Source organism: Botrytis sinoallii, assembly GCF_014898435.1.
Source record: "Botrytis sinoallii strain Bc 23 chromosome Unknown BSIN_013, whole genome shotgun sequence".
Classification (NCBI taxonomy): domain Eukaryota; kingdom Fungi; phylum Ascomycota; class Leotiomycetes; order Helotiales; family Sclerotiniaceae; genus Botrytis; species Botrytis sinoallii.
The window spans coordinates 1,448,247-1,592,425 of record NW_024066040.1 but is presented as its reverse complement, the minus strand read 5'-3'; the positions used below and the strand labels follow the sequence as shown (position 1 = coordinate 1,592,425).

General features: G+C 35.5%; 17 protein-coding genes across 17 annotated transcripts; 10 read left to right on the top strand and 7 right to left on the bottom strand.

Moving 5' to 3' along the window:
* Window positions 1–45,945: 45,945 nt before the first annotated feature.
* Window positions 45,946–47,699, top strand: EAF02_007771 (uncharacterized protein; the record flags this gene model as incomplete). Its single annotated transcript, XM_038903819.1, has 6 exons — window positions 45,946–46,073; window positions 46,147–46,345; window positions 46,415–46,724; window positions 46,795–47,191; window positions 47,247–47,396; window positions 47,462–47,699. The coding sequence occupies 6 exons, from the start codon at window positions 45,946–45,948 to the stop codon at window positions 47,697–47,699; spliced, it is 1,422 nt and encodes a 473-aa protein (XP_038756633.1).
* Window positions 47,700–48,444: 745 nt separating this feature from the next.
* On the top strand, window positions 48,445–49,206 carry EAF02_007770 (uncharacterized protein; the record flags this gene model as incomplete). The annotated part of the gene is made up of 1 exon (XM_038903818.1): window positions 48,445–49,206. The coding sequence occupies one exon, from the start codon at window positions 48,445–48,447 to the stop codon at window positions 49,204–49,206; it is 762 nt and encodes a 253-aa protein (XP_038756632.1).
* Window positions 49,207–55,154: 5,948 nt separating this feature from the next.
* On the top strand, window positions 55,155–56,492 carry EAF02_007769 (uncharacterized protein; the record flags this gene model as incomplete). Its single annotated transcript, XM_038903817.1, has 2 exons — window positions 55,155–55,305; window positions 55,372–56,492. The coding sequence occupies 2 exons, from the start codon at window positions 55,155–55,157 to the stop codon at window positions 56,490–56,492; spliced, it is 1,272 nt and encodes a 423-aa protein (XP_038756631.1).
* A 908-nt stretch (window positions 56,493–57,400) lies between these two features.
* EAF02_007768 (uncharacterized protein) lies at window positions 57,401–58,989 on the bottom strand (the record flags this gene model as incomplete). The annotated part of the gene is made up of 2 exons (XM_038903816.1): window positions 57,401–58,419; window positions 58,473–58,989. The coding sequence occupies 2 exons, from the start codon at window positions 58,987–58,989 to the stop codon at window positions 57,401–57,403; spliced, it is 1,536 nt and encodes a 511-aa protein (XP_038756630.1).
* A 279-nt stretch (window positions 58,990–59,268) lies between these two features.
* EAF02_007767 (uncharacterized protein) lies at window positions 59,269–61,418 on the bottom strand (the record flags this gene model as incomplete). The annotated part of the gene is made up of 7 exons (XM_038903815.1): window positions 59,269–59,742; window positions 59,793–59,903; window positions 59,980–60,591; window positions 60,662–60,771; window positions 60,934–60,992; window positions 61,063–61,146; window positions 61,195–61,418. The coding sequence occupies 7 exons, from the start codon at window positions 61,416–61,418 to the stop codon at window positions 59,269–59,271; spliced, it is 1,674 nt and encodes a 557-aa protein (XP_038756629.1).
* A 969-nt stretch (window positions 61,419–62,387) lies between these two features.
* Window positions 62,388–63,946, bottom strand: EAF02_007766 (uncharacterized protein; the record flags this gene model as incomplete). The annotated part of the gene is made up of 6 exons (XM_038903814.1): window positions 62,388–62,566; window positions 62,631–62,715; window positions 62,773–63,374; window positions 63,428–63,512; window positions 63,564–63,734; window positions 63,788–63,946. 6 exons carry the CDS (start codon window positions 63,944–63,946, stop codon window positions 62,388–62,390), a joined length of 1,281 nt encoding a protein of 426 aa, XP_038756628.1.
* Window positions 63,947–64,940: 994 nt separating this feature from the next.
* On the bottom strand, window positions 64,941–66,734 carry EAF02_007765 (uncharacterized protein; the record flags this gene model as incomplete). The annotated part of the gene is made up of 4 exons (XM_038903813.1): window positions 64,941–64,958; window positions 65,008–65,181; window positions 65,230–66,622; window positions 66,676–66,734. The coding sequence occupies 4 exons, from the start codon at window positions 66,732–66,734 to the stop codon at window positions 64,941–64,943; spliced, it is 1,644 nt and encodes a 547-aa protein (XP_038756627.1).
* Window positions 66,735–67,373: 639 nt separating this feature from the next.
* On the top strand, window positions 67,374–68,341 carry EAF02_007764 (uncharacterized protein; the record flags this gene model as incomplete). The annotated part of the gene is made up of 2 exons (XM_038903812.1): window positions 67,374–67,634; window positions 67,712–68,341. 2 exons carry the CDS (start codon window positions 67,374–67,376, stop codon window positions 68,339–68,341), a joined length of 891 nt encoding a protein of 296 aa, XP_038756626.1.
* A 345-nt stretch (window positions 68,342–68,686) lies between these two features.
* EAF02_007763 (uncharacterized protein) lies at window positions 68,687–71,164 on the bottom strand. The gene is made up of 2 exons (XM_038903811.1): window positions 69,833–71,164; window positions 68,687–69,780 (listed from the first exon to the last, which is right to left on the bottom strand). The coding sequence occupies exons 1-2, from the start codon at window positions 70,994–70,996 to the stop codon at window positions 69,355–69,357; spliced, it is 1,590 nt and encodes a 529-aa protein (XP_038756625.1). The 5' UTR covers window positions 70,997–71,164; the 3' UTR covers window positions 68,687–69,354.
* Window positions 71,165–71,774: 610 nt separating this feature from the next.
* EAF02_007762 (uncharacterized protein) lies at window positions 71,775–75,036 on the top strand (the record flags this gene model as incomplete). Its single annotated transcript, XM_038903810.1, has 2 exons — window positions 71,775–73,328; window positions 73,378–75,036. The coding sequence occupies 2 exons, from the start codon at window positions 71,775–71,777 to the stop codon at window positions 75,034–75,036; spliced, it is 3,213 nt and encodes a 1,070-aa protein (XP_038756624.1).
* A 3,317-nt stretch (window positions 75,037–78,353) lies between these two features.
* On the top strand, window positions 78,354–78,857 carry EAF02_007761 (uncharacterized protein; the record flags this gene model as incomplete). The annotated part of the gene is made up of 1 exon (XM_038903809.1): window positions 78,354–78,857. One exon carries the CDS (start codon window positions 78,354–78,356, stop codon window positions 78,855–78,857), a length of 504 nt encoding a protein of 167 aa, XP_038756623.1.
* Window positions 78,858–83,099: 4,242 nt separating this feature from the next.
* EAF02_007760 (uncharacterized protein) lies at window positions 83,100–83,501 on the top strand (the record flags this gene model as incomplete). The annotated part of the gene is made up of 1 exon (XM_038903808.1): window positions 83,100–83,501. One exon carries the CDS (start codon window positions 83,100–83,102, stop codon window positions 83,499–83,501), a length of 402 nt encoding a protein of 133 aa, XP_038756622.1.
* A 16,568-nt stretch (window positions 83,502–100,069) lies between these two features.
* EAF02_007759 (uncharacterized protein) lies at window positions 100,070–100,911 on the top strand (the record flags this gene model as incomplete). The annotated part of the gene is made up of 3 exons (XM_038903807.1): window positions 100,070–100,274; window positions 100,336–100,434; window positions 100,496–100,911. 3 exons carry the CDS (start codon window positions 100,070–100,072, stop codon window positions 100,909–100,911), a joined length of 720 nt encoding a protein of 239 aa, XP_038756621.1.
* Window positions 100,912–120,673: 19,762 nt separating this feature from the next.
* Window positions 120,674–124,574, bottom strand: EAF02_007758 (uncharacterized protein). Its single transcript, XM_038903806.1, has 5 exons — window positions 124,291–124,574; window positions 124,128–124,237; window positions 123,688–124,076; window positions 123,351–123,631; window positions 120,674–123,306 (listed from the first exon to the last, which is right to left on the bottom strand). Exons 1-5 carry the CDS (start codon window positions 124,326–124,328, stop codon window positions 121,101–121,103), a joined length of 3,024 nt encoding a protein of 1,007 aa, XP_038756620.1. The 5' UTR covers window positions 124,329–124,574; the 3' UTR covers window positions 120,674–121,100.
* Window positions 124,575–125,064: 490 nt separating this feature from the next.
* On the top strand, window positions 125,065–126,440 carry EAF02_007757 (uncharacterized protein; the record flags this gene model as incomplete). The annotated part of the gene is made up of 4 exons (XM_038903805.1): window positions 125,065–125,191; window positions 125,248–125,498; window positions 125,554–125,626; window positions 125,680–126,440. 4 exons carry the CDS (start codon window positions 125,065–125,067, stop codon window positions 126,438–126,440), a joined length of 1,212 nt encoding a protein of 403 aa, XP_038756619.1.
* Window positions 126,441–128,684: 2,244 nt separating this feature from the next.
* Window positions 128,685–129,683, top strand: EAF02_007756 (uncharacterized protein; the record flags this gene model as incomplete). The annotated part of the gene is made up of 1 exon (XM_038903804.1): window positions 128,685–129,683. The coding sequence occupies one exon, from the start codon at window positions 128,685–128,687 to the stop codon at window positions 129,681–129,683; it is 999 nt and encodes a 332-aa protein (XP_038756618.1).
* An 887-nt stretch (window positions 129,684–130,570) lies between these two features.
* EAF02_007755 (uncharacterized protein) lies at window positions 130,571–131,744 on the bottom strand (the record flags this gene model as incomplete). Its single annotated transcript, XM_038903803.1, has 4 exons — window positions 130,571–130,860; window positions 130,911–131,178; window positions 131,233–131,631; window positions 131,688–131,744. The coding sequence occupies 4 exons, from the start codon at window positions 131,742–131,744 to the stop codon at window positions 130,571–130,573; spliced, it is 1,014 nt and encodes a 337-aa protein (XP_038756617.1).
* Window positions 131,745–144,179: the final 12,435 nt, after the last annotated feature.

Sequence of the window (144,179 nt, the reverse complement as noted above, 5' to 3'; positions counted from 1 at the left end):
ATTCGATCGCTTGTCGAAAGGAGATGAGATTGAAAGTTGAAATGTTGTAAATAATGGAACTGGTAAGCGAAATAAATTAAATATTATAAAAAAAAACTATTATTAAATAAACCAATAATCCAATGATCATTATATTTATCAGATTGTAGATATGGATGATCAGGAAACTATTGAAGAAATGGAAGAGGATAACGGGAAAATTTCTGAGACGAAAATTTTTTTTATTAAATCAGATGGGTTTTGTAGCTCCCCATAAACTATATCCAAAGTATTTTCAACTTTAAGGTTTTCTATAGATAACCCTCAACTGTATAAAGTTTAATCGATTTGTAAAGCACTATCGGTTGCTTATATCGTATCGTTGCTATCGATGTAGAGCTTACAAGGATCAAGACGAAGAAAAGAATCGAAAGATAGAAAATCGAGGGAATCGTATTATAACTGGGATTCTCGAGTTGTCGAAAGAAGATAAGAGTGAGTAACAATCGTCTGCCAGAGCTTCATCGCCCTCTTCAACCCTATAGATTGAATTACTATAGTGCCGCGCACCTGAGTATTTCGTACGGTCTCCACCATAATAGCACCACGCGCTTTACAACACCACACAGAATGCCGGAATCTTACAACAACATCGAAACTAGATTCATTCGCCGAGCGAAGCCACGCTCCCCCAATCGCTTAATCGTATTGAGCCAGATATCACCTGGATGTCTTTTAGATTTGATTATGTTTACAAAGGCGACAGCCTCCAGATTTGACAAAGTCGCTATTATTTGTTGTAACATTAATCAAGTAACTCCGGAAAACTAATCCTAGTGCTACGCGAATCTAGGCTTATAACCTATTAGAAGATCATATATGAGTTGGTGGAAAAGTCTTAATATTATTAAGTTCTATATAGAGATACGATATATATGTATGGACTCGACAGAGTCATATGCAGGCTAATCCCGATATAGCATAGTGTGATATGCGGTATAAGCACCTTTTCTAACATTTTGTTTTTTTGATTATATTTTATATAAAAAAGATTCTTATTATTATAATTAATAAGATATAAGATTTATAGATATTAATATTAATATAAACAGAAGAGAAAATAGAGAGAATATACTTACTATATATTATTATTATTATTATTATTAGTAGTAATTTTCAACCGGGCCGTATAGGCGAGCCTCCCAGGGGGCATTACGGTTGGGCTAACTGTGGGATGATCTTCTAGTTTATATGATCCCCCTTTTCTAGGAATAGGGTTTCAATACTTTCAGTAGTCTTTCAAGCGATGATTAGTGTACTTGTACTTTTGTTTTCGATTTTCTGAGTACCTTTGTGTGTGTTTTCCGATCTTTTATATAGTATTTGTTTGAAAGTTGCTTTATTCTGTAAGGGTAGTTTTTGTATATATTTTATTGTAGTATGGTATACTGTATGCTTCAATTTTCTTTCATATAACTTTTCTAGATCTATCCCCTCCTACTTTTTATTTATATTTGCTTAGATCAATCGATTCCTTTTCTTTTTTCTTTTTATTCTTTTGATAGTATTTTAGAGTATATGCTTTTATAGAAATCTATTATAATAATAAATTTAGTGAATTTTGGTTGGTATATGTATTAACTATTTCCATAATCGTTTTTGAGCTGCTTGAATGTAGAATAAAATATTTGAACTTGATATCTAGAGGCCAGATATTATAAGTTGCAAGGATTTTGTGGTAATATAAATAATATGCTTAAGGGATTTGAATGCTTTGTATAAGTAGTGGATTGTTGCTTTCTTATATTTAAATCGTTGATTGATAGTTTTTCGAGATTGCTATATGCTAAGCGGATTACTAATATATAATGGAAAGTTGCTTGTGAAAGTTCTAGTTCCTTAAGGCATTTGTTTGTGCTTTTTGGGTTTCATTTTTAATATTATTTGGAGAGTATTAGTATCTGTTTGATCCATTACGTCTATACTGCCAATTCCATAATAGTTTTTGCTATAGAACAGATACTATTTATTATAGATTGATTCGCATACCCTGAGACTGATTTTCTTATCCCTTTGTCAATAAATGCATCTGTATGCTTATTCCTTTCGATTCCTATATAGTTTAATGACTATTTGATCTGAATCAAGTATGTTTATATCAGTTTGTGATATTTAAGGAAAGCCCATTGTGATGTGATAAAGGCTATGCCTTTCATTCCTTATATCACTAATGTGCTATCGATGCACATACAGATTTCCATTTATTTTATACTAGTGATATTTCTAATTACTGCTTGAAGACCTCGGTATACCCCAATCGCTTCCGCATTGAATATATGAGAATTGTAATACAATCCACTATTTCCTTTATATACTACTGTTTATCCTTTATATACAATATATCTATATTCTACTTGCCTACCATCTTTATCGGTTTGTTCCGATTCATTAGAGAATATAGTGATTTGATCATGTGTATACTTGTTTTATCATTCCTGAAACTGCTCTGCTGTTACCTCTTTCGTAAGGCCTCTAATGGGATCCGTTCGACACCCTGGTGTGTAGTAAGGCCCTGCTAAAATCGTCTCCTTGATTCGGGGAAGGCACTGGCTGATCACCTGGACCTTTGTTCTGGCTGGCTGCAATTAGCCTTCCCTGCTGCCGGTTATCTTAAAGTAGACTGAGTGTTTCCACTTATTGCAATCAATATTAAAATAATTATCAGATCTGAATTCACTATTAATAATAAATTAATAGTATTATATTATCTAGTAATATAAAATAATTTAAACTTCTCAGAGGCGAATAGGATTCTATTCTCCTTGCCCTATTTAATGATCTACTGTACTCGTTATTGCAGAATCCTAGTATTTATAGAGAAATGCTTGGAAGAGTAATAGATCGCAATATTATTTGTATAGCCAAAACGGAATTTCGTATCTTAATTAAGGAGTTCAGCAAGATAGAGCATATAGAGTATAAGTGATAGTGGGAATCCCTGAGAGATACCGCATACTATTAGATATTTCTTAATTGTAATACCTTTGAATTTCATTCTGACTTTTCTATTTATAAGGAATAAGTCTATTAGTTTGAATAATGAAGTTAGCCATCCTTGTTTGATTATTCGGCTTAAGAATCGACACTTTAAGAAAGCATCAAAAACTCCTTATACATTTATAATAACAATCGAAATCATATTGCTAATTACTAATATAAGCTCCACATCATAAATAAAAGTAGCTACTAGATCTATCCCTAATCTTCTAGAAAGCACTTTGTAGTATTGTGAGCTGATTACTTTATATCTCAAAACTATTTAAGATATTTGACTAGCTATATATTATTCGAGACTCTTTTCGATATAGGAGATCAGAGCTATTTATCACGGGGCAGGCGGGCTGGATAGGGTTCTAATAACTTTGCTCTAATCTGGCAAGGTTATACTGATTCGGGTAATAGGTTCAGATTGAGGATTAAGACGTAGCTCAAAGAGCTACAATACAGGATCTTCTGAGTTGAAGATATACGGAATTTTCACAGCGAGCTAGCCCGATCGGGCCCTAGCTCGCTTGCGCTCCGGTGCGAGCGCTCCTTTCGATCCTCTCCGATAGGACCAGCATATCACGTGAGCTCACACCGTGACACTATTGATTGCTATAAACCATAATAATATTTTATCTTTTTGTTTACCTTGAGAATCATTATTATCTCCACTAGCTTTTATCCTTTTAAATAATAGTTTAGAACTAGGTATAATACAAAATATCTCCAGGATCAATAACTTAACACTCGGTTAGTATAATTTAAGGAAACGCATAGTAACTCGATCCACTCTTGGTACAATATACAAAGTTCTTATAACATGCTTTTTTACCTTTGTAGCCAAAATTGTTCTTTTCTAGAAAAGAATCCCCTTGTATATTTGATTGCATAGTGAATTGTTTGGAAGATTATTATCGCCTTGAATCGATTTAGAACTACTATAAATAGGGCATCCACTTTCGTTTTGTATCGCAAATCTCCCGTTTACCAATTATTAGAGAGAGGGATTTGTATTACTTTTGGAGATCAATTTATACCATCTCATAATTCGATAGAATTCTTTATTATCCTTAATCCCATCTAAATATATTACTTAATAGGATCTTTTGACTTATCGTATTATTTTTTATAAAAAGTGTATAATATAAGTCTTCCTTTCTAAGTCCGTTTTCTTTTATACTTTTATATATACTCAATAAGCTTCTCTACACTTATCCATCCACTATAACAAAGCTTTCCCTATCTTTCGATTAATTTTGCTAATTATTCAAATTGATTTATCTAGTGTTTTCACAAGTTTATTAATGTGGATCTCGATTTCGATTATAATCTGGATATCTATATTATTAAGGTGGACTAGCTGATTAGCTATTAGTTTATCCAATCTTAATAGATCCGCCTCCTTTATCCAGTAATAATATTAATCCTACTTTGTTATTCCATGGTTTGCTAAATTGATAACCTGAGTAATATAATCAGATTCACAGTGAAGTTCTTTTAGCATCTCTATATAAACAAATAGTATATTAGAGAAGGTTAGGTCTAGCACATGCCCTCTTATATAAGTAAGTATACCTGGAATACCTATAAATTCCATACCCTGCTCATTTACCTATATTACAAGCTACAACTCTTGATTGATTATGATTACCCCAGTTTCCATAGCTTATACTTTACATTAAAATCCTCTCCTAATTATACACTCATTTAAAATCAAGTATATAATATAATTAATAATATCCAAATGTATAGAGCTTTATAGATATTCAGAATTAAATATCCATTAACTTGGTATTCAGAACAGATCTTTATTTTCGAATCAACCCATTTACTTTACTTTCAAGTACACACCTTTTTCATATATATATTATAACCTAAGGGTCTTATTCATTCTTCTTCAAGTCTCTCTGAAGATTCCAGTTATCGATCGACTAATATCGATTATATATATTATGATTTTGTATAGTTGAATTCCAGTATAATCTTGGCTTCTGTAAATAGATCATATCCAGCTGAGCTTCAGCTGCTAATTGTAATAATATAATATAATTCGTGTATCCCCAGCCTACATTCGCCTAAGCGATAATGAGATCTTTGTTCCTTTGAGTATACTTATCGATTGTATTATTTATAGAGAGGATCTAGATATAGTGTTTATTATTATAGAGATCTCTATATGTTTATCTCTAGATCTATTGAAATGAAGGCTTTTTCTACTAAAGCTTTTATATTGAGATTCTGTTGGCTTTAGTTATGAGCTGGGTGTATACATAACATGATTGGTATAATCGGCAAACTTGTATTGAACCTGCATAAGTATTTGCTGAGATATTTATTCTTGTATACTGTAATCCTTACCCCTAGAGTAACCGGAGTTTCTGTAATTGTTATTTTAAAAGGTAAAGGTGGTTTAGGGATGTGATCCACTTTATTTACATCTGCTTTATATAACATTTCATAATCTTTTTTGCTAATAGCTCTAACTGCAATCAGTTTCTTATGATCAGAACAATTTGGTTGTTAATGTAAACTCTAGGAGCAGTTGGGTAATTGGAATAGCCAATGCGGAAAAGCTTATGACAATTAGTATATTAAGCTGTTTAATATATTGCTAATATATAAGTATACCTTTATACTTAGTATTTAATTTATTATATATTAAGTATCTTGAGGCTCTATTGTAAATAAAGGGATTACAGTATTCTAGGCAGTCAATATTATAAAGTTGAATTTCTTAGGGTTTGTCTAGGAGAATCGAGTAGGAGCTGTTATTGAATAGTCGGAATCGCGATATTGCAATATTGAAGCTAATAATCCAGGTGACTCTTTTAGTGATTGGATTGATCTTGCTATATGCTAATCTGTAGTTGATTGGCTACTTGCTAGTTTGAACTATAATCTTCTTCTTAATAAGCTTAGTAGGTATAGAAGCAGAAGCATCTTCAATATGATAGATTGATTGATTGATTGATTTAATTAACGTTCACCTTCAGTCTATGACTATATAGGACGGCTAGGCCAAATGGTTTAGCGGATAACTTTTAAAGTACAAAATTAGGAATTTTAATAATAAAATAAGTGAAAACTAATATTGGGGATTCGTTCCTACTTATTATACAAAGTGCATATAGTAAGATATAGAGTAGAAAGGGTTAAACCCTTTCTTCTCTATCTTTTCTCTCCTTCTCCTTCTTTTCTTTCTATTTTTAAAATGGCTCTCTCTCCTTTTCTTATTATCTCTTCTTCTTCCATAATTTCGTTTTGTATCTTGGCTCTTGATAGGTATCAAATTCGAATAGCGATTTTGATAGTATTGATAAATTTGATTATTAATTCGATATCTATTTTTGTATATAGCAGAAATTGTAGGTTGATTTTAGAGATTGATATTTCTTTAAAGATTTCCTTTTTTTCTTTTCTATATATTAAGCAACCAATAAGGAGATGTACAGTTATTTCGATATTATTGCAAATACACTTCTTATTTGAAAGTTTGAATCAATATAAATAAAACTTAATATAACCATGGCCGATTTTGAGTTAAAAAAAGGCACTAACAGTATTTCACTTAATACCTTCTGATAGCTTGATTTTGAAGCTGATTTTCCATAGAAAGAGTTTCGAATAGATTGTATCTAATTGATTTGATCTGGATTCGTATTGATTGAGAGTCTTTAGCTATTGATTGAAGTTATATTTCTTTATTATCATATCAAATAGCCCTATATTGGTTTTACTTGAAGTGGCCTATATTGAAATTGCTTCTTTCGCTAATTTATCAGTTATTTCATTTCCTTGTATCGAAATGTAACCTGGAATCCAATTTAAAGAGACTTCAGCTCATTTTGCTCTAATATCCTCTACTGTCTTGATTGCTCGTATTTGATAGGCTTGCCCAGGATGATCGGAGAGGGTTTTTAGATGATAGAGTTCAGCTTGGTTATTCGAATAGATCTTGAATTTCTGTCCTTTATATGCTACAGTACTAGCATATTCGATAGCTTTTGTAACTCCCAATAATTCTCTATTATATACTAATTGATTAATATTAATATTCGAACGTTTTCGATAAGAGATTGATCCATTTGATTGTATTACAACTATCCCTATTCCTATTCCAATTCCTTTTTTGATAGAAAATATATTAGTATATATATAAACTATATTTTGATCTTTGTATTTAAATATAATATTGTGAAGAATAGCTATATCTTCTTTCAAGACTTTATTAATATTAACTTTGTAAGGTATATCTCTTTTCCAGAAAAGGAAATTGAAATAGGTAATCTTTTTGAAAGTAGATGGATTGAAATCTTTATTCTATGAATTCTCTTATTTTATCTAATTGAAGTGGCTTGTATCGTTTCCTTCAAGAAATAGCTATTGCTTTTAGATCCGATTTGTATTAAAATAGTACTTCTTTTTCGATATTGATTGAATGATTTGATAATAGTTTTACTAATCGAAAGGTATATCGTTTTATATTTAAGTCTAAACAAATCTTTACTAGTTTTAGTTCTGCTTTGATTTCTATTGAAAAGATTAAGGCGATTTTGAAGATTTCAAGTATCTTTCGAAAAGCTAGATTTTGAAGTGATTAAAGTGTATCCTTGAATTTGATCTGGCCTTTCCACCAAACTTTCAACCCATAGTCAGCAATACTAGTTATATAAACTATATATAGCTATCTCATAGCCTTAGGACTAAGGCCTTTTTCTGTATTAGCTAAACAAGCCATTCGTTGAAAAACTCTTTTCGCTTATACTGCTCTGATATTGACATATTGATTGAATTTGAGATTCGGATTGAACTAGATACTAAGCCATTTAATTAGAGATTGGGATATTATTATTCCGAATTGAATAAAGTAATAGGATATTGAGCTGTTAATTTGGAAAAGGAAAAATATATTAGCTTTGTTTTAGCTAAATCGAATTGGATTGCATTCTTTGAGCTGAGTTTGTATAATTGTTTTATAGCTCTTTCTAACGAATTAACATTCTTTCTCCAAATAGATGAATTAGTGATAAGAGCGATATCGTCAATATATAAAAGGAATTTGATTGAATTGTTTTGGAAAAAGATCTCTAATATAAATCAAGAAGAGGATTGGCGAGATAGAGCTGCCTTGTGGTATTTCGGTTGAAATTGGCTTGAAAGATTCGATTTGATTATTAAAGATAGTTTTAGTTGTTTTTATTGAAGAAATAAAGCTATCCAGAAGATAAGATTGGTTGGTAGTCTCAACTTCTTGTAGATATCCAATAATCGATTTTTTGAAACATGATCGAATGCTCCTTTTATATCCATAAATAAAACCGAAAGTCTTACTATTAGCTCGCTTGTTGCTTTCAATCTCTGTATTCAAAAGGAGAGCTATATCGATTGCCGATTTCTTTTGTCGTCCTCCCATTTGGCTATAATGTAAGAGATGGGTAGTTTCCGCTAGATATCCTAATCGTTGAGCTCAATATGATAGAAATCGTATGGTACTTGTGGGATTGTATATATAAACCATTTTTTCTAATTTATACATACTTATTATATAAAGGGTTTTAAGCACTCTCTCAACATTTTCTGTTTTTATGATTTCTTCCCAACTAGCACCAGAGCTGTATCTTAATGTTTAGTTTATATTGTTCCTTTGAAGAAAAGGGATTTCTGCTAGTGTGATCCTAGCAATTATCTCTTTTATTTTGAGTCTTAATAGGAAGGGGTTAGTCTTTAAGAGCAAAGCTTCTCATTAGCTATTATAAGGATCGTTTTCTCGATTCAATCATTCTCTCTTTTGAGTCTATATATTCCCAAATGTTTAGTGTTCGTATTTTTATTAAAAGTAGAGCGTATTGTATTAGTGAAGCCTATAATAAGATTTGTTATCTCAGGTTTTATCTGAGTTTTTAGTATATCAATGTAGGTTTTTTGTATATTATTTTCTGGCTGTAATTGCTTGTTATAGGCTTTCTTCCTTAATCAAGAGTAGTTTTTGTTATTCCTAGTAGAACAGAAATGATTATACTCTTAAACTTCGCGGTGAGTTTGTATTGTTAGCTTTAGAATTTTATGTATAAGTTTATCTGCTAGTATTTGCGAATACCTTGATTACTTTCTGGTTCTCTCCCCCTTTATCTTATCGATTCTTTTGATTATTCCTTAATTATATTAAGGGTAGAGTCTGTAAGCGATCTTATAATTGGTGGGGGTTGTATGCTAGCCTTTGAGGTATTGGTAACTGTTTAAGAGGGAAGCGCCCCCTGGGTTGAGAAACCACTTAGCGTGCCAGGAGCGTGCATTCCATTGGTATAATGGGAGCCTTCTATAAGTATAGGATTTGATAGGATTAAGCCTGCCGGGGCAGGGGAAATAAATAGGAGTATATGTGCTCGTTTTGGATTTTATAAATATGGTGTTAGATCGAAAGGAGTCCTTTGTCTTATAGAATAGAGCTGAATATAAATAAGTGATTATTACTTTCCATAAAGATACTACTGGGGGTTTGTTTATAATCCGGGCTAGCCCTTTGATATAATGAGTCAATTTCCGGCCTTTGGCTACTTGCATTTCGATATACTATTTGAATGTGAACTTGTAATCAAACCACATACCTAATCATTATAAAGCCGATCCTGATACAATTGAAACGATAATGTGATTGCGGTTTATTTTGTATATCAGATTGATAAAATGCTTATACTGTATTATATGGATTATCTTTATCTTTTCAGATGCGAAGATTATTTTGTTTTTAGTTCCTTAATGGGGATCGAGAAAAGCCCATTACACTTCTTTCGATGTCCAATCAATAATCAGACGCGCGGCAACTGGCCGCTTGCACCAAACCGATTACAATCCGAATGGGACGCGATAGCATATATCAACCGCATCCTGCGATCACAACATAGCTTTACTGATCTTCTCACCAGATCCAGATTCTATATTAGGATATATTCAAACTATATGTAATCATATAAATATCAATCTGCTCCAGTATCTTGAGGACAAGCTTTCCACCCCAATCAACCTAAGACCCACACCAACCAGCCATAAGCGCTCTGAGCGCTCTCCCGATCGATAGTGGTCGACTCGATTATCCGCCGATATTCGGATGATATACGAAACAAGGTCTTTTAGAATAGAACTACAAACTTTTAGACAGAATAGCTACAGAATCGCTATAAGTGGTATTGAATAGAGGAATATCAAAGGCAACAAGTCTTTGATTAGCTAATATTACATTATTATAAGCAACTGGAATACTAGCGGCCTGTAGGCCCACTCCTTAGTACATCTAGAATACCCCTTGGGAGGTCAGATATTAGATATTAATCACTATAAATAAATAAATAAATAAATAAATAGTTCCTTAATGGAATATACTTTTTATATCTCTTATTAGTATTATAACGTTTTATTAAACACTTGCTAATAATTAGTATAGATAAATATTGTTTGTATACCCGAATTAGAGTTTAAAGTTTTACTGAAGTAGCTCTACAAGATAAAGTATATATAAGACTAATAAGAAGAGTAAGCTTTGTGGGTATTGTATTTCATTATATTATAGCTAGTTATTGCTTTATTAAATTTAACCTTGAATTGCCTTTAGATTAGAAAGAAGTCGATTATTTATTTATTTATTTATAGTGATTAACATCTAATATCTGACCTCCCAAGGGGTATTCTAGATATACTAAGGAGCGGGCCTACGGGCCGCTAGTGTTCCAGCCACTCATAGTAATATAATGTTAGTTAATCAGGGGTTTGTTGCCTCTGGTATTCCCCCACTCAGTACCGCTCATGACAATCCTGCAGCTGTTTTGTTTAAGGGTTTGTGGTTTTGTTTCAGAGGGCCTTATTTTATATACCATCCGGGTATCAGCAAATGATTAGGTTGATCGCTGTCGATTGGGAGAGCACTCGGAGTGCTTATGGCTGTTCGGTGCAGGTCTTAGATTGATTGGGATGGAGAGCTCATTTTTGGGGTATTGGAATAGGTTGGAATTTGTATAGTTTTGTATAGTTTGAGTATATTCTAATATAGAATCTGGATTTAGCGAAAAGGTCAATAAAGTTATATTGTGTTCACAGGACACGGTTGATATATACTATCGCATCCTATTCGGATCGAAGTCGATTTGGTACAAGTGGTCAGTTGCCGCACATCTGATTATTGATTAAACATTGAAAGAAATGCAGTGGGCTTTTCTCAATTCCGTATGTATAGGTGTTTGTGTTATTTTCATGATTGAATCTAATATGATAGGCTGCAAAGTCACCGTGTCCGGTCCGCATTGCTATGAGTTTGTGTAGTACCTTGCAAGGGAGCTTGAGGCTTTCCGGCTCCGAGGTATCATATACCGATTTCCATGCATTGTACGTTTCGGAGATCAGGCCCCTTTTTTCCTTCTACCATCTACTCTCGGAACACTGATATTTGGCATGTAGGACAGAGCGGGAGCTACTGACTATAGAGAGGCAGAATGGGCTAGGGTTAAGCGGCCCAGCTGTGCTCTGATTAGCGAGGCGATCGGCTGCCTCGTTGCCCTTAATCTCAATATACCTAGGGGACCACTTGATTACAATATTGTAATGTTGCATTGCTTGATGGCATTTATAGTATGCCTATTGAAAGGAGACAGCGGCGCTTCCTCGCATTCCTCAAATTACTGAGGTACTATCAATGTATAACTATATTTGTCCCTGGTAGGGGCAATTAATGATGCTCAGGAGACGTTCTAGTCCCCGTTACGCGCTGATTGCCTTAGCATCAAAAACATGTGATTGTTCGTGTACACAGCCATAGTCGCTATCGATCTGTTGCTTGCCACAATAGATTGCAAAGCCGTACCCTACGCAATAACCGTATTCGTTGTATTGTTCAGATCTGTTTGAAAACATAAAGTAATCTTTTTGAGGGATTAAATCCCATTATTCCTTAAATACTTTCACAGTATCCTCTTTATCTATACCATTCGTTAGATCGGTACAGCACTCGGGAGAGAAGTAAGGCTATAAGAGTCTGGGGTGCTCGGTAACAGGGATTGTTTGTCCCATTCTTTGCAGTTTTGTATTAGGACCTTTCAGAGTACTTGTACCTCATCCTCTCTTCCTGATGTACAGCTTCAATCGGTTTACAAGTAGGTATTATGTATCCACTATCTGAAGCCGAAACACAAACCTCAATCTAGCTTGCTCTAATACAATAATTCCAGCTAGAAGACTAGCTTCTACGAGGAGTGCGGTTGTCGGGGTTGTCTTATAGACAGGTAAAGCTCCCCATACCGTACTGTGAATCGTCTTGCTGACTAGATCAACATGTTTCTTGATCCCAATGCCAACCGGAATATAACCTGCATTTGGGTATTGTTTGTATAGCCCATCGAACCATACTTCGAAGCCGAAGAGGGCAACAGGGAGTACACAGATAATGATTGCTTTTTGCAAACAGACTGTAGATGGTCTATGGGCTGTATAAGCTATTGATCGGATATGGAATACAATATGTATAGCTTTCGCAATACACGTTTTGATATACTATAGAAATATTAAATACCGATTAAAAAAAACGTTAAACTAGTGTAAGATCAATTATACTCCGTTAATAAGTCCTAAAAGGATCAGCATAATAAACTAAATCCCGATTTATCCTTATAACCAGATTTGCAATTTCATACTTCCTCGATATATAAAGTAGGTCAAACTTTTCCGGAGCGAAAAAGACCTTATTCTGATCTCCCCATTGTAGGATACATCGAATGGTTTGGTGGAGTATATATGTATTTGTAAATAGATTCTTAAATATGTAATATATAGCTATATCATTAGTATATCCGAAACGCTGTGCTCTATCTTGATTGAGAAGCTCAGTAAGATAGAGGGTATACAGGATAGGGGAAAGTAACGATCTCTGGGGGATACTGCATACAACCGGGAAATCCTGTGTTGTGATCCCCTTAAGCCTTATACATATACGTCTCCCAGTTAGAAATGAATCAACAAGTCGCAAGAGCGCTATAGGCCAACCCTGCTTCTTTATATATTATAGAAGCCATCTTTTAAGGAGTACATTATAGGCGTTTTATATATCTATTGTTATTAGTGTGATCACTTTATCAATTGCTAAAACAAGCTCAGCATTATGAGTGAAAACAACTGTGAGATCAATACCAGCTCTTTTCAGCAACGCTCCACAATGCTGAAAGCTGATAACATTGTATCTCATAGCCATCTATACAATTTGACTGGCGATGTACCTTTCTAATCCTTTTCTAATATACGATATCAATGCAATCGGCCTCCACAATCTCGGGGATGTTCTATCCTTCTTACCAACCTTGGGCAGCATAACTACTTCAACGAGTTTCCATTTGTTAGGGTAATAGCTGAGCCTAAGGCAAGCCGCGAAAATCTTATGTATTACACTCTTCGTATTAGGCCAGCATACCTTAAGGAGGCGAACGGTTGTCCGATCGATTCCGGGTGATATGTTCCTGACTCCTATTACATATTTTTCCATTTCCTCCGTGGTAATCATTCTTTTCCATGGTAAGATCGTTTAGCAGCCCTGTTCTTGTAGAGGGTTGTGCTGTAGATCGTCTGATATTTTGAAGCGGTTGAGTATCATTGTAAAAAGTACTTCGGCTTTTTCCCTGGTATCAGTAATCTCCTGACCTTCGATTACCAAAGAAGGGGCCTTGAGGCCTGCTTTTGGGATCAGCTTGTACCAATTCATGACTTTATATAGTTCCTAATCGTTCTATATATCGTTTAAGTGCTTAGTCCAATAGACTCGTTTCGATACTCGCACAACCCTCTGTAGATCCTGTTGGGCAGTTGCTATTCCGTTAGCAATTCCAGTTCTCCTGGTTTGTGTATATATTCAATATGCCTCCTTACACTTATTGGTCTACCATAGGAATAATCGGTAGGGTTTGCGGCCTTTCTGCCTTATAGCTACTATAAAGGTGCTTAGTGCGCTTGTGAGTCTGGCAATCAGTCTATCGACATCGTAGGTAGATCGGAGGTTTGGGTTCTGGAGGTTCGCTAAGCGGTTGGCCATTATACCTGCTAGGCAGGGTAAATCTGAATTGTATATCCGGATATGCACTTGCTTGTATTCAGAGATTCCTTTATCCGAGATGGTAATAACTTGAGTAGCGTAATTGGAATTGCTGTGCAGGTTGTTATCAATCATTGTTGTAGCAATAATCAGATTGGAAAAGATCAGGTCCAGAATGTATCCCCTTGTATGTGTAGGGGCATTAGAAATCCTGATATACTCTATTCTCTATTCGACAGCTCATTATACAAGTATATCACCTTGGTTGACAATTGTTATTCCGGGTTCCTATAGATTATATTTAATATTAAAATCATTTTCGATAATTGTACTAATTTCTAAGGCAATCTCTAATCTGAGTATATATTCTATTATCAGTGAATCAAGCAGAATACGGTAGATATTGAGAATCGAGTATCCGTTAACATTAATCCAAAATAGATTCCTACTTTCGGTCTGCCTTATTTGTCTAACCTTCAAGTTACCTCCTTTTTGTATATAGGTGATCACTTGTGACCTATACTCAGGGCTATCAGCTGCTCCCTAGATATCGATTAGCTAGTATCGATTATATGCGGTATGATTTTGGGTTGCCGAGTTATTATACAGTTGGGGTTTTTGGATATAGATGATATCCATATCAGCCTCTTTAGTGATTTATAAGAGAATAATATGATTGGAGTATCCGCATCTCACATTCACCCATACAATTGTAAGCTCCCTTTCCCCTGTTGAGTTCGCACTGGTTGTACAACTTATATAGGAGTGGTAGCGATTTCGTTAGTATTTGACTCACTTCTCTTGCTTATTTCAAAATCGGGAGGTGAGAAGGCTTTTTCAATTATAATTGCTATATTATAGTTTACCCCTTTATTAACACAACGCAAAGGGTTACGGCCTGGGGTGTGAATCGGATTGTTGGAGGGGCCCTCCCCTGATTGGGTCTATTTGGGTGATCGGTCCACTAATTGTTATTTGTTTTTGTAGGCAATGATGCGGGCCCCCGGTACAGAGGGTCTGGGGATGATCACTTGAGGCTATTTGGCTGGTGTTGGAGCAGGTGCCTTTCCTTTATATATTTTCTGAGTCTCTTTTCAACTAGCGGTTCTGACTTCTTTTACTTATTAGTAAATGAGCCTAATCAGTTTTCCATTGACTAATTGTAGTACCACTAGACAATTGCTATGCGCAGATCGAAAGGGTCCTAGGCATTCTGTACATTGAGTATCGTTTTGGCATTGCTTATGGATCTTTCTGTTGGTATGTTTAACAGTCAGTTCGCTGTACTTAGAGTAGCAAGCCGGGCGATAACACATATACGGGTTATAGTATAGCTGGTACCTGTTGGAGTGCTGTTGTGGTTAAGGGCGTTGCGATTTGTCAAGGGGCTTCGAGTATTCACTGACATTAAATAGCCGGAATGGTTTTACTGTCTTCTTGAAACTAACAATTCAGTTAGCCCTCTTTGTGAAAAGGTTCACCCTGTATTTAAAGACTCTGTATTGTATTGGTTCCTTTTCTGTCTGTATCTTGATCTTTTCTTGGATGATTGTATCTGGAAATGTTGTAAGCGCGCTTAGTGTGTTGTAAGGGATCTGAGGTACAACATAATTGTACCAGGTCTCCGTGGCTTGAGCATTATCCGCATCAAGTGTGGTAATTAGCTGTATACGATTTTCGTCTTGCAAAAGGTTCTTGCATTCCTTTAGCATCTTGCATTCCAGGGTTCACTCTATCCTATTGTGATAAAGCGAAAGGATCAGTTCGAGCCTTAATCCAGAAACTGCTTTTATAATCTTTAGTCACAATTCGAAAAGATTATTAGTAATCATTTATTGCTTACTTCCCATCTTTATAAAGATTGTATAACTATTTCGCTTTTGTTGTTCATACTCCTATATTGTTTTTGTTGTTTTGGATATGCTTGCCTTAGCGTTTTTCGGTGTTTGAGGCGCCCCCCCAGTCTTAAGTGTATCAGTATAGGATTTAGCAGTTCCCTTTAGGATTGCTTTTGTGATTGATATAGGGGTTCTTTGTATAGATCTGGCTTATCTTATAGTCTTGATTATGCTATCGATGCACACAGATCTTAGTATATTGGCGTAGTTCAGTTCTGTTTTGCTTAGGGTTTTAATATATATATCGATTACACTCGCGATTTTTAGGATTACTTATTGCTTTCCATCCTCTTTATAGAATTGATTGGTTATTGCTTTGTAGATAGATCGTATATCGCCATCTCCATTTGCTTTAATTGTCGATATAATCGTTGTCGTTGTCATTAGAGCAATTGGGTCGCAACCCGACGCACTCGGCGGCGCGACAGGTCGCTCACGACCGCACATTGACGGTATCATGATATTGTAAGATTGAATCGAGTCCATATATATATATCATGAAATTGATGAAAGAAGTCGATTAGAGTAATCAGGTTTTATAAAAACCCTTATCCTCTTATTCGTTTTAGGAGTCTGTTTTTAAATAGAGTATTGAATACTCTTTATACATCTAGTATAATTATTATAATCTTGTGGCCTTTGTTGAGCATTATTTCTATATTATAAACAAATAACGCTATCAAATCCATAGCCAATTGTTTCGAAAGAGCTCTGTAATATTGTAAACTGTGACACTTTGCCTTAGAAGAATTGCGAGAGCAGGGTACAATTTATTCTTAGAATCTATAATTACAGAATCAAAAGCAAAGCGTTCATAGAGTGCTTCTATATACTAGTTATGTATATGTGATTGTGTATATGCACAAATGTGTATGTGAGCGATCGCAGCTGCGATTGAATGCGATCCGTGATATTATTCCCCCTTTCGAAAAAGCTTATCCTTAAGCTTTACAATTACTTAATCTATAAATATATCAGCAATCCCAATGAGGTGTTGTTATTTATATTGTAGTATGGCGTGGTAAACAGGTGTATATGCAAATTTTGCTTTTTTCGTAACGGAAAGGTATATAGGAAATGAAGGAAACTGTTCTGTAGTTTAATAATAGTATAAAGTCTTCGAAATATATAGATTGTCCGAATTTCCCTTTCTTTTCCAAATCTTTTCTGATCACTTATTTTCTTTGTATCTCTCGATTAATAATCAATATATCTTCCATACTATCAAAAAAATGCAATAGCAAAAGCAAGTTATTGTTAATACAGCTGAAGTAGTGGGAGAATGTGTGTATGGCGATGAGTTGATTATTTTTCTTTTGCGTTTGCTTTGTTGATATGCTTTTTTATAGCTTACAGCAAAAAAAGCATCTGTCTTTTTTATTGTACAAAACAAACGTTTTATTGAAGAAGAGGAGGAATCGAGCTACAACGAGAATGACAGTGATTCTGTTAGCAAGGAGGAGAATGATAAAGAAGATGGGTTAAACGACGAAGATACATATAAGTGAGGCTTTCTTTTGGTATCTTTAGCTTACAATCGGTTTGTTTAACAAGTGTGATTACAAATACCAAAGGCAATATATTTGAGGATGGGGTCGATCTTCGATATACTTATTGGATATATCCATTCTATTGTTTTCCGAGACAGAATTTGGAGGAAGAATATAATTCCTTGATTGATTAACGTGGTTTATCAGTGCGTGGCCCATATCAGTGGGTGGCCCACTTTCACCTCAATTCGACTCCCTCATTTCAACACGCGTTTTATCAATAACCCACAATGGATTCGAATAATAAAGAAGCCTGTATATTATTTGCTATCGCAGTTATTCAGAAAGATAAGAAGCTAAGTACTCGAAAGGCTGTAATATTATATAATATCCCATGATCAATACTATAACATAGAATTAATGGTATGCCTTTTTATACAGAAATTCAATCTAAATCTCAAAATCTCTCGGAATTAGAAAAGGAAATCATTATTCAGTATATAATTGATATAGATTTGAGAGGTTTTGTATCTAAACAAAAGGAAGTGGAAGATATAACGAATCATATTCTTGAATCTCGAGGTGCAAAAAGAGTTGGAAAGCTCTGGGCTCATCGATTTATCAAATGTTATATAGAGCTAAAGACGCATTTTAAATATGTTTATGATTTTTAAAGAGTTCTTTACGAAGATCCTATACTTATTGAAAACTGGTTCCGATTTATATCGAATATGCAAGCGAAATATAGTATTCTCGATTGCGATTTATAGAATTTCGATGAAACAGGCTTTATAATGGGAATGATAAGTACTGATATAGTTGTTACTGATGCTAAGAGATGCGGCAGAAGTAAAGCTATACAACCAGACAATCGAGAATGAGCTACAGCAATCATATACAGCAATAATAAGGGGGATACTATACCTCCATTTCTGATAGTTTAAGGATAGGTACATCTTTCCAATTGATATACAGAAACCAATCTTCCTGCAGATTGGGCTATTAAACCTACAAGCAATGGGTGGATAAATAATGAAACAGGATTAGAATGGTTAAAACACTTCGATAAACATACAAGAAATCGAACTAAGGGCAAATACAGAATGCTAGTGCTGAATAGGCATAAAAGCCATAAATCAATACCATTCTAGAATTATTGCAAAGAGAATAATATTAAATGTATATGTTTACCACCACATTCAAGTTATTTAACCCAGCCTCTTGATATTGAATGTTTTAGTACCTTAAAACAAAAGTATGGTACACAAATTAAGGGATTTATAAGGGTATATATTAATTATATCTCAAAGATCGAATTCTTTATAACTTTCAAAACTGCATATCAACAATCAATTACAAATCAGAATATGAAATCAGGGTTTCGAGGAGTAGGATTAGTCCCATTCAATCCTGAAGTAGTACTTTCTAAATTAGATATTCGAATCCATACACCTACTCCTCCTCCTCCCAATTCAGAATCTTGGACCTCTCAAACACCTCACAATCCTACAAAAACACTCTTTCAATCAACACTAATTAAATCTCAAATAACTCATCATCAATCGAGCTCTCCTACACCTTTATTTGAAACTGTACTAGCTTTAACTAAAAGTACAAAGAGATTAGCACATGAGAATACACTTTTAAGTACAAAGATTCGTACACTTCGAAAAGCAAATGAGACATTAAATAAACATCGACACACAAAAAAAACCCAATTACGTCAAGGAGAAGTACTTACTGGACAAAAAACTGCAAATATATTATCTCAACAAAAAGTTGATATCCAAATTCGACGCAACAAACATCAAAATAAAGGAAATTCCAATATAAAGGCATCCTCTAATCGATACTATAGCAAGTATAGAAAGACAGGTCATAATACAAGAACCTGTAAAAATGATATAATAAATCCTAGATTATTAGATTTATAATAGCTTTAATCAATTGATTCAAAGATTGTTAAGAAATATGAATTTGAAAGTGTAAATTGAGGTGAAAGTGGGCCATCCACTGATATGGGCCACGCACTGATAAACCACGTTATATTAACAATTATGAAAAGAAGTTTGTTAACAAGTTGATTGCAGTGGTATATCATTTTTGTGATTTCGAAAATAATGACAAGATAATTGAAAAAAATATTTTGAAGGTTTTATATTAAAATCAATCTGGTTGCAAATTCGATATACTCTGTTGCAAAAGCATTGGCTTTGTTGATGTTGACGAGTAGGGATTTTCAAATAAGAGGTTATCAAAAAAGACAGTATTATAATGGAAACAATGTGTTCGGGAAAACGACTGAATTTGTACTGACTGTATACATAATTGTATTTCCGGTAAAGGAGATAGTATCTACTATCAACTTCCTGAACAATTGTTTAATCAATTTCGCTATCTGCTTTATCTGATTGGCAAGTATAAGTATAAGCACTTATCTGACGGGGATATACGCAAAATGTTTCTCTAATACCAATTGGCTATTACTAAATACAGCAATATAACAAAGATAAATTATAACTTTGCCAGTTTTTAATAAAATTAATTTTTGAGATAGTTTGATATACAGAAAGAGCTAAAAAATTACATTTCGAAAGAAATGTTTCCTTTTACCCTTGCTCGAGAAGCCACGAAGTATCGCGTAGCAAAAACCACATTGTGGGGAAACGAATTGGAGCAGCAGCATTAGCTTATCCTAATTCAGATGGAAGCAAAGCTTTCAGCAGCTCGCAAGCAGTTGGATACGACTGAACACCAGTTTGATCTTGTTGTCGCGTATACTGCGATTAAAGGTCGTTTTGTCTTTCAGCTTATGATTATCCTGTATATACTTGTTATTATTATTAGCTAAAAACTCAACTAGTATTTCGGTTTAAATCATCCAGTCTTTACTGTTGTATCTCATTCAACCATAACCATTAATGCCTATAAAGGCTTTTTTTCTGATTTGGTTTAAGTTTGCTGGGTAGGGGAAAAGACTTTTTTTATTGACATTTCATTTTTATCCAATCGCTTTTAGTTTTTTATATAATTAGGATTTTCTTTGTTATAATTGTGACGATCCTGTCATATTAGTGGATCGGCTAGGTCCTCACGTGATCCACAATCCTGTATATTACCACTTCCTTCCGAAGAGCTCTTCTAGCTCTTCACCTTAGTATTCTAAATGATGCAATCGTCACATTATACTAAGGTCATATAAATTTTTTAAGCTCTTGATCGCTCCTGCGAAGCTTCCTATCGCTAGCCCGCTCGCCGAATGCCTACTGCCTTCCACGCCCGCTCCCCCGATACGACCATTCGTACGACCTCCGATCAAGACCTCTCCCTAGCTCCGCTCCCGCGGACCTCACCCACCGACGAGCTGATACCTCACTATCACATCATTTAGAGTCTCCTTGCTTTATCGACAATAGATCCGAAGATCCTGAACCTAGCACACAAACTGCAGGAACTGATCGATTCGAAGTATCAATACGCTTGTACGATCGATGCCACAACGAAGCAGCTTATTCAGTTGATCTGTTAGGTCAATCTGTGTTCCATTAACGCTTTCGCCGCTCTATCGGCACCACTGACAAAAGATGTATTTCAAGCAGATCTCCTCTCTTTTGCTCATTTTATCTTTCAACAATTCTCGAAACCTCCTCCTATTGATTTCGAAGCCTCTCTCGCAAAAGCGATGAAACCGCAAAACGCGTACTTCCGCAAAGCGATCGATGACGCTACGAATTATATTATAGGCAACATTGAAACTAGTATTGGAATTATAAATCAGATATTAATAGTAGTAGAGAATATAGATTATAATATAGTTGGATTGGAGAATTGTATTTAGAATACTATTAGTATGCTCGAGGGCGAGTTTTTCAGAAGGGGGGGGTAGTGTGATGATCCTGTCATATTAATGGATCGGCTAGGTTCTTACGTAATCCACAATCCTGTATATTACCACTTCCTTCCGAAGAGCTCTTCTAGCTCTTCACCTTAGTATTCTAAATGATGCAATCGTTACAATAATAATGAATTAAAGAAGTTCTTTTTGTTTTTTTATTTATACATTAATTATTATTTGTAAAATCATAATCATTCTTTTCACTCTTGTAAAAACAAATCCATTCCGATAAATATACAGAGGGTTCTAGCAGAGTAGGATTTTATAGGTGGAAATCATGGAAATAGTGTAAAATAGTTTTTAAATTAAAGGCAGAATATCAAATGAGATTATTATTAATATTTAGTCACAATATTTTATACTTAAATTATCAGTATACTTTCTTTATAATTAGAATACACTCCATTTTCTATTTAGTATTACTAGTGATATTTATTGGGAGCGGTGGTTTAAGGATTTATCCGGAAAATGGGTTATCTACTGTTTTACAAAGTTTGTTAAATAGAAATACAGGGTGGATTTTTATAATAGGCAATAAGTCCAATCGGAAGGAATCTTCAGCCCAATCAATAATCTTGAATCTACCTTGAATAGGATAATCCAGTTTTTTGGATAATTATTGTATTGGAAAGTTCTTTATATTGAGTTATATATAGTCTCCCATATTGAAGTCGATTAAGCAATGATGTAAATTGGTCAATCGAGATATCTTTTCTTATATATACAAGATATTTTCTTTTATTTGATTAAATACTAGTTTATTACATTTGGTATACTTTTTAGTATCAGTTATATTCAAATCATTGATAGGTGTGGTAGAATCGAATTTCCAATTCTAGGGATTGTAGGGTAGGTAATTATACAAAATCTTGTACGGGATTTGATTATCTAGTAATTTATAGGGAAGTGTAAATTGAGTGTAATCCATTATTGGTAGAAATTCAGATTAATCATTTTGATAATAGTTTATAAAGGATTATAAGTGTTATTGGAGATATTGATTATAAATCTCAATTTGATTATCAATTTGCAAATAATGAACAATAGATAATTTAACTTGCGTTTTTAAGATATTATTGAATTCTTATCAGAATTTGAATATGAATTGAGGATCATGATTAGAGATTATAATCTCCAGGGCACCATAATATCTATATACATAGTATAAGTATAAATAGGCTTGATTTCTCGAATCAATTAATTTATAATAGAATATTAAAATAATTTGTTTAATCAATTGGTTGATAATAACAAATACATTGTTATAACCGTATTTATCTTTATTGAAATTATAATAATTTATAATAACATGTTACCATGCTCGTGTAAGGATCGGAAGCAGATAAAGGAAACCGGGAGTGTAATCTTTTAGTACAGAGCTGTGTTTGCATTTGTAGTAATTCCGTATATATTGATTAATTGTATTATTCATATTCTTCCAATAATATTAATTAGTCAAGAGAGTGTAGGTCTTTTTGATATCAGGGTATACAATGGAAACTGAATTGTGAATTTCGCAAATCAAATAGATTCATAGATTTTCGGTATTCGGTATGTAAAGTCGATTATTGTAAAGCAAAAGTCCTTTTTCGAGTGTGAAATACTTATACGATTTGGTAGTCTGAACGCGCAGAGCTTTTAAACTTGGATAGGATCTATTTGTTTCAATAATGTGATTTACAATATCGAAAAGCAATATGATTGTATATATATCGATATTTACAACTACATTCAAATCTTGCCACAGAAATTTGTATATAATCTTTGTATCCACCTGATTATCTTTTATAAACTATTAAAAACGATTCTTCTTTTTAATATTATTCTATTGATTTAATTTGTTAATGTGGTATATAAGTACATTTACAAATGGATTGTTCTTTTTAATACAATATATAATGATGAAGTTATAATCAGTAAGTAGTTCTGCCTAACACACTTGTTAAGTGTTTAACTGTTTAGTAGATATAAAGTACTTGAGCGTTTTATAATCGATATATATTTTGATTTGGTGTAGGGATTTAGTAAGTTTGGCTTTTTAGTAGTCTAGGGATTTAATGATTACAAGCATTTTTTTATTATAAACTTCATAATTTAGTTTGGTAACAATTATCGTTTTCGAAAAGTAGATAATTGATAACCATTCGTCACTATACTTCTGAAATAGTATGCTAACAATTATATTATCGGATATATCGGTTTCCAGTATACAGGGTAGTGTATAATTGTAATATTATAGGAGAGGAGTGGAGATGAGTTTATTTTTGAATATATCAAATACAATTTGATAGATTTTGTTGAAATAGAATTTGATATTTGTTTTTATAAATTTGTAAAGAGATTTTGCTATTATATTATAATCCTTAATGAATTAGTAATAAAAGTTATAAAAACCTAAAAACAATTGGATACCTTTTATAATAATAAGATAAATCCAAATAGTAATTACTTCAATCTTTTTTAGATCGATTTGTATACTATTTGTAAAGATAATAAAATCTAAATACTTTGTATATTTAATATTGAATTCATACTTTTTGAGATTTACCTGAAAGCTAATGGATTCAAATTGTTCGAGAATACGCTTAACGTATTCCTGTCACGGGGTGACACTAAGCCCTTTCTGTCCTGTCCTGTCCTGTCCTGTCCTGCTATATATGTGAGAGTAAGGTAGAACTTCCAGTTCTACCTCCTAGTCTTTTGGGCGTTTAGCTCAGCGGTAAAGCTTCTGAATACTCCCAGAGGTGATCCCGTGACATTAGGTAGAACTACCCTTGGTTATAAGTGGAGCTGTGTGGGGGCCCACTTATAGCTTACAAGCCTTCATTGGTTTGGGGGCTAGCATATATAGATCCTGTCTGCCTGTCTGAATGCCTGAGGCATTAGAATCCAGAATCCTGAAACCTCCTAGTAGGTGATGGTATGGAGACCATACCTTAAGGAGGGGGGTGGTGTCACGGGGTGACACTAAGCCCTTTCTGTCCTGTCCTGTCCTGTCCTGCTATATATGTGAGAGTAAGGTAGAACTTCCAGTTCTACCTCCTAGTCTTTTGGGCGTTTAGCTCAGCGGTAAAGCTTCTGAATACTCCCAGAGGTGATCCCGTGACAATTCCTCGTGTTTATTTTTGTTTTCAGAATATATAAAAATATTATTGAAATAAGTAATACAAAAATTATTTAAATAATCAAATAGAATATTATTCATATATCGTTAATAAGTTATAGGGCTGTTTATCAATCCAAAAGATAAAACTTTACATTTGTAAAAACTATATCAAGTACAGAAAGTAATATATTCTTTGAAAACTAGATTTATATGGATACAATAGAATATTTATTGAATATCTAATTTGGTATATATCTTCGCACCAACGAGTTGTATAAATGTTTTATTAATGAAAGGTAAAGAGTACCTATCTTTGTATATTAAAAAATTGAATAATCGAAAATCTATATAGAACCTTAAACTTCCATTCAGCTTTTTCACAAAGAGAATCGACACTACAAATAATGCTTGACTAGGTTTTATAAATCCTTTGACAAGGTTCTCTATAAATATATTCTTTAACAATTTTAAGCTATTCAAATAATATTTTATATAGAGAACTATATTTAAAAGCTTTTTTACTTTTTTCTTCAAATATAATCTTGTGGTTGTACAATCAGGAGAAAGGTAGGATATCGGATTTGTACTTGAAGAACGCTTAGTAATATTGCTAATAAACTTCGGGGATCGGAAATTCCATCTCGATATCTGCAATAACGCGATTAAAAATAACAACAGTTTCTAGTTTAGAATTGTTTAAGACAACAACTGCAATTAAAATTCGATAGTTATTGTCTTGACTAGATTTGTAAATCGAGATGATATCGTCAATCTCTATACATATAACTATAAAGATCTCATAATCCTTACTTCTCTTACAGGTGAATTGAAATTGAATCGGCTTGAGTGCATAGATATCGAATATATCAGAAATACAAAGCAGAAGGGATTTGTAAATAGACTAAATAAAGATTTAACCGAAAATAGGTTTCTTCTTCAAATTGACTAAAACCTAAGCTTCGATCACATCTAAGATTACTATATTAGTCTCTTGGAGAGGAATAATAAGTATCTCAAATACAATCAATGCTATAATCGATTATCCATTATCAAGTCAGTAATACATTTCTTCCAATCGGGCATTCCGATCGTTAGCATCTTTTTATCTCAAATGACTGATTCTGGATTGTTAAAGACTGTTTTTAATTAAAAGTATATTTTTTGATAAGAAACAATAAGAAGATACTCGGAAGATCATTCGAGATATCGATTAAAACAATTGACTTTAATTCGAATCTCTACCAACCATTTATAATCTAGAATTATATTATATAAACCCAAATCGGTAATGAGAAATAGCAAATAAGATTATTATCGAATATCAATCATAAAATTAAAAAATATAAAATGAATAATAGCTTTACCTTATACATTATTATAGCTTTTGATTTTAATCAATGATTCGAGTAATATAAAGCAGGTTTGAATATAAAGAATAATAATGAAAGAAGTATTTTGTTGATAAAAGTGAAACCATTCGTTCCGGAATTTATAAAAGATTAAGTATTATATAAATATTCGTTTTTCGAAAGTATACATAATAGATTCATAGAATCACTTTCTATTAGTTTTGTCAATCAAGGAATCTCATATTCCGAATCACGCTTAGAAGGGAACTTCTACCTAAACGTATTAATTTAAACGTTAGTCTTCAACAATACAAACAGACTCAACAACTTTCGTTTACACTTCTTAATTTATATTCTCCTTAGCATTCTCTTTTACATTATAAAACTCTTTATCTTCTCTAATCTCTTGAATCTCAGCCATAACGTTTATATTACCTATATATGGCGTGAAACTATAATTCACTCTTAATACAGGAATAATAATACTATAATTGAAATTGTTTCCTGAAGATAGAATGTTGTTTGGCTTGAAGGTTCCTGTATAGCCAATAGAAATGCGAGGAGAATATTGGATGTAAAACTGAATAGATAGATTCGAATTATTCGATAAGTAGAGAGTGCTTTTAGGGGTAATTAACAAATCGGTATTACTAGATAGCTTTCTAAGAGATATCTCTTTAATCGTTCTATAATGATTATATTCTCAAAGTATAACTTCAAATTCATCGATTTTAATAAGCTTGATAGCCAAATCCTTAATAGTATAGTATTTGTTGATGTAAAAGCCAATAACTCGTTGGAGAAAATCGGATATTTTTCTTTTCAGATTGTAAAGGAGAATTATTGGATTGGTGATTTCCATTTGTATAGCTAATAATCTAAACCTACAATATTATACTAAGAAGTTTCCTTGTTAAGTATTATTAGGTATAATCCAGTATTCATACTCAATTTGTATATAATCAGCTTCAGTTGGATTCTTATAAATAGTTACAAGCTGATCAATTAATTACTATCCTATCAAACAGAGAACTTGAATATATAACGAGAATACATATTCTTATATCTTTCCTTCCATCTGATCTACTACATAAAATCGCTATTACACTTCCGAGATAAGCGAATTTTCGTAAAATTCGAGTTGCTTGATAACTAATAACTACCAAAGACTTATTTTCGACTCTACACCATTTTGAGTTTGGATGAAAGATTGATAGACTTTAGAATATACAAACACTTTACTACAATAATAAGTGAACGAGAGTAAAATGTTCGGTGAATTTGTGGATCGCTTGGCAGGGCGATTGGATTTGAGAGGGGTCTGCTATCAGTATTCGAAAGGGATCGTTGTGAAAACTAACTTCACAAGCAAGAGTTTTCTTATTCTTCCTTTTTCTGATAATAGAAGATACCCTCTCAATAGAATCGATTAGAACATTAGAAATCCGGACTCCGCGATTTGCAAGAGAATCTATATAATATTGTTGTTAATATTTTAGAGATTGAAATAAATAACAATATTAAAATTATACTATAGCAATTCGTTTTTGAGTCTTACAATTTCGTTCCACAAATCCTTAAAGTCTTTAAGGGTTGATACTGTTCTTCTTATAACAAAAAAGTATATATCAATATACTACCCTCAAGAATTAATGCCTCAATCAAGGAATTGTTTCCAGACTATTTACCCTTTCCATATTTATCAATATTTACATTAAAACTATAAGGATTGTAACCATTGCTCCATTGAGATTGATTATCATTAATTGAGAGTACTCAACCAACAAAAGAAGAAGAGTGATGAAATCTCTTTGAAATAAATAGATTGAATATAATAGTAATACTTGTAACTCTATATATTAAAAGTTTATTATCTTTCATCAAATAGATTTATTTGGAATCAGCCCTCTTCCTATAAGTGATATCGAATGTCCTTGATATACCCAAAAAGGTATTATAATTATAAGATATTATTTGATCGGCTATTAGATAATTATATAATTGTATAATAAGTTGTAGATAATATAACACTTTGCCTTAAAAGAACTACAAAAATAGGATACAATTTATTCTTAGAATCTATAACTATAGAATCAGGAGCAAAGTGCTTGTAGAGCACTCCTATATACTAGCTATGTATACATGATTATGCATATGCGCAAGCGCGTATATGAGCGATCGCAGCTGTGATTGGATGCGATCCGTGATATAAACTGAGTATTTCTTATATTAGGGCTATTCATACTAAATGTCTTACTATAATCCTTTCAAGACTCTTCCTAATACAAAAGAGGAAGCAATAGGTCGTTATGATTGTAGAGATATTCAATCTGTCTTCCCCACTTTTGGTAATATAATTACTTCTGCTTGCTTTTATGCTATAGGGAAGTAATTGAGCTATAGATACTTGTTAAAAATGATATATAAAACTGAGCCTATTTCCATCAGATAGTTTTTAGTAGTCTTATTGTAATTCGATCTATCCTTAAGGATATACTCAAGATCTTTATAGTATTATATTCCACTTTCTCTATAGAAATAGGCTTCTCTAAGGATAGTTTTTTCCCTTTTTGATCGTATCCGGAGTCCAGGAGATTGTCAATAGCTTTGAAGCGTTATAGAATCTCTGAGTGTAGCAGCTCAGCCTTTTCTTCATTTATTATGGCAGTGTATTCACTTATTATAATCAGTGGAGAGTGGTATATGGAATTCAGATTGTATTATTCGATTACTCTATACAAATCTCGATCTGATTTTATCTCATTAAGGAATTTCCTTTAGTATTCTCTTTTAGTTTATTATATATATAATAAGAATACTCTGTATTCTGTAGAGTAATCGCTATTGATTGTACAGCTCCGGAGATATACATTTCGAGTGATCGTGCAGTTGGGTGTTTATCAGGAGGCCGATTTTCCTGTTTTCCGATCCAGTTTTCCTATCGTTTTGATTATCTGTTGTAATACCTTCTATATATTTTCAATAGCTTGATCTAGAGCTATACTTGTAACTACTATTTGTACTTCCCATTTGATTCCTATTATATTAGCTGATATCATTTTTTGAAATAGAGGTAGGTCTTTCTTTCTAATACAATATGCATATTAGGATTTCGATGCTGAGCTTGCTCTTTGTATAATAATGAGGAGGGTATTGTGATTAGATCCATAATGCATATTAGCCCTTATTTCTGTATATATTCCTGGGATATTGGAAAAAACTAGATTGATTATATATTCTGTTTTGTATATTGTTTGACCCGGGATGTTTGTGAATTTGAGGTTTCTATCGCTAGATCATTTTGTAAGTTGATTGTTATTATACGCTGTATTCATATTTGATTTGAATAGTATATAATGAGCATTAAAATCTCCCCCAATAATCATATCCTCAATTAATATCAGGTCGAGAATTATCTCTAGGACTCCCAAGGTATTCAGTTTTTTATATAGGTTTAGTAGTTTAATTTTGTTTATAGAAAGCTATATATAATCTTTATGCTTTTTTCCTGTTAATTATAGTACTTGTAATCTAGTCTTAATTCTGATATATGTTATTATTTGTAAGTATTCCTGCTTTTCCTTGTATATCCCGCTTACCCTCCAGAAGGTTATTGGGGATAGGTATTAGTATCTGTTATATGTTTGAATATGTGTATTGAATATTCAGAGCTCTTATATATATATTACATCGATTTTTTTTCTCAAAACATTTGCTTGTAATACTGTTGTGTATAGTGTGAGGCTTTTTTTATATATTTATTTAGATAATAGATAGTGAATTCGATTTATTTATATAAATCTTTCATTATTATATTATATTCCTTAATTATAATCTGATTATTTAAAGCTTCAAGGTTGAGATTCTTATTGATCTTTATTGTCTTATTATAAGTGATATATTGATCTTGTATATTCTATTCTTTATCTATTGAGTTTCTAAAGATATTGTTCGCTTGTTTTTTTTTAGTATTGCTTTCTGAATTGCTGTTATCTTTGTATTAAAAGACTATATTTATTCTAGATTTCCTTTTCCTTTCTTGTATTATTATTAGTATTTGAATTGTTATTATTGATATTGAGGCAATAGTAGTGCTGATCTCCCCTGTTTATTGGATAATCTGGATTTGCTTTTGATCCGGGTGTACTGTTTTATTGTTTATCCGCTGGGGCTTGATAGGGCAGTTATTATGATTCACTGGGAAGAGCCTGTGGTATTCTGTGTATTGTGTTGGGTGATTATAATTCCTGATTGGCTTATGAATAGATAGCAGGTGTGTGTACTTTCTGTATATTGTTTTTCTTTTGTATTTCTAGTTTTATAGTATTATTGATACTCTAGATTGTATCTTCTTAAGGCTCGTTTTCTATTTGCTAGGAATATTTGAATCTTGTTGAATAGATTATAACAAGGTAATTGTTTCTAAAAGGATAATATCCAGATAATCCGATTCTACTCATTTACTTTAAGCTTGAATCTCGTTATCTATATTGAACATAATCCCATCTGATACTAGATTTCTTTCTTTATTTGTTTTTCCCCAATCTCTATAAATATTCCCAAAAGATTGATAATGATTATTGTGTTGGTTCAATAATGAGATCAGGAATACGGGAGACGTGGTTCCCACTATCAGTAGGCCCCTAAATGTCTATATTATATTCTATCTAAAGAAACTAGCTAATAAGAGGAAATAATAGACCTTATATAAACACTACTAAAAGAGCTAGTCTTCTTTGCATTCGCCTAAATACCTTTAATACAGTAACCATTATATTGAAATTATTCTTTTAAAATGAATTCCTTTGTCCATATATTTGGAACTCTTTTTTATAACTTCAAATACAATGGCTGAAAAAAAATTTATAAAATCATAAAAATCCTCTATCTATTAATTAAAATCTCTAACCTCTTATCAACAGAACCAATCCCTTCCTTTAATCTCGTTCCATCTACTTTATTGCCTTGATATTGATTTTATTTGTATTAATCAGATCAGCAAGAGCTTGATATAACTTTCCTTTCATTATTACATCGGTTGGATTAGTTAGACTATCAATTCAGATCACTTCAACGATTTCTTTTTGCTTGTAGGATTGATGTAGTATTATAATGTCGATCATTAATCTCTTTTTTTCTGAATTTCTTATATATAATAGGATTCTTAGGATCAGCAGTAAAACATTCAGGGTAGTAATTTTATATATAAGCTTGAATCTGAAATATAATTATTTGCGGGAAAGATATTAATATAGGCATCTAATCGTTCTTGGATAAATCCAAGAGAGATTCCTCTGGATTCGTTATACACATAATCGCTATTCCTGAAGGAAATGATATAACTTTACCGGAATTTGGTAAAGTTACCTCGGGATCAATATCATAATCCCTATCCCTACCACCTCTACCACTACCTCTACCACCATTACCACTGCTTCTACTATTATTACTATCTTGACCACCACCCTAATCGTTATTATCATCCGAATTATTACCATCACCAGGTAATCCTGCAGAAACATCAACCAATGGAATTCTAGAGCCTGATTCTAATGCTGGTAAAGGTGTACATAGGATTTATACATCCCCAGATTAGAATAGAACTAATTCTCTATATATATCAAAAGGAATAATCAAATTACTTATAACTTTACCGGGTTTTAGTAAAGTTAGATAATTAGCTGGATCATTATTCTGAGATTCGATAAAAGGTTCAGCTTGTGATCTCAGATCAAGTCTAACAGGAAGATGGGTTCATTTTGTGAATACGAATAATTATACCTCATTAATCTGATATTCCAGAAGCTATTCCACAATCCAATCGTAATACTCTTTACAGAGAAATGCTTCTATCAAAGTATTATCAAGATTTGCATTTATATTGATATAAACTTTATAACATTACAAAACCTTGCAAAAATTATATAATATCAACTTATCAATATTTCTAAATAAAGCTCGTTGAATAAGCTCGAAATCGAATATGATTATATTCTGAAGAAATATATTAGTAATCCCTATATTCAAATATACAGCTGTTCGAAAAAGAAAGTATTTGTTAATCTAATACTCTATTCCTATTTTGAATATATATCTTTTATAAAACTGCCTAGCTTTATTGAGATCTTTTGAAAAGGAATAATTCTGAGATTCTCCTTTGAACTTCAAATCCTTAGCAGTTTCCTGAGTTTTTCTTTTTTTAGTGGTTATATCTTCGTAGAGAGAAGTCTTGAACTCCTGTTGCAGAGGATCGGTGTTGTTAGTTGTCATATCGATAAATCCTTCTATACCGGTAGATTGATTGGATGGAATAGGTTTCTTGCTAGCATCAGATTTCTTGTTAGCTTGCTTAAAGCTAGTACTAGTGCTTGTCTGGGATATTATAATACTAACAATAAGAAATAAAAGAAATAAAAATAAAAAAATATTTCGAATAAATAAATTAAGTAATTTGTAATATCACTAATTAGTATTGATTCAATAATGAAATCAGGAATACAGGAGATATGATTTTCACTATCAGTAGGCCCCTAAATGTCTATATTATATTCTGTTTAAAGAGCTAGTTAATAAGGGGAAATAGTAGACTTTATATAGACACTACTGAAAGAGCTAGTCTCCTTTGCATTCGTCTAAATACCTTTGATACAGTAGCCATTGTATTAAAGTCATTCTTTTGAAGTGAATTCCCTTGTTCACACATATTGGAACCCTTAATGCTATATATGTATATTATAGCTTACTAATTGCAAAATCTATAGTTTTAGTAGCTGTTATAGCCTATTACTTGTTTATAAAAAGGACTATATAGACTTCTAGGGAAACTGTAACTGTCTATCCAGTTCGAATGAATGTTACTACTATAATAGCTTTAATCCCTAGAATAGTAATTTCTGGAACTACTTTTATCAATGTTTATCTAATCTTTTATAAAGATAACTCTATCTTGATTCGTTTATCGAATTAAAGGAAGAATCTTTTATCTGTATGTTTTAATCTTGATATTTTATTGATTACCTGCTTAGGCCTGTTTGCAGCCCCTGTTTTTATAATTGAGCCAGAAAAAGTAACAGTTACGGTTTTAGAATTCGAAGTATTTCTATATATATTCATGTTAAAAGGAATAGAAGTTACCGGTGCTAAGCACGTGTAGTGATTAGTAATACAGCTACCTAAACGGGCTAGATTAGACGAACCATAGACAGGCATATTGATCCCCTCATATAATACTATGGGGAGATCAATATGCTTACACGCGTAACTATATAGTCAATATAGAGGCCTCTTTCACCCAATCTTCTAATAGATTATGAGACCCGGTTAGCATGGCCTCTGGATAGAATTGATGTGATCAATATTACATCCAGCTTGCGGAGCTGAAGAGTGTGTGGTACTATCTTATATCCAGCTTGCGGAATTGAAGAATATGTAGTATTATTTTATGATCAATATACAATACTACGATCAATCACCATTATTAATTCGTGGAGTTGAAGAGTATGTGGTGCTATTTATATTTATATATTTATAATCATAAATCTGTGTGGCATTGTTTATACAGAAAAAGAAAAAAAAAAAAAAAAAAAAAAGGAAAAACTCTGCAAATTCTCTGTATAGATACCAAAATGAATAATATCAAGGAGCAAGTCAAGTGTATCCCAACTTTTATTCAAGAGATTCACGAGAGATGGTTCCGGCAAATGAAAATACAATTGAAAGGAAAGGATTGGTTTTATATAATTGAATTTATATTTCAGGATTATACAAGGATCAGAGAATTTGGGATGAAGATTGATGGCACTAAGATCTTCTTGATTATTAAAGGTATTACGATAATATATATCAAATTCAACATTGAGAAGAAAACTATATATTTAAAGAATAAAACTAATACACTTTTATATATATACAAATCGCTTAACAATGATAATGAAGTGCTAGCCAACGAATACGATACAGTATATATATTATGGAATTACTTGAAATCCAAATACTCGAGAATAAGTAATATTATAGTAAATTTGTATTTGACGATGATCCAGATATTTATTTTCAAACTCTCAAATCAATTGGAGATGATTATTATTGAAGTTTGGAATAAGCTTAAGGAATATCGATGCAAGCTTGGTATAGCTAATCTTGTATTCAAAGATTTATATAAAGATCAAGCTTTCTTTTTAGTTTTTATAAGAAGTCTATCAATTGATTACCAAATAATGATTGATGTTATGAGTGTTTAAAGTATATTAGTAGTTGAAGATAAGATCAAGTACTTTATAGCTAAAGAACTTAGTATTAAAGAGATAGAACAAGTTTATATCGCTAGTGGAAAGTATGTAATTCTGGATTGATAAAGAGAATGTAGAGAATTAAGCTTATTTGGAAAGTAAGAATAAAATGATAATGTAAAATCCTTTGTTTGTTATTTATATGAGCAAGAAGAACACTTTTTATGCGATTGCAAAGATCTCTTATTTATATAAGTTCTGATTTGTAAATATTATAGAGCTTAGTAATGGAGAGTAATATTTAAAAGGATAACCAAAGTGTTATTTTCTAAGAAGAGTAATTAAGCTTATCTTGTAGATGGCGAGAGCCTTTTAATTAATCTTGATTTATTAGAAAGCGAAGAAGAATCTGATAACAAAGAGTGTTGTGTATCTAAAGAGCTTGTTTATAAGATTACCCCTTTTTTATTGGTATGTAGATACTGATGCTTCCTTATATATGTCTAACCAACTTTCTCTCTTAGAAATATCAAGAAAATAAAGAGAAAGACGATAAAAGTCGATAAGGAAGTTATGTATTGTAATCGGATAGGTATTGCTGCAATAGAACTGGAAAATGGGGGTATGGTTTTACTCTCAAAAACATTGTATATATTGGGATTAGAAGTTAATCTCTTTTCTGGTAAGAAGATCTGTGAAGCTGGACTCAAGGGCAGATTCAATTCAGATTATATATACTTTCGAAAGAATGGAATAAATATCATTAAAGCAAAAATGGATAGAGAAATTTATATGATCTCGGATATCGCAAAAAGGATACAAAGATATCGCTCTACCGAGCACAGAGATCATTAGTGATATTGAGCCAAATAAGACTACTCTAAATACCTCCTTAGATAAAACCAAAAGGATCTAGAAACTTATCTATTATAGCACAAACGATTTAATTATCTTGGTCTAGAAAAAATACGGAATCTTTATAAAATTATTATATTGGGAAAGCCAATCAAAGTCCCATCCAAGATCCCTGTATACAAAGTTTGTGCGTTTACCAAAATGAAGAACCTAATCCCGAAACAACTTAGTCCTCACAAGACAAAAAGACTAGAGCTCATTCACTTTGATATCGCTAGCCCATTCCCAAGATTATTACAAGGAAACCGCTATTTCCTATTGATCATAGATAGCTGGATAAGAGTGAATTGGATTTTGATCTTAAAAACAAAAGATGAAGCTATATCAAGATTAAAGAAATGGAAACCGAATTGGAACTCAGTATTGGTGACAAGATAGTAGCTGTTCGGACTAATAATGCATTAGAGCTAATCCAAGTTGTTAAAGAATGGAACTCTGGGATCCGATCAGAATTAATAATTATAGTATTATTTCATCAAAACAGAGCTGCCGAGAAAAACATTGGTACTGCCGAAGCCGATATAAGAGTTATACTAAAGGAGTTCGGATTGCTATTGGAATTCTGGGACGAAACTGTTGAATATAATGTACACTACAGGAATAGAACAAATACTAAACCGATTATCGACAATAGCGTGATCAGCCCAATCAAAGCGTTCACAGGATCAACCCTGGACATCAGTCATTGTAGAATATAGGAAAACAAGTGCTATATATATATTAATCCAAAGACAATCCTAAAGGATTAATGATATAATAAGTTACAAGATACAGCTTGAAAAGGCATTTTGTGGGATACTTGGTTACGATCAATAGATATATTAGAATGTACTCATCAAAACTAGGCTATACTGTACAAGCAAGCCGAGTAATTATAGATGAATCCAAAAAGGAAGGAGATCTAGATTTGAGAATAAGAAACTCAGTATCAGATCCTCAAGATACAGAGAATGTTGTTTCTAATAGGAGATCTAGAGGTAGACCTTACAAAATGCAAAAGAAACCAGAATGCCTATTTGATTTATTACAAGATGCTGCTATCCCCGAGATTCAACCCACACACAACAAATTTCGAAGGAAACTTTTTCTTCAAAATACAACCCATTCACAATCGATTTAGATCATAGTTATTAAACCAAATTGATTACAATTGCCCCCCAGTGATTCTAACCAGTAATTGTTATGCTACTATCATCGGCACTCCGAACACAAAACATACATGAAAATTCGCGTAAAATTTTCTCATTCCGAATTATCAGAATAAAAACTAAATCCTCAATATAAACTCTCTTAACAATCCATTAACACTTAGGAATACAGTTATAATGGAGGCTCCTTCTGAAGCCTTCATTATACCAAACACTTATCCTATTGTTGTTCTAGGTACCCCAATATCTTCAAGCCCTCCCCTGCCTTCTGAAAACCCTCAATTCGAAATCTCTAGCCCTATTCTATCAACCAACCAGCCAGCCAATTCTGGAAGAAGATTTGAAGAATTCAATCTATTTAGTGACCTCTTTATTATTTAAGATATAATCAATATTATCTATATATTCAATCAGAATAAAAAACGGGGCTCTATAATACCTCTTAGTAATCAGAACAAACAATCTAGAATCCAAAACAATCCAAATACATTCAAGGAAGCTATTTTGAAAGCTAGAGACCTTATAGTACTAGTTTTTTCTCTCTTCCAATTACACAAAGAACAATCTAAGCTCTTAAATCTCCTAGAGATTTTTAAAAATATACTGAAAAGGGGAAGCTTACTATAGCTTCGAATATTATTATCTCTCAAATTACCTATTTGGAAATCGTTATATACAAAATCGAATTACAAGTGAAAGTATTAGCTAAACCTCTTTCACTTACTACTACTACTATCACTATATTGAAACCAATATACACTGATATTTCAAAAAAAGGAGAATGGAATTTAATTCCTAAAGAGAAAAACATTACATTTACTAATATAGAAAAGAAATCTAACCTCATCCAAAAACGAATTATCTTAATCAAGTCAGATTTTCCAAACCCTATCTCCTTTTCCTCTTTAATTATTCGAAACAAAATAAATGAAGCCTTTCAAAAGATCGAAATCAAAGGGCTAGTCATTGTAGTAGTAATTATATCTTTTAATAATAATATTATTATTATAACAAATAATCCCTTTATATTACAATTCTTATTAGAAAAAAAGCAATTTAAAGTAATATTATCAAATTCAAAAGAATCCAAAAGGATCAAGAATAGTACAAAGTTATTATTTACAAAATCTTAATTAAAGAATTCTCAGATACAAAAGGAATGGATCTTATATTTAACAAAATCAAAACCTTCAATCCAGACTTCAAGCCTATAGGAATCCCCTTTTAGCTTACATCTACCTCTAGAAAAGCCCATTAATAAAAGAGTACTATTGTTATTACTTTTACTACAAAATCAGAAGTAGAATTAGCTATTCAAAAGCGATTATATATTGCTGAAAGTAGTATAAGAGTAGAACAATTCTACAAATCAAAACCAACTATACAATATCAGAAATGTTAAGGATTTGGGCATCAAGATACCTATTATAGAAGGAACCCTTCCTATGGATTATATGGAGGCAAGCATATTACATTAGTATACTTGTGTATAATATATAATATCAAAGGAAAATTCTATTAATACTTAAAAGTAAAATGCTCGAATTGCTAAGGGAATTATGTAGCAAATTCGAAAATATACAAAACCTATCAGACTATTCAACAAAAATCGAATACTATTTATTAATAAATCACACTAATATTCGAATCCTTCAAATAAATCTCAATCGGAGTTCACAAGCTATAAAGAACATTCTACAGCTTGCAATAGAACTTAATATCGACCTTATTATAATTCAAGAACCTTGGATTATTAAAAACGAAATCGATTACTCAAATTCAAGATCTATTATACACTCCAATTTCACACAAACATTACCAAGACTCAATCCTAATTACCAGCCATGTACATTACTATACACATTAAAAACTCTTTAAGCTATAATCAATCTAACTTCCGATTCTCTAATAGATTCTGATATACAGATTTTCAATTATCAAAATGGAAATAAAACCTTTCAAATCATCAATATATACAATAAAGCTAATCAAGCTAAAGAGAAAGGTTTCATAATCAAAAGATGCTTGTATAATATATCTATTATACAAGAAACCATCCTTTAAGCGACTTCAATGCCCATTACCTATAGTAGGATCCTTTTTTGAAGAAAAGCGGAAACGCTAATCAATTAGCTGAATGGTTTGAAGATCAGAATCTCATTCTTTTAAACAAGCCTGGAATCAGTACTTTCTATCGAATTAATCTCTTTAATCCAAGTGTTCTTGATCTAACGCTAGTATCAGAGGGAATCTCTCCTCAAATTCACAATTGGCAAACGCTTTCAGATACAGGATCTGATCATACAGGAATACTATTTGAATTAAAAGGAAAAGAAGATCTAAGTACTTCTAATACTGGATTGATAGTTAGATATAATATTAAGCTAGCAAATTAGGAAAAGTTCGAATCAATACTCAAATCGGAATCCTTATATTCCTCTATTCTGTCGAATTTAGAATTAATCCTTCCAACCAAAGAGGATTCCTTAAATCTTTTGAAAAACAAAGACAATCACTATCTAACTCTAGATCAAGTAGCAAGCGAACTTATTAAGATCATTCAAAAAGCAATAGAAAGGTATATATCTAAAATTGTTTCAATCAAAAGGGCTAAATTATGGTGAACACCTGAATTGAAAGATTTCCGAAAAGAGCTAAAAGAAGCAAAGCAAAGAATTGAATCAGATCTAGAGAATCATAATTCTAAGGAAGGATATCGAATTATTAGAAATAAGTACTTTCAAGCTATTAAAACAATAAAGAAAAATCATTGGAATAAGTTTCTAGAAAAGGAGAACACAAAGATAATTTTCAAAGCAATGATTTATACTAAAGACTTTCAAGATTAAAGGATATCGGATATTGCAATAGAAAGCTCTTTCGAAGGAAAATACTCTGCTTTCAGATCAACTCTGTTCCCACCCCCTTTTATTACCCCAAAACCACAATAGGAAGAGTATAAACAATCCAAGTAATGGGAATAGCCTAATCTTATTCAAATCGAATTAAGCAATGTTTGTTCAATCAAAATCCAAGGAAAAACCCCTAGTCCAGATGGAATCACTCAAGAGATTATTATAAAGACTTACAAAGCAATCCCACAAACCTTTTTTACTTTCTTTAATAAACTTATTAATCTAGGATATCACCCGAAATGTTGGAAACAAGCCACAGGAGCTATTCTGAAGAAAGCTTCCAAACCAGATTATTCCCTTCCAAAAGCATATAGAGTAATTGTATTCTTAAATTGCCTAGGTAAAATAAGCAAAAGGATTCTAGTTCAATGATTAGGATATTTAGCGAAAACAACCCATTTCCTTCACAAGAGTCAAATGGGAGGATGCCAAAAGAAATCAGCAATCAATACTGCACTTTTACTGACTATAGAAATTGAAAGAAATAAGTAAGCCAGTAAAAAGACCTTAATATTATTTATGAATATAAAGGGAGCATTCGATCATGTTTCGAGAAATCGACTATTAGATATTTGTAAGAAGCTAAAACTACCCACAAATCTGATAGCCTGGATAGCCTCATTTCTTCAATAAAGACAATTGAAACTATCTTTTAATAATCAAATCGAATCTTTCAAACCAATTTCGACCGGAATACTACAAGGCAGCCTGATTTTTTCAATTCTTTTCCTTATATATATTAGGGAGCTCTTTTTATCCAATTCGATCAAGTTTCTTTCCTATATAGATGATATTGCTTTAATCACACATTCATCTATATGGAAAAAGAATATCAAAACTCTAGAGAGAGTTACAAAACAAATCTATGAACTCAGTTCTAGAAATGCAATCCAATTCGATTTGGCAAAAACAGAGCTAATGCACTTTTCATCATCCAAATTGACGAAAAAATATCCAATCACGCTACCCAATTCGGAAATAATTGTACCCCAATCTCTCATTAGATGGCTGGGAATATGGTTCGATCCGAACCTCAAATTCGATCAACATGTTAATATTCGAATCACACAAGCGAAAGGTGCCTTCTATCGAATGGCTCGATTAGCTAATATCGAAAAGGGCCTTAATCCTAAAGCCTTTAGACAATTATATATAGTATATATAATCAGTATAGCTGATTACGGATTAGTGATTTGGTGGAAAGGTCAAACTTATTTCAAGAATATAATGCAATTGCTTTAAAACCTAGTTCTTCGAAAGATATTAGGAGTTTTCAAAACAATCTTAATCCTTCCAATGGAAGTAGAAGCAGACCTAAAGCCTTCAAAATTCAATTAGATTTAAATGTTAGGTAATATGCATTTCATTTAGCTAAACTCTTGTTAAACCATCCAATCAATATCGAAAAAGAAATATCAGTTCAATATCAAACCGATTTGGAAGTAATCCTTATTTCTCAAAAAAAACGATATAAATCAATCCAACTTAATAGAATTAAAGAATCAATAAATTAGGATCTCAATCCTATTTCACTTGAAAAGATTATTCACTTCAACTTCCTCTTATGGAAAAAAGAAATTCCCTTCAGAGTTAATATTAGCAATTTATTAAAAGAAAATACTGCTATTCTTTATAATATTGTTTTCAATTACAGAGATAAGAATACTACCTACATTTATACTGATGTCTTTTCTACTAAAAAAGGAATAGGTATAGGTGTAGGTATAATTGTAATACAATTAAACAATCGAATTTCATATTAACAACAATTGAATATTAATAATAATCAACTAGTGTATAATAAAGAGCTTTATGGGGTTACTAGAGCTATTGAATATACTAGTACAATTACCTGTATTGGCAACAAATTCAAGATATATTCGGACAACCAAGCTGATCTATATCGCTTAAAAACACCATCAGACTATTTTGAACAGATCTATCAGATTCGAGCAATCAAAGTAGTAGAAATCATCAAAGCAAAAGAAGCTGAAGTATTTCTAAATTGAGTTTCAGGATATATTTTTAGTAAAAGGAAATAAACTAGTAGATAAATTAGTAAAGGAAGTAATTACAATATATTCTATTTCAAATAAAACAAGTTTTGGACTTTTAGGTATAATAATCAAAGAATATGATTCAGATTAATGACTTTTTATTCTCAATCAATACAAATTCAGATTAAATCAATCCTCTTTAATCTATTTAAAGCTATTTTTATAGAAGATAGGATCGAAAATCAAGCTATTAAGCGAAACCAAGCGAAATACTGCTAGTGCATATTTCAATTCAAATTAGATTATGGATATATCAAATCTTATTTATATCGATTCAAACTCTCTGATAACAAATGTATATATGGTAATATTGAGGCTTCACAACACTTCCTTATTAGTTGTTCTATATACAAAGCAAAGAGAAAAGAAATATTTAAGAATATATTACTATCTAAGATTATTATATAATTCCTATTCTATACAAAAATAAATATTGAATTAATCATTAAATTCATCAATATTATCAAAATCGCTATAAGAGCATGGCATCTAGCCAGGGCTTTTATATAAGATAAGATAAAGAAAGGAATAGTAGTAGAAAAGGAGAGAGGAGAAGAGAATAAAAAAGAAGTAATTAGAGAAATAAGAGAGGGCTTTGATTTCCTTACAATTTCTTAATTTTTATAATTTTCTTATTATATACAATGTGTATAATGAGCGGGCATTGTTCCCTACTATTTGTTTTTATTTCCCTAAATCGTATATATCCATTTTTATAGAATAAAAAGTTATTCACTAGAGTCTTTAGAGGCCTAGTCGTTCTATATAGTCTTAGACTGAAGATGGACATAAATGAAATCAATCAATCAATCAATCAATCTATCCCCGAGATTCCAAAGGTAATAATCCCTAGTGCACTTAAGATAGATAATATCCAGAAATTCAATAAAGATAGCAAAGGGAATATTATCGAGATCAATTTATCTGAGAATCCAATACTACCTTCAGGAACAATGAAGACAGAGATATCAGATACTATACCTACAACTCAACCCTCGACCGAAACCCCGATCACACCTATGGATATAAATACTCCTAAAAGATACTCTTTTCGAAAACACAAGCGAGATAACAATGGATCAGACGAGCATATCCAAAAACTGATCAGAGCAATGATAGCAATGCTCATAGCAGACCCAGATAGAAATACTATCGAACATGCTATGATCTCCATACCGCTTACACCAAGGATCGATACGAGTATTAAGACAAAACTATCCGAAAACCTGCAAGTAATCTTAGGAAACCCTACAGACGAGGACACAGCCTTCCCTGCAGAACAGATTCTAGGAATCCCCATTCCTATTATATATCATTAAGCAATCTCGGACCCCAAATATAGAGAAAAATGGAAGCAAGCTATTGAAGAAGAGATTAATTCATTAATTGCAAATAGCACCTGGGAAGAGTATATTCTACCGAAAGGAGGGAACCTTGTTTTAACAAAATGGGTATTCACAATAAAGACGAAGGATAATAAGATCGAGAGGTTCAAGGCACGATTAGTAGTAAGAGGTTTTAGTCAAATTCTTGGAAAAGACTATAACGAAACCTTTGCTTTTATAGTGCGACTCGATACGCTCTGTTTGTTCTTAGCGATTATTGTGAAAGAGAACTCGGAATGCTGGTATTTTGATATAAAGAATGCTTTTATAGAATCCCATCTCAAGGAAGAGATATACTTCGCACTATCTCAGGGACTTAAGGTATTAGATGGATGTGTTTTATGTGTATTAAGAAGCTTGTATGGCTTTAAACAAGCTGGACAAGATTGGAATCAATTTTTAAAGTCTCAATTGATCAATTGGGGCTTTACCTAAAGTCTTGCTGATCTGTGTCTCTATATATACACTGCTTGCCAACTCAATCTGCTAGTGTATGTTGATGACATAATTGCTTTTTCGACCTCAAAAGATCAACTCAATTGGTTTTCTACAATACTTTCATCGCGCTTCAATGCCAAGAACCTGGGGAGATTAGCAAGATTCTAGGCATTAGGGTTATAAGAGATCGAGCAAACAGATCTCTCACATTGGACCAAGAAGAATATCTGGAAGTTATGCTCACAAAATTCGGAATCTCACACGCTCAGCACTATGCTAAGAAGATACCTGCTATTGATTACTCATGCTTACGACCTGCTACAGAAGACGATGAACTGATTGATATTACTGAATACCAATAAGCTATAAGTAGTCTCATTCATCCAATGGTGTATACAAGACCAGATATCTCCTTTGTGTTAGGCCGATTATCATAGTATATGGCAAAGCCAGCGAAATGCTATGGAATAGGAATAAAGAACTTAATGCGATACCTGAGAGCTACGATCACTCAGAAACTCAAATACAGACCTGAGGGAGTATAATACCAAATCGCAAAGGAATACAATCTATCAGTAGATATTATAAAAGTCTTCATTAACACAGATTGGGCAAGTGATCAGTATAATCGAAAAAGTATTTCTGGGGGAGTTGCTATATTCTATAACAGATTAATATCGTGGGCTAATAAGAAGCAGAATTCAATAGCAATATTAAGTACTAAATCCGAATATATATTAATAGCAATATTCACCAAGCAAAGAAGATGGTTAGTTCAAGTGTTTAAAGATCTTGGAAAGGCTGAATATGTATCTGCACACAGAGATACTATTCAACTGTTAGGCAATAACCAAGAAGCAATTGCTTTAACCAAGAACCCGCATTTACATAAACAATCAAAGCATATCGATATATACTACCACTTCATTAGGGATCTTACTGAAAAAGAAAAGGTAATAACTAGTTACATCAATACATTGGATATGGTAGCAGATAGGATGACTAAATCCTTAGCGAGAGTAGCATTCGAAAGGTTCAAAAACATGCTGGGATTGAGATAGTAGAGGTGCGGAAGATCAGGGAGATCAAAGGTGGTAACTCCTATGGGGGAGTGTTAAAAGGAATAGAAGTTACCGGTGCTAAGCACGTGTAGTGATTAGTAATACAGCTACCTAAACGGGCTAGATTAGACGAACCATAGACAGGCATATTGATCCCCTCATATAATACTATGGGGAGATCAATATGCTTACACGCGTAACTATATAGTCAATATAGAGGCCTCTTCCACCCAATCTTCTAATAATTTATATAATTAGCTTCACGTTTTCTATTACTGACTTTGAGTTATAGATTCCTTTTATACTATTTATAATAACTATTAGTACTCTATATATCAATTCTCCTGCCAATCAGCTTAGATCCTGTTCCACAAATTGCATTGCGAATTGTACAAGGATTGTCTCGAAGCTAGTAAATACTAAAACCTTATCTACAATACACTTCCATTATATATCGATCTTCTTCTGAATAGCTATCTTCACAATTGTTTCAATAATATTCTAACCACTTTCAAACAAGTTTAAAAAAGGACCAGCACTTTTATTGCTAGTCCACATTTTCTTCGGAATAGTAATTAAAAAGCGATTATCGAGATTGATTAGGAAGCCTGCTACCCCTATAAATAACAACTGGCTCTCTGGCCCTCTCTGATTCTATTGCGACAGCATTCTCGAGCCAAGCAGCTCGGAGTGCTATAGCAATCGTGCTGGTATATTGTCACGGCGCCAACTACATGATCTGTAGTTGCCTTCGTGCCTCAGGCACAGCATACTAGCGCGCCCTACTTCCTATAAGTAGGGCTTCACTCTTCCATAGCTCTTCTACCCTTATGGTACAATATAAGTCTTTACCCGTACCTTGACATATATATTGTATAATATGATTTCGGGATATCCATAGATATGATTGTTATGAGCTTGTGTGACTTACTATATATTGTAATATTTTATAATACCATCTCTATAAAATTTATATTTTTCTATAGAAACTAAAATATTATATAATTATTAGTATTAAATTGTAATAATTTTAGGACTAAAATTTAAATTAGTATTTACATATAAAAATCTAATCTATTTTTATATATTTTTATTGAATAGTTATATAGATTTTAAATTAAAAAGTTCAGAATTTTTGACTTTTCATGCTTTTCCTATACAAATAAGCAAATTTTTTAAATCTTTTTGAATTTTCAACTTTAACTCTTTAAAGATATTATTATAATTTTTTTTAGAGAATTTAAATGATTCTCAATTTAGATTTAATATAATTGTCAATTTAATCATATATAGTGATCAATAAACCAGGGTACAGAAACCCGAATAATTGAATATTTCAGCCGGAAAAGCGTTGCATGTGTGGTAAGTAGGTTCCAGAACTCTTATATCACGTGTCTCCAAAGCACGTCAAGCCATCGCTTCATCACGTCAACCATGCGCGAGCCAAACAATCTACGATGTACGCGGCAGAACCCCACAATCGGGAAGTAGGCGGAAATGGAAATGCATCTGGATTGGATGGTGAGCTGGGCTGGGTGAGAGATATGTGAGGGAGGGGTGCACGAATCGAATCAGTGGTGTGGGTTTGGGTTTGGGGGTGTGTATGAATCTTTCTTGGGATGGATGGGATGGGATGGGATGAGGGGTTTTGGTGCGAGAGAAAACTTGAGAGAGGCGGGATGAGAGACGTGGGATGATCGTGGATCTGTATCGAGATTTTCATGTGTATATCATACAAGTGCATGCATGCATGTTTGTTGCATTTTAGAGGAGAGGAAAAATGGGGAGATGGTCGGGGGGCCTTTCTTTTTGGGGGGATAGTTGTATATAGATTTGAGTAGTGGACGGATATTGGGGATTTTTTGATTTGATTATTCTTCTGTTTGGTGGTTTGAGACGTGGTGGTCTATGTGAAATTGTATTTTTTGTTACTTTGGAGAAGATTTGGAAGAAAGCAAGCAAGAAGAATTGGACAACATGGGTGCTCAAGAGACATACGATGGGCCATTCAAAGCAACCGGTGATGAGGAAGTCGCAGCTATAAGTGTTGAAGATAATGTACAGCCCGATTGGACGGAGGAGGAAGAACGATTGGCCAAGAGAAAGTGAGTGATATGCTCCCCATACGAATAAAGCGCGCTGTGTTTTTGCACTTCTGAGGACTAACCATGGTTTCAGAATCGATTTTATTCTTCTACCGATTCTTGGACTTGCGTTTTTTGCTCTGCAGTTAGATAGAGGGAATATTGCAAATGCGTTGACGAGTACTATCTCGACGGATTTGGGTGTTACGACGAATCAGATTAATGCGGGATCGAGTATTTTATCCGCGGGAATCGTGGTGTTGGAAATCCCTAGTAATGTTTTATTGCAAAAGGTATATCGACTCTTCTCGGGGAGCTACTCACTCCAATTCTTCAGAAACATAGAACTAAGATATCATTAGATTGGACCACAGAAGTGGCTCGCAGGTCAAATCTTGGCTTGGGGATTCGTCGCTGCTTTTCAAAATTTCATCACGAATTACTCGGGATATATCGTTACTCGTCTCTTGCTGGGACTGTGTGAAGCGGGGTTTATTCCCGGGGCTCTCTATACGATGTCTCTCTGGTACAAGAAACCTGAATCGAGTTTGAGGATATCGATATTCTTTCTAGGGAATCTTTTGGCTTCGGCAACGACTTCTCTGATTGGGGCGGGCATTTTGTCAATGTCCGGGAGATATGGTATCGCGGGGTGGAGATGGTTATTTATCAGTAAGTTTTTGTCTGTTAAGTTTGATTCCCAGCCTGCGATGCGGTAGATTGACTTGCTGTTGCATAATAGTCGAAGGATTGATCACCATTGGAATCGGCTGTATTTTCATTCTCTTCCTCCCTCCTAGCATCTCAAATGGCTCTCCGCTTATCAGCGCTGGTAAATGGAGTTACTTTACTCCCCGCGAACAATACATTCTCGTGCGACGAATCCTCCTCGATGATCCTGCAAAAACCACTGGACAACTCCAGATCTCTGGAAAAGAAGTCCTGAGAACGATCAGGAAACCAAGGATATTGATTCACAACCTCATTACTTTAACATCTACAATTTCTGTCAGCGCGGTACAAGGTTATGGTCCTTCGATCATCAAAAGTCTAGGCTTCAAAACCGTACGAGCGAATGCTATGGCATCGGTTGGGAATTTTATCGCAGCGTTTGTGGTAGTGATTCTTGGATTCATTGCGTTAGTATCCCCTTTGCAACTATGCAGAATCTCAAACTAACCGTCTCAATTCCAGAGATAAAACAGGCCGTCGTGGCCCTGCAGTCGTTTTCGGCGCTACTTGGTGCGTGATCGCATACGCATGTCTACGCATTTCCATTGGAGAAAGTAAATGGCATCGCTATGCAGCAGTTGTGTTTTCCATGGCTACGAATTCAAATGTCCAGTTAGTTATTTCTGCATTCACTATCCGTTTCTCGAATTTACCTGAAAATAACTAACCCCTTCTAGCATCCTCAACGTCTCCTGGCTCTCCATCAACTGCAAATCCCCCCAAGAACGTAGTATAGCCATGGCGATGATCATCATGGCCGCCAATTCAGCGGCGATTGCAGGATCCCAAGTCTTCCGCACGGCGGATGCCCCGCTGTACACGCATGCCTTTACGGCGATGTATATACTTGCCGCGGCGACGTTTGTCATCGTGGTGGGGTTGATGTGTGGTATATTTTTGCGAATAGGAGGTTAGGGAAGAAACCGGAGGTGGTACAGGGAGGGTTGAATATGGAGGGGGAGAGTGGGGAGGAAGGAAGTTTGGAGGTGGTGAAGAGATGGTGGTGGACTTGGTGAGGTTGGGTGGATTGAATAGATGGAATGGAGGTGGGGGATTGGGATTATTATTCTTGAATTAATGTTTTGGTGGTGGTGAGGATGCTATTGGATTTAATGAATGAATGAATGAAGGACCCAAAGATACAGGTTACTGACTTGTTGTCTTGATATAAATCTCTCGGGAAATTCTGTTTCAAGACTCGTGATTCATAGTCCAAATAATCTCCTCTTCTACATAGATGAGGCAGATCAGAAGAAGAAGGGAAAGGGAAGAGTTTGATCCAAGAATAACAAGAGAGGAGGGAAGACGTAAGTTAGTGAAATGATATAGGGTGGAAGATTAATACTACACCAACAGCTAGTAACGTGTAAAATCCTAGAGTTGAAATATACATATTATATTTGATATACTGAAAAGTAACAGCGAAACGCTTTATTTTTGATGCTTCCACAGTGCCACTCGTATCTAGGTAATATCAAGTCTTCAAAGGATTATCTAATTTGTGCCCAGAAGCTTATGTTGTAGATACAGACAAGATCTCATATCAATTCTACCCCACCTCTGGATCAACATTTATCTACACAAGACAGTTCACAAACCATATAAAAAAACATACAGAAACAAATATTTCACATCTTCCTCACTCTCAACTTTACAAACAATGCCCTCCTCATTCCAAAACAAAACCATTCTCATCACCGGCGCCGGAAGCGGCATCGGTCGAGCCACCGCCATCAAATTAGCGTCTCTGGGCGCCTCTCTCTACCTATCCGACATAAATCCCGAGTCCATTTCCCAAACCCGCGAACTGTGTCCGCAACTCGAATCATGCTCCACACAGAAATTCCACATGCATTCTCTAGACGTCAGTGATTCCCAAGCATGCAATACATACATCCTCGATCTCGTGCGCGAACAGGTCACTATCAACCACGTGTTTAATTGCGCGGGGATTAATCCGACCGCGATACCGATTGAGGATGTCTCGGATGAATATTGGGATCGCCTGATGAATGTTAATCTGAAAGGGACGTTTAATATCACCCGAGCGGTTGCTCCGCACCTCACCGCGGGGTCTTCATTCGTTAATATATCGTCGGTCTGCGGGATGGTTCCCGTGTCGCAGTTTTCGGTCTACTGCGCGACGAAGTACGCGGTGGTGGGGTTCTCGAAATGTATGGCGTTGGAGTTGGGGGGTAGGGGCGTCAGAACGAATGTGGTGGCGCCAGGGTATATTGATACTCCGACCAATGTGTCGGTGCTAGGGGGACAAGAGGAGGTGAGGAAAATGGAGGGGGCGGTGGCGAGTGGGAGGTTTGGCTTGCCTGAGGAGGTGGCGGATGTGGTGGCTTTTTTGATGGGTGACGAGGCGAGGTATGTGAATGGGAGTGTGGTGGAGGTTAATGGGGGGATGGCTCATTGAGGGGGTGAATATGGGATCGAATTGTGAGAGGGGTGTTGGCTCCCGGTGAGCTTTGGGGTAGGTATGGTTGGGGAGTTTGTCAGATGATACTAAGCCAATGTCTCGGTTGAACACTTACTGAGGGGATTGGAAGAAAGGAACCAAAAGCTTCTGAGGATATAATGTGGGATGTTTAAGCAATCTAGATCTTTGGAAGGCTGTTCATGCGTAAGATTAGATAGGCTTCCAGACTGTGTATAGATTCCCGATGTAGTGTTGGATAAAAATCTAATGATTTGAGAGAGTACAGTATGGAATGTTACTATTTAGGAAATCGAAATGCAATCAATCAGCTCCTAGCATCAGATGAGACTACGTGATACCTATTATGCTCTCATATTTCAATAGATTTGGGTTTGAAAATATGTGAAATTTATGCTTAACAATATAAAATAGTTTAGTTATTTAGCAGGAGGATTGCTGGAAAGACCAGATGAGATTGTATTGGAGAACTAGATCTTGGAGAAGTTCGAATAAATAAAGGCTGATAGATTCGAACGAAAAGGCAGTTGCTAATAGAGTAGATTTGAACAATGGAAACATATAATCTGGTCTACGGGCGAGATATCGCTAGACGTGAAAGTTTTTATAGACCGAATGATATATTGGACTTGGAGCTATTCGGCTTAGATGAAAGGTTAATTTATATGCTCGACTTTCCCGTCTTACTCCACATCCCGTACCGTGTGGACCGTTTCTTTGAGATATGTATCCACCCATGCGCCATACCAACCAATTAACATTCCACTTTCGATCCACCTAGCAGAAATTTTCATTTCACGCACAGTGCAATAATATATTTTAAAACTGATCAGATTCAGCATCAAACAGAGCAAACATCAAAGTTCCTGACTTTGAGATATCAAGCTTCTGTGGTCCAATGGTTAGGATTCCACCCTTCCAAGGTGGAGGTTCGTGTTCGATTCACGGCAGTTGCACTTCGTTTTTGCTCTTTCTTTGCTTCTAAGTACTGATTTGTTTGGTTAATATAAAGTATTTTTGTTTTTGGTCTCGCTACTCATTAGGGGGGTTCAATTTTTGTTTGATACAAATTATCTACCTGATTATTTGGATGCTTTTCGTCCTCCTTTACTTAGTGCGTAGTATTTATACAAGTGGATAATCGTATTACCGTAGTGGAATGCATGATTTTTTAGAGCACGGGGTGCCCTACTTTACAACTTCTTCGATAAATTTAATGAGATATACAAGCTTTTTACTATTTTCATTTCTCCAAAGGTTCTCCGGTCTGCTGCTGGTCAGATATCCATATACGAGATAGTGGGATGGAAATCTAAATCGAGATCACTTCAAGAATGTTGCGATGACTAATCTCATTCTTGCAACCACCACCTCGCGCCATGAACACTATCAATTGTTCACGCCAGACGAAACGGTATCCTTGAGGACTTTTGATCCATTGCTATAATTTTCTTCCTCGGCATATTAGTCTGGGATGTAAATGTAACATGAAAATCCACATACTTTGAGAGCTTGCTAACATGTGCGAATAGCGAAATAATCAATTTCCTCGCACTTCCATCTGATCCCTTTATCAATGAATACGCAAACGAACAATGGTAATGGTCATAGCATTTGACATTGCTTTGCTATAGAAGCTGCGAAAACTTCTCAATCATGACATGAATTGATTTCTACAGAGATTGACAGGTACACTATTGATTGATGAGGAATATGGTAGAGATGCGGGAAAAGTTCTCCAACTCCATTTACGGTGTATGGATTTGGCAAGTTGCGATTTCGATATTCTGAAACTACTGGGAGACAGCTTTCTTGAATTTTCGGAATGAATGATTTTTCTTGGGTAGGGAAGTTATACTGCTCTGTTTTAATGTCTGAGGTTGGTTTGGATACTCAAGTGGGTTAGGTTAGTTGGTTTCTGTTGGTATCAACTTGGTTGATAAGTGTAAGTACTTTAGTCTATTATGGTTGTATTCGTTCTTGATCATTATTATCCATGGGAAGCTAGTATTTAATATAGTGAAGTGCTAGCGCCACGTAGCTAATACAGTGCCTTCTTTGATCACATGATCGATATCCCGACAGTTTCTTAAATTTTGAGATTAGCTTTCAAACCAACGATCTATATAAACCTGCTTCATATATCATAGAGCATAGAGCATGGAACCGCGACCGCCATTCATATCAATTTACCATATGTTTCCTACTGTTCAGTATTCACGAAAGCTCTCCATACTTCCCCCTCTTATCCATATATCTATAGCCAGCCCCAAGCTCAACTCCCTTACCATCAATGTTCGAAATAGTGTCAACCTCTGTCTCCACACCGACTTCTACTCGACCTTCTGTGATCCTCAATGTTTGTTTCTGTCGTCATATTTGTGGATCTGAATGTCGTAATCGGCCATGGTCATTTCTAGGCGCGCTGCAAAGGCGGTCGTGATAACCGCAGTAACTGTCCATTGACTATCTGTGTTTGTTCCCATAGTTCCAGCGGCTGTATCAATAATTTTTTATAGCACGAATTCTTCGACGATAGTTTCTCTGGTTTTTACGCAATCGGTTGGGTATATGGAAAGACACTACACCAGTGTTTTTAACGGAGAAATTAGTCAGAGAATCCTCGGAAATTAATAACGTCTCCATTACGAGACCCTGCCGTGTTTCTTTTGTAAGTAGCATTGCATTGTGTGGTTGTACATATAACAACGAAAGTAAACCCGTATTGAATTAATGGACGAAAATGCGAGAACCTGGAATGTTGTGAATCATCTCAACTGTGAAGATTGGATTGGTTAGGGATGATGGTGGCAGCTGTGCTCTTTTATATTCCTGGTCCTATACTCGGGTGCCGTATCGTATTCGGCATGATATAGACGTATTAGGAATCAGTTAGCTACCTGCACCAGCTGCTGTTGTTCTGTGTGAATCAAGGTATTCTTGGGAATCATTAGAACTTTTGTAGAATATAATGGCTGGGAGGTGGAAAGGTTCGACGCGCAATTTCCTTCTTGGAAAGTGAAAGGATTGGAGGTTCCTCTCCATCGAGAGTAAGTAATCTAACTCTAGTATCTTTCAGTAACTCGGGTGTAGATGTCAAAGACCGCCAATCCGAACGGAAATTTTTCTGCTAATCAACTTATCTCAATGGGCGAGACTATCTTAACGACTAGAAATTTCTCTGGAATTTTCGTGGCCTACAGTTGAAGACTTGCTGTGCTGTTGCTTATTTACCTTCATTACTATCAGTGAGATTTGGCTTTAGGTCAGCAGTGAAAATGCTCTCAGTAATTCGCTGAAACATGATTGTTTTATGGTTTTGGAAAGAGCGTTTGCTTTGCCAACATGCCTCCTTGTTCATGATTCTACCCCTTTTGAGTTCGTGGATCGGCCACAGAGTCTACACTGTCTCAGCAATACAAACAAAGTTCCTCAAATATCATCATACAAATTATCAGGCTGTCGCAGACTGCTTCCAGGAACTTCCCAAGTCGCTGCATTCATGCTCGCACAACGATCGCATTGTTCCAGCATTTCTGCAACGGAGATTAATCAAGAAATTCCCCTTTCGAAACAGCGTCAGGAAAGAGCGTTGAGAATCTTGAATTCTAAAGTTAAATCATGAGTTGAAATTGTCAAATAGTCCGAATTGCAATCGTACAATTATCCAAAAATCCTACAAATCTTGAGAGAAATTTTCGATCTATGATGAACTAACTCACTGCATTTGGGCTATTAGAAACAGTAGATTAGCAGGGTAGCTCGTGCTATTCTTAGTTGTTAAAGAGGAAGATGAATCATAGCTATTTTCATAAATTCAGATTGTGTTTCAATCCGAACTCGTATGCTCGAAGAACATCCATTAAGTAACAAAATCGTCAAATTTTACCAACTCAATCTGGAAAGAAATGAGTGCTGACCAAGAAGTAGATGATGCTTACGAGAGACAGAGAATGGATTTTAAAACATATCTTCAGCCTCAATACGAAGTTTGCTTGCGTCAGATTAGGAAGCCTCTCTTCCGAGCAAACTTGGGCTTTCGTGGGGAAATTTGAAATCCCAGTTTGCCACAATATTCCTGCAGCATCGAGCAAGACTTCCAATTTTAAGTAGAAAAATAATCCTTCACCAAATTGCCGGTATCAAACATCGAACATTGAGTACAATATGTAACGTGAACACGGTTAATTCGATGCCGGTAGATAACAACAGGAGTGTGATTGGCTCCACAAGAATTGGGACAAATATAGAAAGAATGTATCGTTACTCCTATGCATTCCTTCAGGACTTGTACGCCAGCCTTATACAATACGCTGAATATAGACTTTGGACAAAGTACTGAAGTGACATTGTGATCTTGTATTCCCTGATCATCTGGTTCTTATCGAAATGAAGGAGGGAAACACAAACACACGATGTTGAGAAGGTGGTCAGAAGCTTAAATTCAAGAATAGATGAGAGGGACTGTGAATTTAATAGGTTATGAACCTGATTAAGAAAGAAGGATTCTTCATCTCGTAGTCAGCAATTGGTGCTCGGAATTCCTGAATCAGCGGGACACACCGACCAGCCAGTGAAATCAATTATTTCTTCTGGGGACGAGAATTTCACGTGTTTTCGATAAGATAATCTTTAATGAGCATCCATATGGAAAAGTAGGTTATTAGCAAAATTTCAATCCTTCGCGGCTGAGTCGTTTACACGAAAGTCGAAAGGAGTTTAGCTTCAGGGGCATCCCGTTTCATTAGATAAGCAGAAAGCCCCCAAGCTGAATAATGACAGTGTGGGGTCAAACGAGTTGCAACTTGCTCCAGCATCTCATCGATCTCGATCAGATATACGCACCAAGAAGCGATTTTGTGTGAGATGAGATGCAGTGTTCCTCAAGATGCTGCAGATAGCACTTTTTTTTCTTGGATCCATTATAAGATGTTCTATGAGGTATCAGTTACGACCTTCGCCGCAGTGTCCAGGTCCTTAATTTCAAACTGATGACAGGAACCTGGTAACGTTGCAATGAGTTTCTGATTTTGTCGATACCGACTCCAAATGAGGACTTTGCTTGATTCCATCTTCTGTTTATGCTATTCAAAAGTTACGCAAACACGGTTGGTGTATTGCTCTAGACTAGCTAGTAGGCTATCGGCATTTGGGACTTTGGCCACGGCCATGTCGCAATGTTAACTCAAATACTATATGCTATAAGTGGTCTAAAGGGTTTAAGACTTTTATGAAATTCCAAATGGTAGGGTCTTCAAAGATCACGAATTTTGTTTGTTGGCACGTATGCTAATCGGCACGTTTGCCAACTGACAGGGGTGGATTAGATGTTGACCGGCAGGTTTAGGCGGAGGATGCCAATGAGCCGTACGAGCACGTTCGTGAGAGACGAATCAGCTCAATATATCCTTTGGCTCCGCGTGTTGCTAACGGTCATCAAATTTTGAGGTTTGATGATGTCACTACTCCAGGAAGGCTCTTGGATCTCGTTCGACAAATTATGACCAGACCATATTATTTCTCTCGAAGGAATTCAAGGTTTGTGTGTACTGATTGGGATGGCTTGGCATAGGATTCGCACTTCATCTCAGAAATGATCCCACTGCAACCCGAAGTAGCTCCAAGAAGGCGCAATTCATTATGATTCTATTCATGGTAAACGAATGCTTCGCAACGGGAGGCCTTTGAAGTTCACCGAATGAGGAATCTGTTCAGCGGTCTCGAGATGAGGTTATATAAGTATGCTCTTCCGGGTTGGAAAGTAAAGCATCATCAACAACAACTACTCACATTCATTTCCCACTCACATTCATTTGTTTCCTTTTCGGGTTTTCATCCCATTACTTTCCTTCATTCCTTCATTAGAAATTTACAATCTACACTTCACAATTAGAATTTAGTTATTTTTTTCTCTACTTCATTTCATCATGTACTCAACAAAAAGTCTCATCGGGTTCGCGAGCATGCTCGCATCCCTTCCATCTGCCTTTGCTGGCTTTAGTTCCACCTCTTCTAACAGTGTTGCCATCTACTGGGGTCAAGGTCCCAACCAAGGGACACTCGCATCATACTGCTCAAGTAAGACTTTACAATCATTCGTCTGCTTGAAAAAACATAAGACAAAACGCTGACAAACAATTACAGATGCTGGCTTTGATATCATCCCCATTGCTTTCTTGATCTCTCTCAACAAGTTGACTGTCAATGTTGGAAACGCAGATCCCGCTCAAGTCGCAAAGGACATCGTCACTTGCCAGGGTATGGGTAAGACAATTCTCCTCTCCATTGGAGGAGCAACTTACACCGAGAATGAACTCGCAAATGCTGATGCCGCAACTACTGCGGCCAAGAATGTCTGGGCTGCATTTGGTCCCAAGACCTCATCCTCCACAACTCGACCATTTGGTGACGCTGTCGTTGATGGTTTCGATTTTGATATCGAAACCCAAGGTCTTACCAACTTGGATGTCTTCGCTCAAGAACTCCGCACTCTTTCAGATGCTGAGACCAGCAAGAAATACTACTTGACTGCCGCCCCACAATGTCCTTACCCGGATCAAGCTGATAAGTCCTTCCTTCAAGGCGCAGTCTCTTTCGATGCTGTCTTCGTCCAATTCTATAACAACAACTGTGGTCTTAACAAGTTTGTCAAGGGAAGCACCACTCAATCCGAATTTAACATGGCCACATGGGATACCTGGGCTTCAACTACCTCCAAGAACAAGAATGTCAAGGTTTTCGTCGGTATCCCAGGTAGCACCAGCGCCGCCACAACAGGTTATATTGATCAAGCCACTCTTACTGATGTCATCACTTACTCCAAGACTTTCAAGAGCTTCGGTGGTATCATGTCTTGGGATATGGTCACTATCATTGGAAACAATGGTTACCTTGCCAACATCAACAAAGCACTTGGAGGCGCCCCTGCTTCAGGATCTAATGGCTCCGCCAATACCTCTGCTGCAGCAACTACTGCCAAGGCTTCCGGCACTCCTGCCCCAACTACCCTTACCACTAAAGTCAAGTCTACCGTTGTCTCTTCCAAGGCTGTTGCTACCACTACCGCTAAGGCCGCTGCTACTACCACCGCCAAGGCTGCTGATGAACAAACCACCGTTGCACCTGCCGGTGCAAGCGCCACTCCTGCTTCCGGAGCTGTTCCACAATGGAGCCAGTGCGGAGGTGAAGGATACACCGGATCCACTGTGTGTGCAAGTGGCTTCAAGTGTGTTAAGACTGACGACTGGTGGTCTGCTTGCGAGTAAATTCTCTTTTCACATTTGGAGTAGAATTCACTCGAAGAGTATAACGATCAGAAATGTATTGACACATGTATATGGATATAAATTCCCATTTTCCTTAAATCTTTGATGGGATGACCTGGCAATGATGGTACGGTAAAAAGGTATGGATATATCTGGACGTGTTTGGCATTTTGACGCGCGGGATGTGGTACTTGCATTGTTTGTTTAGCATTTGGAACTTTTTGTTGAGTTTGTGTGGAATTATTTTTGGATTTTTTTTCGCACGAGGAAAGACGATGAGTGGTTGGTTGTTTAGATTTGTATTATTATTCTACCTACCTATATTATAGCATGATCGCATTTCAGACGATCAGGTGACTGCAATATATATGATGAATGTCACTTTTGTTTCGAGTATTGCTTTGAATGTATTTGACTGTTGTAATTGATATTGTGATTTTCAAAAGTTTTCGTTAGCACTACCTACAACTTAGCAGTAACTACTAAACCTCCTGCGATGTCTTAAGAAAGTGAATTGCGGCACGAGGAGCTGGAGGCTTTGCAGGGTGATAAGTTCTACTACAGTCTATTGCTGTGGAGATGAGATCGATATGATTTCTAACTTGCTTGGCATGACTGGTAAGCACCTCACCAAGAAAGTGGTTAGTGGTCCAGACCAGCAGGCTCAATTCGAGCTTCCAGCACCTAAAAACAATTCATTATCTATAGTGTATACAACAATTTAAGCGATTTGGATATTTTGATTGGACTCAAGAATAAAATTTTCTTATTTGCAGGACTGAGGTCTGGGCTATTGCAAATCCCAGCACGAATGAGAATGAACCTTGTCTAAAAGGATTGGCATGTGTTGTGATATATATATACACGCCTGTAGTCTATCTGAAGCTCTCGAGCAAGTGAAACAATATTCAGGACTGATCATCTCTCAATTCACCATCGGCAGGAAGGCCAAGCTTAAACCCTCCCACGCAACCTCTCTGAAACAACCCCTCATTATCATATGCTCGACTAACATCCCTCAAAAAGCTTACATTCTCCTCTCCATATCCCTCAAATGGTCTCTGCCACTCTGCGCAGTAATTAAGATATTTCCATTTATGACCCGTTCCATTCTTTTTTGCAATTTGTTCAATCTCTTCGATTGCACGACGTGTGGTTTTCTTCACCACTTCGTCATCTCGGGCGTTGGGCCAGTTTACTGTAAAACTCACGATCACGAGAGGTTCATTGATATTATGTAGTCCCAATGGATTCGCATCACCCTTGCGCACCCAATCCGGTAATAATGGTTGCATGACCAGCGTCCAGACTAAACCTTTCACACTTCGCAGTGAAGAAATAGCGTTCTGATATACAGCATGCGTAGCGGCGAGTGTAGCGATATCATTCTTGATAGTTGTCGTAGCGAGCACTTGGCGTTTTCCAGGTGGATTAAGAGCATTCATTTCATCGGTTGCACTTGTTAATGTGCGCAGTTTACACGTGTTCCAAAAACGCCACATCGACGAAAAGCGTGATCTTTTCCAATATTCTGGCCATTTTGTCTCGGAGGGCCTCGTGTATACCAAATTAACGGAGATAGCTTGTACGCCCAATGGCTGTATATATGTAAAACATGCCAAAGGACCAGCAACATGGTGATCCCAATCAACTCTGTTCACGACCTCATTGAAGGCGGATATAACTTTGCTGGTTTGAGAACTAGGCATATGAAGAAAACCGCTCCAGATTTTGGTGCTGGGAAAACTGCGAGCCTTGAAGCGAGTAACGATGCCGAAATTGTTAGAACCTCCTTTCAGGGCACGCCAGAGATCAGGATTCTGGGTTGCAGAGGCTGTGGTGAGAGTTCCTGATGCGAGGACGATATCATAGCTGATTATGTTGGAACATACTAGACCAAATTGAGGACAGAAAAATGAGAGACCGCCTATTTTCAGATATTAAAGAACCGCTCCATGTATCAAATAATCATAAACTCACCTCCTAAAGTCAGCCCGCCGACTCCCACAGCAGAATTTCTACCACCAACGACAGCAAGACCCCTCTCATCCAAAACTTTTGAAACATCCATCCACCTACATCCGGCTTCAATAGTCACACTCGATTCATCATTATCCTCAGAAAGTACAACCTCGTTGAAACAACTAAGGTCAATAAGAACACCTCCTTCGATACTCGCAGCCCCAGCAACACAAGAATGGCCGCCACTACGGATAGCGAACAACCCATCAAATCTATGTTCTTTACCGACCTTTTCCTTTCTCCGTTCATCATATTCACGCCTGAGAATTGTGACAGCTGTGCAAATTTCCTCATCATTGCGGGGACGAACAATACATGATGGGTTTATTTCGCATTCTTGCTTTGCCCAGTAGCCATCCACTGCTTTGTTGAAACTAGTAATACTTTGTGGTAGAATAACACTTTCAGGCAGAGCCGCTGCGAGAGTCTTGCTGATTCTCGTGATTTCTGGGATAATCAGGCTGTCCGTTCGCATTGAGAATAGAAGGCGACGCATGAGGAAAATGGATACAAGTATCAATAAAGCAGTCAAAGACGCGGTAAGTATTTGAGAAACCATGGTTCTGAATCTGATAGAAATGAATGGTCAACTCCATTATCTGATATGTCGGAGGCAAACATTTGTCAGAGGAAAGACGTGAATAGATGCATGTGGCGCAGCACGGCAATTGCCAGCCAATAAATATCCACCAGCATTTACGTATAAAGTTCCACCACCAGTAAAGCAAGTGTATGCAAAGGTACATAAACACATTCAAACAGGGGCATCTCCGGATTTTCTGCCCCAGCGAAGCCTCGCAAACACATTCTTGAATTTGGAGCGTTTGTAGTTTCTCTCGATTGAGCCGTACTGGGAACAGCAATCGGAATCGGAACACGCAAATGAGCTATTCTCAGCTTCCCTACTGGCCTTTTTTGTACAAGAGCCACGTTTGAAGATTTTCCTGATCAAATAGATAGGTATGCACCATTCTGTAGGAACCTTGCTTTCGCTCGTTGGTTTGAACACTTCGAATCTCTTTCCGGTTTCTTGCCACCATTCGCTATTGTCTTTTTGTATGTGGTCCACCAATTTCTGTCGTTGAGGGTTATAATTGGCGTCAATCTTTTGCGATATGAAGTCCATGTTAAGGACAATTGCATAAGTTATTGCACCCACGATGCACGCCGTGATGATGAATGGCACTTTCGTAGAGCTTTGCTGAATGTTTGGAATGGCCCAGAGCGCCTAAGATATGTGAGAATAACGGAGAAGATCAATTTTAATGATGCACTTACCGCACAGAAAGCGAGAGGCAAATAAAATATGCTGACATACGTCAAAAGTTTGACGTTTTCTCCTAGCCTCGTGGACGCCCTGCTCTCCACCAGTGCGCTGGCATTGAATAGCTATTTCAGAAATTATAGCATTAGAGACTATTCTGATCTATAATTCATGAGTTTTGTGAAACAACTATCAACTTACCCCATCTCGCAAAGCCTTTGTTGTTTCCAACTTTCTACTGAAATCGCTGCGTAGTTCTTTGAGGGTGTTGACTTGTGTTTGCGCTTGTTGGATTGTTTTTTTGAGCTGCTCGAGCATATGATCACCTCTAAATGTTTGCCGCTCTCTTGGTGGATACAGACATGCCGCTTCTAATAGGTGTTTTGTATCTTCGTCATCCAGTAATGGCTGCAGGTGTTCCTTATAATATAACTCCCATTGCTTGATATTATCAGATAAGACATTATCGATTTCGGTCAAACAACCAATGGCCCAGAAATACTTTCTAGAGCGAGTGAATCTCTCGTCGTCAAAAAGCAAGTTGGAATATTGCTCAATGTCTAGGAAATTTTCTTCCAAAAGTTCGCGGAAGGGAACGTTTAGCCCCTTCCATCTCTCTATAACAAAAGAAAGCGCCAGTTCAACGCATTCCAGCTCAGCATGAATTGCCGTATCATGTGTGAGGATGTACTTTGATTTTCTTTTAATAAAGAATTCGTCTGCCCCTAGTATAAGAATCGTGTAGAATGGATCGAAAGGCCCATGAGCAAAATCAAGGGTGTTTATATAATCATTAGAGGTGAAAATTGAGACCTGAAAATTCAATTAGCAACGAATAATGACCTGAGACGAAAGAACATGGAAAACAATATGGAATGAATACAGTAAGGGTAGAAAGTCTCAGATGACGATGAGCAGATTTTGGGTTATCACCAAAGAACGGTCCGGTCTTCCATCGCGATATGGCTTTGAGTGGAACATCACAACCATCGACTAGTTCGAAGAAAGTGAGAGTGTAGTGAGAGGAATTGTGAACTGACTAGGCGAAAACCTTGGAAATTGACTCTCAAGGTGGCTATTGAACAGTTCTTGTGCAACTTTATTCGATAGAAAATTGTCAGCAGATGCCTGTGCTGTTTCTATCGCGGGAATGACCATTTTTGTGCTTGTTGCTATAGTTCCAATGACCCGTATTCGCCATTCCATTGAGTAATCTGCATGTTACGATTTGTTAGTCCCACTGAATACCACTGTAAAAGTAACAATTTCAAAGGTATTGCTGACATCAAACGTCGCCAAGGAGCAGGTGTTTTGAAGGATCCTAATTGCGGCAGTATCAGAGGATCGAATGTTAGTATTTGTTCGGACCTGGATACGTTAGCATTAATCAGTTAATTGAGCCTAAGACTCACTTACATATATGGGAAAAGCAAAGATTCCTTGTCTAGCATCAAACGTTTTCTTAAATTACAAAGAAAAAAATCTAGATAACCCGAGTGAGATTCTACAGAACGAGAAGATTCAATAGAGCGAGTATCTTTGTTGGCCTCCGATAAACATTTTAAGACATCAAAGCTATAGGTTCTCTCCGCCCATGGATCATAATTTTCAATCAAAAATTGGACACTCGACCGTGTCATATTACACTGTGATAGTTTTGTAGCTTCCTGGAGTGATGGAAACTGATTCATTCCGTCCAGTCCCAGCGGCTCGAAATTACGTTTCTTTCTTTCAAAGTGTTCATGTATTCCCTGAATGGTGAAAGGGAGCCCTATGCGGTCATCGGATGGAATGTGTAAAGCTACACCAAGAGAGTCTGTCAGAATTTCCGTGCAGAATTTCAAGGCACCAGAATCGTCGAGTGGAGTAGCTGAGTATGGATGACACCAAGATATCAAGCTCTCTGAAACTTTATCTAGACACTCGTAGGAATTAATGTCATTTTCAATAGATTAAATTCTATTGTGTTGGGAAGTTTTGCCCTCTATCGGCGAAGTTGGTCTCGACGGTGGTAGTTCGATAAAAAGCGCTATTTTGGGCCCACGGTAGATGTTTTCATACCATCGCCAAATGTCACTTCGAACAGGATCAAATCGAGTAGCACTAGGTTGATTGGGTGTGGAGGCGTTAAACACGTAATTGGATATCAAGATCCCGGGAAAGCTTTTCGTTGATCCCGCGAAGCAATTTGAGTAATTCATTATGTTCAGCGGAATCTGAGCTGAGTGAACTGATTCCTGAGGCTGTCTCCCAATCGGACATTCTTAGTCGCAAAAAAGGTTGAACTGCTTAAAGGTATTGAAATATTGAAATTGACGAATTTGTTGCTGCAGTTCAGAAAGAGCAGCAATTATATAATTCTTATAATAGTTGTTTATGGCCGCGTAATTGCCAGGCCGACCAATCAACAAAAATAATCACATATTTGCCAGCAGTACGCGAATAGCCGCCGACTTTTTCAAGGATCTGACACCCTACACGATGCATCTGTTTGCTTCCAATCAAATAAATATTTAACAGACTCCTGAAACTTCTACCCGGGAACTGTCTCGCAATACTCCAGATGCGGAAAACGACCCCAATGTAACCATATCAAAAATGTATTGCTTCTAAATTGTCAAAATAGTGAATGATTGGCTTGTAGCGTCACCAGCACAAGTAGTCGAGTCTAGCTTTCCATCAGCGTTTGCTACAAGGCAGGTTGCATTATTCCCATTTTCAGGGGCAAGTAAAATGTCTGTTTGGCCTTCTATGAAAGGGAATAGTTGCGAGTTTGTCACCAAACCATCTTTGAAAAGTATCAGCGGGCGTTTCTTCTTCTAGTGATATAAAACAATTTCGAAAATACATACCGCCATCGGCTCTTCCCCCGCAAGAGAACATAATAACTGTATCGCCAGCAGCTCTTCTCGGGTCAAAGTTAAGACATCCTTGAGTCTGTCCAGAATTATTAGCATCTTGCGACAACTGTCTATGGAGAAGATAACTACTCACCAAGCTGCTAACTACAAGCACCGAGCCGGCTACGTTATTATGCTTTCCACTTGTAACAATATCCCAAGCTTGGTTTTGACTTCCATCACATGTTTGTAGAGTGATTGGAATCAAATTCTGTCTAAAGTCGCCCGCAGTTGGATCAACGAATAGACACTGACCAGATGCATCTTTCAAAGCGACGGACGAAAAAGCCTTTACGGCAGTATTATCCATTTCGTTGGCTTCAGCTGCGGCGGAAGGATTGAGTACACCTCCAGCACGGGAGACGGAAAGAGGGGTCGTTGAATCGCTTGTCGGTACAGCGGAGGCAGCTGCAGTGATGACCACTGATGATGAAGAAGCAGGAGTTGGCAACGATGAAAAACCTGCTGCATCTGAGGCCACTGGCGCAACAGAGCTAGCGACTGCTGGATCGGCGGAGGCACTTGAGGCACCGAAAGTAAATGTTTGGCTAGAATCGGATTCATCACAGGGAGCCTGATCGAGAACGTTCGCAGTAGTAACAGATAAACAGGTGCCTGGGGCATTTTCGGGAGTAAGAGTAAGTGGGCCGGAAGTCTCATTGAATGGGAAGAGCTGGGAGTTTGTGACAAGCCCATCTAATTTAGGTCAGTAAGAACCTGGCGACTAAAAAGCAACAAACAATAAATACCTCCGTCGGCCCGACCACCGCAAGAAAACATGATGACAGTATTGCCCGCCGCACGGCGAGGATCAAAGTTTAAACAAGCTTGGGTCTAAACTCATTAGTCCTTAAAAGAGACGGAAAAGGGGTTGATTTTGCCCACCAAAGTATTGACAACTAGCATACTACCTGCTACATTGTTGTGTTTTCCACTAGTGAGAACGTCCCAAAGCTGCCCCGTACTGCCATCACAGGCAGCTATTTGAATTGGTGTCAAGTTCGCTCTGAAGTCACCGGAAAGTTCATCCACGAAGAGACACTGCCCTGACGAAGTCTACATCTTGATTAGCACCTCAGAAACTGAGCTCAAGCAGAAGAAGACCATACTGTGATTGGAACCGATGTGAAAGCTCTCGTTGCAGTATCGTCCCGTTGTTGTGCTTCCTCAAAGGCAGTCTGATCAAGAGAAGCGACAACTCTCTTACGAAAGGCGGGGGAAGCAAAACCCCGTGTTGCTAAAAGTAACAATAAAATGAAGAGATACATGATTGCGGGTTGATATGTAATGGGGTAAAAATGATTGATGGCAAGGAGTAAAATTACTTGTACAATTGTTGAAAAGAATGGAAGACTGCCCAGCAGTTTAAGGAAGGTAAATTCAAAGTAGAGAACGAAAGAAGAAATAGTAATGAGAGTAGGAAAATAGAAATAATCGCAATTGAAGTTTGTGATGTGCAATGAAGCAGAAAACTCACGATGGTATATATCAACTTTACATACTTGAGTAACATTGTACCAGCGGTCCTCGAAACACTTCTTGTCAAAGGTCACAGCATATGAATTGAAAAGCAAAGGTACTTGGTAAGTAGGACATTACCAAGAAGTCCTCTTAGGGCTTTCCTTAACGCAGAATAAACAGATTATCAACTTCACCTGAGCAAACATGCAAGTAATGAAACCACACGCGTCGCAAATCTGTTCCTGTGTAGCCGTTTTATTTGGCGGTTAGGAGGTCAAGTCTCGGGAGAATCCGTTTGATCTGCACTGATTGATCTCATCGCTCGTCAAATGATCAGGGTTCATCTGATCTTTGTTTTGAGTTTAATTTCAGATGGTTTATGATTTTTGAAAGGAGGATTTGTTTTTGTTAGTTCCCGAAAAAGATTTTGACACACGTCCTCAATTTTAGATGACCGTCGAAACGAGCTTGGCGGCCCTGGCATCAGCTCCTGCATGTCAAATCAGACGACTGGGGTGTCTAATCGCAAGGGCGATTCATTCGTTCGCCAATTCTTCCAACATATCTCTAAGCCAGAGATCAAATGGGGATGAAAATCTACTTTATGTTATAGCGCTCGAAGCTTTGATTAACATTGAAATGAATTAGTACTGCATAATAGGTTTAGACGGCACAGAATTTAAAAGCTTGGAAGAGTAAATCATGGACAAATTAGAAGATTCGTTGGACATCGTAAATTGTCTTTCATAATTCATGACGACTTGGTATTTTACATTCCCACGCGCTTTTAATGCATTATATCTAATCTTCATCCCAGTTCTATCACAATCAGTAAGGATCATCGTCAATGGAAAGATTGTGAACTTACAGGATTTGGTCCTGGAGGCTTTGGTCCACCAGCTTGTCTAGCAACAATAATTTGATCAACAGAGAGCACAGTTCTTGCGGCCTCGGTAGCAAGCTTGATAGCCCAACTCTTTGAAATCATAAGATCTAAAATACCCTCTTGCTTTGCATCAAGAGTTCCGGTATCATCCTCATTCTATGACAAAATTAGTATAAGTCTGAAAATGGTACCAATAGGGCTTACTTCAATATCAACACCAGTATTCCAGTTATCGTGCTTGTGGTGAGCAGTATAAAGTCTGCTTAATGTCTCTGTGGCATCAAGACCAGCACTTTCTGCAATGGTTCTTGGAATAACTTCGAAAGCCTCACCAAACTTGCGAATGGAGTATTGAGCCAAACCAGGAGTCTTGTCACCGAATGCTTGTATCCTCTCAACCAATTGAATCTCTGTAGCTCCGGCACCCGGTACGAGTCTTGGATCTCTTGTGATGGCCTTAACGACGTTGACACCATCATCAACAGCACGCTCGACATCATCAAGATGATTCATTGTTGCTCCTCGAAGGACCAAAGTGGCAGTTTTTGTGGTTTCGTTCTCTTGTCTGAAAACTGTAACTCTATCTCCACCAATCTCGAGGGTCTCCACAATATCAACACTTCCCATCTCATCAGGCATTGGTGCTCCAAGTCGGGCTAGCGGAGTAGCACCGACGACTCTACATAATCTTCTGAGTTCGAATTTGCTGAGAATGCGGATGACCAAAATACCAAAGCGGTTAAGGTAATGCATGGCAAGTTCACCTACAGTAGAACCAGCAACAACGACTCGTAGACCGGAATCATAAAGCTCCTTGATGGCAGTTTCCAACTGGTTCTCTTCTCCCTTTGTGAAATCTAACATCTCCTTGGCGTTATGTAATAAAACGGTACCCTTGGTTTCTGTTTGACTGATGTCGATTGGGCATGAGAATACACCGACCTTTGCCCTGGTGGCCTTCTTGACTGATCCATCTGGTTCACGGCCGAAAACCATACCCTTGACGACCCGACTTTGTTCTAAGCTTCCTCCCATAATCTTAACGACTCGGATGTTATCGACGTTGAAGTTGATTGGGTTCTTTGGGAGAACGGCCAAAACAGCTTCGGCGACCATGTTTGCCAAGAAATCCTCGTTGCCGTTTGTGTTGCTTGCAATAACAGTTCGAATAGCTTTGCTGAGTTCGGCCTGCGATCGCATATCCTCTACTTTGTCCACCACTAAGTTCTCTAACTCTTCCAAAGCAAACTTCTGTGCTCGCTCGTAACCTATAACTATATCACTAGTTTTTAATCCCATTCTTAAAAGATCTTCAGCTTTCTTTAAGAGTTCCCCTGCAAGAACAATGACTAAGTTTGTAGCATCTCCCATCTCGGCTTCTTGTTGCTGACTGGCCATGACGATAAGCTTTGCTGCGGGGTGGACAACATCGAGTTCTCGAAGGATAGTTGCGGCATCTGATGTGAGGATCATCTTTTGCAGATGGTTAATGACAATCTTGTTTCGTCCATAAGGTCCTAAAGAAGTTTGAACTGTTGAAGCAATAGTCCGGCATGCATCGATGTTACGAATAACTGCTCCATCTTCAGAATCATAGCTTTGGAGGGGGTTAGCTTTGTATTTTGTATGAATTTAGGGAGAAACTCCTACTTTTGATAACCTTGTTTAAAAAGGTTAGAGTTTGGGGCATTTGGGATATTGAGAGACATCTTGAAATGTGTTCAGTAGAAAGATCTCTTGCGTTGATATTATCCTTCCCTTCCTGCTCAGGGAAAAAAGTCGCGTCTATCTGCCTTTTTTGGTGGAGGAAGCGTGGATGTTGGCCTTAATTTGTGAGGCATCAATAATTTTCGATGCATGCCCAGGAGCTGTCATGCCATAGTTTACCCGACTTGAATAGCTTCATAGACCAAAGAATGAAATGCGATGTGAAGCTTAAATTCGAGACAACCAACGCGAATACTACAAAACCGTACATATATTCTCATCATACGAAACTCATCAAAACAATCATCGAATTTGCGCAAAATCCAAGTCGAAAATTCAATACACTCAATTCATCAGCTTCAACAGTACGTATATTGTATCAATCCATTCATAATACTTTATAGCTATTAAAAGGGCCCCAAGTCCAGGTAGTGGAACGAATCTAGTGCTAATACCAACGTTCAAGATTGCGCTCCACAACCAACATATCTCCTTCAACCACGTTTTATCAGATCAACCGGCGTTACCCTATCGATTCGCGAACTTCAGGTGTCGCATTACTGTGAAGCTCAGGATAGTGGTTGATCCCCTTCGAAGCTTAACGTCGACTTCATCTGTTGGACAACCACCATTAAATCAAAATGGCGTCCAACGGAATATCCAAAAACCCACCAACACTACCCCCATCGGTCGAAGAATCATACAAACGTAAATGTATCCAACTCAAGACTCGAATGAATGAAGTCGAAGAAGCCAATGATGCCGCGCGCCTCAGGTTGTCACGAATGCGTCGAGCAATTAACAAGATGCGTCTGGAGCGAGCCTTCCTGTTGGAACAAATGTCGAAACGAACGAGTACAAATGTGGAAGATTCAGAGGGTTCCCCAAGCCCACCTCCAACAGTAGGTTCATCTATATCTCTTCTTCCGTGTCCCTTTCTATATGATTGCAAAAAGACATCTGACATGGAAATTCGTAGCCTCAAGAAAAGCCATTGCGCACAAAGCGTGGTCATCGCAAGCCCTCTTTCCTGAATACCCTCGGTGATCCAACCGTTCCACTGCCCAACAGTTTGAATGCTAATCTCGCTATCTCACCTTCCTCCTCCTCCTTCTCTCATACACATCTCGATATGCCGAGTAACCCTAGCCAAGGAACATTTAATAGCTTCAATACCTCCGTTGCCCATCCACAACCAATATCTCCTCGCCGCGCACTCTCCAATTCTACTCCTATGGGCGGGCGAACGCCGCACTCAGCCTCCCATTCTCCATCTATCCCCCCTTCTGGACCACCCAAAACGCCTGCATCAGGCTTCGAACTATACTGTCAGGAATTACGTGGGCCCATGATGGTACAGCATAGACGTGGTATCAAGGAAGGAAACCTTGACATCGATCGTCTTTTGGCAAGTGGATGGAGAGAAGCAGATGCTGCAACCACAGAACGATACGAAAACCTATTCAAAGCGATGCAAAATGCAAAGAAACTCGAAAACAGCACCCCCCTAGATGACGACGTAGAAATGGGAGATAGTGGTCGTGAAGAAACACCTAATGGCAACGGAGCCAATGGAGCTGGCGGCTTCACATCTGTGAACAGAGGCTAGACACAATCTACGGAGTTTACTTGGCAGTCGAGGAATGGAAAGGATCTGGATCAATACGAAATGCGAATGGGATAATGGAAGGACGAAAATATTCGAAACTTGGCGTTAGGAGGCGTGAAGATGAATCAAGCTGCTTGCTTGCAATATTAGAATTACTTTTTGATTTTCCTGAGATGGAATCCTTCGTGCAGATATCCATCTGCGTGTGCATTTGGTAGTCCACTTCTTTGGTGTAATATTAACTTCATACGATCTTACTATTTCTTGATCGTGCGAAAATGCCCCCTTTGACATATCCGAGAATAGACTGGAAAGTATTCAGCCCATCAAACTTGTGTAGGTAAGCTTTGAAAGAGGTATTTCCTGCTTGAAAAATGCAGTAGACTGCCAATCAACATCTCTCATTTCACATTAAACATCACATCACGCCACAACAAACAATCCAAATGTATTCACTCAATTCTTTCCATTCTTACACCTCATCCTATCTACATATACAAGTCCCCTTCAAAGCTATCCTTCCTCGCGAAAAACAAGTTGCCCGTCTATCCAAATATCAGAACGCCCGTTTCCCTCCACGCCATGCATGCACGCACACAGTCCTGCAAGTACTATGTGATGTAATTATTATGTACAAGCCTGTAAGTTCCACCCCAAAGAAACGAATAGAAAAGAAAGAAAAAAATAACGCTCACGGTTCCGTATGATCAGATCTTGTGTACAAAGTCATTCCAATGGTAAAAGAAATTGGAATGATGGGCGGTGATTATGTTAATGTTCCAGTATGATGGTTTGTGTGGTAATTGAGTATGCCATGACAATTTTCTCTGCTCCCTTTCTAGCTTGAACTGTTGGTTGAATGATAACTTCATTGAAATCCAACAATGAAGGATTCTGGGCATTCGAATGCTCCGAAACATAGAAGTGATTTTGAACATTTGGATAATCCCAAACATCAAATCAAATCTCTTCATAGCCAAGTATTTGAGAGGGCGAGTACGTAGTTCTATAAATCATTCGCCGACTGACAAATCGACGACAATGTTGAGAACTGCAACTAGAATTTCCACAGCAATCAGAACGATAACAACCCATTCTAGCTTCTCTCCATGTCTGTGACTGAGTTGATCCTTGAGAACTGCCAACAAGTCCGCAATGACATCCAATCTCTCATTCAACAGCTTCACTCTCTGATCCATTTCTAGGTAACTTCTCACAGCTTGGTATATTGGTTCCAATTGCGGTTCTGACCAAAATAACTCAGGGGTATCCAGAATTGAACCATTAAGATGAATATTTATGCGGAGGATGAAGAGCTCGCCGATCTGCATGTTGATTCTTTTTCGTGGGAGGTCAATAGCTCCTGTCAGCGCGATTTGGGTAGGAATGTCTTTGTTTTCGTCGATGGTGCTGTCTACTAAAGATTCAAAAAGTGAGGTCTGAAATAGATAGTTAGTACCTTAACGAAGATCGGATTCAAAGACGAAATACCTTAACACTTTGCGCCAAGCCGTGGGAAATCGCTAGTTTGGTCATATAATTTCTCTTGTCCTTCAAGGTGATAAAATCGTTGTAAATCCGAGCTTGATACTCTACAGTGTAATAGAAGTTGAAAGACTCCATTTCCACATCGTTGGCTGCGAATTTGCCGCTCTCGAACCTCGCTATGTCCTTGAGGAACCGCTGCTCATCCTCTTTAGACATACCCCATATCACCACAACACCATAGCCAAATAGGAACACTTCGGGTGTGTGAATTCGAGTGTCAAAGTCGGGGTTGCTTTCTGATATAAGAGCTTCGGTCTCGTTCTCCATTTGTCGCTCCATGATTTCTGGGAGAATATGGTTAGCGGGAGAGTGGTCGCCATTGCTGATAGCAACATCAACGCCATTGGTATGCAGGTCTATGAGGTCGTCTCGACGTTGCTTATTGTTGTCTTCCACCTCAATAACACTATCCGAGTGTCTTCGCTCCGTCAACTTTACCGGCGCACTGTGTACCTCCATGTCCCGATCCGATGGGGTTTTCCCATGGTCTTTACCGTATCTAAATGGTGTGTATATACATTCATCAAACAATTTTGGGTTTGCTCCCTTCGTCTTCTTGCCCCGACCATTCAGGAAGCGCATCACATTTTCCAATTGGTATTTGTTAGCAGTACAGTATGCAGTCACTCGAGGCAATCGAGCGCGATCAGCCTTCCCCAGCCTTGCAGCATCTCTACGCGCTGTCGGATCTTTGATTCGTGTAAATTGAGAATAAACATCTCGTCCGCTCTCTTCGTCCGGTCCATCTGCGCCAACCTCCAAATCTGGAAGATACTTAAGCTTTTGTGTGATCTTACTAGCTCTTTGAGGGCCTATCTTTGATGCCGGGTGCATTGGCACTTGAGGGGATCCATGACTGTTTCGACGTCGAAGTTTGCTATTGAGAGAAGGTGGTGATGGGGCTATTGTTCTAGGCGATTGTGTATATTCATTGGGATCAGTTGTCCTAAGTGATTGTGAAGGTTCGTTCAAGCCAATTGTCCTGACAGTTGGATTGTCATTGAAGGTAACATTCCTTGGGACTTTCTTGGAGGTATTCGTAGGACTGAGAGCTTGTTGGTCGAGAAGAGGTGTGTGCTCTGAGGGGCTGGCGCCGGTGAAAGCCATGGGAGCGTCAGTCGTGTGTATTAATTCTATCGCTATCGAGAGAGAGTTGAAAAGAAGGACTTCAAAGGAGAAAGTTATATGTGCATAGAATTGATTGATGTATTAATGTATCTAGTAGTAATTCATGAAGTTAGAAATTTACATCTCTGAAATGACGTTTATTTTCTATAAGAGGAAGCAACATTTGGGCAAGCTTTCATCAACAAATCGTGAGATCCGTGCGGGGGCGTTAAGCCTCATTCGGAACAGCTAGCACATCCATAATTCAGAACCAACATACCGGATTTTGATATCAACAGTACGGTTTACGGTTTATTACTACCGGCAAATTTTGATTCGACAGGTAGTATCTGCCGTCGACAGTCACTTTGTGTTCGAAGACGACGAGCTCATTCTGTCATTATGAGATTCCAACATCAGAGCGACGGTTTCAACGAGCCTGTACCACTATGGGCCTCTCTCGAATACTCCCTCTTCAAGAGGTAAGATCTTAAAAGTGGCATAGATCAGAGAGGTAGTTGCACATGCCCAAGGCATATATCGGGATTCGGGTGAGAAGCATGGCAGCAATCATCACGGGTTTTATGGGTTCATTATAAGAGTGGTAAGGTCATGATTACTTTATCCCATTGGTTGCTCTTATCCCTATGGCTGAGGCTGTGTTTCAACTTGCATATCTCAGCCCCAGACAGTATCACCAACTCATTTGAGTCCTCGAGATATTTCACAGATTCCTGTCACTTCAAATTTCAACTATATTCATTCTAAAATAATCACTATGTCTGGAGTTGAATTTATCGCTGTCCTTGGAATTGCTTCCAATGTAATAGCAGTTGTGGATGCTTGCACTAAGATACAAAATCGTATTCAATCATATCGCCAAAACGCTGCTTTTCGCGACTTATCTCTCCAGTTGCCTTTACTTATCTCAGCCATCGAGTCTTTGAGATCTCCTCAATATCGTGATCTTCTAGATCCTTCAACCGAAAAGGCATTGGTTCGTGTCCTGGAGGGATGCCTTCGTCAATTGCAAAATCTAGAGGGCTTGATCAAAGACTTGACACCTAGTGACACAGCATCTAAACTCCAGAAGACTTGGAAAGGGATCAGAAGTTTTGGCAAAGATACTAAAGTGCGGGAGATAGTCGGTATTCTGGCAGAATATAAGTCGACTATTGCATTGCACCTTTCTACCGTGCATGTTCACATCATCTCAAAATCTGGAGCATCATTGTCTAACAAAAGATCATACTTTGATGTTCCCCAATCAAGAGTTGCACAATTTGTTGGCCGAAAAGACGTTTTGGATCGAATTCAAACAGCATTAAAAGCTAGCCACAATGACCCTTCAATTGTCGTTCTTACTGGTGTGGGAGGTCAAGGGAAAACTCAGATTGCTCTAGAATATAGTCACCAGCACATGAAATTCTATAAAGGTGTGTTTTGGATTGATGCGTCATCGCAGAAGTCTGCGTCTCGTGGATTCGAGAGAATTTTGAAGGAAATCGACAGTTCTGCAGCTCAATTTGGTGGTGAGGAAAGCAAATCAGCTGTCAAACATATCTTGGGTGATTGGAAGGAACCATGGCTATTGGTCTTTGATAATTACGACGATCCAAACGCTTTCGGTGATTTGCCATCCTTTTTTCCAAACGCCACTTCTAAAGAAAACGCCATCATCGTGACAAGCCGTCACATATCAAGCGGTAGACTTGGCAGTCATCTGAAGCTGGATGGACTGACCGAGGAAGAAAGTGTACAGTTATTGACATCCAGATGCACTTCAGTCTCAAATTCTGAGGATGATCTAAATCAGGGAAGAGATATAGTAAAGAGATTAGGATACCTCCCGCTTGCTATTGATCAAGCAGCAAGTTACATCTCAATTCGCCATCTTCCGCTTCACATATTTTCAGACCACTTTCAGAGGCGAAGGGAATTCATACTGAAAGATACTCCGCAGTCTTTGTGGGAATATCAAAAACGTAGCTTGGTCGATTCACAAGAAACTTCTGAGCATCTATCAGTTCTTACCACTTGGGAGCTGTCTTTCGACCAGATCTCTGGCAATGATGAGGAGAGGAATCGAATTGGCGAATTCTTGGCCCAAGCTGCATACTTCAGCCCAATGAGTATCAGTGAATCACTGTTCAAAAATCCCGATATCTATAACGTCAAGTCTCCAGGATGGAAGTCTCTTTTCTGCACTCAGGATTCTTGGGACTCTTTCAAGTTTCAAGATGTTATTGTCGGCCTTGTAAATCTTTCAATTATTCAAAACATGGAGATCACGAGCGATGAGGTTCGATTCTCTTTCCATCCATTAGTAAAGGTATTTTTGTTTTCGAAAGCATGTTTAAGAAAGAGCTGATAAATCTCAGGATTGGTTGCAACTTAGAGAATCTGTAGAGAGACGCCAGGCGTGCGTGAGTTTTGCGATCGCATTAACAGCATCTGTTATTCAGGAAACGGACACGGAACTGCTTTCCCTGAAAAAAAGACAAGAGCTGCTATCACATATCGATGCCTGTATCGAGAACAAATCATCTTTTTTGACTGATCAGCAGAGCATTATAGAATACGGAGGCGTTATCGAAGGATTTCAAACCACTTTTGCTACATTTTATGGGCAACATGATAGAAACAATGATGCAGAACGTCTGTTCATGCATTCTCTTGAAATGCAAATTTCACTGTTGGGAACAAATAACGTTGCGACTCTTAGTACTATGAATAACCTCGCGGCTATGTATCTCGATTCGAGAAGGTTGGAAGAAGCTCGGCCTCTACTTCATCAAGCGTTAGAAATCAAGCATACCATGCTTGGACCGCAACATCCACGGACGCTCAACACAGCCAACAACCTTGCGAATCTTCTTGTTTTACAATTGCACTTTGATGCTGCGACAGAAATTTACGAAAGAACCTTGATAGGGTATCAAGACCTTAACGGTCCCGTCCACAAGACTGTGATAGAGTCACTAAACAATTTGGGTGAGGTTGCTATGAAAAGAGGGAACTTCTTGGAAGCGGAAAAATTGTTCCAAGAAGGACTCAAAAGACTAGAAAATTTGGGCGGTGGAGGAGAGGATGGGTTAGCGCTATATCTCAAGGCAAATATAGCTTTAGTCTACAAACTTCAGCATCAATACCAAGAAGCGGAACACTGCTATCATACCATAATTAAGAAGCGAAAAGCCCTTCTTGGGCCCAAGCATTCCTCCACATTGCAATCTATGTGCGAGTTGGGGGATGTCTACTTCGCATCGGGTCAACTGAAGCTTGCCGGCGAATGGTATATTCACGGTTGTGCTAGCAAAGAGCGCGTTATTGCAGGGACAACTTCTTACCACAACCCCGAAGAAGAAGTAGAGAACTTACGTTTAGGGTTTGAGCTATTAACAACTCTGAACGATCAAGGGATACCAGATAAGTCGCTTGATACTGAAGTCGCTTGTGTTGATCGTCGAGGACCTAGCATTTTAGATGACTCTATAGAGAGGTCAGAACCGAACATGCTAAGCGATCCTGGGATACATGTGCCGCAAGAAAAAACTTCGTATCACCCCGGGCTAAGAATTCTAAGACCGGATAGGACTCAATTCCTCGCTCCATTGGATAGTGGCGGGATCCATGTCATGCAACAGGCACCATCGAATAACGCTTTCTCTGCCCTCGCTCCATTGGATCGTGGCGGGATCCATGTCATGCAACAGGCACCACGGAATAACGCTTTCTCTGTATCCAATAAGCCTTCGATTCATACACAAGAACTCATATGGAATGAGATGAAAACGCCTTCAAACTGCAGTTCGCTCTCAAAGCCTGATGATGTCGTAAATAAAGAATCTTTCAATTCTGTTACAGCTCCAGAATCGACTGACCATCTGGGTTCAAAGATGGATCGTACAGGAAGGGCATTGAGAAACAAGCAGCTTGCTACAGAACGCCTAAGCTCGGTTTTCTCGATCTTGGGAGCGCACCCGTCTCCAATAAGAAAAAAAACCCCGGATAGAGATCTAAGACGAAGGCAAAATTGAGGCTGTGCCTGGCCTGAAGAAGCGTGTCTTTCAAATTTATTTCAATTCAATGCAGAGCATAACAGTTCTAACGAGTCTGCTATCGATTACTAGCGCGCAGACTGATTGTCAAAGAAACATCAGTCTCAATTGAAGACGCTAGAGATAGAAATGAAGGATCTATCGAGTCTTGAGATCTGTCGGGACCCCTCACAATTCACCAGAAACACCATCGACAGGCGGAGCTCGAGTCCGATATCTTTGCCGTCTCCATATTTCGAACTCAGCGGCTTTCTTTTCAAAAAGGATTAGCCGCAACGGAACAAACTCAAACGGCCTTTTATAGCAGTGGGGATCTGTTCCTGTCCGGCTGTTTGAACATCTTCTGAAAGAGTATCATATTCATAAAAATTTAGACGAAGTAATTCTGAAGCTACATACTGGACACATGCTGCTAGTGGAGGCCTAATTATAAGTGTATCCAAGAATCCGCCTTAGCAGAATAGGCAAAAAAGTTATCAGCGTTCAGAACGATTTTCATCTATGTGACTAGTTTAGCCAAGGGACCTTGATTGCCAGACCGTAAAAGATCATGCGCGTATGTGTGGCAAGAGCGACAACTTGTCTTATCAACGAGCTGTTATATTTCTAATTTTTAGTATGGGCCAGAAAAATTACACCCCTTACACGATGGGGCTTGCCACTTGTTTTGTTGCAGTTTCTATTGTAGGGGACTGTAGATATTGAGATGAAGACATGTCTGTGCCGCTGTTGGAGGAAAATATTCAATCATAATAGATGCGAATGAAGTCCCTTTTTTTTACCTCACGAATGCTTCAACAAGCAAAGTTTATTCGAGATCGAAGCTTCTTTGTATCGAGACACAAGATCATGCTTGTATTAATAAGATTAATAAAAGATAGACAAAGGAGCGTTCTTGAATTTTCTCGTTCTCTATTATTCCCTCCTATTCGAGATGAACTTTATTGAACCATACCAACCCTTCCAGATTGATTTAAATTCCTTACAGAACTCATTACTCCCATGCGCTCGTTGTTACGATCAAGATGCTCCGATTTAAGCATGCTTCTCAAATACTCATTTTTCCTTCTCAATCCTCCGAAATTAGTTTTCGTTCGTTGAGCCAAAATCCAACGGTCGTATAGCTCTGGAAATTCTGTCTCATTCATTACATACTTTCAATGCTCGTCACTCCATGGTAACGTGTTACAGGGCCATTTAATACGAGAAGCTGCGACGTGGTTTTTGGCTAGATCAGGATGCTTATCAAATTGCACTTCCCAGTACATAACATCTTCCATTCTAACAAGCGGGCGATTCATCATGCAATGGGAGGTGGAATTTCTGTGCAGCGAGTCTTGGGTAAAGATACAAAGAGAATTGCTGGTGCCAAGGTGCATTTCGTGGAAGTTTTGAAGTATAGTTGGACGTTATCCATGATGTCATTTTGGGAAGCGGGAATTTCGAGATCTTCGCCTAGTACTCAAAACTCGAAAGGGCTAGAGGGTAGACGCAAAGGGCCCGCCACTATTCCGGTATAGAAAGAGAGCACTAGCACTTGGAATGAAACCGCATTCACTCCGGGGAGATAGATAGTTTGACTGTTAGCGACGATGGCGTTTTCAAAAACGTAGTCCCAGAATAACGGACAGTGGATATCAAAGAGATATTTGTGGATGTAATTTTGTGGTCGACCCACAGCTATCGATCTAATCATTCCATGACCAAAGAGAAGAATTCTACGTAGACTTAAGAGGTAGATTCTGTAAGCGAGAGGGGAGTGAATTGTAAATTTACCTCGCAGTCAAGGCAGCATGAGCTTCTTCTGTTACGGTGTCCTTGTTAGACCCTTGACATTCAGATACCGTATTTTGTACCAACTGGCAATAGTTCCAAAAGCTTGCGCTGCCTTTTCCAAGAATCATCATCTCGTTGATCTTGTCGATTTGTGTATTCATGAATATGAGTCTTGGATGATCGAGGTGAGGATTACACAAAGAGAACGAGATCACGGGCAAACGGAAAGGACTCGATGATTTCCGGAATGCTACGCCATCTTCCGTCCCCTCTATGCCTAAATCAAAATGCCGCACGGATGGAGTTTGATTGCCATGATAAAGGAGCGGCTGCAATGCAGCCAGCTGTCATCGCGGCATTATTGTGATAGAACATGCGGAAGTCATCGAGCGAATATCAAACAGAGGAAGTGCCGTAGCGAAGTATGGGTTGATCCGTCGATCACTTTATCTGCAAAGGGGAGTAAGGCATTGATAGTGCCACACTAGCACATATAGTTGTCAGTTGGATAGGAATTGTGTGATGAATACAATACAGCGCCCGAGAAAAGTTCGTGATGGTTTCGAGTCGGAATGCAGCAGTACGGTGTTTATACATGACGAAACTCGTGAATATATATGTCGGGAGGCTTTGATAGTTGTGCTGCCATTTCTGTTTGAGAATAATAGAAGCGGTTGGTTATGTTTATAGCTCAAGCTGAGAGCGTGTGGTTCTGAAACCTTTAGACAAGCTCAGCTGAAATTCTTTTACCCACAAACACGTTGCCAGGTCCTGCTGGCTTGATTTGAATCGTGTCTTAACTTTATATAAATTTCAGATCGCCATACCGGCATCATTTTCCATCGTGTTGATGGGAATATTTCTTTAGTAATCATCTCGCATGTTTTGTAATCAATCCTTTATGCTTGTAATCGCCCCCACAAGAGAAAATCAAGACGATCTCACACTGACCTTGGGAATTGGATTGGTGAATAATCTAGATAGCCTCATGTAGTTCAATATGAAGTGTCTAGTTCGTATTTTGATCGATTACTATTATTGAACCAAAAATGGCCATAGGTTACTGCTATACGAGACTCTACTAAGATATGGAGTTGGATGATGTCAGATGATCTTTATAATAGTTGGAATGTTGATAGTCTTAGCTATAGTTTTCTAGTTATTGGGGTCATCTGAGCTGTCGTACTTTCTTGGAGGATTCAGTCGGGATCGATCATATGATCATAGAAGGTACTGTATTGGCTAGCGAGGCGCTGGCGCCTTTCTATATAAGTTACTAACTTCCCATAGTTAACATTGATGAAGAACGATTACAACCATAACAAACTAAAGTATTTTACACTTATCAACCAAGTTGATACCAACAGATTCATATCACTTTCTTGGTCTTTCATCTCTCTTGCTATCACTCAAACTAGGTTTCTGCACCTACCACACCACCCACAACATTTTGAACAAGCAAGCGAAGCTCGCGTATTAGACAGAAAGAAATCTTGGTTTTGTTAAATCACCCATCTATCATGTCCGAGTCCAAAAACAAGGTTCGCGTTGGTGTTGGAGTTTTCATCCTGCACCCCTCTTCTACCCCTTCAAACCCTCTATTCCTGATGGGCAAACGGCTTGTTCCCCATGGCCACGACCAATGGGCGAATCCAGGTGGACACCTCGAGTTCGGTGAAACATTCGAAGAATGTGCTGTCCGGGAAGTGCTTGAGGAAACAGGACTCGTACTTCAAAAGGAGAAGATGAAATTTCTCACCGCGACGAATAGTCTTATGGAAGCGGGACCCAGGAGAGATGGGAAGGAAGGGCTGGAGGGGAAGCACTACGTGGCTATTTGGATGGTGGGGACTTGGGATGGAAAGGGAGCGGGCCCGAGAAATCTGGAGGGGGAGAAGAATGGTGAGTGGGAGTGGGTGGGGCTGGAGGAGACTAGGAGATGGGCGGGAGTAGAAGGCATGCTTTTCCAGCCGGTGCTAGATTTGTTGAGGGAGAGAGGCGAGGTCCTCGAGAGTCTTGTATAGGTGGCTCGATTTCCAGACTGGGTGGTGCATTTGGATTTGGAGTTTGGGTCTTTTATCGGAGTTGCTGGGAATTGAGGTGATAGAGCGATTTGGTATGGGAGATGTGCAGAACGTAGACCATGCTGTATAGATTTGGAAAGACGAGTGCATAATTTTTGGATTACTATTACATTATGAATAGAAAATGTACCCTCATTTAAACTTGCGATCATGATTATCATCGAGAGAAGGTCAAGTGTTCTTCAAAGCATCACGTCACAAATTATGGACTGAGGCGCGAAAGACTGACTCTTTCGATGGAAAACAGCAATAGAAACCATGTAAGATAGAAACTCGCACGCGCCTAGATTTTGAAGCCTTGCAATATTATGTGGTGAGCCAGGCCCAGCTACTCCGGGTAAAACGCAAACAAGAGTCTCAAGCCCGATTGATACAGTAATAGCCAAAAATATGCAGTTGTTGCAAGCATCCACCAGGTTACCAACAAACCACTTTAGGCTTTTTTTTTGAAGGCGGACTATGCAACCATATCTCCCACTACTCAACTGCTTATCAATAAAACCTAGCTGTTATTCCTGAGCTAGTGGACATAAGAACTAGTCTCCAATATCCAGGAACCTTGAAAGCGTTTCGATTATAACGCTCACTACATTTGTCGGTATTTAAGAGTATGGCCAATGACAAGGGCTGTAATGCGGAGGAGAACCTCGTATTCGGAGTCGTGTTTCGATAGTAGAACTTAAAGCGACAAAGGTATCATTATCCTGGTTGTTCCAACTTTTCGTTACCAAATGGACGAAAATATATTGGTATTCGGGGCCCAAATCAATTGTAGGAAGTCGAATGAGGGGTCCAAATTCTGTCGGGTCACCATAGAGCATGTGATTCGTGGAGAGAGTATGAGAGCGGGTAAAAAATACCACCCTGGAAATACTAAGGTTACGCGGTAAATTTGTAGGGAACATCGAAAAAACAAGCAAAATATGAGGGCCTTAATTACTTTTGTAAAGCAATGTGCATGGCATACTCACAAGATTGGCCAGTCGATAATAGATTGAGCAGATACGCAAGCTCTCTAGAAGTCTAAAGATGCCACGCTATCTTGCACAATTGAAAACATGACTATCAGTACAAATCTAGAGGCAAGTTGAAGTGCAACTAACTGTACAATCTATTGGAGCAGAATTGTATGTATTTGATACAACGCATACGATACCTGCATGAAGCACGCGGGGATATTCCTTCTTTAGAGAAAGACTGCATATCCAGCCGCGACCTGCAGCTCTTGTAAATGAAGCCGATGTCGCACTTTCAGCACTTTCGTCTGCAGTTATAGAAATATCTAGTAAATCACAAGTCGTCCTTACATCATCGTGATTAGAGGGCCAATCAATCAACTGTTCAGCACACCTTCACTTGTACTTGCTCGCTGCTGTGGTTGCTATGAAAGTTCCCGTCTATCTCTGATTGGCTGTAAGCTACTTCATTCCAGCAGAATGAACTTCTGAGAACCTCCGGCGCTTGATAGTCGCTCGCAACTCGCTAATAAGGGCTAATCAAGATGCCAATATGCACAATGAAGTAGCAATGACACCTTCTGTATTTGAATCGCCTCGCCGCACTTATGTAAGCCACCGGTTGGACACCCGAGATTTGCTTTTTTTTTTTACATAGAGTAAACCCCAGATAAAAGTCCATCTTCTTGAATCATGTCATACCAAAGAGAAACTTCGTCGGTTTGTTATTACAATCTACAGCAGGGCAACGCTCTAGAAACCGAAGATAAGGACCAATGTTGGAAGGAAATGACATGAGTTCTATATTGATGCCGGAACTTAGAGCTCACAAAAGTTAGTCGACAGTTTGATAATATCCTTGATGCCGACAGTAATCGCTTACCAACAGGTTGGGACGAGTTAGTCGTACCTATTGCAGTTATCTGCCCGTTATGAGCTTTCAAGGACAAGCTCCGGCTAGAAAACATATTGAATTGGCGTGTTGGTGGCGTTTATTGAAGTTGGAAATTACGGCGTGATTTCATTGAAATTGGGTTCTTCTTCAGTCCAATAACTGCATAGATCCAGGAAGCATTGCGGCACAGCTCTGGGCAATTTTAACTTCACTCACCTCGGAAGTTTCCAAGAACGAGATTCTGGGAATCCATAAGGTTAACCTATTTGGAGGCTTTGCAACTAACGATGGGTGCCAAAGGGCGTGAAATCATATAACTCGGGCGAGCAAGCGCTGAGGAAAGTGATTGATCACCCGTAATCCAGTGATCATGCTGCAAGCACTGATATAGCCACGAAAGTCTCACTGCTATCAATGAATTTTGAGCAGAAAAATAGGTTGTGGCTTTATTTGATCTCCGGGTATCGATAACTCATACCTATCCAGCCTGTGCCACGGTCATGAAAACATTTGCAAATCCGTGCCTTCAATACTATAGCTTCGTATATGATTGAGCGGCATCAAACGCTTGAACTCCCAATATTCCATATCTCCGGAACGAAGGAAAACAATTTCGTGAATATCCTTGTGTCTGATGATGCTGGCCTCCTCTTTCATGGATTGTCAAGTGCTTTCAGGATCTAGAACTGAAGTTTGGTGTCTGTTCCTTGCAATTGCATCTCAGTCAGATGTCATTCCAATTTGACATTGATGTCAAAGCTTCAGGATTCTGTCGTTGTCAGCAAATTCGCGGTAGTTGACCGGATTTGGACTACCTAAGTATTCATAGTCATGTTAATTTCAATCGTCTGGGGAAGGATTTATGTCGGTCGTTTCATGATAACTTTTATCATTATGCACCTTCCATATTCAGTACTTATTCGAAATTTGTTTGATGTCCTGTTTGTCTTGGTTATTTGATCCAATACCACCCAAGGCTCACGTAAATATAATAAAATCCCTTCTGCTTGGAAATCTGACCACGTCATCACGATAATTTGAATTTGGTGTCACGTTATTCGGGCGGAGTGGCTAAATTTAGATAGCGTAAACTTTCGGAGGATTGATGGCCCCACAGGTTCTATGCATGTCATGAGATTTAGTGAAATTAGTTCCATCCCCGGACGCACTAAATCTATCGTGCGAATGTCAAGAAGACGCAACATACTTCGTCCGGTGTTGTAAGATCTTACAATGGATTTCAAACCGACAACTTTAGTTCTAAAGTGTGATGAATTCTACCTAAACGATCGAAATAGGAAATACATAGTTGATTTTGTTAATTATCTCGCTAGATCTTGTGCTTAGGTTCTCGATCTTGGGGATTTAGCCTTTAAGAATTTCAAGACTGTCGGTTCATGGACTCCCCCTACGTACGTCCCCCCAGCATTTTTTCACACTGATATCACTACCTGTTATGCCAATTAAAAGTATGTACGATTCTCGCAAAAGAAGATATAAGTTACGCAAATACGCAGGAATAGATGAGATAGAGATTCAAACTTACTCGTTGATGTCTAAAACTAGAGGTTATATCGCTTTTTAGTGACTACGAATTGAGTAGTCTTGTGTTATCGATATTAAAGGGGTGGATAGCCAGAAACAATTTAGAGACCTACCTAAAAGAGCTAGATTCTTAGATATGGACATCAAACACGCTCAACAAATTCAGATCGTCAGTTAGTTGAGACCTAGACTTTAACTATCAAAGTATCGCTCTAGTTCAATGAAGATCCAACATTCTTTATGCCAACATAGAAAGATTTAATGCTTCGAGGTTCAAGACAATCGATGTAGTGAAAACTTATGATAAATTGGCATCATGAAACTTGACGTGAAAAAAACTTTCTTAGGAATTCGGAAATCTTCTTAGGGCTTGGTACTACCATTGTATCCAAAACAGTGAATATTGTCTTGAAAACTTACGTTACGCTCAGTACGAAAGAATACTGACCATTAAACATAAATCCTAGATGATTTTGTTTCATACTCTTACACTCCTTGCGGTGCTACGTTGAGTAAAGGAAGAATGTCAATCCTTCGCTGAAGAAAGCCTCAATCCCAAAGCAACGTCAAGAAACGAGTTTGAACACTAGAATAGAAGAAACGACAAAAGGAAAAACATATATAAACCCATTAGATATCTTCGGAGACAAACTATTCTCATCATCGTATCACCATCAACCTTTAAGTACATACTTCCCAGAACAAACTCACAGCACACGGCTCCTCGTTGTCTTCACACTTTCATTAAACACATTTTTTTAAAACAAAACATCTTCCTCGGTCAAAATGAAGTTCACAATCACTGCTATCGCCGCCATCATGGCATTCGCTCCCCTCATCTCCGCTGCTCCAGCTCCAGTATCGGCAAACGAGCCCGAGCTCGTCCGACGCTCAAACACAGGTGACTTGACCTACTATGATGTAGGTCTTGGTGCCTGTGGAGTCACCAATTCTGACTCCGAATTGGTCGTTGCTATGTCAGCAGGACTTATGGGAACCCAGTCCAACGGTAACCCCAACTGCGGAAAAAAGATCAAGATCAACTATGGCGGAAAGTCAGTCACTGTTAAGGTTGTTGATAAGTGCATGGGCTGCGCTACATACGACTTAGATTTGAGCCCTGCCGCTTTCAAGGCTCTTGCTCCAGAGTCTGCTGGACGCATCAAGGGAACCTGGTCTTTCGTTTAGATTGACAGACATTCGGAAATCGGCAGAGCTGGTCAAGAGATTGATTTGCTGTAGAATTTATCCCTCCTGCTGCATGGCCAGTGGTGGATTGGTGGTGTCCATACGTGGAGGGTGAAAGTTGTGGTAACCTTAGATCGTTTTATTTTCGTTGGATTTTTGAGAGCTTTTGCGTTCTGGGGTTCGAATATTGGGAGAACAAATTGTCATCTGATGTTGTATCTATAAAATTACGGGGGAAAAAACAATATTTTGTAGAAGTAAATTGAATTTGCCCTGCGGTATGACATCAAGGGTCTGATTCCATTCATTTCGCGATGGTGACTTTGAAATTTTTTATTGTGGCGTGACTGTCTATGCTCTAGCGATGCATAAGAAATCCAAACAGGTAACTTCAATGGCACAGCGATGTCTATCCCCTAAACTGCCAACTAGCGGCGCCGTCGCTTAGCAGGGATCTTGTCGACCAATCAGATTATCAGGATTTTAAGTTTGCTTATAATATTTAGACTATATTCTATAATAGTTATTAAAATACCTATTATTATTATATAAATGAATATTATATTCTTAATATTCCTATATATTCTTATATTTATTACCTTTTAATCTAAAATTATTTGATGTTTTCCTTAATATAGCTCTTTTTATATCAAAAAGAGTTCCCTATATATACTACAACCCTTTTTATTTCTCAATCTTATAAATAATGATTTATAGAAAGGTTAGAATCTTCAATTGAAATCTATAAAAACTCAAAAGCATCTTTAAAATAGTATCTAAACCCGAATTCGGTAATTAATCTATTACCAAAAGCTTTCCAAAAAAATATTATATTTTAAAGATTTGGTTATAAAATACTTTATACAATTTCTTTATAAATCAAATAGCAATTAATTAAAGTAATAATTAAAAATTATTATTCTAAAGCTTAATAGTTTTTACATTATTATTATTGATACTCTAGTATTGAGGTATATAATTAATCCCTTATATCGATAGTATTCATATTATAATTATAATTATTAAAAAAGGTTGAAATAGATAGTTCTTTCTTTATCTCATTTCCGAATACTATTCTAATTGTTTTAGCTTTCGAATAAATAGATTTCAATCTTTTCTGTATTCTATTAACAAGAGTTTTCTTATTATATATTATAGATTGAGCCAAAACTAGTAACGTGGTTTATCAGCATATGGGCCATATCATCATATGGGCCACCTCAAAATACATACAAAATTCGTCTGTGTGTAACCGTGCACCTTCTTTATTTATAAATATAATCTCTCAAAAATTTAATATAACGTGGTTTATCACCGAGTGGGCCATATCACCGAGTGGGCCACTTTCATTTTAATTTGCATTCTTTATATTTAACACATATTTTATTAATCATTTATTATGAAATCTATAAATAAAAAGTATATTTACTTTTAGCTATCGAAGTTCTTTAAAAAGATAAAAAATTAAGTATTCGAAAGGTTGTTAAATTATATAATATATCTTGTACAATGATCAGCTATAGAATAAACGGTTTAACTTCATGTATAGAGATTCAAGTGAATTGTTATAAAATTACAGAATTGAAAAAGAATATAATTATTGAATATATATTTGATATAAATTCAAAAGGATTTCCATCCAATATCAAGAATATAAAAAATATAGCAAATTATATTCTTGAATCAAAGGGTTCGAAATGTATTAGAAAGCTTTAGGCATATCGATTTGTATAATATCGAATCGAATTAAAGATATGTTTTAGTTGTATTTATAATTTCCAAAAAGCTTTTTACAAAATCCTAAATTTATTGAAGATTGGTTTCAAGTAATTATAAATATACAAGCGAAATACAGTATTTTGGATAGCGATTTCTATAATTTCAATAAAACAGGCTTTATAATAGAGATTATATCTATAATAATAGTTATTATTAATACCAAAAGATATAGCAAAAGTAAATCAATATAATCAGATAATCGAGAATGGGCTATAGCAATAATATATGGAAATGGAGAGAGTAAAACTATTCCCCCATTTCTAGTGGTTCAGGGATAAGTTCACCTTTCCAATTGGTATACTGAAATCGATTTTTCTGCGGATTGGGCTATTAAACCTATATCTAATGGATGAACAAATAATAAAATAGGTTTAAAATAATTGAAACACTTTGATAAGTATATTAAGAATTGAAAAAAAAAACAGATATCGAATATTGATATTAGATGGGTATGAAAACCATAGAGCAAAAGCTTTTCAGGTATATTGTAAAGAGAATAATATTATATACTTGAATCTACCACTGCATTCAAGTCATTTAACTCAATTATTTGATATAGACTGTTTTAGGAATCTGAAATGTTTATATGGTGGTCAAATTGATAAGTTTATCAAAGTATATATTAATTATATTTCGAAGGTTGAATTCTTTATAGCTTTTAAAGCTACATACGAAGAATCAATCACCTCTCAGAATATAAAATCAGGATTCAGAGGAACAGATTTAATACCCTTTGATTTTGATACTGTACTTTCGAAATTGGATATTCGAATTTGTACACCTACTTTCCTCTCTTTTGATTTAGATCAATGAATCTCTCAAACCCTTTATAATTCAATTAAAGCTTTTTCTTAATTAATTTTAGTGAAATCTCGAATAACTTGATATCAATCAAGCTCTTCTATACCTATATTCGAGATTATATTAACTTTAGCTAAAGGTATAAAGAGATTAGCTTATAAGAATATACTTTTGAATATAGAGATTTGTACACTTTAAAAGACAAATAAGGCATTAAATAAGTATCAATATACGAAAAAAATCCAATTGTGTTAAGGAGGAGTATTTATTGGATAAGAGGCTTTTGATATATTATCTTAGCAAAAAGTTGATATTCAGATTCAACACAACAAGTGTTAAAAAGAAAGGAATTCTAATAGAGAAACACTTTCTATTCGGTATTGTAGTAAATGCGGAAAGACAGGTTATAATATAAAAACCTATCAAAATAATATAATAGATCCTAGATTATTAGATTCTTAATAGTTTTAATCAATTGATTCAATTGTTATTGAATAATATAGGTTTGAAGATGTGAATTGAGGTGAAAGTGGCCCACTCGGTGATATGGCCCACTCGGTGATAAACCACGTTATGATATTTGATTATAAAAGTATTAAAGATTTCTAATTAGTTTTCGAAAATTCAAATTAATATAAGAGTTATTATTAAAATAGTTTTTTTGTAACGAAATCGTGACAATTCTGACTTTTTCCAAAATCTAATAAGAATATTCATTAAAAAAATTTATTTATAGAAAGCTAATTTCTTATTATTATTTAATGATCTTTTTTTCCCTCAAAATAATGATTAGTTATTTTATAAAGAATATGAAAAAAGCCCTAATTTTGGTGTATTTTCAAATGGCCCACATGATGATATGGCCTACATGCTGATAAACCACGTTATATTATTCTTCTATACTATTGTCACGGGTTCAATACGTAGTTAGGTGGATGCCTTAGGCAACTACCCTCCATATAGTCGGCACCTCCCCGCCTTCTCCTGCACAACCTTGTAGAATATCATATATCTTATCTAGCACCCAGACCGCACCGTGATAACTATATAACATACTTTATTTGAAAGAAATACTATAAAAAAGACTATTCCCTATAATATAGTATTGTTTTTATTATCTTCTTTCTTTTTAGAATCAGCTCTTTATAAATACTAGAATTTGATCAATATATATTTATCACAGTATACTCTGAATGCCATATTTACTTCAAGAAATTAATCGAAATAAATAAATTATCAAAATAAAAATAATATAAAACTTTAAATAACCTCTACACTAAATATAAAACTATTACTTATATCTTATTTATATATTTTTCCCTCTTTTATAATCCTAAAAAAGGGAATACAACTATTCTTATAGAATTATTGACTTTATCAATTTTATATCAATTCCATATTATAAAGAAATCTCAATCTACTTTATTTATATTTTAAATCCTATAAAAATAGATTTATTTTAATAATAATAATAAAGCTTAATCAACTATTATATTGTATTATATATTCATTAACTGAAATTCAATTCTAAAATCTTTATATTGAGAGATTGACTTATTGAATATAATCTGATAATAAATCTATCTAAAAGAAATATATTAATATATAAAATCTAAATTGAATAATGAGCTTTTACTTTTTCAAATACATCTTTCGTTTTAGGAAATTCAATACAATATTATATATAAAATTCTAAATATTGAACTTTTTAATATAAAATAACGTAACGTATGGGGAACTCGGACATATGGGGAACTCGGACAGGTACCTTTACACCAAATTTTGTATGTAAAGGTACTTAGAGCGAATTTTTATATCTCTAGAAATACTAGAGATATAGTTTTGATATTTTGAGGTATGATATATTCAATATAAATATTTAATATGACAAAATATTATAGAGATGTAATTTTTTTTAATAAAGATATTAAAGTTTCTTTCAAATTGTCGTTTTTATCTAACAAAAATTACTATGGGAATTTTTAAAATCGTATTAATTCAAGAGCAATATTATTAAAAAGTGTTTTGTAACTTTAACACTATATTTTTATTAGATATTAAGCCTAATTATCAAAAAAATTAAATTATCTTTAATATCCATAGAGATATAAAAGTCGCTCTAAGTACCTTTACATACAAAATTTGGTGTAAAGGTGTCACGGCGCCAACTATATAATTTGTAGTTGCTTTCGTGCCTTAGATATAGTATACTAGTGTGTTCTATTTTCTATAAATAGGGCTTTATTTTTTTATAGCTCTTTTATTTTTATGGTATAATATAAGTCTTTACTTATATTTTGATAGTTTGTATTATCTTTAAATAAGTTATTATAGCTTTATTTCTTATTTTATTTCCAAAGTTTTATAATGTTTTGTTCCGATTATATTGATTATATTTATTATTGATTTATTGTATATCTTATTATCAATGTTTTGAATTTCAAAAAGTGTTGAAAATGAGTAAACAAGTATTTATATCAAAAACGTCTATATTTGACTTACCTTTGTAATTCCTTTTCTTAAATTATATTTTTAATTTATGAAATTAATATTTTTTTTTTATAGATTTACTTAATAATTCAAATATTGTATATTTTATTATATTTAAATTGTATTTGAATTGATTAAATCGATTATAGATTTATTATAAATTTAAGCTGTTGTTGTTTAGGTTTAAGTTATTGATATTTAATTAAAGATTATTGAATTGAAAGATATAATTGAGATATTGAAGATTGTTGTTTGTAATAATTTATAAGCTTTATTTTGTTGTAAGTATTTTGTTGTTTCTAAAAAGTTTAGTAGTGATGAGTAAGATATTATAAAGTATTAAGATTAGTATATAACTTTTTGTAGTATAATCAATTATTGTTTGATTACGGATTACGAAAACGAATCAGAGTTTCAGAAAATCATATTTCTTGTTAATCTATTTTCTGGTTTTGTTTATATAAATAATCAGATATATTTTGATATAATTATTAATAATCTATATGATTCTGATCTTTGGCTTTCTGAATGGTATATTGTTGTAGATATCTGATATAAACTAAACAAGCAATACTAGATTCTAGACCTTTCACGAAAAGTTTTTATAGATTACAACAAATATAAAATAAAAAAGGCTTCATTTGATAACTTTATTATCGAGTTTAAATAGCTTATAATCAAATATAAGAAGATTATTGAATAATAAATTATTGATTTTAAATTCAAAGTATTATAAGAATTTATTGATACTTTTATTTATTGTTCTAATAAACTATTTGTTACTAATATCAATGTATAGATAGTATGATAGTAAGGTATTTATAATGATTTAGAGGAAAAGATTTATTTCGATAATCAATATAAGAATTAAGGTATCAACTTTAATAATCAGATTAAATTCAATATAAAGAAGCTTGTTATTGTTATTGTAATATTTATATCTGATTATTCTGAAGATTCTATATAATTAGATATCGTTTGCTAAGGCTAGTGATCCTTAGTATATTATATTAGAGAACAATATCTTGAGTTTGGTCTTGTTTTTATTACAAGAAGTTGGGTTATATCAAACTCAATTGTGAGGAAAAGCGACACAACGATGCAAAATATAATATTAGTCTAGAAACCATATTATACCCCGATTGCTTTCTTGTTATAAATCAATATGCTCCGAATGTTCACTGTTTTCCTACCACCAATTACGATTACAATCTCAGACCCTACCACAACGCTTACCGCCCTACTTACCAGAACACATTCCCGATTGCCACAGCACCAATTCGATATACCACCCCAGCCCCTATTATTAGCTCGGATCTGAGCGGGTTTGTGAAAGGCTCTATATATTCTGATGATAGCGGAAATTCAATTCCCTAATTAGACATATTAAAAGATTAATCTCGGTTTATAGTTGCAAATCGAGGTTCTTTATGAAAAACTTGTTTTTATAGATTAAGAGATTAATTATATTTAGGGATCCTTTATATCTTAGAATAATAAATAGCAAATCTTTTAAAATCTTAACAGAAATTTTCCTTGTATCTAATATAATTATTCCGTTTATTGACTTAATAGATAATGAAGCTGTGGATATAGGTTTATAGATAGAGTTTTTATATCTAAATTTGGTATTCCTATACACTTCTTTTTTACTATTTGCAATCTGTTATTGGTAAACAGAGGATTTTTGATATTTTATTTCAATATGCATTATTAGATTTATGGATTAACGATTATAAAGAAATCGGCTTATCTATGTTATTAATCTTTCCAAAGCAGATTCTATAATTCTTGGCTTTCTATAATTCCAGTGTTATAATTCTATTATTAATTAGATAATAATGATTTTCAAGTTTATATTTATATACTACTCTAGATATTACTATCCAATTAATTTTACTGCAATTGTTATTCCAATTGTAATGATATATTATTCTAGTAGATATAACACTCAATTTGATTTTATATATATCTATTAGAAAGTCTATTTTGAAATCTAATTTGAAGAAATCTATTTCAATTTTATATCAAGCCTTTGCTGAGAAAGTTATCGATAAAAGTCTTCAAATCCTTTCCTTTCATTTCTAAAACAATTAATACTTTTGGAATACATTCCTTCAATCCTAATTATAGAAAAGATTACTGGTAGAAACCTTGATAATATAGATCTTACTAATCTAAGGCTAACTGATTCAAATCATTATTATATTTATTAAATCAATAGGAAAATAGAAACTTATATCAAAATAATATCAAACCAATTGATCTTGAAAACTAGTTTTAGTATAGATTATTGCGGGCTTCAGAATATATAAAAGATTATTATGGAATTCAAATATTTTATTTCTATTGAATTCCTTATTATTATTAAATCTTTTGGAGAAACCATTTGATGCCTTACAAAATATCCAACAGAGTATAAACAATATAAAGTTCCTTATAGTTAATAGCTTTATTCAATTCTATAAGAGCAAAAAGTTTATATTATAAAGGTTAATATGGGATAAATTAGATAAAGCTTGCGAAGTATATTGGATTATAATAGATAACTCTATTCAACTACATTATAGTATTGCAAAGAACGATATCAAGAAGTTTATAGAAAAGACTGACCGACCTGTACTATCTGCAGCCGAGATCTAAAGCCAATTTCTGTTTTAGCTTTGTGATCTGTTTACTAGTTTTCTTATTCTTCCTTACTAATAAGCTTTTACTACAACGTTTCTGGGATTATAAGATTGAGATTATATCAAGTAAAGAACTTCTGTACAACAAAGACTACTTAATATCTTCAGCCAAGTTCCAAGTTGTTTATAAGTAGTTCAATAATAATCTAAATAAAGGATTTATCTGTAAATTCTGTTTCCGATTAATTGCTTTATTTTTTTTAACTACAAAGTTTGAGGGGAGTGTTCGAATTTGCTAGGACTATTAAGAATTAAACAATATTATTATTAAAAACCGTTATTTACTATTACTAATCAAAGAAATCCTTGATGTTTTATGTTATACTAAAGTTTATATCAAATTGGATATTATTGTTATATTCAATAAATTACGGATTACAGAAGATTACAAATGAAAACTGCTTTTATAATCCGCTTCGGCTTATTCGAGTTTCTGATAATACCCTTCGACTTTTGTAATACTCTTGCTTTGTTTTAGAACTATATTAATCATATTCTTTTTGATCTTTTGGATAAGAATTGTATAATGTATTTAGATAATATCTTGATTTATTTCGAGAATACTATAAATTATCAAAAACAGATTTGCAAAGTTGTTTGGAGATTTATTGATATTAGATTATAAATCGATATTAATAAATACGAATTCGAAATAAGGAGAACGAAGTATTTCGATCTGATTATTATTCTTGGTGGTATCGAAATGGATTCTAATAAAATTAAGATTATTTTCAAATAAAAGTTGTTAATTAAGTTAAAAGATCTTTAATGTTTTTTAGGATTTATTAATTTTTATTGATACTTTATTTACAACTTTTCTAAAATTATGGAATCTTTAAATCTTTTGTTAAAAAAGGAGAATATATAGAATTGGATTATTGATTAAAAAATGCTTTTGAAAACTTGAAAAATGTTTTTGCTTTTGTCTCAATCCTTACAATGTTTGATTACCACCACTATATAGTTGTTGAGATAGATGTTTTTGATTAGGCTGTAGATAGAGTATTCTCTTAGTATAACAATGAGGGCTGATTATATCTAGTTGTATACTTTTTCTTAAAATATAATATTGCTGAATACAATTACGAGATTTATAATAAAAATTATTAATTATTATCAAGTCTTTAGAAAAATGGAAATCTGAATTATATGGAATTCAAGAGTTGTTCGAGATTATTATTGATTATAAGAATCTAAAGTATTTTATATTGATAAAAATGTTGAATCAAAGATAAACTAAATAAACTGAATTCCTAATTAGTTTCAACTTTTGTATTATATATAGACCGGGTTTTAAAGCAATTCGCTTTGATGCATTAAGTAAAAAACAGAAGATCACTCTGTACACACCAATCCTAATGATAATCGAATCAAGAATTATTTATAAATAATCTTTTCTGAAAAGAGTATTCGATATTGCTATATTCAAGAACCTCATTTGACAAACAAATAACGATATTGACCTCATCGTAATATTTATGGGTATGATTATTCTTGATACTGAGAAGACGATCGACGATCTTATTGATAAAGTATACAAATCATTGAATTGGTTATTACTATGTATAAAACATTTTAGAATCTAATTGTTCGTTATTGGCTGTTATTGATTTAAAAAGAATTTCCGAATTGCTTTTTAAGATTGTAGATTAATTAATAATAAAATTTTCTATTACAACCGTTTCTTTATTCCTTTCTTTACTAAGCTTTATATCCAGATTATATATCGAAATATTACTTTATTGGTTTAATAGGATATTCCAGTTGAGTTAAAACTATTGATTTCGTTTCCTGTATATATTGATAGTTTAATATATAAGAGAAATCGAAACTTATATACAAGCCTATCAACTCTACTTCCGACTCAAAGCCTTCTGTTTTATTGCATCCGGATTCTTAGAACCTTTGTTAATACTATTCCGCCTTTGGTCTAATATCTTTATTGATTATATTATATTACTATTAATTAACAAATGTTATAGCAAAAAATATCAATATATTATTATAGTTATTTATTATTTAATGAAAATATATTATTTTATTCTGATTATAGGATTGTCTGTAGAGAAGCTTACTAATCAGTTTATCGAAAAAGTTTATTATCTATATAGTATATTTGATAATATAGTATTCAATAGAGATTTACAATTTATATCAGAATTCTGGAAGTATTTATTCGAATATTTATCAATTACTTTGAAACAATCCTTCTTATTCCACTTCAAGTTCAACGAATAAATAAAAAGGATTAATATTATAATAGAATAATCTCTTCAGGCTTTATAAACTTTTATTAAGATGATTAATATGATTGCTTCTATTTATAGAGTTTGTGTTTAATAATATCATTTCAGAAACTATTAGTGTATCCTATTCTTTATTAACTATAGTGTTCACTTACACCTCGGTATTGAGCTCTCTTTATTTATTTCCCTAAACCTATTATATCAATACAAATATGAATTTCTAAAAACCAACAAAATTGCAAACCGATTTGATATTATTCTAACAAAATTGAAGTCCTAATGCTTAATCTATTTAGAGATATAAAGATTATATTAACAAGATTTACATTAATATCTCTTTATATAAGAAAATAACAAAATATGAATTAGTATTAAGAATATAAAAACCAATTACTCATAAAGAAGGTGATAACAAATAAAATGGCTCCTATAAGATTCTAAAGTTTATAAACAAGTTTGTTTATTTAGTTTTCTATTAGTTTTAAGATCTTTTTAGTATTCCACAATTCATTACTCCAATCACTCTACTGTTTATCTAAACTAGCCGGTCAAAAAGCAATCAACGAAACCGAATCCTATCAAAATCAAGATTATATTTTAAAAAGAAATAATAAAACAAATAAGGAAACCAAGCAATAAGAATTCAATAACTATTTGATTGTTATAATGAAAACAGATTTCATTATCAAATCAAATAGAAATATTATTCAGCATTGTTAGTACCTATCGAAAACCTTTATAGCTAGGAAAATACAATTATCGCTTTCTATTTAATAATCCAGATAACCAAAACCATCTGTTTTAGATAAACTTCAAAAAATCTATTATTTCTGATTTCCCATTAATACTTATACCAAGCCATACCCCCGAATCGAGATTAAAACAAACCTAAAAAGCTTCAGCAATTGATATTAGTTCTAAAAAAGTTTATTTTAATCTAATAAGAGAAATTAGAATATTTTAATATTATTTTGTTTTCTAAAAGATTAATTGATATTATAATTATAAACCGATTGCCTTGAGCAGAGAGTATTATTATAATACTAACTATATGATCTGTAGTTGTCTTTATGCTTCAGGTATAGTATATTAATATGCCCTATTTCCTATAAGTAGGGCTTTACTCTTCCATAGCTCTTCTACTCTTATGATATACTATAAGTCTTTACCTGTACCTTGATAAAAGGTACCTGTCCGAGTTCCCCATACGTTACGTTATATAAAATTATTTTTCTTTTTTTATCTTTATATTCCTAATATATATCAACCTTAAATTCGATATAAATCAATATATATATAACGTAGTTTATCATCGAGTGGACCATATCATCGAGTGGGCCACTACAAATACATACAAAATTCGTCTGTGCGTAACCGTGCACTTTCTTTATTTAATAATATTATTGTTTTTATATAAAAAATAATATAATAATATATCTTTTTATATATATATATATAGTTCTATATTCATATAGTATACTAAGAGCGAATCACAAGATCACATGATCAAATCACATGATCGTCGCTTAAGAGAGCTCTTAGCCTAGAACGGCCTGAAAATCAATTCTTTATTAGCTCTTTATTAGTTCTTTCAATCCATTCGTAGTAAGATCGACATAGTACTAGCGAAATCGAATAAGGAATAAGAAAGAAAAGCTTTATTTGATGGAATGGCCGGATTAGGAAGAGATCTACGAGAAATAAACGAAAGTGGAAAGCTAGATTAGTAGGAAAAAGCATAAAATAAGGCCTTTTCCCCTCGAATATAGAAAAAAAAAATAAGAATATCATATACTGTTTCATGAAAATCACGTGTTTCATAGCTATTTAGTTGTTAATACGAGCCAGCTTCCCATAATATTAGTCTATTCCCTCTTATATACTATATACTCATATACTAGCTCATGACCTACGATAAATATAAATTTTCAAAATGTGAAATTATAAAATTTGATTATATAAGTATTATAAAATTCTAATTATTATCAAAAATTTGAATCATACAGTAGTTATTATAGGAATAGTTTTTTTTGTAACGAAAATCGTGACAATTTCCACTTTTTATAAAATACAATAGAAATTTTATATAAAAATTCGATTTTTTAATAAGAAATTTCTTTTTATTAATAGATATTTTTTCTTTTTAAAAAATATTGATTAATTATTAAAAATATAATATTAGGAAAAGACTAATTTGGTTTGTGTATTTTGAAGTGGTCCACTCAATTGATTGATTGATTTGATTGATTTAATTAATGTCCTTTTCTCAGTCCAAAACTATTTAGGATGGTTAGGCTTTAAGAATCTAATAATTGGCTAGTGGATATCTATAGTAGATATATTCAATTTGGGGGAATAAAAACGAATACTGAGGTATTATGCCCGATCTCTATTCGGAGTGCAAATAGAGATTAAATAGTCTTTATTCTTTAAAACACTTTTTTCCTTACTTTTCCTTTATCTTTAATCCAATTAAAGTATCCCAATATTCAATTTCTCTTTTTAAAATCCTAAATTCAATTTGCTATCCCTCTCTTTCTATAAAAGGCAAGAGTTATCCCTTTCGAATTGTTTCCAATATAGCAAAGGGTCCTTTTGCTAGTAAAGTAGTAAAAGAAGGCATTACTCTTTTTTGTTTTTATCTCTTTTAAACTAGCTTCTTATATATCTTTATAAACTTGATATCCTCTAGCTCTTATTAAATGTATATAATCGAAACTATTGAAAATAATAGAGCAGGGCCAAATCCTAAGCCCTATTGCCCATACACAAATCAATTCGGAAAATTCGAAAATTCGAAAATTAAAAGAAAAACGTTGTATTATATCGATACCCAAAGCATAATATTAATTTGAAGGCGATAGTATTCTCTGTATTGTATTGTCATAATATTCAAATAGCTGAAAGCCAAAGGGTATAAAAAAGGATTATAGTACAAGTAAAAGCGATAACAAGTTCTATATCGAAAAGACTTTTCTAAAAAAGAAATCTATTGCGTATCATATTTCTGTATTTGAAATAGTAATCGATGGTAGATATTGAATCTAATCAGAGCTTCCGTAATCTTCGTATCTGCATCTAAAACTAATATTCAACTTTTCGTAGGTATTGCTATCGTAAAATCGTAATATAATCCTTCACTATATCTCTAAACCTCTCTCCTTCCAATTCTTTCAATTCCATCTACAACTCAATCTTAGCTCTACAGACTCTCAAGAGAGAGCTGGAGGTTCGTAGGATGCACTGCGTACAGGTGTTGAGTCTTCGCATCCCTGGTCCACTCGATGATATGGTCCACTCGATGATAAATCACGTTATATATATTATATATCTAAATACAATAAATCTTATTTATTATAATAAAATATTATAAAAATACTTGCGAATTCGAAAGTTCTTTATCTTTTAAAGTTTGTATATATAAATTTATTTATTCTATAATCGATTTTATTAATTTAATAAAAAAATAAGATAAAAAAGGATGAGTAACAGTAACTAATCGGCTTGAATATTGGTTAGTAGGAATAGCTTTCGATCGAAATCGATGTATTTCATGGATTCGAAACAAGTCCCTACTATCAAAGTAGGGGGGATATCTGAGCACAATATCCCTACATCAATAGAATCAAATTTTACATCATTTGAGATCATATTGATGGAATTGTTATATATAGCGTATATATTGATTTCCTTATTTTCAATATTATTTACAAAGTTATTGATGTTCTTGCTCGGTGCACGGACCACATACGGCGCCGCCTATTCGTAGGAGAAAAAACAGGCCGAAATTGACCAATGTGTAATACCTCTTTCTACGCGTTGTTTTGGTGAGGGTGCATGTACCATTGCGCATTGGTCAATACCGGCCTGTTTTTTTTCTCCTACGAATAGGCCGCTAGCCGGCAGTCTAGGGGATAACCTAGGAACTTATCACCAACATTGAACCGAAATGACAAGAAGGTGCGATAACTTTATTGATGCAGGAACAGAAAATCCGTGTTCCAAAATTGAGATATCCAGGCTGACGTTTTGTAATCTCGGTTATTAAGCTAATGAAGGGGCTTGATTGGTGAACCAGTATTTCGGGCCCGGAAAGCCTGAATACACTTCCGGGGTTGGACAAAATGCAAGTAAATACAATTTCGGGGCTGGCTGGAAGACTATAGCAAATCCTCGCTATAGGCATAAAATCGGGTTTTTTTCCCCCCTCGACCTCTTCAATTGGATAATTTTGACATAATACCCAAACGATTACATCTCATTGAATGTCCGAGTACATCCGAACCAAATCCTGACCTTACCATCCTGATTTATGCAAAATAAGAATAATTTGAAGAAATAAATCTTTGGAAATTAAAATATCTTCAAGATGAGCCTTATAGCCGATCCTCGATGCGGGGTTTTGCTTTATGGGGTGCAACCTATGCACCTGGAACATAATCTCACAAGGCCTGGTGGGCCCTTAATTTTGAGACATGTTTTTCTAGCGAGACATAACACAATGATCCCGAAAATTCATTGGCATAAAGAACCAAGGATATAAGATCGCGATAAGTTTGGGGACACTCGGGGCAACTCTAACCTTGATCGGCAAAACTCAACCTAACTTGGAAATTCCGGTACGTTCTTGGAATTCTGAGCAGATAACCTTCAAGCATTTTTACAGATCTACCGAATGACTTTCCGTTTGTGGGCATCAATGCAGTACCACATATCACTATCGCTGCAGCTCTCATGTCGAAATAATCATGGTTGGGGCTCACACCGAGTTCTGTTACTTCTAGCCTTTTGCAACTTCAAAGTTGGCGTTGTCATTCGGTTTGTTTTCAGATGAAATGATAGGTAGACTTCCGAGACCCTGGAATGCGCCTTCCACCAAGTCTTATGAACTTCTCGAGACGATCTAACCTCTGAACCTTTCATTGATTTCGGTGTGGTCCCCAGTCACCATCACATTCCGATCTTTGACTAGGATCACGATTAGTTCGCACGATCGGAACCCGAGAAGAACCACAACACTTGACTAAAGGCCGCTCGTGCTTACGCACCCATCACTCAGGCTTGAGGTTTCTAGTGGCCGTCATTAGTTGCATAGTCCAACAGGGCGCTCTCTAAATAAACTGATTCGCGAGACGCTCCACCACAAATCTAAATCCTAATTGTGGAGTCGACTGGGTTTCCTCTCAATGCAACGCTATCATATCGATGATCTTTAACATCTGAAAGTTAAACCTTGCAGAGGCCCTTCAATTGACACCCTTATCAAGCATCTATTCTAAATAGATCACTCGATTTGGCGACTGGCGTTCTGTTGAAATACAATTTCAAGCATTTCCTTCTTTCATAGTGCTCTGGCGACGCTTTTGCTATCGGTTTTCGCTCGAAGATGCGGGCTTAACACTATCGTTCGACAAAGCCATATCTGAAAGACTTCTTCCACCGTTGAAGTTTGTGTGCCATTTTCTGCGCGTGGTAGTAAACAAAAATCGCGTGTTACTTTCGACAGACTTTTTTCTCCGAAAGATATACTGGTAGAACCTCGTTTCTTGGGAGTGAAGCAATTAATTCCAAGGGACCAGGACTTGCACTGCACAAGCGAGCTAGATGAGTCATACAGATTTCTACAGTGGGCAAACCAAAAAAGTAAAACTTATTACTCTTTCCCATTTCACGCTGCATGTATTCGAGGCGCGAACCGGCCCGTATCCTGGGGTTGCACTGACAGCAATGAGTGTCCATCAACATCTTTAATTACATTCCACCCAGCCTTAACATTAAAACTTCCATGATACTTAATAACGACTATAGTCAAAGCGTCTTACTTTGAGTAGTATTATGTCTAGAAGCGGTGAGTGTCAATTCATGCAGACAGATTTGCCTGGTTTGCCTCGTTCCAACATTGGCCTGCGACGAAACCTGCTTCTACGGACCAGAGTTGTCTTTTCACTCAACTATAGATAACAATAAATATTGTCAGATCAGTACAAGACTGTAGGCAGGGGTTCATTCCGCAGAATTCACAGATATTTAGCAGGGCTTACGCCTAGGATTCGAGGCTCTTTACCGCATCTGAATGTCACATCGCGTAAATCGATCTAATTCTGCCGAGAATATGGATTTTATGGGAACTATTGGCTTGCTCGGTTTATCTCCGAGAACAATTAGTTCAAAGATTCTTACCAACTGCATTGCCAAGAAATTGTTATTCGGGACGTTGCAGCAGCTCAAAGGCTTTGACAATGCTTGATCCGGTCAGTCTGGTAACACAAGTTATGGGTTTGTTAGTTTCGTGACGTGGCAGCCTGAAGTTCTATTAATTCTCAAGTCTGTTTATTTCTTTACTGGTTTGAGCCTTGCATTGCAGTCCATCCAACTATGGACGCCCGGAGTTATTAGACGAAACGACTTGGATTAGTAAATTGCTATATCCGGCCAGAGACATCGGTACCTAGCCGATGTCTAACTACTTACTTCATGAACAGTTCGCCTTAACTTACATATTTCCGGCAATGCTCCATTCCCCATACTTTCTTCATCCAAGGCCTTGGATTTTCTACAATAAAATATGGCTCAAAACCGTCCACAGTTTCACTGCGGATACTTTGGTTGCAACAAGACCTTTACGCGTCGCACAGGTGCTCGCCGTCACGAAACGACCGTTCATGGGGATAAAAAGTACTGTTGCAGTGAACCAGACTGCAATTATCGCGGTGGAAAAAGGCGACACGATTTCAAAAAACACATGCAAAACAAGCATCCTGGATATGATGGTATGTAGCCATGAAATGAAGATGAAAAGAATGGACATCTTAGCTTATAACTCTCGCAAAGATCACTTGTTCGTTCCAGAAGACTTCAGCAACCTGCAAGGCAGTCATTCTCTAGTTGCAGATCGCTCTCGAAGCCCAGAGGTCGGGAATTCTTCCCAAAGTGGGTTGCCTCCCACTAAAATTGAATCTTTACAATGACAATCCTAATCAATTGTGTCAAGTTTCTGGAAATTTCTCCTCAATGCCACCGTCAAGTACCATATCGAACTCAAGGTACATTCCTGTCGACGCCCACGAAGTCCTCTCAACCCCTTCGATGGCTTCATTGGTTTCAGCTGGCGTACCGCAGTCTCATGGCAATACGATTAGCCCGACTATCATTTCTCTACGACCTCCCGATGCAAGTGAATTTCAGGTTGTCAACCTGCCACATTCTGATTTCGAGCCATTACCAACGACAACTACGACGATTGGAAGTATTTGGAGTCATGTTGATCCATCAACAATGTGTGATCTACACTCGAACCTCCATGATATGACGGGCACAGGTGTCGAGAACGAGTATGCGACTTTTGAAGGTGAATATGATCTGAGCCGATATGGACAGCCAGGAAGCGACCCTTATCACAGATGGTGATATTCAAATGTCCACTGCTATCACAAGTGCTTCAGGTATCTACGGGAAAGGAGGCTTGAATAAATGCGTGGCTGTGTTTGGAGACGGTCGCTATTGAAGACGGATGTTCTCTCGCAGCTATTTCATTAGTGTCACTCTAAATGACATCAATACTATCGCCTCATTCTTCTCGGTATGCAAGTTGTAAAGCTTACATTCATTGGATCTCGGAATTAAATAGAAAGAGCTGTGGGGTTTTCCCATTGTGCGAGAGAAGCTATAACACTTAAGATTATAATCCAAATCCTCTTCATCTGAACTGAACGAGCGAGACTACATTATTCTTTGACATTAGCCTCTAGTCTCAATACCCCGCAGCAGCTGCTTTGACCGCTGCACATTTAGTAGAATCGGCTTTGCATCATGCATAGCACATAAATTATACATCAGCACAGGTCATAACGTCGTGGAACATTGTACTGCCTACAATGCCCTGATCAGTCTCTTCAAAAAAGTTACCAACATGAAGGCGTGAGAGAAATTATTTCGTTAGTTGTGGTCCAATCGATAAAGCATGCACACATCATAGCGCCATTCCATCCGACGTGATAAGAGCTAAAGAAAATTCAAGTTAGTATGCAAACACTTTCCAACGCGTTATCACAGGATTGCATAGAACGATAAAAAGCACTGGGAATATCTTCAGACAAACATAATTATTAGCATTGAAGCCAGGCCCTTTCTTCACCGACTGTTATGCAGGGGTAATGAAGCTTACCCAACGAATGATACGCATTGATTCAAACATCCTAGCGAATCCTGTATATATAATCAATAGCATGAAATTTTTGGAATATTGAAATCACCGCTATTACTCCTTAAGTCTATACTTGGGTTGTAAATATCATCTCATGATTAAGTCATGACCGTCGAATGGACATCTGTGGCCGGAATAGAACACCACTGCTATACCATCGTATGAATATTATACAATCAGGGATATACACAGTCCAGTCTTAAGAAATTAAGTTGGATCGGTCATATAATTCGAGATGTTTCAAATGCACTCAATGGTATATCATGTATTAATGCTGGTATGACAGGCGGACAAGCAAAATAGCGCTTGACGGACAGTACAAATTTATCCGAACGTTATTCCACAACCCTAGTCTACACACAACCCTTGCTGAATTTCAACAGTAACCGATATCAGGAAATTCCATCTTCGGTCTGTTCCAGACTCTCGGCCAATTCCATGACCGAATTCGGAACGAGCCCCGTATTCATTCGGCACCCAAAACATAAGCATGAATTCCATGAGTAGGTATCAAAGCCTATCTTAAGCTCATGCATCTCTAATATATTACTGTGGGTGTATCGTACCAATAACAAACCGGAGCGCCCAGGGGCTCTAGCCATTCCAAACTTCGATGCCGTCAGATTGTCATACTGTCAAACCTGCAGGATCGGATAGACGGGTCCTAACCAGTTGCTTTCATGGGGAAGGTAGTGTCACAGCCAAGTAGCGGAGCAATTTGCCCTATCTTCCGAGGTGCACAAGCTTCGAGATGCTCCAGCCCCTCCCCCTTTCAGCATCTCGCTTAGTAGCCCCGAAAATGAGCCGTAACCCGTGCCAAGGTGGGAAAACGCCTCGTGTGTACCATTGAATTGGACCCGATAATGGCAAGGAGTATTACTATAATCCTGATTGTTTCCTCGGTATAATGCAATGCGGACTTTTAATGCAGGGTGGATTCCCGTAATAATTCAACAGCAGTAGTTGGTCATCTTCAATAGAGTTCATGCAGATCCCCAGATATCTTTCATGCCCGGAAGTCCGACCACTAATTCCATGGGATAAACTAAGACATAGTGATGATCTGAAGCCGAAATCATCTTATGTGCCAGTACCGAGACATTGTGTCAAACTACCTACCTAGCAAGTTGGTGACAAAGTGCATCGACAGCACCATGATCGTGATAGTATCATCCGATAATTTGATTCTAGACCTCTTTATTCCCCAGCTATGACTCCCTTGATGGAGATAAGCGGAAATTTGACACGGTATGAACACGTGGTTAGCTTGCTGGTAGGGGGAAGTGAGCTCATAACTCAAAGACCCCCACGAATTGACCCCCACAACAAAATCATGAGACTGGGGAACTTCTATACCAGGACAATATGCCGTTATAAGCTAACATCGTTCAATTCAAGGAGTGAAGGAGTATTCCATGAGGTGCTGGAATTTGACTCCTGGGGCTAAACTGGGGCAATCGACTCTTCAGATTGGCTCATCTAAGACATCGCATTTGACCAGAAGCCTGTAGCACCATCTTCAGAACTTGTTGCATCTCAATCATCAAAATCACAGTAACTGCAGCATGTCAACATCTATTTCTTACGACATACATATAGCATGGGGCCAAGGAAAGGTGCGTGCGATGCCTCGTATATGCCAATGCCCACAAGGAAAGACCTTTAGGGACGAAGTTAGACTATAAACAGAACATTAGAGCTTCTTCATGGGAATTCTACCAAGCAATTTTGAATGCTAGATCACTAAGATTACCAGCATAAGTCATCGATTACTCTGAGCTCTCTGTTGACTAATTTCAAAATTCCTCATAAACTTACAATTACTTAATCTTCACATTAGTATGAAATCAATAACTTCAGTTGAAAACTCCATACTATAACAGTCAATACATTAAGCAGAGCTCCCCTGCGTCTTCAAAGAAGATCTAGGCCTAGCAAAACAACACAATTCATCAATTGACTTCCCACTTTTCTTTACAATCAGCCGTCTAGACCACTCCTCCCAGTGACAACAACATATTTCGGCAGTTATTAACCAACACCAAGATACAATACTTCGATATTACTTCAGAGTATTCTCCGAAATGAGTATAACTTCATGAAAGACTCGGCAGATAAAACATCCTATAATAATCAATCCACCTCGGTAAGTATCCGACGCTACCATCAATGCAATGGGACTCTACCCCATAAATATATGGGGCCCCAAAGGAGTCTTGCACAACAGATCGGCGATTCAGTATAATTGTGTCATTCCCAGTAAGCATGAACAGGGTATTGAACTCTAATTCTAAGAGATACTCACCCGCATGACTTTCCATCCCATCACGCACCCTGCCATCTTAACATCACATCCGACCACCTCGCACTGCATTGATAACTCGCACCAGACTGGTGTTGCGGAAATTACCAATCCAAGATTACAAATTTCGAGCAGAGACCCGCGTATACTTATTGTTACCAATGATATTAACGATATGACAACTTGAGCTGATCATAGCCTTTCAACCAAACAGGAAGTCAATTGTCTAATTTGTTAAGAGATATGGTTCTTGTGGTGCTAGTGCAGAGGGAGTAAGCCTTAATTAGTATTAGTAGAGCTCTGATATATTTATACATCAAAGTTTTTAACATTGTGGTAAGCTAGTACCATTATCTCTGAATGCCTTCATATTCTAGCCAATGTTTCCCGCTGTACCCTGTCAAGAGTCATACTTGAAACATAATCTAGAGTTTTAAATTTGGAGCCGAAGCCTGAAAATACTTGTTGTTACTAACGAGATCGTTCATATAGCAAACTTGAGCTAGTGATTGCTCCCATGCTCTTGGAGTATACAATAGACTCCAACCACTTTGATCTAGCTTCTCTGACAGAAGGCTCGGATTCTAAATTCTATGACAAGATGGAAGACTCTATGATTGTAACTTACGTTAGAATTCAAAATGAAAGAATAGACTCCGTAGAGAATATACATATTCTATAATAGTAGAGAAAAAAATTCAACTTACAATAACTAGAATCTAGTTATATGAGTACGCAACCTATTACAGAATTTACTATAAATTACTATTGTACCCCAAAAATCATACTTGCTCTACTCTCATGCTCTTTGAATTCCATATATTCGAATCTATCTATATGGAATCTATGATAGAATCTAACATACAGCAGTCAGAATCCAGAGAAGACAAAAACGACAAATTACTCTCATGCCACAAAATTAGAAGACAATATACTCGTATATTATAGAATCTATTGTAGAATCTACCTTAAACTGGAAGATTTTAATCACTTTAAGCTAGATTTTATAATGAGCGGGGGAATAGATCCTAAGATGAGAGATCAGATTCTACAAACCCACCCCAACTTTCCTTCTAATCCTCTAAATCTCTCCCAGGAGTAAAGCAAACGATATTCCCGCTACTAAAGACTCACTCATATACCTTTGATACAGATCCCATTATAGAATTCCAGAGACATAAGAATAGAAAATATATATATCTCATAGTATCCAAGTAACTAAAAGACATTTAGAGAATAGAAAAGAAGTTTGCTATGGTATTCGATTATAGATATAATATAATCAATAGATTTTTTTATTGTCTCCAAGTTAAATTCATCATTACAAACCCAGCAATACTCCTCCTATTCACCTCTCTAGCCCAATCAAATAACAATAATGCAATCAATATTCACCCCTAGAGCGATTTTCGTTACTAACGTATACCCTTTAAACCCTATAAACTAACATGTAGAAATCGGCATACAACTTGAAAAGAAGCTCAATTCATATCCATACACCCAACATCACACACCCAACATCTAAGTCGGTTACCCTACTTTCGGGCCACCAGGGTTTTGAGCCACCCTTTTACATCAACAATCACTTTTTAGGCCTATTAATATCTCTATCAATATATAATATAATTTGATAAAAATTCATATACATATAATTTAAATTGATTTAAGTTTATTCAGAAATTTTTAGATTTTTAGGATTTTTCTGTATTGAGATCTAAAGCTTCAAAATATTGATTTTTTAATTTGTATAGAAATTATATACAAATTAGAAATTTTATAAAATTTTTAATAACTTTTTAATAATAACTATTAAAAGAAAACTGTATATCTTTTTAAAAGTTTTAAATTCGAATCTATATAGAAATTTAAAAAAAAATTCAAAAAGATTAATAGATATAGAGATATAATATATAGTGAGTTTAGAGTAATATAATAATCCCTATCATTTGAGGGTATCCCTTTAAGTATTTATTATAAGAAATTTTCTATTTTTTCTAAATCTATTAGATTAAATATAACGTAATGTATGAGGAACTCGGACATATGGGGAACTCGAACACTTTTTCAATTATTCTATACGCGATCTTGTTCTATGAGCTACACAATCCTTCAATTCCAATTCCGAATCACTTGAACTATTTTCTAGCTCTTTTTCTTTAATCTCTTCTTCTAATTCTTCAATTGAATATTTATATAACCATCCTCGTAGCTTTTTCTCCTTCGGTTTTTCCTTTATTTTATATATTATTTTCAATATTTCCTTAGTATTAAAGACAAATTGACCTTATAATTTGACTCTTTTGCTTTTAGTTCTCTTCTTTCGAGTTTTAACTATCTCCTAACATTAGAAAACTATTTCCAAAATAAAGCTATCTCAGCATTTTGAGATTCTATAAATCTAATTATTCTCTTAGTATATCAATAAGTTAGCAATACAGAAAAACTACTACTTGCTAAAGCTATATTAAAAATCTGATTTACTTGCTTTAATTCTATTCCATCTAGAGAAGAATTTCTGAGTATAAATAAGTCTAGATCTTGATTGGAGGTTTGTTATGGCGTCAACTATATAATCTGTAGTTGTTTTTGTGCTTTAGGCATAGAATATTAGTGTGTTTTATTTTCTATAAGTAGGGCTTTACTTTTTTATAACTCTTTTATTTTTATAGTATAATATAAGTCTTTATTTGTATTATGATAGTTTGTATTATTATCAAATAAGCTATTATAGTTTTATTTTCTATTTTATTTTTAAAGTTTTATTGATGCCTTGTCCCAATTATATTGATCGTATTTACTGTTGATCTATTGTATATTCTGTTGCTAATATTTTAAGTCTCAAAAAGTGTCAAAGATAGGTGAACAAGCATCTGCATCAGAAGCGTTTGTATCTGGTTTATCTTTATAGTTTCTTTTTTTGAATTACGTTTTCAATTCTGTCGAAACCGATATCTCTTTTTTTATAGATTATTTAATAACTCAAATGCTGTATATTTTGTTATTACTCAAACTGTATTTGAATTAATCAATCGATTATGGGTTTATTACAAGCCCAAACTGTTATTGTTCAGATTTAAATTATTAATGCTTAATCAAAAATTGTTGAATTGAAAAACATAATTAAGATATTGAAGATTATTATTTATAATAATTTATAAGCTTTATTTTGTTATAAGTATTTTGTTGTTTTTGAAAAGTTTAGTGATGATGAGTAAGATATTGTAAAGTATTAAGATTAATATATAACTTTTTGTAGTGTAGTTAATTATTATTTGATTATAAATTATAAAAATGAATCAAAGTTTCAGAAAATCATATTTCTTGTTAGCCTATTTTCTGTTCTATTTATATGAATAATCAGATATACTTTGATATAATTATAGATAATATATATAATTCCGATCTTTGGCTTTCTGGATAATATATTATAATAGGTATTTGGTGTAAATTAAATAAGTAATATTAGACTTTAAATTTTTCACATAAAGCTTTTATGGATTATAATAAATATAAAATGAAAAAGACTTTATTTAATAACTTTATTACCAAATTTAAGTAATTTGTTATCAAATATAAGAAGATTACTGAACAACAAGTCACTGATCTTAAACTCAAAGTTTTATAAAAAACTAATTGATACTTTAGTTAATTACTTCAATAAACTTTCTATTATCGATATTGATGTATAGATAATCTGATAGTAAGGTATTTATAATAACTTAGAGAAGAAAATTCATCTTGATAATTAATATAAAACCAAGGTATTAATTTTAGTAATTAGAAAAACCTAATGAAAAGAAGCTTATTATTGTTGTTATAATACCTATATCTAATCTTTTTAAAGATTTTATATAACTAAATATTACTTATTAAAGCTAGCAATCTTTATTATATTATAATAAAGAACAATATCTAAATCTTAATCTTTATTTTTATTGTAAAAAGCCTAATCATATTAAATTCAATTACGAAGAAAGCGATATAACGATATAAAATATAATATTAATTTAGGAATTATACAATACCCTAATCATTCCCTTGCTATAAACCAATACACTCCAAATATCCACTGTTTTCCTATTACCAATTATTATTACAACCCTAGATCTTATCGCAACGCTTATAGTTCTATTTATCAGAATACATTCCTGCCTGCTAATCGTTTCCCGACTACCGCGGCATTATTTCGATATGCCTTTCTAATCCCTACTAATAATAGAGATCTAAACGGATTTGTTAAAGGCTCTATACATTCAGATAATAATAGAAATTCAATTCCCTAGTTAAATATATTAAAAGACTAACCTCGATTTATAATTACAAATCAAAGTTCTTTATAAAAAGTTTGTCTTTATGAATTAAGAAATTGATTATATCTAGAGATCCTTTGTATTTTAAAATAATAAATAATAAATTTCTTAAAATCTCAATAGAAATTTTTCTTATACCTAATATAATCATCCCACTTATTGGCTTAATAGATAATAGAGCTGTAGGATATAGATTTATAGATAAAACTCTTATATCCAAATTTGATATCCCTATACATCCCCTCTCTACTACCCACAACCTGTTATTTGCAGATGGAAGAATTTCTGATATCCTATTTCAATATACACTGTTAGATTTATAGATTAACAATTATAAAGAAATTGGCTTATTCTATATTACTAATCTTTCTAATACAGATCCTATAATTCTTGGTTTTCTATAGCTTTAGTATTATAACCCTATCATTAATTGAATAATAATAACTCTTAAATTTATATTCATATATTGCTTTAAATATTACTATTCAGTTAATTTTGCTGTAACTATCATTCCCGATTGTAACGATGTACCAATCCCAACAGACATAGTACTCAATCCAATACTATGTATATCTATTAGAAAGTCTATTTTAAAATTTACTTTAAAGAAATCTATTTTAATCCTATATTATACCTTTACTAAAGAAATCATCAACAAAAGTCTCTAGATTCCTTCCTTTTCACTCCAAACTAATCGATACTTTTGAATACGATTTTTCGATTCCAATTATAGAGAAAAATATTAATAGAAATCTTTACAACATAAATTCTACTAATCCAATATTACTTAATTCAAATTGTTATTACATTCACCAAATCAACAGAAAAACAAAAATCTATACCAAAATAATACCAAATCAATCAATCCTGAAATCAGCCCTAGTGCAAATCATTACAAACTCTAGGATATATAAAAGACTATTACAAAACTAAAATGTTTTATTCCTATTGAACCCCCTATTACTATAAAAGCTCTTTAAGAAATCGATTGATACTTTACAAAATATCTAATAGAAAATGAATAATATAAAGTTCCTTATTTTATTTATTTTATTTATTTATATTAATTAACGTCTGTTTTGGACCTCCCTAAGGGTATTTAGACATGCTAAGATAAGGAACTATTTGAGCGGCATGATTATCGCGATTGAATTTAGTAATTTAATTTCAATGCTAGGGGCTATTCGCTCCTCTGCAGATGCGATCCGCTTTTGTTTTTAGAAGGGAATATCTGATCCGGGTTGTTGTTAAGGTAGAGCTTGATTTCTGGGTGGATAGGCTTGTTATAGGCTTCAATCTTTATGGTAAAGGAAAAGAAGTAAGAGTGGGTTGCTATTTGTTTAGCCGAGCAACAGGGCTTTTGTGTTATATATTGGGTTTGTGGTTTTTAGGGTATAATATATTCGAATGATTAATTGAGTAATGAGTTTATAAGGGATGGGCAGCAAGCTTTATTAAAAAGATTATTGTTTTCTAAGGGTCCTTTAATAGTTAGAACAGATCTGAGTATAGAATTCTGAGTCGGTGATCAGCTGAGTGAGCTTGTTAGGTATATATAAGAGTTTCTTGATATATATAATTGCCTACTTATTAGATTGTATTTCTATAGGGGCAAGGGGTTAGTCTGAATGCTTTAGATTGTTTATAATATATTTAAAGAAATAATATGGTTCCTTAGTGTTATTGTATAAATAATCCAGCTTATTGTTTTTAATAACCAAATCGATGATAATAAGTGGTGTAATTGTTGTAGTCTGTTTTCATAGCTATTAATCGATATAAGACTGCTCTTGGTAGAATTAGTTTCTTTGGTTTCTTTATATTGTATCTAGGAGACCACTCTTTGTAACCAGTGGAGAGAGAAGAGTTCATCTTTTTCCACTAGATAGATTCTGTGTATAGGCACTTCTGATAAACGATTGTTCGGATCCCACTGATTGTTGGTAGCTTATCGATTGCCTGGTCTATAAACCCAATTGCGTCTGCGTTTGCTAAGCGATCTGTTTTTTATTGCCTTTGATCTCTATATATCTAGGTGATTATTTTATCCTAACATCGAGTTGTTTTATTGCTTTGTAATATTTGTAGAAGGCCTATTGTATTGTAGGCGGTGTATTTCCGTATATATCTTAAATAATCGATATACTATCAATATATATCCAGATCCGGCTATTCAAGGGATTTTCAAGCATAGTAATTAGATATTCTAATCTGTGTTATACTCTTATCGTTTTTATATCGAATATATATGAGTTGCTTTGGATCTGCTTAAATCCGGAGGCTATTTGAATGCTATTGTGATATATTGTATATCTATAGCTAATACAATATTTGTAATCAATGATTTATTCTAATCTGTTAGAAAAGATTGTATAGTCTTCAAGTGGGAGTTATTGTCATCACTCTTTAAAAGCTTGAGCTACTTCTTCTTTGGTTAATCCTTCTATTGGATCTGTTTTACAATTACTCAAGAAGTGTGAACGGAATAGCTTTGAGTATTACATCTTTAGAATAAGATGGCTGAGCTGCTGGATTCTTGTAAGAGGCTTTCTTATTATACCTGCTTCTCGTTTGCATTTTCGTATTACTAATTTCAAACGATTTATTAGCAAATATTGATTGTCGATCGTTTTTAAACAGAGTGTAAATTGTAGCTTGGCATATTCTAGTGCGACTATCCCCAATAGCAGGTCTGTTTCTTTGATAAGAGCTGCGATTGGTATAGTCTTATATATTAAGATCGTTTTTCTTACAACAATATTGATTACTCTATTGATATAATAGAGATAACCTTTTATGCCTATATTTATACTTGGATTGCTTTGGCCTAAACTAGGCTTATATTTATTAGCGTATCATACTTCTGTGCCGAATAGTGCTACTAGGAGAATACAGGTGATCACTACTTTTCTTAGAGAGAAAGCTGGCGGCCTATATATAGTGCGGGCAATCGATCTGATATGCAAGGCTACTTTCATAGCTTTCGCTATATGTGTTTTGACGTGTTATAAGAACGAGAGCTGGCGATCGAAGAAGATGCCTAGCCATCTCAGAGTAGGCTGAGCGCTTCCACTTGTTGCAATTGGTACTGGAGTGATTATCAGATCTGGATTCACTATTAATGGTGAATTAGTGGTATCATATTGTTTGGTAATATGAAGTAGTTCGAACTTCTCAAAAGCGAATAGGATTCTATTCTCCTATCTCATCTAATGATCTGCTATACTTATTGTTACAGGATCCTAGCATTTGTAGAGAGATGCTTGGAAGAGTGGTAGATCGCAATATCATCTGTATAGCCAAAACGGAATTTCGTATCTCGATTGAAAAGCTTAGCAAGATAGAGTATATAGAGTATAGATGATAGTGGGGACTCTTGAGAGATATTATATACTATTAGATACTCCTCAATTGTAATACCTTCAAGTCTCACTCTGACTTTTCTGTTTGTAAGGAATAAATCTATCAGCTTAAACAGCAAAGTTGGCCACCCTTATTTAATTATTCGGCTCAAGAGTCAATACTTTAAGAGAGTATCAAAAGCTCTCTGTATATTCATAATAACAATCGAAACTATATTTCCAATTACTAATGCAAGCTTTGTATTGTAAATGAAGGCAGCTGCTAGATCTATCTCTAATCTTCTAAGAAGTGCTTTATAGTGTTATGGGCTGATTACTTTATATCTCAAAGCTATTCAAGATATTTGGCTGGCTATATATCATTCGAGACCCTTTCCGATACAAAAGATTAGGATTATTGATTGCTACAATTGTGATAACGTTTTATTTTTCTTGCTTACCTTAGGAATCATTACTATCTCCATTAGCTTTCATCCTTTTAGATAATAGTTTAGAGCTAGGCATAATATAAATATCTCCTGGATCAGTAATTTGATATTCGGCTAGTATATCTTAAGAAGGCATACAGTGACTCGATCTATTCCTAATGTAGTATACAAAGCTCCTATAATATACTTTTCTATTTTTTCAATCGAGATTGTTTTTTTTTTAGGGAAGGGTCCCCTTGTATATTTGATTGCATAATGGATTATTTAGAAGATCATCGTTTGCCTTGAATCAATCTAGAATTGCTATAAATAGAGTGTTCGCTTTCTCTCTTGTATCATAGATCTCCCGCTTACCGATTATTAAAAAGGGGGATTTCGTATTACTTTCGAAAATTAATTTATACTATCCTATAATTCGATAGAGTTCTTTATTATCCTTAATTCTATCTAAATGTATAGTCTAATAGAATCTTTTGACTTGTTGCATTACTTTTTGTAAAAAGTGTATAGCATAAATCTTTCTTTTCAAGTTTATTTCTCTTTATATTTCTATATATGCTTGATAAGCTTCTCTGTATTTATCTATCCACTATGATAAGGCTTTCTCTACCTTTTGATCAATTTTATCAATTATTCGAATCGACTTATCTAACACTTTTGTAAACTTATTAATATAAATCTCGATCTCGGTTATAGTCTGGATATCTATATTACTAAGATAGACTAATTGATTGATCATTAATTTATTCAATCTCGGCAGATCCGTTTCCTTTATTTAGTAGTGATATTGATCCTATTTTATTGTTTTGCGATTCGTTAGGTTAATAATCTGAATAATATAATCAGATCCATAATGGAGTTTTTCCAATACCTTTGTATAAGCAAATAATACATTAGAAAAGGTTAGGTTTAGTATATACCCTTTTATGTGAATAGATATACCTGGAGTATTTATAAATTCCATACTCTGTTTGTTTATTCATATTGCAAGCTGCATTTCTTGATTAACTATGATTACCCCCAATTCCCATAGCTTGTACTTTATATTAAAGTTCCCTTCTATAATTGTATACTTATTTGAAATCAAGTATATAATATAATTAATAATATTTAAAGTATACAAAATTCTATAGATATTTAAAATCAAGTATCCATTAACTCATATTCAGAATAGATCTCTATTTTCGAATTAATCTATTTGCTTTACTTTCAAGTATATACCTTTTTGTATATATATTATAACCTAAGAGTTTTATTTATTCTTTTTCAAGTTTTTTTAAAGGTTCCAGTTATTGATTGGCTGATATCGATTGTATACATTGTGATTTTGTATGGTTGAATTTCAGTATAGTCTTGATTCCTATAAACAGATCATATCTAGCTGAGCTTTAGCTACTAGCTGTAATAATGTAATATAATTCGCATATCCCCAGCCTACATTTGCCCAAGCAATAATAAGATCTTTATTCCTCTGAATATATTCAACAATTATATTATTCATAAAAAGAATCTAGATACAGTATCTATTGTTATAAAGATCTCTATATCATTCATCTTTAGATCTATTAGAATAAAGGCTTTTTCTGTTAAAACTTCTATATTAAGATTCCGTTAGCTTTAGCTACAAGCTGGGTGTATGCATAGTATAATTAATGTAATCAGCAGATTTGTATTAAGTTTGCGCAAATATTTGCTAAAGCATTCATTCTTATATACTATAATCCTTGCCCTCGGAATGATTGGGGTTTCTATAATTGTTATTCTAGGAGACAAAGATAATTCAAGGGTATAATCCGCTTTATCTGTATCTACTCTATACAGTATCTCATAATCTTTTCTATCAATAGTTCTAACTGTGGCCAATTCCTTTGCAATCAAAACGATCTGTTATTTAGTATAAACCCTAAGAGTAGCTAGGTAGTTGAAATGGCTAGTATAGAAGGGCTTATGATAATTAATATATTGAGCTGCTTTAGTGCATTGCTGATATACAAATACACTCTTATACTTAGTGTTTAGTTTATTGTATATCAAGTATCTTGAGGCTCTATTGTAGGTAAAGGGGTTACAGTACCCTAAGCAACTAGTACTGTAAAGTTGAATTTCCCGGGGTTTGTTTAGAAGAACCGAATAAAAACTGTTATTGAATAGTCGAAACCGCGGTATTACAGTATTAAAGCCAATAATCCAGGTGGCTCTTTTAGTGATTAAGTTGACCCCGTTATATACCAATCTATAATTGATTGACTGCTTGCTGGTTTGAGCTATGATCTCCTCCTTGATAAGCTTAGTGGATATAGGAGCAGAAGCACTTTTGATATAATAGAAATCGTATAATACTTGTGGGATTATATATATAAACCATTTTTCTAATCTATACATACTTATTGCATAAAGGGTTTTAAGTACCTGCTCAACATTTTCTATTTTCATAATCTCTTTTCAACTAACACCAAAACTGCATTTTAATATCCAGCCTATATTATTCCTCTGAAAAAAAGAGATCTCTACTAATATAATCCCAGCAACTGCCTCTTTTATTCTGAGTCTTAACAGGAATAAACTAATCTCTGAAAGCAGAGCTTCCCCGCCAGTTATTATAAGGATCGTTTTCTCAATCCGATCATTCTCCCTTTTGAGTCTGTATACTCCCGAGTGATTAGTATTTGTACTTCTACTAAAAGCAAAGCATATTGTATTAATAAAGTCTGTAGTAGGGCTTACTGCCTTAGGCCTTATCTGAGTTTTCAATATATTAATATAGGTTTTCTATATATTGCTTTCTAGCTGTAGTTGCTTTATTACAGACTTTCTCTCTTGATTAAGGGTAATCTCCATTACTCCTAGCAAAGCAGAGATAATCGTACTCTTAAATTTTGCGGCGAGTTTGTATTGTTGACCTTAGAACCCTTATACAAGTTTATCTATTAACACCGCAAATGCCTCGATCACCTTTTGTCTCTTCCCCTCTATTTTATCGATTCTTTCGAATTGTTCCTTGATTACACTAAGGACAGAGCCTGTGAGCAATCTTATAATTGGTAGGGGCTATATACCAGCCCCTAAGGTATTGGTAACTGCTTGAAGGAGGAGCGCCCCCTAGGTTGAGGAACCGCTTGGCGCGCCAGGGGCGCGCATCGCTATTGGCGTGATGGGAGCCTCCTGTGGTTACAAGGTTTGATAGGATTAAGCCTGCCGGGGCAGGGGAAATAAATAAGGAGTATATATGAATCGTCCCTTGGAAAGTTGTTGTTGTGACTTGCTGTATAAAGTTCCTTACAATTAATAACTTTATTCAATTCTATAAAGATCAAAAAGCTTATATTACAAAAGTAATCTAGAATAAATTAGATAGAGTTTACAAGTTATACTATATAATAATAAACAATCCTATTCAACTACATTACAATATCATAAAAAACAATATCAAAAAGTTTATAGAAAAGACTAATTAACTTGTACCATTTATAATAAAGATTCAAAACAAATTACTACCCTAGCTTTATAATCTGTTTGCTAGATTCTTATCCTCCCTCACCAATAAACTCCCATTACAACATTTTTAGAATCACAAGATTGAGATTATATCAATAAAAAACTCTTATATAACAAAGGTTACCCAATATTTCCAGCCAAACTCCAAATCATTTACAAATAGCTTAATGATAATCTAAATAAAGAATTCATTTACAAATCCCATTCCCAATCAGTTATTCTACTTCTTCTAATTACAAAGCCCAAAGGAAATATTCGAATTTGTTAGGATTACCATAAACTAAACAATATTATTAAGAATTGTTATTTATTATCACTAATCAAAGAAACCCTTGATGTTTTATACTATACTAAAGTTTATATCAAATTGGATATCATCACCACATTCAATAAATTATGGATTGTGGAAGGTCATAAATAAAAAATTGTTTTTACAATTCGTTTTAGCTTATTCGAATCCCTAATAATACCTTTCAGCCTTTACAATACTCTTGTCTCATTTCAGAACTATATTAATCATATTCTTTTTGATCTCCTAAATAAGAATTGTATAATATACCTAAACAATATCTTAATTTACTCTGAAAATGTTATAAATCATTAAAAACAAGTTTGCAAAATCATTTAGAAACTCATTAACACTAGATTACAAATTAATATTAACAAATACAAATTCGAAACAAAAAAAACGAAATACCTCGACCTAATCATTACTCCTAATAATATCAAAATAAATCCCGACAAGATTAAGATTATCCTCGAATAGAAATCATTAACTAAACTAAAAGATTTCTAACATTTTCTAGAGTTTACCAATTTTTATTAATACTTCATTTACAACTTTTCTAAAATTACAAAACCTTTAAATTGCCTATTGAAAAAAGAAAATATATAAAATTAAACTACTGATTAAAAGAATACCTTTAAAAACCTAAAGCATACCTTTGCTTTTGTTTCAGTTCTTACAATATTTGATTATTACCACTACACAATCATTGAAACAGACGCTTCAAACTGGACTGCAAACAGAATGCTCTCTCAATATAATAATAAGAACCAACTACACCCAATTACATACTTCTCCTCGAAACATAGCATAACCGAATACAACTATGAGATTTACGATAAGGAATTATTAGTTATCATTAAGTTTTTAGAAGAATGGAAACCCGAACTATATAAAACCCAGAAGCCATTCGAAATTATTACTAATCATAAAAATCTAAAGTATTTTATATCGACAAAGATACTGAATCAAAAACAAACTAGATAAACTGAATTCCTATCTGACTTCAACTTTTGTATTATATACCGTCCTAGCTATAAAGCAGTTCGCCCTGATATACTAAGCCAAAAAGCAGAAGACCGCCCTGCTCACACCAATCTCAACAACAATTGAATCAAAAATTACTTACAGATAGTTTTCTCAAAAAAAGTATTTGATAATACTATATTCAAAGATCTTATTCAATAAGTTAACAATAACATCAATCTTATTGTAGCCCCCATGGGTATAATCATTTCTAACACCAAAAAGCCAATCAACAATCTCATCAATATAGCATACAAATTATCTAAATTGATTACTATTATACACAAAACTTTTTAGAATTCAGCCACCCACCATTAACCACTATCTATCCAAAAAGACCTCCATATCGCCCTCCAAGATTATAGATTGATTAATAATAAAATCTTCTATTGCAACCACCTTTTCATCCCCCCCTCCACTAAACTCCATACCCAAATCATATACTGAACACACTCCACCGGATCTGTTGGGTACCCTGACCAAGTTAAGACTATTAACCTTGTCTCCCGTATATACTGATGATCCAATATATCGAGAGAAATTGAAACTTATATACAAGCCTGTCAACTCTGTTTTCAAACCAAAGCCTCCCGCTTTACCACACCCGGATTTCTAGAACCTCTGCCTATATTATTTCACCCCTAATCCAATATTTCCATTAACTATATTACATTACTACCAATTAGTAAATATTATAATAAGAAGTATCAACATATTATTATAATCATTTACCGCCTAACAAAAATATATCATTTTATTCCGATTGTAGAACTCTCTACAAAGGAGTTTGTTGATTGATTTATTAAGAAAATCTATTATTTACACAGTTCACCCAATAATATTATATTCAATAGAAGTTTGCAATTTATATCAGAATTTTGGAAACACTTATTCAAACATTTATTGATTATTTTGAAATGATCCTTCTTATTTTACCCTGAATTCGATAAACAAACAGAAAGAATAAATATTATAATAAAATAATACCTTCGAGTTTTTATAAACTTTTATTAAAATAATTAGTATAATTAATTTCTGCTCACAGAGTTTGCACTCAATAATACAATTTTGGAGACTACTAATATATCCCCATTCTTTACTAACTACAATTTTCATTCACATTTTAATATTAAGCCCTCCTCACCTATTCCCCCGAATTTGTTATATCAATGTAGATGTGAGTTCCTGAAGGCCAATAAGATTACAGATCGATTTGATATTATTCTAATAAAATTGAAAGCCCTAACCACTCAATCCATTCAGAAATATGAAGATTACACTAATAAGACTTATATTAATATTTTTTTGTATAAAAAGAATAACAAAATGTAGATTAATACTAAGAATATAAAAATTAATTAATTAATAAAAAAAGGTAATAACAAATAGGATAGTTTCTATAAGATTATTAAAGTTTATAAACAAGCTTGTTTATTCTAGCTTCCCATTAGTTTCAAGATTTTTCTAATATTCTACAATTCATTATTCCAATCACTCTATCACTCACCCAGATTAGCTGATCAAGAAACAATTAACAATACTGAATCCCATCGGAATTAAGAATACATCCTAGAAAGAGATAATAAAACAAATAAAGAAACCGAATAATAGAAATTCGATAAACTATTCGATTGTTATAATAAGGACGGATTTCATTATTAGATTAAATGAAAATATTACCTAGCATTCTAATAATCTGTCAAAGACTTTTGTAATTAGGAAGATATAATTATTGCTTTTTATTTAGTAAATCCAGATAAACCAAAACCATTTACTTGAATAGGTTTCAAAAGATCTATTACTCCTAATCTTCTGTTAGTACTTACACCAAGCACACCCCCGAATCGAGGTTGAAGTAGATCTAAAAAGCTTTGTTAATTGATTATTATTTTTAAAAAAGTTTATTTTAATCCAATAATAGAAATTAGAATATTTTAATGTTATTTTATATTCTAGAAGATTAATTGATATTACAATCGTAAACCGATTGTCTTAAACAAAGAATACTGTCACAACACCAACTACATAATCTGTAATTGTCTTCATACCTCAAGCACAAAATACTAGCACACCCTACTTCCTATAAATAAGGCTTCACTCTTCCATAGCTTTTCTACCCTTATAATACAATATAAGTCTTTACCCATACCATAACAAGGTTTTTTATTTGTAAAATAAAAGATTGCTAAAAGGAGTTAAATAATAATAAATCAAATACTTTTCATAAAATAAAAGGTATTAAACCAGCTCCTCTTCAGTTAACTTTAATATTAGAAAAATTCAATGCTTTTTTTCTAATATTTTGAAAGAATTTTATCCATTCAGCTTTTTGGATTCGCTTTATACTAGCTCGAGAATATCGATCAACCTCTGAAGTATAATATCGTTTTATTGGTCTATATATTGCAATATCAAATAGTTAAAGTAAATAAGAGTAATAAAAAGATAATATAAGTAAATCGATATCATTATCTATATAGAAAGCAATAAAGCTATCTATAATATGACTTAAATGGCTATTCATAATCAAAAGTCGAGATCAGTCACCTAACACTTTTTTGGATTCTGATTCGAAAACCCTTTTTAATTATTTTAATCTATAGCTATTTGAAGTCCATCCATTTATACTAATAGAGAATTATTAGTTTTGAGATATATCCTTTGGAATCCATACAGAATTTGTATTTTGAATTTTGAAAATGATGATAGGTAATAAAGCATTTCCAGTTATATTGATATATTCAAATACAGTTATCCATTCTTGCTTGCCAATTACAACTTTTCAATTCGATTTCTGAATAGAATCGACTATAATGTGTATACTTTAAGTACTTCCAATTTTAAATCCGGTTTCATTTATATTATATATATCATCTAATTCATATTTTCGTTCAATAAAATATATACGAAACATATTAAACCAAACCTGAATATTCTCCGGAATTGTTTCTTTAACTCGATTAGATTCTAATTGATATGAATAGTATGTTTTAAGTTCTGGATATCGTTTTTGGAATCTATAAATTCATTCGTAACCTATAAATGGAATTTCTATCGAGATAAGATTTCGAGATGATACGACCCGAATATGTCGAAGATGAATTTCATTGACCATTTCCTTTATCAACATAAATATAACAAGAAATCCAGTGATGGTAAATCATGAAATCTATCGTACAAGAGTATTTTCTTCTGTGTTTAAAAGAATTTGAACTATTCGTAGGTTTGGGAATATGTTTTTTTTCTAGCTAGCCTATCAGTTAGGATAGATTTAGGGATTTCAAAATGCTTTATAGCTTTCTAATTAATTTAAATTCTTTCAATTAAAATGAAATTATAACCTTTTGAAGCTTCTCTTCAATTTGAGCAGATGTAAAAGGTAATTGGATATACATAATAAAAGTTATTGCAATTTCAAGTTGGTAATAGGCTAAAAGTATCCGAGTTCCCCATATGTCCGAGTTCCTCATATGTTACATTACTATAAATTTATAATAAAATTTTATAATTTATTTTTCACAATTTTTATTAAAAAGTTATTAAAGATTTTATAAAATTTTCAAATTTGTATATAATTCCTATACAAATTAAAAAATCAATATTTTAAAACTCTAGATTTCAATACAAAAAAATCCTAAAAATCCAAAAATTTCAGAATAAGTTTTAAAACAATTTGAATTATATATATATAAATTTTCAATAAATTCTATTTATAAATAAAAAAATTAGAAGTTCCATTTTTGGTATAAAAAGTGGTCGAAAAGTGGCCCAAAACAGGGGTGGCCCGAAAATAGGGTAACCGACTTATTCATCAAAGATTCATTAATATCATTATATTTCCACTACTTAATTCCCGATTATCTCAATCAGCTTAATGAATGCACCCCCTCCCTACCAGGTACATAGTATCATCCATTTCACCAACTCTAAAGTGGAGTGCGGGGTATAACTCAAGCTAACCATTCCATCATACAACCCATACTTGCGACTGCAAAATGCCAACCAACTAGCCCGATTTAAATTGCCGTTTGTATCATTCATTGATGAAGTCACGATTTCCATGTCATTTCCAGCTGAGAAATCATTATGCGCCAATTATATGCATGCTGAGTACGTGCAGATTCTCAGACTCCTGTTCAAATGTGGCACGAGAGATTGAGGTATTAAGCCACGAAGAGCATCAATTAGGCCCATCTCGAACTCTCCCTTTCTGCCTCTAATCTAGCAATTCTGGCCTCGTCAGTGTCATCTCCGCCATCCCTATTTGCTACACCGCCTCGCTTGCCCCTCTTCCTTCCCTTCTTCCCACTACTGTCATCAATATCATCACGGCTCCTCTTTCTACCAGTGCCAAAAGCACTTGTGAGACCTGCAATACGTTGTGCTTCTTTCAGTAGTCTTTCTCTATTACGTGCTTCTCGCTCCAAGGTATGTGGGTCGACATCTTCTCGTTTCTTCTCGGGGCGTTCTTTTTCTTGATCACGGGAGGATGTAGTATTTCGCTCTGAATCTCTACGAGAGCTGCGAGATTCAGTGTGATGACTTGAACGATCCTTCTCGCGTTTACGATCACGGTCCCGCTGACCACCTTTCGGTCCGGTAGGGATATTTAGGGGCATATCGATGTCTTTAGAGGATCTGTTGCGAGAGCTTGCGCCTTTGATTTCAATGCCATTAAGTCCATTGGAGATGAGTGACAATTTTCTAGGCGCATGACCTGGTTCAGTAGGAGTTTGAAGGGGAGTGTCCCCTTTTACCCTCTCCTCAGCGTCACGAGATGCATGTCGGCTTTGTCTATGACGATGTTCCCTTTCACGGTCACGTTCGCTACGTTCGCGTTCTCGACTTCTGGAACGTTCATCACGGTGAGAACGATGGCTAGAACGATGCTTATGAGACGAAGACCTGTGTTTGTCATCATCTCTTTCTCTATCACGATATTTATCGCGATCACGACGGCTGCTTCGATGACTTGATCTCTTTGACTCCTGTGGTGAGGCTGATCTAGATCTATCTTCGTCATCTCTTCTCCTTTCATCTTCATTCTTTTTCTCAGGCTTAGCATCTTTTGCATTACGCGAGGGATCTGCTTCATTCTCGAGTTGACGACGTCTACGCTCCTCTCGCCTCTTTTCTCGTCGCCGCTCACTTTCTTCCTCGTCTTCAGAGCGAGATCGAGAAGCGGATCTATGTCTGCGCCTATGACGTCGTTCTCTACTTCTGTCTCTCTTGTGATCTTTAGATTTGGACCTTGATCTTGATCTTGCTTTCTCCTTCTGTTGTGAGGGAGACCTAGTTCGTCCTCTATCTTGTGTGGCAGATTCTGGTGCTACACTAACGCCGCTAATACTACCTCGCGCACTAGCGCCAGCTTTACCCGCGATGGAATAACTGTGAGTTCTAATATGGGGAAGGGCTGGTTTTGGACCCTCGCGCATAGCTTTCGGTCCAGTGGGTGCGTTGATAGGTACGTCAACAGGCTTCACAAATGGAGGTTGCATGGCAGAGAAACTCCCACCACGACTACCACGTGATTGTGAAAATCCACCTCTCGGGTGGCCAAAATAGCGCATATTTGTATCTACAGGGGACATAGCATTGAAACCATCTCCAATCATGGGCATCGGTGCAAAAGCGGCAGATTCATTTGCCTCCAGTGATTGTATGGGTTGTGGGGTAAAGTTATCATTCCCAAATCCTGAAGAGACATCTTGTGCGGCATCTTCTGGGTCTACTTGGTGTTCTTTGTCGTCCTTAATCGCAGAAAGTTCGGCATTCTGAGTGTTAATGCTGCCCGCACCGCCTTCTGCTTCGTTCTTAGGGATTTCTTGGCGTAATTCTCTGCCAAACTCATCGACTTTAGGCGCGCTTCCAGATTCATCATCTTCCTTCGGATTTGCAGAAATTGGATCATTTTCATTATATGATTCAGAAGATTGCTGACCTTGGCCAAATAGCTGCTGTGAGTTATGGGAGTGATCATTAAAACAATGTCCATAACCACCCCGATTCTGTTGCCAGCCACCTCTGCCTCTACCTCGTCCACGGCCTTGGAATTGTGAATAACTGTTTTGATGGTCATTGTACTGATTTGCGCGTCCATAATTACCTTGGTTAAATCCTGCAGCATTTTGTGGAAAACCAGAATTATTTGCTCCATAATCACCAGGGCCCATGCCAGCAGCATTTGGATGATTGAAATTATCTGGTCCGACATTCCATGATTGTTGGGGATTCCACCCATTATTGAAACCAGAATTTACACCACCATCGAAGTTTCCCATACCCATACCGATGTTCATGCCATTCATGCCCATGCCTGCCCCACCAAAGCCACCATTCATCATCATGTTTTGCATCGTCATTGGATCCATACTCATCCTGGCATTCCTGCAATAGTAGTTAGTGTTCCATTCGCTATAAAGTTTGTTCACAACATACCCATCATGGGAAAATTCCCGAAACTTCCTGGAGCCATCCCATTCTGCATTGCCATCATCATTTGCATGGGATTGAAATCGCCAGAAAAGCCCATGCCGGGAAAGCCACCAGAGGAAGATTGATCAAACCCGAAACCACTTCCAAAAGCCGCATTTTGAGCTGCGCCGTCTTGGCCCTCTTTCTCTGCAGTGTCATTCTCCTCGCCCTTGTCACCGTCAACTGGTGCATCTACCTGCTTGGCATCCTCATCAGACTCTTGTCCAGGCGCAATCTCCTAATCAGTGTTAGTTTCTATAAGTTCCATTTATAGCTGTGATCCTGTAATCATACCTCAATCGAGGGCTGTGGAACATCGTGCGCTTCAGATTGTGCTTCCTCCGATGCGCCGGCTTCTGCCGATGCGATAATACTCTCCGCAGGTTTAGCAGACTCGGTATCTGTCTGTACTTCGTTTGAAGATGCAGTGTCGTCCTGTACGTTTGGAGTGCTATCAACAGGTCCGGCTAAACTGTTCGACTCTGTTGGAGTTGGTAGAGCGTCTGCAGGTGTAGCTGGCGGCGTTTCTTTACTTTGCTTAGCTGCGGCATCAACGCGCTTCTTCTCCTCTGTTCTCAAAAAGACCTTGATCGTGGTTCGTAATGATTTGTGAGGTTTGCAATCCTCCGAAGCCACCGGTGTGTGTTCGCAGACCGGACAGGAAGAAGGAAGAGTAGAATGACCTTTGACAAGTTAACAACTGGCACTGTTCGATGCGCAAATGGTGAGCTTACAAGTCTCGCAGATAGCCTGGTCACAACAAGGCATACGAAAAGCATTGACTGCTAATTTGCTACATATGGCGCATCGCAACTTGATTGGGATCTCATCTTGAGATAGAGAGCTGGAGCAGTGTGAGCCATTGTCAAATTTTACTGTAACTTTTGGAAAACATACCTGATGAGTTCAGCTTGAGCTGCAGTAGGCGCAGACATATTGATCGTCCTAACCCGAAATTCCAAGATCGAAAGATATGTACGCACTGATTAATGCTGGTTTATTATAAACCTGATATTGAGGTAGGAAAGAAAGGGTAAAGGAATGGACGGCTCTCTATTTTCATGAATGCAAAAAAGTCATTCAAAGAGGCTCATGGTATTAATGAAGATGTTGAGTTTGACAATGGTCGCGTTTGCATTTGCGACGAGGCAGATGTCAAGTTTTTAGCTTGCTACCCATACATAAATTGATTGCAAGGTGGTCGGCAATTAAACTTTTTAGTTCCGAGCAGTGATATGCCACTCACGTGATAATACCATATCTGTACTGTAGAGAGGGAGGATGATCTGATTAACGTATGGATTGTATTGTACAAACATTGGCTGCTGCAATTGCCTACTAGGTAGATGTTAGATGTTTTCTCACCTTTTTTGAGCAGCAGTACAGCGGCCTATGAGCAAACTGCTGATTCTCTATTCAACGATGATATGATGATTCACCTGGGCACCCGGAATTGATGGAAGTAGTTGTTGTGGCTAATGATGCTGACTAACATGAAGTGGCTTGAGAAATGAACGATCTTTCCAAGGTTGCCTCTAGCTGCCCTTAGCTGTCGTATAGTACCTTGAACTTATCAGAAACTTTCCCTTCTACGCTTCTCCCTCATTGTTACTTCCTTTTTCCTATTTACATCCTCTCAATAATGTCACATTGATCAACTTACTTTTCATCATGTTTCTAGGTCAAGTTTCGTGGCTGGATATTGTCGTCTATCTATTCTTCCTCACACCTCAATTGATCATCCATGTCGGCTTCATTCAGACTGCTAGTTGTGGTCTGCAAGCATTGCCATTTTTGTGTATAATACATCCAAGTCCAAGACACATTATAGACACTATACTGACAGCCACGCAGTAATCAATCTTCCTCAATCATTCGTTAAGGAACGTTTCTTTACACCTCATGAGCAACGATCACCTTTTGTCCAACAGGCCTCATGGTTTGAAGATATAGTCATCCGTTGTGTCCGTTATGCTTTTGCTTACATCCCAGCAAATATTGGCCGAGTCTTCTTCTCAAAGGGTGTTGCACTGCCATTCTTTAAGTTTCGCATATTTCGTCATGGGTATGCTGAATCTCCAATTCATTGGAATGAGGTCGACCAGGTAATTTTCACATGCTCTCCATCGTCGATAACCTCAAAGTAATTCAAGTTTATAGGACAATGTGAAAGGGATTTGGATCATTGCGGACAAAACGAAGGAACCAGATATTGTAATCTATTATGCTCATGGTAGGTGTACTTGTTTTATGAATTAACCTCGAAATCGCTAAAGAGTTTTTTAGGTGGCGGATTTGCAATGGGATCAAGCTATTTCTATCTCGAATTTCTTCTTGCGTGGTTGAATCTTCTCAAAGACTCTAGAAAGTTTCGAAATCCTGCCATCTTCGCATTGGATTATAGCTTGGTACCCGATGAATCATATCCAACTCAGCTTCACGAAACCTTTGCTGGCTACAAGTATGTTCTGTCAATGACCGACGACCCCTCAAAAATTTGTGTCAGTGGCGATTCAGCTGGAGCAACATTGATTCTCAGCTTGCTTCTCCACATCGCCAGGCCAGATATTGCCAACTCGGATCCAAGCATTGAAAGAGTACATACTGAAACCCCTGCGATGGCTGTTTTGATATCTCCTTGGACGACCCTCGAATCACCACAACATAAGAATACTTCAAGCGACTATTTAGATGCGGATAGCTTACATCTTTATGCTCATCAATACGCTGGATCACGAGCTTCTGTCTTGGATCCTTCAATCTCACCAGGAGCATGTAAAGATTTGGACTGGTGGAGAATGGCCAGTCCAACCAGAGGTTTCTTCATCACTTATGGTTCCGAAGAGGTATTTGCGCCAGAGACTCGTGATCTCATTATGCTTCTCAAAAAATCAGGAAAGGTGGAAATCCGAGGACAAGAACAAGTAGGTGGCATTCACGCATGGCCTGTTGCCGCTTTGTTCTTAAGTAGTACTTCAGCGGCGAGGCGAAAGGGGTTACGCATGCTTGTGAGTGAGATAGGCGAACGAATGGGAAAGGCACATTGAGGTTCCTGTTTCACGGGTATTTTTTTTTTCGGCCCCTTCAGAATTAATGAACAATATTAAAAAAAATTGCTTGGATGGAAAGGGCGCGATACAATCATAACTCTCTACTGGACGTAGATGTGGACCTCATATCGGGAAGAGCGAAATTTTCCTCAATACCACAAGCCCAACCGCAAGATAATGGGTTAGCTAAACGGCAGTCAAAGTGTTTCAAATAAATAATTACCACGGCAGGACCGGCGAGATAAGTCATGACCTTGAAAGCTTTCAAATGACCCCCAGCTTGAGAGGTCAAATACGGATCTTGAACCAAAGTCAATACAAAAGTCTCAAAGATCAACAGAAACTGCGCAAATCTCATCGATAGAGATGGAATCACGGAATGCAGAAAAATCATAGTACCGTAATTACGATAGGTATTGGATCAGTGGGCGAGCAAAGAGGTAATCGAATTTACATACTATAAACAAAAAAGTATAATTGCGTGTCGGATCCATGAAGTTTATAGCTATCTAACTAGTACATATAAGAAGTTCCAAATGTAAGATCTTACATACTTCGAAGTGTCACCTACGGTATCCAAGTACATGCATGTACTAGCAACAATAAACTTTCATTATCATTACTAGGTAGGTGTTAGCAGAGTTTTTCCATAACAAGCTTTGCAACGGCCGATCTTCGGCACACTGGATATTCCTACCCTACTCTACTCTACTTGATGAAAATTATATAATAGGTAATACCTAGGTGTACCTACTCAAGAAGAAACACTAGGTATATCTCAAAGAAGAATATTCGCATGTAAAAAATGAATCCAAGTATATATCTATGTATAAACACATATACAATTTTGAAAATATTCTCTATCATGTATGGTAGTTATTAGATACCTGTCTTACTTTGATGTAAAAGCGAAAGTGTCATCTTACATTCAGCCCTATAGATAATCCGAGGACATGCATGAATAGGTATCCGAATCTTGACATCCGTTCCCAAGCTCGGAGATTCGGCGCACTAGGTAGGTATGATTACTAGGTATGTAAGAGTTCTGGAACCTACTTACCGCATATTTATTGTTTTCCCTGCTAAAACCATCAATTATTCAACTTTGAAAATCCTTGTTTAATTGTTATATATTTGTACAAAATAATTAATAGAATTATAGAGTGATTGATATTTACTCAAATTACTATAAAAATAGCTAATTTATTTTTCTCTAATTTATTTATAAAGTTATAAGGTATTAAAAACAAAATTCATAAAATTTTCGAAAAAAATCGCTTATTTTGTATGGGAAAAGCGTTACAAAGTTAAAAAAAATCGATTTTTTCAATTTCAAACTTATATGATTTCTTAATAAAAATATTGAAAAATAAGCTATTTTTTTTAACTAATTTATAATATAATTTATCTATAATTCAATTTTCAAAATAAAATCTTTTAAATTGAGGACGCTATTAATTTTTTAATCTATATGGGAAAACGTCATTTTTGCAGGGATTTTGTCACAAAACCATATAGGGTGCGGTGAGTAGGTTCCAGAACTCTTATAGTAGTATGTAGTGTGTGTACTAGTGTTTTCAAATATATATACGAGGTACATAGGGCGCATACGATATCTTGACGAACCTTTCCCCTCTCGAATTTCTGATGAATTTTTGATATGTTGAGTCATTCCCATTTGTGTGTGTATGTATGTATGTATTTATGTATGTATGTATGGTATCTAGTGGGTAGGATATGATTCTCAATAGATGAAGGTACCTAGGTATGGTATCGCTAGAAAAGAGAAAGAGAAAGAGAAGAAGAAAGATCGTCGATCACTCACTCACTCACTTTGCACCGTACCCACCAATCACACACGCCATGAAATCTTACATCATAGCCACGAGCTCGGTTTCCACCCCCTCGACAATTTTACCCAAACGGGTAAAAACGTCAAACTTTAGTCGCGCCTAGGTGAAACTAAGAGGGGAAGGGAGAAAAAAAAGATTTTATCTTATCACAAACTTGTCGGACACGTACTTGGGTAGAAATTTGCTTCCGCTTTGAACTCTCCACAACTTTTTATATCGCATCGCATCGCATCTCATCTCATCTTCTCTCCTCCTCGTACCCACGTTTGCGCACACAATCTCTGCTCATCACACTCCTGACCGAGAAATTTTTGTATAGAAATATAACGTACCGTGGGAATCCCTGTATTTATCATTCGTATCGTATCATATCATATCACATCCCATCATGTCTCCCAGCCAAGATACTCCTCCATCGGAGCACACCCCCAACAAGACCTCCTCCCCATTCTGGGAAATCAAGCCCATCCCCGGAAAAGGCCAAGGCGTTCTCGCAACGCAGGTCATCCCCCCAGGAACCCTTCTCTTCGCCGAAAAACCCCTCCTCACAACTGAAACCCTCACCTCCCCCTCCACCACCGAAAAGCAACTCGCGCAGCTCCTGCGGGCCCTCCCCAAAGAATCTCAACGCGCCTATCTCTCCCTCCACAACAATTACCCCGGCCAAGGTTTCCCCCTCACAAACATCATCCGCTCCAACGCGTACCCCCTCGGCCCCAACTCCCCCATCGGCGGCATCTTCAAAGACATCTCCCGCATCAACCATTCCTGTCTCCCCACCACCCAACACTCCTGGAACCCCAAGCGTCAGGAATTCCTCGTCCACGCGGTCCGGGAAATCCAGCCCGGAGAAGAAATCACTACTTCCTATCACGTGGGCGGTCCCTCTTCAGAACGCAAAGCCGAATTAAAAGAATTCTTCAAATTCGACTGTACATGTTCGCTCTGCACGCTTCCACCCGCCGAGCTTAAAAAATCAGACGCCCGACTCATCCGTGCAGCAGCTCTAGATCAAGCAATCGGTCATGCGGAAACAGTTATGAAGAACCCGGAAAAGGTGCTCAAGACGTGTAAATCTCTCGAGACGATTTATCGGGAGGAAGGCATCAGAGATCAGAGAATCGGGAGAGTCTACTGGGATGCGTTTCAGATTTGTAATCGCCATGGGGATTTGGCGCGGGCGAGCGCGTTTGCGAGAAAGTATAGAGAGAGTAAGGTGCTTGGAGAAGGAGAGGATAGTGAGGGCGCGGTGGAAGCGTTGGTGTTTATGAAGGATCCGAAAAAGGATGATAGTTATGGGGGGTCGCAGAGGTGGAAGAGTAAGGTGGAGGATATTCCGAAGGGGGTGAGTGATGAGGAGTTTGAGAAGTGGTTGTGGAGAGAGTAGATGTTTGGTCTGGATTGTAGTTCTTTGCGGTTCGGCTGGGTTGGAGTTGCATTGGTGTTATGGATGCTTTTGGGTAAAGATTGGTCGAGATCATAGATCTATCTTGGTTTGGATTCGCATCAAGGATGCCGTGGTTTCTTATCCGGATTACATATTCGATATATACTCCATCATATAGACATCGAGAGTCGCGATACATAGATAAAAATGTTCCATAGTCGCAGCAAGCCCACGAACATCTTTGTATAGAATTTGAACCAAAGTATAAGAATGTCAAAATTTGTATCTCATAAATTCCACTGTGGACAAAAAATAAATTACTAGGTATCATCGAAAACAAGCGACGACAGCCTCAGTACCGAGTAGTCATCCATATCCATATTCGTGAATATGAAAGAGCGCCTCGTACAATCTCCCCGCCTATTGGTTCCCCATCAGCTGACCCCACCAATGATATTTCTCCAGGAATTATTTGCAGATACCTATGTTATGTACCTGGAAAAATAGCTTTCTGCGCGAATTTATTTATTTCCTATGAACAGAACAAATATTATCGTTTTAAGGAGGATGGAATTGTCGGGATTGAAATTCTTAAATATTTAGATTCGGGTGAGGCATTTGGGGTGAGATCTGAGATCTACTGCAACCGATCTTGCAGAACGAGAATGGGAGTTAGAGATTGCGATGTGGTATCTATATCATTACTCACTCATGGATTAGGACAAGATTTGATTTGCAATTTACAATAGGATACTTTGTTCCGAGCTCAAGGTATCATCATGCCAGTACGCGCAAAGTATGCGAATCAAGTCAAGAGTCTGGAGGTATCTAGTATATATACAGTATTTCTGCGATCTATCAACATATGCCCAATCATCTTATTCCAACTATCTCGACGATCTTTCCAATAACCAGGACATCCCATTCTTACAATCCTCTATAAACTTCTTTGTAAATTCCGCTTCGGGAAAGTATGACCAAAACCCGTGCGGTAAGCCCGGGTATATATCTGTCTTGGTTTCAACTCCGCTCTCTTTTAATATATCTTCGTATATAAATCCTTCATCGCGAAGAGGATCCATACCACAAATCTGGAAATATGTCGGGGGTAAGTCATCGTGAGATTCGAATAATATTGGGGTGAGTAGGTGTGTTGGTTCGCCTGCCGCATAGAGTCCTAATTTGTTAGAAATGGTATATCTGGAGTGAGATGGGGGTATGACTTACTGTCGAATGTTGCTGCGATTTCCCTGTTCAATAATGGAGCATCTTTGTTCTGTTCGAGACTCAAGTATGTGTCTTTGTACTTTTCTGGTACCACTCTTTGGGAAATGACGGGAGGAATCGAGAGATAGACGCCAGTCAATGGTGGAGATAATTTCTCATCTCGATATAAATGTGAGACTATAGATGCAAAGTTGGCACCAGCTGAGATTCCTCCAACCAAAAAGCCCTTTGTTGGGTTGACTCCAAGCTCTTCCAAATTCGAAGCAGTCTGTCGCATTCATTAGTATATATCCAGAAGTGTCAGATGCGACACAACACTTACCCATTTCAAAGCATCGTAAGCATCATTCACACCTGCAGGGAATGGATCTTCAGGTGCAAGTCTATAATCAACATTTATCGCCACTCCTCCCAGCTCCGTCCACTGTCTACATAGAACAGTTTCATTATCTAACCCACCTAAACAAAATCCACCTCCATGGTAGACTACAAAGACGGGACTACCTCCACTGGGAGGATTCTTCGGTTTGTGTATTCTGATTCCGATAGAGTAACCATCTCGAGCTGGTATTTGACGATCTTCTTCGATGAATGAAGCTTGATTTAATGATGCTGTGCTGGCTGCAACAAGTTCTTTCTTCGTCGCCAGGAGGCGTTTTCTTAGTTCTGGAACATCGGTATCGGCGTTAATCCTTCGCTTCACTGGTGAAATCTTCAAGATCTATGTCTTTTAGTATCAAAGTACGAGTAACAAATAGAATATATGTTACTATGTACCTCTTCTAGTTCCGGATTGATATTGGCAAGACCGAGTAGGTATTCTGGAGAATGCATCTTGACAGTATTGAATATGAGTGTATATGGAATGTGAAAATAGCAACATAAATAAGAGATATAAAGCTTTACGAAAGAAACCATGGACATGGAAATCCCGACTTTATTTCCTAGCTTCATGCCATTCCATTGGTATGAAATACTCCCGAGAACTAACGATCTGACTAGGACTAGTTGGGGCGCATCCCCACAACTTCGTGAGCATTACTACTTTGAGAAAGGTTACTTTCGACGGTACCACAGATGTGATAATAATATTTTGATCCATTGAAGAAGGAATGTAAGAATGACGACAGTTGATCCGTCCATTTGAATGAAGGATGTTCATTTCGATCGAGTGGAGAGACGATGTAAGACATGGAGGGAAAATCTCTTCAGAAGACCATCCTTCTTTTGCCATGAAGAATATTGCCATTGTCAATCCATGTAAGTTGAAGGAAACCATATAAAACCATATGAAACCATATGAAACCATATAAAACCATATAAAACCATATAAAACCATATAAAACCATATAAAACCATATAAAACCATATAAAACCAGTAGAATGGATTCCATGGATACACTCCACGCCGAGCTTCCCGATTGGGGCCAAGGACCCAAAGTCTATCCTTGTGACTCATGCTCGGGACCATTCCTTTACACCTCTATTCCTGCAACAAATTTCGAAGGAAACTTTTTCTTCGAAATACGACCTTTTCACGATCGCTTTAGATCATAGTTATCAATAAAATCTTATTGCAATTACCCCCAAGTGATTCTGACTAGTAATTGTTGTGATACTATCGTCGGCACTTCGAAATACAAAATGCATACGAAAAAACATGGGAAAAACTCTGTTCGAAATATTTCAAAACAATAACCATACCTTTAATATAAGCTATATCGCTAGCTTAATTGAATTATCACGGGGCAGGCGGGCGGGATAGGGTTCTAATAACTTTGCCCTAATCTGGCAAGGTTATATTGATTCGGATAATAGATTCAGATTGAGAATTAAGATATAGTTCAAAGAGTTATAATACAGGATCTTCTGAATTGAAAATATACGGAATTTTCATAGCGAGCTAGCTCGATCGGGTCCTAGCTCGCTTGCATTCCAATACAAGTGCTCCTTTCAATCCTTTCCAATAGGATCAATATATTATATAAGCTTATATTGTGATATTATTTCCTTTCTAAGGATCGAGCTCCATTGAGGCGGCACATTATGGTTTATAATCTATAGGTAGGCGGGGCTTGGTCAAACAGGACCAGGTTTGTCAGGGTATTTATAATGAAAGTTGCGGATCAGTTCTTGTATGTCTTCCAGATAGCTTGCAGATTCTTTGATCGGTGTATTGTAGCCGATCCATTGGATAGTGTATTTCAGGCAAGGTTTTCTATAACCTCTTCTTTCCTAGCAGGAGTTCAGGATTTTGGTAACCTCAAAATGCTCAAGGTTGTTTACTTTTATAAAAGGTAGTAGCGGATTACATTACCTAGGAATAGAATTATTGTATATAGAATATAACAGATTGATATAAAAAACAGAGTGAATCTTTATTAAGGCTGGAAGCTCCAGTTTATAGGTATAAAGGTCTATCGGGTTTAGGATTTTGAAGAACCTAAGGTTCTTTCAATCAAGCTTTTTCTGTAGGTATAGGATCTTGATATTTCTAGCATTCAATTAGACCAAATCACCAGACAGGTATCTACAAGCAAAGGAACAACAAGCATCGGCATTCTTCGAATATCGGGCTTGACTGGCAATTAGTTCGGTTTGTAGGTATAAGGAGATAGCTTTTATTTTAGCAACGAATTTTTTAGTATTTTGTATAACAAGATGATTATTCTGGGATAATACAAGCTCGAAGTTTAGGTGAGGGTGAAACCTGTAATTCGAGAAGAATGGGATTATTTAGGTGTTTTCGGATTAAGTATTGTTGATAGAGAATTCGGCAAATAGAAGTTATTTTGCTTAATCGTTTTGCAGATAGGCTATATACAACTAGAGGTATTATTTCAATATCGTATTAGTTTTTTCGATTTGTTTATCAATTTTAGAATAATAAGTGATTGAAAGCTTGACAGCTATACCTAAGCGTTTATAGATATGTTTTCAGAATTCAGAGATAAATTGAGCTTCATGATTAGATATAATAATCAGAAATAAGCCGTGAAGCTTCCAAATATTCTTTCGGAACAGGCAAGCGACCTTTTCGGAATTGCAGGTATTATAGTAGGGCAAGAAATGTTTCATTTTTGTTAATCAGTCAATTATTATTATAATAATATCGAAATCAGTATTTTCAGGCAGATATGTAATGAAATCTATTGAGATATCTTGCTAAGCTCTCTGTGGGATCGGGAGCGGGCGGAGAACTCCCTTCTGGCCTCTGCGATTCGGGGCAGTGTGGTAGCAATTATAATAGTTATAGACTTATTGTATAATATAATCATAGTATTCAGGCTAATAATAATTTCGGGATAATAATTCAAAGGTTCGGGTACAATACAGATAACCAGCAATAGGCGATTCGTGGTATAGGTGGAGCAGGTAGGTTTTCAGGGGGTTGTAGTTGGGAATGTATAGTTTCCCTCGATAGTACAGCAGGTTGTTGTTTTCAGTACACTCGGCAAGAATAATTTTCGAGTATTTCGAGGATCCCTTTTGTAGGGATTTCAGGATAGATTCGGGTACAGGATCGGCTTGATAGTTTTTGTAGAACAGGGTAAGTAGGTTGGTAGGAAGGTTTAGAGGGTTTTCTGGGTCCTTTAGTTGTATCGCAGGGTTGGGTATAGATATGGTATATGGGATTACAGACTCTATAACTTTATTATTTTCTAGCAAAGTTATAGTATTGTCGGAATCCAAGTAGTCAGTAATATCGATAGGGTTGGGGTTTCTCTAGTTACAGATAGTTATAGCGAAATGTACTTTCTTGGTAATCTTAGGTTCGATTAGGATAATAGCAGCAGAAAACAGATCGGAATCTAGATTCTCTTGTTTCAGAATAATACAGCTTTGATGCAAAAAGTGTTCATCCCCCTCTTTAAAAAGATTTTCTAACCTCCTAATCAGCATATCGGGTTTGACACCTAGCTTTCCGGAGTGATAAGTGATTCAAAAATTAAATCGAGACAGAAATTTGGATTAGTAGGTTTAACAGTAATTCAATAACTTTATTATAATAAAGTATTCCAGATTTCTATAATTAGTAATCACTTGAATTAGTAATACGGCACTTTTTAATTCGGAATGCTATTCTTCAAAGCAATAGATAATAACTAATAGTTCTTTGTCATAAATCTTGTAGTTGCATTCAGCTGCTAAGTGTTTTTTAGAAAAGAATGTAATAGATCTAAGTACTCCATCATTATTGTATTGGAAAGTACTCCGGTAGATATGTAATCGAAGGCATTGGTTTCTATAATCACTTTCTTTTCCTAATTAAAGGAAGCTAGAATAGATGCTTTGGTAAATGCTCGCTTTAATTAATTGAACACTTTTTAACAAATAGGGTTTTATAGAAATGGAATATTCTTTTTGATCAAATTTATTATTAAATTGATAATCTTTAAAAAATCTTTAATAAACTATTGGTAAAAATTCGAAAATCTAATAAATGCTTGAATGTTGGTTATACTAGCAGGCAGTTTCCAATCTACAATTATTCGGATTTTCTCTAAGTCTATTCAAATACTATCACTTTTTATAATAAGACCTAGAAACTTGGTTTCGGATTTTAGGAATTTGTATTTTTCGAATTTAGCGAACAAGCTAGCTTCCCTTAGTGTTTGCAGGACCTTCTGGATATAGCAGATATATTCCTCTCGAGTTCGGCTGTATATCAGGATATCGTTCAGGTAAGCAGTACAAAATACATCTAGATATTCCTATAGAAAATCATTGATAAATCTCTGAAAAGTTGTGGGAGCCCCTATCAGCTTGAACGGTATAACTAAGGATTCGAATAATCCGAATTAGGTATAGAATGTAATTAGGTATTCTTGCTTTTCTTTTATTCTTATATTGTTGAAGGTAGAGATGATATTGATTTTATTGAAATATTTCATTCCTTTCAGATTGTTTAGAAATTCTTTTATTAATGGTAAGGGGTATCAATTCTTGATCGATAAGTTGTTTAAAGCACAATAATCTATACAAAACTGGAGATCTTCATCAGCTTTCTTGATAAACAAGATAGAGGAAGTAGTGGGGGAAGAGCTTGGCCGGATGAATCCTTTTCTAAAATTCTCTTTTAGCTATTCTTTTAGGGCTTTTAATTTGGGGTGGGATATAGAGTATAAGGTATCAAAAAAAGAAACAGCTTTTTCTTTGAAATGGATCTTATGGTTGTACGGTTGATGAGGGGGTAGCTTCTCTATATTCTTTGGGGAGAAGATATCTTTTCAATTTCGAAACTTAGATAATAGATCTTTGGGATCAAATATCTTCTTTTTCTTATTTAGAATATCATTGATTTGTTTGATCGATATCTAGAACATTTCGTATTTCCGGCGGGTGTAAGCCGAATAGGCTCTCAGGGAGATCGCGGCTATATCCTTATTCTTTAACCCTTCGGGGCAGGCAGGCAGGTGTACAGGTTGGGTTTTTGGAGGAACATCTGGCAGAGCTTTTATATGGGATAGGCAGAACGGAGTATTACAAAATTCGTAGCAAAACAAACTATCGAACTGAAACGAGTTTATTGCAAAGTCGATATAGGGATTGTGTTTCTTAAGCTAAACTATCCCTAGCACAATAGAATAATAGGCTAGCTCGGTTACAAATAAAACAATCTTCTTCTCAATATAATTGTTGATTCTGAATCCTACTCGGATGTAAGAGGTAATTCGATTATCGGACAGAGTGTTTCCATTGAATCCTATGATTTCGAATACTATAGATAGTTGGTATACTAGTATTTTCTAGGAAGACACCCAACTTCGATCTGCAAAGGCAATTCCTTCGCATTCGTTATCAACCATAGCATATATCGAAAGGATATCTTTTTCCAAGAATAAGGTAACGGGTAGAATTATCAAATCCATATAATTATTTAGTTTATTTTCTAAAAGAAAACTATAAATAACAGTAGCAAATAAGCGGAGGGTACACAAAGAATCATCCTGATTATGGTTTAGATTAGGTATATTCTGTTTCCCGAATTGATTAAGCTGGTTAACAAGCGAGGAAAAAAGTGAGGTAAGGAATGGATAGGGACTTGATCCCTTGGAGGACTATTTGGTACAGGGCTGGTTCTTGTAGAGCTAGTTGTAATAATAGTAATTTGGAGTTAAATAGGATAGGTATCAGGATGTGGGCAGTCTTGTATTAGGTGGTTGGCAAAGCTGTAATAATAGTATTCGCTGTATTCCCGCCGTAAGCCCAGGTTTCTAGCAGTGTATTCCTTTTTTCTTAAGCTCAAATCCATTAGGTCTCTAAGAGTAGATTTTGGGTTAGCGAGTTGTAGAAACAGAGCAGCAATTATTTTCCGGAATGAAGTTTTAAAAGCAATAGGACAAATACGATAAACTTGTTATTGATATTAACGAAATTAATTATCAAATTGTTATAGGTAATTAGTATATTGATGAAATTTACGGGTCGGAGCAGAGTTATACAATAGTATATCTTATAGTTCGCAAGAGATTCCTTGAAATAAAAACAGGATTAGAATATCATCAAACATCTCTCCTTTTAGAACAAATCTTTGGAATTCTGTAAAAAAGGTATTAAAATCGAGATATCTTTGTTTTAGTATATATAGTTTATTCTATGCATTTTGTGTTTGATCAGGATCTTCAAAGGCGTTTTCGAAATATTCGAGGAATACGGTATAATCAGTGAACTAAGGAATCCTATGGGAGATCTTAGGTAGTATAAGCTTGTATGCCTTTCTAGTAAGTCTTCCAGCAGTGTAAGTTAAGTGAACAGAAGTTGTTAGGAATCTATCATTATTTGTATTCAATTTTCTATGTATTTGTTGAACAAATCTGCATAGATCAGAACAGGTATTATCAAACTCTTTCGAATCGGGGATGCATTTATTCAATCGAATAATCGAAGCAGGTATAGTGGGTTTGGGGATAGAGTCAGCAGGAGTTTTGGGGGATATAGTTTTCAAACGAGTAGGTATAGTAGATATGAATTCGATAAGGCAATCAAGTAGACAGATGTTTTGAGTAGCAATCTGCTTATATAAAGTGGCTTGAATACATTCGCGGATTAGGGATTTGGAAATTTCGTATTCGAACGATCTATTGGTCTCCTCTAGCTTGATATAATATGTAAATGCCAACTAAAAATATTGATATCAAACCTGGGGGTCCTCCAATATAGAAACGTTAAATTCCGAAAAGTCCCCAGACCAGCCAGGCAAATGCAGAACAGTTATCGCGAAAGCGATATTTTAATGGGTAGGAGCTACATAATATCACGGGGCAGGCGGGCAGGATAGGGTTCTAATAACTTTGCCCTAATCTGGTAAGGTTATATTGATTCGGATAATAGGTTCAGATTGAGGATTAAGATGTAGCTCAAAGAGCTACAATACAGAATCTTTTGAGTTGAAGATATACGGAATTTTCACAGCGAGCTAGCCCGATCGGGTTCTAGCTCGCTTGCGCTCCGGTGCGAGCGCTCCTTTCGGTCCTCTCCGATAGGACCAGCATATCACGTGAGCTCACACCGTGACATGAATCCAGTAATATAGATATAATAAAGGATACTATTATAATAACTTCATTACTACCTATTATTCCTATAATCCATTTAAACACTCCAATCCAATCTAATCCTATTTCGTCCCTAAAAAACCCAATCAATATACTATCTAGCTCTCTCAAATCCTTCAATTCTATATTCAGAATTGAAGATTTCAATTAATCAAACAATCCCTTTATCACTTAAAGCCAAACTCAACTCTAACTATTTATTTCTAATAAGAAAAGAGGCTTATCAAACCCTCTCTCCAATTATAACAAACTACCCTAAACTCAAAGTACTCCTATCATACCAAAAGAAGCTATATTGAAAGCCAGAGATCTAATCCTGCTAGCCTCAACCCTAACCCAATCACACGAGGAACAATCCAAACTATTGGATCTCCTTGAAATCTTCCATGAATATACCAAAAAAGGAAACTTAACCTTAGCCTCCAAAATTATCACATCACAAATAACCCATCTCGAATCAGCTATTAGAAAGATCGAAATATAAGCGAAAGCTTTAGAAAAATCTATTCCAAATAATACTATTTCTACAATTAAATCCTTTTATACTAGTATTATTAAAGAAGAAGCATGGAATCTAATCTCCAAAGAGAAAAGCACTAAAACTATTCCCAAAAAAAAGAAATTCAATATTATTCAAAAACGATTAATTCTAATCAAATCTAATATCCTTAATCTGGAAATCTTTTCTTCATTAATTATAAAAGATAGTATCAATAAAGCCTTTTAGAAATAAAAATTAAAAATCCAGTTGTTATTATAGCAACACTTTTTCTCAATAATAATCTAATCCTTACTACCAATAATCTATATACAGCTTAGTTTCTTATAAAAAAGAAAGCTATCTAAAATCAAGTTATCAAAACCGAAAGAATCCAAAGAGATCAAGAATAGCATAAAGTTATTCTTCACAATATTCCTATTAAAGAGTTCTCAAGGAATAAGAGAATGGAGCTAATCTTGAATGAGATTAAAACCTTCAATCCGGAATTCAAATCAATAGGAACTCCCTTCTGGCTAATCCCTTTCGCCAAGTAATCAAATTAAAGAGAAGAAGCAATAGTTATTACTCTTTCTTCTAAAGCTAAAGCTAATCTAACAATACAAAAGTGTATTTATATTACAAAAAAACAATATAAGAATAAAAAGATTCTATAAATCTAAACCTACAATATAATATCAAAAATGTTAAGACTTTGGATATCAAGATTCTCATTATAAGAAAAATCCTTTTTGTAGATTATATGGAGATAAATATATTACCTCAATATATCTTTATATGATATACAATCTGAAAAACAAACTTATTCTCATTTACTCATCAAATACTCCAATTGTTAAGAAAACCATATTACTAGCTCTAAAAGCTATAAAGTTCTTAAATCAATTCAACAAAAATCATACAAAACTAATCTATAAGTTATACCAATCTACAATTCCTTCAAATAAACCTCAATAGAAACTCTCAAATCACAGAGAATACTCTTTAACTAACTCTCAAGCTCAATATTGATATAATCCTTATTCAAGAATTATAGATTATAAAGAGTAAAATCGATTTCACCAATTGTAGATCCATTCTACATTTCAATTTTACTCAAACCCTACCTAAATTCAATCCCAAACTCCATTTGCAAACCCTTTTCTACACAGCCAAAGACCTTTATACTATATTCAACCTCTCTTCAAGCTTACCAATAAATCCAGATATACAAATGATAGATTATCAAAACAAAAACAAATCCTTTCAGATTATTAATATATATAATAAAGCAAATCAAGAAAAAGCATAAGGATCTACTATTAAGAGATCCTTATATAATATCTCTTTAAATCAATATATTATTGTTTTAAGCGATTTCAATACCTATTATTCCTAATGGGATTTATATACTAATAAAAGTAGAAATGCTGATTAATTGACTGAATAGTTTGAAGATCAAAATCTCAATCTTCTAAACAAACCTGGAACAAGTATTTTTTTTTAAATGAATCTTCTAAATTCAAATATACTAGATCTTATATTAGTCTTCGAAAGTATTGCTTTAAGAATACAAGATTAGCAAATACTCAATAATATAAGCTCCAATCATTTAGAAATTCTTTTCAAATTGAAAGAAAAAAGTTATTCAAATCCTTTCCTTGAGATACCAATATTCAAATATTATACAAAACTTATTAATTGGGAAATTTTTGAATCGATATTATAATTCAAAGCTAATCACTTTTTCATTTTAGCTAAATTGAAGACATTTCCAATTACTAAAGAAACCTTCTTTGATTTCCTAATAGAAAACAATATATATTGATCGAAGTTGAATTAAGTAGCTAGTGAATTTATTAGAATTATTAGGAAAGTAATAGAAGGCTCAACTCCAAAAGTTATAATCAATAAAAAAACTAAACTATAATGGTCACCTAAGCTAAAATCTCTTCGAAAAGAACTTAGTAAGGCTAAACAAAAAGCTAATCTCAATCTCGAAAATGATATTTTAAAAGAGGTTTTTAAAAGGATTAGAAATATTTATTTTCAAGCAATAAAAACAGCAAAAAAAGATTATTGAAATAACTTTCTAGAAAAAGAGGATATTCAATCAATTTTCAAAACAATAGCCTATACAAAGGATTATCAAAATCAGAGAATTCCTGATATTGCAATAAAAACCTCCTTCAAAGGGAAATATAAAGCTTTCAGATTCATTCTCTTCCCCCAACCCCTAATAATCTTAGAATCAATATGGAAAGGATATCAACAAGCGGATATATAAAAATAACCTAAACTCACTCAAATCAAACTGAAAAATACTTACTCGGTTAAAATATAAGGCAAAACCTCTGGTCCAAATAGAATCTCATAAGAAATTATTATAAGAGCATATAAAGCTATCCTATAAATCTTCTATATTTTATATAGTAAATTTCTTAATATCGAATATTATTCACAATGTTGAAAACAAGTTACTAAAGTGATTCTAAAGAAAGCTTCCAAACTAGATTATTCAATACCTAAAGCATATCGAGTTATAGCTTTCCTTAATTGTTTAGACAAAATTAGTAAAAGGATATTAGCTTAACAATTAAGGTATTTCATGGAAACCATTTATTTCTTATATAATAGTCAAATAAAAAAACAACAAAAAAAATCAATAATCGATACAGCCCTCCTCTTAAATATAGAAATCAAAAGCAATAAACGAGAAGGATTCAAGATCTTAATTTTATTTATGGATATAAAAGGAGCATTCAATCATGTATCAAAGAATCGATTTCTAGAGATCTGTAAAAGACTTCAATTGCCTATTAGTCTTATTGCTTGGATAGCCTCATTTCTTCAATATAGATAATTAAAATTGTTCTTCAATAATCAAACAGAAATCTTCAAGCTAATATCCACAGGAATACCTTAAGGAAACCTAATATCGCTAATCCTTTTCTTAATATATATTCGAAACCTTTTTCAATATAATTCGACTAAGTTTTTATTCTATGTTAACAATATTACACTTATATCCAGCTTTATTTTTTAGAAAAAGAATATCAATTTACTAAAAAGAATTATAAAACAATTATACGAGCTTAGCTCAAAGAATGTAATTCAATTTGATTTAGTCAAAACAGATTTAATATATTTCTTTTTATCGAAATTAACAATTCAATATTTTATTATACTATTTAATCAAGAAGTTGTAGAACTATAAGCTCTAATTAGATGACTCGGTATATAGTTTGATTCGAATCTTAAATTTAATCAATATATCAATATTAAAGTAGTACAAGCGAAAGGAGTCTTTTAATGTATGGTATGACTTGTAAATATAGAAAGAGGTCTTAGTTCTAAAGCTATGAGATAGTTTTATATTGTTTGTATAATTAGTATAGCAGATTACAGTTTAATAATCTGGTAGAAACAATAAGTCAATTTCAAAAACACTTTTCAATTACTTTAGAATCTAGCTTTTCGAAAGATATTAGGAGTCTTCAAAATAGCTCTAATCCAATCAATAAAAACAGAAGTAGGTTTCAAATCTATTTTTATCCGACTAAACTCAAATATTAGGAAATATACCTTTTGTTTAGCCAAAATCTTATCTAATCATTCAATCAATAAGAAAAAGAAAGCTCTACTCTAATATTATAATAATCACCAAGCAATACAAACTCTAAAAAGGAAACGATATAGACTAATTCAATTAGATAGAATAAGAGAATCAATATAATAAGATCTAAATCATTTATTACTTAAAGAAATCTTTCATTTCCATTTTCTATTTTGGAAAAGGGATATCCTTTATAGAGTCAATATCAACAAAGCCTTAAAGGAGGATATAGCTATATTATATAATATTATCTTTAAGTATAGAGATAAGGATATAATTTATATATATATAGATATCTTCTCGACTGAGAAAGGTATAGATATAGGAATAGGCTTTATTGCAATTCTATTAGATAACCAGATTCTACATTCCGAGTACATTAATATTGATCCCAATCAATTGATTGATTGATTGATTGATTGATTGATTGATTTAGTTTAACGTCCCGCTCCAGTCCATGACTATATAAGACGGCTAGGCTCTAAAAGCTTAGCAATGCTAGTGAATATCTATAGTAAATATAATCAATTTTGGGGGAGTAAAAACAAATATTGGGGTGCTCTGCCTGATCTCTATTCGAAATGCAAATAGAGATATAATATCTTTATCCACTAGGACCTTTCCCTTTTCCTTCTTCCTCTACCCCTAATCCTATTAAAGTATCCTGATATCCAATCCTTTTTCAAACTTGGAATCCAATTTGCTATCCCTTTTTTCTATAAGGGGCAAGAGTTATCCCCTCCCGAGTTGCCTTCAGTATAGCAAAAGGTCCTCTTGCTAGTGAGATGAAAATAGAAGGCACCACTCTTCTTTTAATTCTATCTCTTTTAAACTAGCCCTTTGTATACCTTCATAAGCTTGATATCCTCCAGCCCTTATTAGATGTGTATAGTCGAAACTGTTGAAAATGGTGGGGTAGAGTCGAACCCTAAGCCCTACAACCCATACACAAATCAATTCGAAAAATTCGAAAATTCGAAAATCGAAGGAAAAACGTCGTATCGTATCGATGCCCAGAGTATAGAATTAATTAAAAGGCGATGGCATTCTCTATATCGTAAAGTCGTATTCGAGTGGCTGAAAGCCAAAGAGAGAGAAAGGGTTGTAATTCGAAGAGAGCGGCGACGAGCTCTATATTGAAAAGACTCTTCCAAAAGAGAGAAGAGGCTAACTTTCCATATTGTACCTGTAGAGGTAGTAATAAAAGGCAGATGTTGAATCTGATTGGGGCTTTTATAACCTTTGTATCCGCATTGTTTTACTAGTATTCATCTTTTTGTAGGGATTGTTGTCGCAAAATCGTAATATAATCCTTCCTTCCCTATATCTTCCAAAACCCCTTTTCTTTTAATTCTTCCGATTCCATCTGCAACTCAATCTTAGCTCTGCAGACTCTTGAAGAAGAGCTGGAGGTTCGTAGGATGCACCGCGTACAGGTGTTGAGTCTTCGCATCCCCCAATCAATTGATATATAATAAAGAATTATATAAAATAACAAAAACAATAGAATATATTAATACATTAATATATAAAAACCAAAAATACAAAATATATTCTAACAATTAAGCTAAACTCTATTATCTAAAGATTTTCTTAAATCATTCAGAATAGATATA

Excerpts from the sequence above, each read along its gene's own strand:
- EAF02_007763 (XM_038903811.1), bottom strand. The coding sequence starts at position 70,996 with ATGGCTTTCACCGGCGCCAGCCCCTCAGAGCACACACCTCTTCTCGAC. Across the intron at positions 69,781-69,832 it reads GCTTGGCGCAAAGTGTTAAG|ACCTCACTTTTTGAATCTTT; the intron begins GTATTTCGTCTT and ends TATCTATTTCAG.
- EAF02_007758 (XM_038903806.1), bottom strand. The coding sequence starts at position 124,328 with ATGTCTGCGCCTACTGCAGCTCAAGCTGAACTCATCAG. Across the intron at positions 124,077-124,127 it reads CCAGGCTATCTGCGAGACTT|GTCATTCTACTCTTCCTTCT; the intron begins GTAAGCTCACCA and ends AACTTGTCAAAG. Across the intron at positions 123,632-123,687 it reads TTCCACAGCCCTCGATTGAG|GAGATTGCGCCTGGACAAGA; the intron begins GTATGATTACAG and ends AACACTGATTAG.